The 144,179-nt window shown below is 39.9% G+C and overlaps 2 protein-coding genes across 2 annotated transcripts; both read right to left on the bottom strand.

Annotated features, from left to right (window-relative positions):
- Positions 1–14,037: 14,037 nt before the first annotated feature.
- On the bottom strand, positions 14,038–33,356 carry LOC104664669 (cytochrome P450 2C3-like). The gene is made up of 9 exons (XM_010366242.2): positions 33,160–33,356; positions 28,847–29,009; positions 27,264–27,413; positions 24,876–25,036; positions 23,442–23,615; positions 22,364–22,505; positions 21,130–21,317; positions 16,645–16,786; positions 14,038–14,457 (listed from the first exon to the last, which is right to left on the bottom strand). The coding sequence occupies exons 1-9, from the start codon at positions 33,325–33,327 to the stop codon at positions 14,276–14,278; spliced, it is 1,470 nt and encodes a 489-aa protein (XP_010364544.2). The 5' UTR covers positions 33,328–33,356; the 3' UTR covers positions 14,038–14,275.
- A 59,157-nt stretch (positions 33,357–92,513) lies between these two features.
- LOC104664684 (cytochrome P450 2C31-like) lies at positions 92,514–137,165 on the bottom strand. The gene is given in 11 exon segments (XM_030941483.1): positions 92,514–92,924; positions 103,678–103,819; positions 115,491–115,678; positions 117,776–117,917; positions 122,044–122,214; positions 123,022–123,047; positions 123,050–123,181; positions 124,074–124,220; positions 132,957–133,106; positions 133,919–133,922; positions 136,965–137,165. Coding segments are annotated over 11 exon segments (1,485 nt in total). The 3' UTR covers positions 92,514–92,742.
- Between the last annotated feature and the right edge of the window lie 7,014 nt (positions 137,166–144,179).

Raw genomic sequence — 144,179 nt, 5'->3', positions numbered from 1 at the left:
CTAAAGGCAAGCATGTTTTGATTTTCATCTTTCCGTGACAGGAGAATAAAATAGATATTTGTTTTCCAACTACAAGCATGGGTTACAAATGAAGAAAGGTCTTGTTTCCTAGTTTTCATGAACCAAAGAGAAACTCTTGGAAGTCTTGGACATTTAGGTCAAAGTTCTACTTTAAAGAGAATGCCTGCCATCTTGTGGCCTTTTAGGATATTGCCATGTAGAGCCTTTAACGAAAATAAAAGTGACCGTAGTTTACTCAATTCGCTTATCTTACAGACGAACTTTCAAGGAATATGAAAGTTTCTTTTGAAGAAGTGTACATGTAAAGTAAGACTCTTATGATTTTCAGCCTGAATACTGATTTGCTATGGATCTCCATTCATTTAGATTAAAAGACCATCCTAAAAAAGTGGAGACATTTTCAAACGCAAGATGACAATCAGCCATTGTGTGAGTTTAAGCCCTTGCAGAGTCAAGCACCATGTGGGTCATCAGAGCTGGTAGTGCGAGTTAAATAATTACCACCAATGTTTTAACCAATTATCAACATTGCTATTGGAAGTTTGTCCTCTTCAAATCTCATGTTGACATTTAATCCCCATTGCGGCAGTGTTTGGATGTGGGGCCTTGTGGAAGGTGTTTGGGGAGTGGGGGTTAATCTCTCATGGATAGATCAATGCCCATCCTGTGGAGGGAGGGGAGTGAGCTCCCCCTCTATTTCTTCCTAGGAGAGCTGGTTGTTAAAAAGAGCCTGGCACCAAAGAACATGAACAGACACTCCTCAAAAGAAGACATTTATGCAGCCAACAAACATGAAAAAAAGCTCAACATCACTGATCATTAGATAAATGCATGTCAAAACCACAATGAGATAGCATCTCATGCCAGTCAGAATGGCGATTATTAAAAAGTCAAGAAACAACAGATGCTATGGAAAAGTAGGAAAGCTTTTACACTGTTGATGGGAATGCAAATTAGTTCAACCATTGTGGAAGACAGTATGGTGATTCCTCAAGGCTCTAGAACTAGAATATAGATTATTCTATTATAAAGCTACATGCACACATATGTTCACAATAGCAAAGACATGGAATCAACCCAAATGCCAATCAATGATAGACTGGATGAAGGAAGTGTGGTACATATACACCATGGAACACTATGCAGCCATAAAAAGAAACGAGATCATGTCCTTTGCAGGGACATGGTTGGAGTTGGAAGCCATTATCCTCAGCAAACTAACACAGGCACAGAAAACCAAACACCACATGTTCTCATTCATAAATGGGAGCTGAATGATGAGAACACATGGACACAGGGAGGGGAACAATACAATCTGGGGTCTGTTAGGGGGGTGGGGGAGGGATAGCATCAGGATAAATAGCTGATGCATACAGGGCTTAATACCTAGGTGAGGGACTGATAGGTGCAGCAAACCACTATGGCACATGTGTACCTATTTAACAAACATGCACGTCCTCCACATGTATCCTGGAAGTTAAAATTAATTCAGAAAATTAAAATCTACATTTTAAACCCAAAAATAGCCTGGACCTCCTCCACTCTCATTTCCTTTCTTGCCCTGTATTCTCTGCACAAGCTGTCTCCTTCCTGCCTCCAGCATGAGTGAAAGCAACCTGAGGCACTCACACTATGCAGATGCTTGTGTCATGCTTCTTGTACAATCTGCAGAACTGTAAGCCAAATAAACCTTTTTTCTTTATCAATGATGCAGCCTCTGGAATTTCCTTATGGCAACATTATTGTTCTTTCCAATGAAAGCAGGTAGAATACAAAATGAATATATATATATATATATATATATATATATCACCATTAAACAAACTAAGAAAATATAACTTACTTAAGACAAACAATGTTGAAAATAGAACAAAAGTACTGACAGTGAACAAAGAGGAAGCAGTGATTTTAAATATACCCATTTAGTAGGTGATATTTGTGTGTATTCCATAATTGTTCTGTGGTCTACTGTTTCTTAAAGTGTTTATGATGAAACACTAATTAATAAGTAATGGAGGAAATTTGTAGGAAATTTATATTGTTAATTTTAATAAAGTATATATTTAAAGAGAAACCACACTTAAAGAGAAACACTAAAAGATACTTAGACAACCAAATTCATTAAAAGGTCCTTTAATTGATCCAATTGCATCAAAGCACCATGTGGACCCAGGAAGAAAGAGTCAAATCTACATCTGGCAATAAAAATACAGTCATATTAAGTGACAAATACATCTGTGCCTACAGTTGTTTTATATTCCATAGACATGAATTATTTCATTCCAATAACACATGATATATTCACAGACAGATAACACACAATTATTCTGTGAGAAAATATTGCCCTGTTACTGCTTGTGTAAATTCATTCAAATCGTTTCATCTTCGTGACATGCTAATTAAATTTTTAGAAAGCTTATTTGGGGAGAAAAATACTTGGGTCAGAATAGGACTAAAGAGTGAAATTTCACTTCTGGTTACATTGTAGATGGTCACGAAAGACCATTGTTCCCATAGTAATATATCAAGAACACACTGGAGAGACACCAAGATCTTAATGATCTAAAGGAGAGTTGAGGGTGCAACTCAACCCCAGAGGACGTTAGGTTCTTCCCTAGATAGGCCATTTTTACACCTAAAGAGTAAGAAGAATCAGCTGAATTTTGAATGACTGAGTGGCCTAGAGTAACAAAGAGTAATCTGTTGGGGTCCTAGACATAACAGCATTCCTTACTGTGAGTTCCACCCCAACAGACATTTACCATACACACAGCAGAGTATAGCACACTGAGGATGGGCTGGAAGAAGAGGTCTCCTTAGTATGAAAAGCTGGAGCTCAACTGGAAAGCAAACAAAAAGCCTCAGGTGCTTATATCTCAAGCCCTGCTGAGGAAAGGGGCATGATCCTGCTCTCATAACAATGAAGTGAATTAACTGAAACTAATTAAAATTGAATTCTAACACCAAAGGCACTCAATTTATGATTAGTGCAAAGAGTTTAGCTTTTCATTCGGCCTGATACAGAAAAAGGTATGGCAAACCTTTAGTTTTTACTGTTGTTTTATCCAGTGTCTCTAGCATGCAATCAAAACTTATGAGGTATGAAACAAAGCAGAAAAATGTAACATATGATTCAAGTAAAAACTTGTCAGAAGAAACAGACCCACAGATGATCAAGATGTTGAAATTAGCAGGAAAGGACATGAAATTATCTATTAAAAATATGTTAAAGAATTGAGAGATGGAATTGGAGACAATGAACAAATTTAGCAGAGAAAAAAACCCTAAAATAAACCAAAGAGGCATTTTAGTATTCAAAATTGCAATATCTAAAGTGAAGAATGCATTGGATGGGCATAACAGCAAATGGAACCAAGTAGAAAATGTCAACAAAAATTATGCAAATTGTGGAACAGAGAGAAAAAAGAATAAAATTGAAAAGAATAAAAGAGGACATTAGTTGACATCTGGTGTCATATTAAGCCTATATCTACTATACATCTAATTGGAGTCTCTAAAGGAGAAGAGAAGCAGAATGGAGAAAAGATGATGTTGGAATAAATAATGTAGAAACTTTCACAAATGATTTTTAACTACATAAAATTATATACCCAAGGAAAACATTCTACAAAAGAAGGTGGATAAATAAAGAGATTTTCTGGATCCTAGTGCCCTTTCTACCCTGAAGTGCTGCTTTCTGAACCAGAGGCCTTTCTGAAAGACAGGACCCTTCATCAAAGGTCTTTACTGTCTTTACCGTTCTAAGCTTTCAACATTTTATCCCAAATAAAAACAGGCATTTGGGTTTCCTCCCTGGACAGCCTTCTGCATGTGATGAATGTTTGGATTGAAATTTATCCTATTGTATTCAGTAAAAACTTAATTACAAGTGCATATTAAGAGATACAGGAGAAACTACAAGATCTGTTATCTCCCTCTCTTTTCTACAAAATATCAATTCTGTTCGTGGAAAGAAGACATTAACCCTAAGGGATAAAATATGTAAATATATCCCAGACTTTCATGCAACTACATATGGTCCTGTGACTAAATTGTGGTCAATAAAATGTAAATGGAAGAGTAGTGTGGCACTTCTTGGAAGGAGAAAGCTGGCTCAGCCGAAATAGGGATTCCCCCAATAGCCATGTCTCCATTCCTCTTCACTGCTTCCCTGATGCCTGGAAGTGTGTATGATTGCTGGAGCACCAGCTGTTAACTAAGACCACAACGTAACTTTGGGAACAGAAGCCATGGGTATGGTTGCTGGAGCACAGGATGGAAGGAGTCCAGATCATGATGCGCATGGAGCTGCCAACTCCATGCTCAGGTTTTTCTCTGTGAGCCCAGATGAGTTCTGCAGCATCTGTCTATGTCCTAGTTAGGTCTGCGATGAACTGACTGCCTCTCAGTGAAGGGTTTCACACCCCTCACACAGTGAAATAAGCTGTGGTTTCCCACATGTTTTAACAAAGCTGTCATCTCAAGGGTTGATCCCCAAGTTGTTCAACAGGCAAAGCTAATATTAGAACTTGATACAAAGTGTGGCTCATTACTTCCCAGCTGCTCAGGTACTCCAAGCAAAGGAGGAAAGTGCTGGTAGAACAATATCATCTCAGCATGAAAGAAGCACTTTTTTCCCCTAATTTCCTATGATTGTAAATTGCCACTCTCTCTGAAGAATCCACCCAAATAGGGAGGAAGCTCAGGTCTCAGGTGTTCGGAAGGGAACTCTCTACTCAGAAAGGGCTCCCAAGGAAGCTGAATCTTCAGCTGCGGACCTTGAGGAGGGAGTTTCTTCTTCCAGAAGGAAATAAACTATCAGCCGACATGTCAATTCCTTTACAAAGGCAGGTCTCACACACACATAATCACAAGGTGTACCCCCCACCCCAGGGAGCACGAACTATCTCTTTGCAGGTGGGCCCATGAGAGAGGTAAAGAGAGCATAGAAAGCAAGACCCCTGTGAGATGCCAAGCCTCAAGAAAGGGAGAGAGTGTGGAGAGCTGGGCATCACAGAAACTAGGAAAGGATGCAAATCCAGCTGTCTGGAAAAGTCTGCCAATGAGTATCATGGGAGGTGTTAATGAGGAACCACCAGGGAGGAGCAGAGCATGAGAATTGCTGATCCACAGGTCAGGTTTATGAGAGGGGAAAAAAGCATCCCTTCTTCAATACATCCACCTGTCAGACTTTCTCACAATATGCCATTGTTATTAAGTGAAGATACTTTTACTGCTATCTGCTTGAATATTATCATAATAAATATATGGTATATAGTGTATATACCATATACAGGAGAGCCTCTTGAGATTTGAAACATCACAATAATAATGAAGCACCCAGTTGGTCTTGGTGATGGATGTTTCACACAATTTGTGACATTTGACATCCATAAAAATTGTAGGAGGAAGGATTTTTATCCTGATGGACAGACAAGAAAACAGGCCTCAGAAGATTCAGAGATTTGCCTAAAGTCACATGGTAAGAACATGGCCACACTAGGGCTCTCAAGCTCTGAAGAGGACATTCCCGAGAAAAACCAAAGACATGGCCCCAGAGGAAAGTTGGCACCTGTCTTCACTGGGCACTGATTCAATCTCATTCTGCTTCTCATCACCCATGGTCTTCACCCACTCCCACTCCTCAGCCACCACTAGAGTGTGGTTTGTGAGCTCAATCTCTCTCTCTCTCTTTCTCTCCCTCTCTCTCACTTTCTTCATTTTAAAAGCCCGTGCCCTCCAAATCACACCGTGCTTTTTCCACCTAATCCAGGCTGTGTTCACCTGTTCTTCCACAATGACTGACTCTTACACCTGACCTTGAATGACAGCCTGACTGCAGGTTTTCCAGACTCCAGAATTTCCTGCAAAGCCAGGAAACACAGACTGTTTTAGGAGCTCATTCAACTCCTGTTTCTCTTGAAGCATCTTGTAAAGTTCACATTCTTTGCCAATGATGAGGATACTTGGAGGCTGAGCACGGTCTAAGTTGTAAAGAATGTTTGGAAATTCATTAGGAAATATCTGAAGTTAGAAGAAACTTCACCAGGCACATCTTCCAGGCAAAGACATCCCTGATTCACAGGATTGACAGATATTATCCCAATGAACAAAGCCCTATCCAAACTCAGCCACAGACCCGCCAGCGCAGTGAAAATGAAGTGTCTTTGTAGTTAGCTGCCTGCTGCTTCAATGCAATTGGGGGCTCTTGTTTCAAATAGCTTCAGTAATTTAATTACTTTGTGGCCTAACCCAATAGAATGGGAATGCATTCTTTCATTATAAATTACATAAACAACATTATGTTCACCGAAAATTGAGAAGAAAAATGCCAACCATAACCTGTCCGCCAAAATCTCAGCTGGATCCTTTCCATTCCAGCCACATGCATTCCTTTCATGAGCAAGAATCACAGTGTTATTCACTCCTGATTATCTCGAAGTGGTTTCTCTGTCTCTATAAATGCCTTCTAATTCTCATGACTAGGTGCTTGGGTCTCCTCACCTATAACACACAGGCAATAGTACCTTACTTGCCTGGTTCACAGGGTTGGTTGTGAGGATGGAACCTGCAAGTACTTTTTGATTTGTCGATGTTCAGGCTCAGGGACTGGGCAAGCCAGGCCTTGCCTCTCACACTTTCCTTCTGTCATTCTGGGTGCTTCAGCATAGGATGAGATGTGCAGAGTGATGAGGCCTCTTTTATCCTGGGCTCCACTCTCTAAGCCATCCCATCCCTTACCAACACAGCTGACTAGCTGCCTATCTGGTTTCCTTGCTGTCGTTCTTAGGCCCAGGACAGTCATATTTTTAACCTGAAGGCAGAGTGATACTTTGCTTTACTTTTTTAAATTTATTGTTTTAGAGATGGAGTCTCAGTCTGGTGCCCAGGCTGGAATGCAGTGGCATGATCATGGCTCACTGCAGCTCAAACTCCTGGGCTCAAGCAATGCTCCTGCCTCAGCATCCCCAGTGGATAGAACTACAGGCACATACTACCATGTATCATTAATTTTGCCATCATTTTTTGTAGAGACAGGATCTTGCTATGCTGCATAGGCTAATCTTAAACCCCGGGCCTCAAGCAATTCTCCCTCCTTGGCTTCCCAAAGCACTGGGATTACAGGCATGAGTAACCATGCCCAGTCCAAAGTAATATTTTAAACACACCAATCAGACCCTGTCATGCTGTAACTCTATGTATTCTCAACTGATTTAGAATCAAATACACTTTTAATAGCAAAACACAAGTTTAATCAAATTCAACTATTTTGAAATAAATGTTTATCACAAAATGGACAAAGGCCCTAAAAGATGTGGCCTAGCTTCCCTCTCCAGAGATATCTCCTGCTATCCCTGACTCACCCTGCTCTACTTAGACTAGCCTTCCTGCTGGGCCTGTGACAAAACAACCACATAGACTTTGTGCTTACTGTTTCCTCAGCCTGCAATGCCCTTCCCAGGTGCTACTATGGCTGCCATGCTTCATCTAGGACTTGAAACAGTCTACCCTATCCCCATCTCTCTTTACCCCCTAGAGAAAGTGTGAGAAAGCTCACACTTCAATCAGGGCTTACTGTAGCCTCAACAGTTCCTCTCCATTAGCCTCTTGAGTAGCTTAGACTACAGGACCAAACCACCATACCTGGCTAATTTTGTCTTTTTTGTAGAGATGGAATCTCACTATGTTTCACAGGCTGGTATTGAACTCTTGGACTCAAGATATCCTCCCACCTCAGCCTCCAAAAGTGTGGGGATTAAAGGAATGAGCCACCATGACTGGCCTCCAGCCTTTCTTTGAGTTATATGCGTGACTCTTTGAGTCTTGTGTTTAGAACTTGCTTTATAGTAAGTGTAGTGCACTATTTTGATAAATCTTTTTTCTATTACACTTACAACTATTTTCAAATCAAGGTCAGATCATGGAATGTACTGGAGAAGTTTTCCTCTTCTTTGGTATAGGTTATATCTGGAACCCTTCAAGGGAACACCAAAAATCATGAAATCCAAACCACAAGGCCATCACACAGTCACCCAGCAAATGGCTTTGTAAAGTATTTCCATACTAAAAAGAAGAAAACAATTTCTCTTTTATGTCATAAAGATATGACAATACTTTTATGCCACTGGACAATTTACAAGGCACTTTCAATATCTATTACCTTACCAGATACAGCTGATTCAAAAATAACATCCTAAGAACCAAAGTCCAAGTCTTAAACATTAGACTATAAATATTGACATGACACCAGAATATATTTTAAAAGTAATTAGGACAAAAATATGAATGAAAAATGGAGCAAAATGTCTCATTTTATATTATTAAACAACAGTAACAGAAATGAAAGAGCACTACAGTGCCATGGCTTCAGAAAACATAATGAACATGCTGGAGTCTCCACAGGAAAAAGTGTTGAGGGTGTAACACTGGAAGTAACACTTTCTTCTCAACCCACTTTGCAAAAGTTTTAATAAGAAAATACAAGAGTTTAACCATATACAACTCCTTTGGAGTAAGGATACATTACACAAAGTATCCTAGTTCTTGTTTCTCCCTGAGTCACACTTAGAGCTTTTGTTCTCCCTGAGCCCACTATTTTTGGCCCTGAGAGCCTGCCTCCCCAGGGATATTCTAGCCAAACCCTTCTGAGGCTGAAATAGCCAGGCAATAAGGATCCCAGTAGTCCTTAGAACATAAGAAGAAATCCTTCTTGAGCCCATCTCCCAGAGAGGGGTTTTGGAGGCTGAACCTGCAGACTTTATGTGACTCTCAGGCTTGCTCCAGCCAAAAGAGCACCTGGGGTGAGGGTTAGAAGGTCAAGGACCAGGAAGTCAAGGGTGCAGTGAGCTATGATCATGCCACTGCACTCCAGCCTGGGTGACGAAGTGAGAATCTGTCTCAAAAAGCAAAAAAAAAAAAAAAAAAAGGTCAAGAAGGACAGAAAAAAGCAAGCAAATCTATAACTCTGGGATGAGCTACTACAACCAAACAGGATGAAAGTCTACCTCCTCATAATCATATAGTGACCAGAGTGAGGATAAAGGTTTTTTTAACTTGAGCCATCATCTCTTGTGGAGGCAAATTTTCTGCATATAACTCCTAAACAAGAAAACCATAAAGAAACTATTTCCCACAGCTGATTTAATAGGGGCATTTTCTCTCATAGTAAATGAATTTTTACATTTTAGTAAAACTACCTATTTACTAAATGAAGATCAGTATGTTATGAAGCAAAGATTGGAACAGAAAGGGGGATGACTTGAATTATAGAAAGCATCCAGACAGGAGAAGATGGTCTCTTCATAAAAATATTTTTCCCTGTTTTACTCACTCAATACAACTAAAAACCCTCAACTTTATATATAAAACAACATGAGAAGACTCTGACAGGGCAACAGAAGGCAGACGCAGACTGGCTAGGGACCCCGCATCCTGAGGACCATGGTGGTGAGCTCCCAGGGTGTTCCTGTTGGCTTGGACATCCCAGACATGGAGCTGAGGGCAGCAACCTGGAAAGGGCAATGGGCACATACAGAAAGTCTCAAGACGAGCCTACTGTCTCTGACCAAATGGCCAGAAAGGAGCAGCCCAGCAAGGCACAATACTTTGAAACAGTAACCCTTTCCCCAGCCAAATGCCTGAAAAGGCCAAGTGGGGAGTCCAGGCTTCCACACTCAACATGCTATAATGAGGTGCCCCAAATACCCTACTGAGTTGGGAACAGAAAAGGCCCAATAAGGAGCCCATATTTCATCCCTACCCAGATGTAATGAAGAAAACCTAGTGGAGAGTCAAAGCTCTCACCACTACTCAGCAGTATGGAGGACATCCCCAGTTATGTCCGTGGAGGCCATATGTGGAGCTAGATATCCCACCCCTGTCCAGCAGTAATGAGGAGCCCCAAATAACCTCAGATGTGAATGTAGGCTGAGTGAGCAAACTAGACTTTTACCCCCACCTGCCAGTACCGAGACAGCACTCCCACCTCTTCCTTGGCCATAGGGTTCTGAGAGGAAGCCAGTGAAAGGAGGTTTTAGTAAGATCCAAAGTTTTATAACATCATAAAAAAATATATCCAGGATTCAATTGAAAATTACATGTCTTAGAAGAACCAGGAAGATTCAAACTGCAAATAAGACAATCAAAAGCTACCAATACCAAGATGACAAGAGATGTCAGAATTATCTGACAAAGCTATTAAAGCAGTCATCATAAAAATGTTTCAATGAGTAATTATGAACACATTTGAAACAAATGAAAAAAGTATAAAGTCTCAGCAAAGAAACAGAAAATAACAACAAATAAAGAGAAGATATAAAGAATGAAATAGAAATTCTAGAATAGAGAAATAAATAACCAAAATAAAACTACAGTTGATGGGCTCAGTGGCAGCATCGATGAAACAAAGGAAAAGTGACATTAATGAGACAAAGACAAAGTGAACTGGAAGACAGAACAATAGAAATAACCTAATATGAAAAAGAGAGAAATGGACCAGAGAGAAAAAAGAAATGAGAAGAACCTCACAGACCTATGGGACTATATAAATGGTCTAAAAATTATGTAAATGGAGTGCTGCCAAAAGAGAAGAAAATGTGGGGCTGAAAAAGTACCAAGAGAAATTTTGTCTGAAGATATCCCAAATTTGGAAAAAGACATAAACCTACAGATTCAAGAATCATAGTGAACATCAATCTGGATAAATTTTTTAAAAATCCACACCAAACACTTCTGGAAATTTTCCAAAAAGGAAAACAAATAATTTTCAAAGCAGCCAGAGAAAAATTACACCTTACCTAGCGGGGCAGACTTGTCATCAGCATCCACGGAGAAATAGGAATTAGCAGAACGTTTTTAAGTGCTGGGGAAAAAAAAATCTGTCAGCCTAGCATTCTATATCTATTGAAAGTATTCTTCACAAATGAAGAGGAATTCAAGACATTCTTATATGAAGGGAGACAAAGATAATTTATCTCTAGCAAATCTACCATAAAATAGTGTTTAAAGAAAGTTCTCTAAAGTTCCTTTATAGGAAATTTTAAAAATTAAAAAAAAAAAAAAAACACAAAAAACAAGCATGGGTAAGGACATGGAGAAACCAGAATTCTCCTACCCTGACAATGGGAATGTAAAGTAGTGAACCTATGGTGGAAAACAGTGTGGCAGGGTTTCTCAAAAAATTAAAAGTAGAATGTCCATATGATCCAGCAATTACATTTCTACGTATATACATCAAAAAACTGAAAGCATCAAATTGATATTTGCATACCCATGTTCATTGCAGTATTATTCACAATAGCCAAAAAATGGAAGCAACCCATTTGTCCAGCAGCAGATGAATGCATGAACAAAATGTGGTTTCTACAGACAATGGAATATATTCAGCCTTAAAAACGAAAAAAAAAAAAAGTCGGATACATGCTACAACATGGAAGATGGATGAACCTTGAAGACATGATGCTAAGTACAATAAACCAGTCACAAAAGGACGAATATTTTATGATTCCTCTTCCATGTGGCACCTAGAATAGTGAAAAAAAAAAAAAAAATCACCAAACAGAAAGTATAATGGTGGTTTCCAGGGGCTGGGAGGAGGAGAGAATGGGGAGGTAGTGTTTAATGGGTACAGACTTTCAGTTTTGCAAGGCGAAAATGTTCCTGTGTGTGCTTGCTCCTGCCTGTAATCTCAGCACTTTGGGAGGCCATGTGGGAGGATTGTGTCAGGCCAGGAGTTGGAGAATAGCCTGGGCAACAAAGAGAGACCCTATCTCTGAAAAAAATTAAAAATTACTTAAGTGTGGTAGAGGCTGAGGTAGGAGAGTCATTTGTGCCCAGAAGTTTGAGGCTGCAATGAACTATGAAGATAATCATCTCCTCCGTCCATTCTGTTTCACCACCAGCAATGCAATTCTATTCAATTACACATTTGTACTCTCAAGACCTAAATAAGGCATTTTTACTCCAGTTTGCTTTGTGTTTTAGTGGTTTCTCTGAAATAATTCTATAAAGTCTTTCTTCTTTCTTATGTCAGCTTAATAAAGTCATTGTTCAATTAGCTTAATGCCCCACTATTAATGGGACAGAGATTTCCTTAGACATCAAAAACCAATAAATTTCCCAGTCTTTGCAAGAGGCTCTGTGTGCGTGTTGGGGAATGCCTTTAACACCTACCTGGGCACTTCATAAATCTGCTAGCTAACTAAAAATCTTAAAAGAAGGAATTGAAAAATAAGATGTTCATAGAAGGCTTTGAAGAGTAGTGACACATTTCTGGAACATAGAAGGCCACACAGGCTTAGGAAATATCTGAGAATGCCCTGAGCCCTCGCCTCTGACTAACTTTGAGGCTCTATGAGAGCAGAACATTACGTTTCTCTAGCGAAAAATGTCTGCAGAAATAAGAAAATGTATAGGAGTAGATTATTTAAAGCAAGACTATGGCCTTATAATGAGGCCTTTTCAACTGCAGGTTTATTCTAATCCTTGGTTGCAAACCTTCATATGGCCTTTAGGCTTCAACTAAAATAAAAGTGCTTACTTGGTCTTTCTCACTTGAAAAGCTCTATACTCCATTTAATTTCCTCTAACTCTGGGAACTCTCACTTGAAAAGCTCTATACTCCATTTAATTTCCTCTAACTCTATACTCCATTTAATTTCCTCTAACTCTGGAATTGCCAGAAATTATTTCCCAATTCTAAAGTTTCTAAATGAAATTTTATAGCCAGAATTTTAGCCTTTCAGCTACTGATTTCAAACCAGCAATCATTTCAACAGATAAATTGCATAAAATATCGGATTTGCCAATATAAATTTCCTAAACTGTTATCCTGTCTCCACAAATCTTTACAACTTTTATCAGTTTCCATAAAAATACATATTTGCATGTCTATGTGAGAGAGAGATGGGTAACTGAGAGGAAACAGCAGAGACAGAAACAGATATTGACAAAGATATTCAGTAGGTGCTATTTCTTAAAACTTCTGGTCGTTACAGTGAAACATTATTTGCAGATGATAGGATTTACTATTTGAAAACTCCATGAAAAGTAACCCAAAATTGCTAAAATTATCAAAGAATTCAATCTTCAGTATTTATACAGATTTGGGGAAATAGTCTTTCTATTATACTCATGTTAGAAAAGTAAACACATATATAAGTTTTAGTGAACTATATTCCAGTATTTATGAAAAGTAAAAGATTATACACATTATGGTGCAGCCATTTTTATCTATAAAACCACCTTAAAGAAATAATATAAGAATATAAGATGTATGCAGATAGTAGCATTTATAGTAAACAACAGTTCAAAAATAATCTAAACATCATTGAAGCTGGAAATAATTCTGAAAATATAGAACAGTCATCAAATAGGACATTATGAGCTACATTTCTTTATGTTGCTTTTTAAAATATCTATGATATGTTATTATGTAACTATCACCTTCAAATTACAGCTATATTCTACATACACACATAAACACACACACACACATATTTCTGTTTGTGTATATTCAAATACATATTCCCCTCTTCCTTGCCTTAATATGTCTGTACATCAGTGTGTGTCCCTGTATGTGTGTATTTAACCACTGAGGGAGAAAAGAATGGATTACCTTGGACAGACTGGCTAATTCAAGTTTATATGTCATTCCCTTTGGCTAAAGTAACCTTCTTTTCTTTTCTCCCTGCATTTATACACATACACATACATGCTAAAATAAACACATACACAACATATATATCCAACACATGCATATATATACATGTAATTATATTTTAACAGCCACTGGGGGAAAAAAGAAAGTATACAAGCTCATCTGTCAAGAGATCATTTGCCTAGACAGGTAGATAGGAGTGAGAGATTAATAAAGCTCATATTTTAATACTTTTTACATTTTTAAAAAATCTCATGGGATAATTTCTGATTTCTCATTTGTGGTAGCAGAGCAAAATATGGCATTTATAGGGTGCTTTCCATTTCATATGCACTACAGATAAAATGTAGCATATGATCTTAAGATTGTGTTACAAACATAATTTTATTGGAAATGAAACAATAAATTTTCTTTCATACAGGGAAAACTGGAATGGATTTTGAAGGATGGATACAATTAAAAGAGATAGGGCTCAGAGATGGCCTTCCTGCTATTAAGATAGGAGAGATAATGGTTGACACACAGGCAAGGAAACATCTGCATTTTTCACATGAGACTGAAGGGCCTTGCTCTGCAATCTAGCAGCCAGACACTTCATCAGACTGGGATGAAACAAAGCTCATAGAAGGGTGGTATACTGCCAAAGCCTTTGTGAACCGGTGTGGTGTCAATATCCTTTGGATCAACCAGAGGTTTCAAGGTAAAATTCTGCAAAATGGTGGTCAGGATTAAAAACAGCTCCATGCGGGCCAGGCCTTCTCCAGCACAAATTCTTTTTCCTAAAAATTACACACAAGATCATTATTTATTTAATTCTTTAGCTGAGTTAGCACACAGGGAGGCTGAAATTAATGTGGAATGAAGAAATATATTAATGAATGATTAATGAACCTACAACTTTTTCTATTTACACCCAAACCTGGTTTCTTTTTTATTCTTTAGCACATATTTCTGTGAATGCACTATATGAAAAAATCTTTTCTGTCCATGCACATTGGAACTGCCGTGTTGCAGCTTGCCAGTGACATATTTACACACACACACACATCTATCCCAACTGGCATGATACACAACACTGTATCTACTTCTCCATATACTTCTGACCCTGGACTTGACAAATAGATTTATTTGTCCTTATCTGGATTCTAAAGGATAATCTATCTTGCCACATACCTGCTTTAAAAAAAAAATAGTCAAGAGTTTATTATTGCCAGGTATAAAAAAGAAATGTCACCAAGTGGCCACAGGCAATTCTTAGGCCATCATTTCGTTCCACATCTTCCACCCAGTTCCCCTCACCCCAGCCATTACTAATGATTCACCACTCCCCAAACAGATTGGTAATTTCAAGATTCCACTCAGATTCCAGGTATTCTTCTATCTGGAATGGTCTCCTACTCTGCTTTGCCTGCCAATAGTCCCCATATTCTTCCAGACTCAGCTCAGATGTTATTTGTTCTATGCAATCTTCTTTGATGCATCAGGACATACAATTCACGCTCTTATCTGTTTTCCACAATATTCATTAATGCTTCTAATACACTACATTTCACATGAACTGTAAATTATTCATCTGTTTTACAAACTGGAATATAAACTCTTAAGGTAAACCCTTAGATCTTATAATACACACAGTAATACCCACTGTCAGGACAAGAGCTGGCCTGCAAGCCATGTGAAATGAATAGAAATCTTGAGCAGGCTCATGGTGCAATAGTGGACTCCTAAATACAAAAGTCACATAGCAATGGCTTTTTTTGAGATTAACTCTGGGCAATGCACATAATCTTGAGAACACAACATCAAGGGTTGCTCTACACTTATTTTCTTATATAATTAAACAGGAACAAATCTCTTATTTTTGTTTCTGTTTCAGTTATTTCTGTTGGAAACATCTTCTACCCTCCTACCCTCTTCCTACTTCTTTGAAGTGTGCTGAATATTTTCCATTTCTTCCTCTTTCCAGATCCATTTTGTATTTATCTCTTGTGCGTTTCTATTCCCAGGAAACTGACCTCTAAGAACTGCATTAACCCAGGAGGTAGTTCCCTTCTGGGTTCTGGATACATTCAGAGGCTCAGATGTTGAAAAGTTCAGAGTATTTGTTCCCTCCATCCTACCCTGTCAGGCTAGTTTTGACAGTGGCAACATCCCTCTACCTATAGATGCTTCTCTTGATGAGGAATCTGCTCATTATTCAGGTTCCAGCAACCTTCCTTTGAATCTTTTGATCTAGGATTGTAACATCTTCTTGCTGATGTTAGTCCTGAGTTCTTCCCCACATTTTGTTACTCCCCTTATTTGGCCACACCTCTCAAAACCATCTCTTTATTAAACTCTCTTTTATTAAACTTTTTGACATTGCTGCATGTTTCTTTCCAGGACCATCAAAACTTGGGGAAGATACTCAAATGTGATTTATTGCAAGAAAATTTCACTTACTTTACAACTATTCTGCCCCTATCCCTCTCAAATAAATCATCTGAAACTCACTCTCTCTCTTGCTCTCGCTCTCTCTCTCTCCCTCTTTTTCTCTGGACTCCCAAAGAAACCTCAAGCATAGCATCTGTGATCTTGGAATTTCATTACCTGTTCACTTGTTTTCCCTTCTCTTAGAGAAAAGATCTAATATTTATTCACACCTGTATGCCTGGGCCTGAGGATAGCATTGCTATATATAAGGTACTCAGTGAAGTTTATTGAGTGAACTGGCTTCTCAGGGTAAATGAGAAAAGTTTTACTAGAACTGGACTTCTAGGAGGAACTTTTAATGACCTACGTAGTGGACCAGGAAGCAGAATCTATGAACATAGTCACCAATCCCATGAGAAATAACCTGGTCTTTGGGAGTGGTGCCTCTGGCCTTATGCAAATGACAAATTGTTCAGCCCAGAGTAGCCTCCATGCAGAGCCCTTCCTTACCTCACTTGACCCCTGAGGTACACATAAAAAGAAAGCTTGCTTGCCTGCTGAAAAAGCCATGAAATAATCACTCTTTTTAAAGTTGCCACTTTCATCCAGGAAGTGGCCAGGGTCAAACTTCTCTGGATTGGGAAATTCCTTGTCATCGTACAGGACAGAAGTCAGAGCTGTTAAGATTGTTGTGCCCTGAAAGAAAGAGAAAAAGATAAACCAGATCAAAATACAGTGTTCATGGGATGCAAAAGCCATGGATAGGAAAGGCCAACATTTTGTATGCATGGATTCTGCAGGGCTGACTATGGGACTTGAGTATATGTGCATTTTAATATCTACAAGGAGTCCTGCAACCAATTCCCCATGAATACCAAGGGATGACTTTAAATTAAAACCTGTAAAAAGAGACAAAGAAGGTGATCATATAACAATAAAGGGGAATTTCATCAAGTGGGTATAAAAATTGTAAATGTACATGAACTCAACATCAAAGTACTTAAATAAATGAAGCAATTATTAATAGACCTAAAGGAAGAAATAGACTTCAAAACAATAATAGTAGAGAACTTAACACCCTATTTTCAGTAATAGATCATTCAGAGATAAATATCAAACAACAAACAATGGTGTTAAATTGTTCCTTTGACCTGACTTAGCAGGTATGCACAGTACAGTCCACCCAACAGCTACAGAATACACATTCTTCTATACAGCATATGAAACATTCTCCAGGATAGATCATATGGTAAGTTACTGAACAAGTTTTAACAATTTTTTTAAAGTTAAAATCAAATCAACTTTTTTTCTGAAAACAGTACAATAAAACTAGCAATCAAGAAGAACAGAAAATATACAAATACCTAAAAATTAATTAACATGCTTATAAAGATCCAATGAGTTAATGAATAAATTAAGAGGAAATATTTAACAATTTCTTGAGACTAATGATAATGTAAGTACAACATACCAAAAACCTATGAAATACAGTAGAAGCAGTATTGATAATGGAGTTTAAAACAATTAACCTTTACATCAAAAAAGAGAATAATCTCAATTAACAATCTAACATTGAAACTTAAGAAACTAGAAAAACAAAAACAAACCAAATCCAAAATAAGTAGAAGGACAAAAATTATAAATATTATAGAATAAATCAAAATACAAAATAGATATAGAAACTAAAATACAAGGAAGTCAATGAAAGAAAGTTTTGGTTTTCTTGAAATGATATACAAAACTGACAAACCCTTAGCTAGACTATGAAGAAAGAGGGAAGACCAAAATAAGTAAAACGAGAGATGAAAAAGAGACCATTACAACTGGACCACAGAAATGCAAAGGATCATTAGAGACTATTATGAACAAATATATGCTTACAAATTGGAAAATCTAGAAGGAATGGATACATTTCTGGACTCATATAATGTACCAAGATTGAATCATGAAGAAATAAAAAATCTGAAAGTGATAATAATTGAGTAACAAATTAAATCAGTAATAAAAATCTCCCATCAAAGAAAAGCCAAAGACTATTATTTTTGGCTTCACTGCTGAATTCTACCAAACATTTAAAAATACACCAAGAAAAATTCTTTTGAACTTCTTCTGAAAAACTGTAAAGGGGGAAATCCTTCCATAATCATTTTATGAGGTCATTATTCCCCTAATATCAAAGACAAAACAAGAAAAGAAAACTGCAGGCCATTGTTTCTGAAGAACATGGATGCAAAAAATCTTAACAAAATACAAGTAGGCCCAGTGTGGTGGCTCACGCCTGTAATCCTACCACTTTGAGAGGCTGAGGCAGATCTCCTGAGGTTGGAAGTTCAAGATCAGCCTGACCAACATGGAGAAACCCCATCTCTTCTAAAATTAGCTAGGCATGGTGGTGCATGCCTGTAATCCCATCTACTCAGGAGGCTGAGCCAGAAGAGTAGTTTGAACCCAGGAGGTGGAGCTTGCAGCGAGCTGAGATCATACCAGTGTACTCCAGCCTAGGTGACAGCGAGAGTCCATCTCAAAAAAAAAAAAAAAAGTGACTTGGGTGCTGTTAAAGGCATTCAGTTTCAAATGCAAATGGAAAAAGTTTCAAAAATTTGCAGGCTGACAATGCAATAGAAAAGAAATCCCATTTCTGAGGAGAAATTCAAGCTGGCTGCAGAAATTTGCATAAGTAACAAGGAGAAGAATGTTAATCACCAAGAAAATGGGGAAAATGTCTTCAGGGAATGTCAGAGACCTTTGTGGCAGCCCCTCTCATCACAGGCCTGAAGGGCTAGAAGGAAAAAGTGGTTTCATGGGTTGGGCCCAGGGTCTCGGTGCTATGTGCAGCCTAGGGTCTTGATGTCCTGCATCCCACATGTGGCTGAAAGGAGTCATAGAACTTTGGCTATGGCTTCAGAGGGTGCAAGCCTCAAGCTTTGGAGGCTTCCACAGGGTGTTTAGCCAGAACTTCTACTAGGGCAGTGCAGAAGGGAAATGTGGGGTGGGAGTCCCTATACAGAGTCCCTACTGGGGCACCAGCTAGTGGAGCTGTGAGAAGAGGGCCACCATCCTTCAGACTCCAGAATGGTAGACACACTGACAGCGTGCACCATGTGCCTGGAAAAACTGCAGACACTCAACACCAGCCCATGAAGGCAGCTGGGAGGGAGACTGCACCCTGAGAAACTACAGGAGCAGAGCTGCTCAAGACTATGGGAACCTATGTTTTGCATCAGCATGACTGGGATGTGACACATGGATTCAAAGGAGATCATTTTGGAGCCTTAAGATTTGACTGCCCTACTGGATTTCAGACTAGTGTCAGGCCTGAAGCCCTTTTGGCCAATTTCTCCCATTTGGAATGGCTGTATTTACCCAATGCCTGTACCCCCATTGTATCTAGGCAGTAACTAACTTGCTTTTGATTTTACAAGTTCATAGGCGAAGGGACTTGCCTTATCTCTTACGAGACTTTGGATTGTGGACTCTTGAGTTAATACTGAAGTGAGTTAAGACTTTGCAGCACAGTTGGGAAGACATGATTGCTTTTGAAATGTGAAGACATGAGATTTGGGAGGGGCCAGGGGCAGAATGATATGGTTTGGTTCTGTATCCTCACCAAAATCTCATCTTGTAGCTCCCACAATTCCCACATTTCATGGGAGGGACCTGGTAGAAGATGATTGAATCCTGGGGGTGGGTCTTTCCCATGTTGTTCTTGTGATAGTGAGTGGGTCTCATGAGATCTCATGGTTTTAAAAATGAGAGATTCTCTGCACAAGCTTCCTCTTTGCCTGCTGCCATCCATGTAAGATGTAACTTGCTCCTCCTTGCCTTCCACCATGTTTGTGAGGCCTCTCCAGCAATGTGGAATTGTAAGTCCAATAAACCTCTTTCTTTTATAAATTGCCCAGTCTCAGGTATGTCTTTATCAGCAGCATGAAAACAGACTAATACAAATGGATTTCAAAATGCTAATAGAGAGGTTCCTGAACACTGTCATCACAAATAAATAATAAATGTTCAAGGTGATCGAGATACTAATTACCCGATTTAATCATTACACAACTCATACATGTTTCTAAACATCATTTTGTTCTCCAAAAATATGTACAATTATTAGGTGTCACTAATAAATAAAAGAGAAGTGATTATACTCACAGGCTGATAAAAAGGAGCCAGGAAAAAGGGAGAAGATGAAGAGGAAGGAAGAAGAAATAATTATTTAAGGAAGATAATTGAAAAAGTAAGAGAAGGGATCCATGCCACAGTTAAAACAGCTTACAGTAGAACAAAAGAAAGCCCATCTGTCACAGTAACTGACATGAAAAAGAATCAAAGGTTGTAAATGTAGCCAAGTAGGTAAATCTAATGGAAAGCATTAGAGGAGTCCACTTCCAGTGACTAATTTTTCTGTGAGATGGAAGAGCAGGTCACCTATTAAAAGTAAGATAATGAAAGGCTGAGAAGAGTTCAAGGTTGAAAGTCATTGTGGAGTATGGTGAAGCAAGTTGAGTTAGATTATAAAGCAGGATTGTTGGGTAAGATTGAGAATACTTTTGGCATTGATGAAAATTAAACCACCACATTTGGCATTGATGATAACAATATCAACCTGCTGGGCTGCATGGTCTTTTCCAGCACAGGTCAGTAGCCAATAATCAGGCAGGGTGGAAGGAGATTTTTGTATTGGACTTTTCACAAGTAAGTCATAGGGACAATAGAGAAGGGGTGGGATATAGGATACAGGTTAATTGGTAAGAGTAATAAAACCTAAAATTGAAAGGAAGGGACAGGATAGCACACTGGGCTAATGGACAGGCAGAGTGTAGAGCTATCAAAGCATGGAAAATCCTGTGGGAGTCTAGGCACTATCATATTTAGAAACTTGTATCAAAAACTAGAAGGAAAGAAGTACGTGGTCACAGGGTAGGATGCCTGAGTTATGATTGTGCCATACCTGTAGAAGATTAGGCAATCTACAGTTCTACTGCTATGATATTTGATTGCCTAAGACACCTAAGGAAGGGTATAGACATAATATCTCTCACCTTTGGAATAAGGTATTCTCTAAACCGAATGTCTTGAGTCACTGCATGGGGCAGGCTGGTGGGGACGAGGTCAATATATCTCTGGATCTCATGCACCACGGCATCCGTGTAGGGCATCCGGCTTCTGTCCTGCATGCAGACACTTCGGTTTTTGCCGACCACATGATCAATTTCTTCCCGCACTTTAGCTGGCAAGGCAGGAGTCAGAATTTATGAGAAGTGAAAAAAACTTGAAGTACCATTTGTAGGATCCCTTCATCATTGTCCCATTGTAGTTGGAGATGGGACAATGATGGAAAATTACGTGTCACTACCTCCATAAGAGAAAAAAAAGACACACAATTTACATTTCTTGGGCAAATTGAAAGCTCAGTAGACACAGGTATGCAGGTATGAAATACAATTGCACCATGACATTCAATCCTCAACTTTGATTCCCTACTCTGTGTACTTTTTCTTGACAGACTCAGAGATCTGGGATCCTGAAGAATCACTGAAGACCTTGTAGTTTAGCCATTTTGTGTATGTCAATTTTATCTTAAATATTTAAGTTTCAATAATCTAAGAACTACACAGTGCAGTTCAGGAAATGAGATATTAACTTGATTGAGCACAAAACTTCAGAAGTTAAAATTTACTCAGAAGGTATTAATAATATAGGACAGACACACTGCACTCTTCATTATATTACTTTATAATTCCTCAAAAAACTTCTATGTGGAAGGTATAATTTCATGTACTTTACAAAGAAACAAGTCCAGAGAAGTAAATAGTTTCCTAAGGATGCTCAGGGAATATGTGGTCTTTCCCATATTATCCCCCTTGAACAGATAAGGGACCATAGTTATGGAGAGTAATCATGTGTCTGCAGGTCAAGCAAGCCACCTATTAGTAGAATCAGAATTCAAAGCCACCGCTATTGAAGTCTACAGCTCATTGTTCAAAATAACAATGCCACACTGCTGCATCTGTTCCAAACCAAATCAAGAATCCTATACCATCGCAGGGAGAATAATGGCCTCTGCTCTTCAAATCTCTATCATTATTTAAACATTTTATTCTCCTTTTATACTAGGAACTAATTTGAATTGAATCCACCCAATGGTAGGTAGATGTACTAATGAATAGAAATTTTGTTGTACCTTGTGTTGGCAGGTAAATGGTGGGGTGGTTATCCATATTTTCTGTCCACTTCTACCTGAAATTTGATCCTGCCCATCATCTGTGATCATACCTGAGATCTCAGGGTGCTTCAGCAGGAGTAAGAGTCCATATCTCATTGTGGTGCTTGTTGTCTCTGTTCCTGCACTAAACATATCCCATATAGTAGCAACCAAGTTGTCCATGGTAAATTCAGACTCTTTATTGTGTTTTTCCTAGCAATGACATGTTACAATTACTTAATAAAAAGCTTTTCAAGTAACACAATACTATTCAGTACAACATCAGTACCTGGCTAATTAAGCCAGACTTTAGAGTGTGCTATGGGTGAAGATAATATTAGGTGAACTGTTAGAATTGCTTCAAATTTAAAATAACATCGGACTCACAAACATTCAAGTACTTTCTGATTCTTCAGTTTCTAACCCCCTAGAGCCAGTCAGTTCCTTTGTAATTTTTTAAACATACTTTTCATTAAGTCATCACTGCTAATCACTGTCAACTCTAGCATCTATTGTCTATTTCATCATATCTAATTTTTCATTCAAATTTCTTAAACTTATCACACTCAAACTACAGCAGTATTTACAACTCCATCAGTCATTACACCCAACACTGCTCTTCAATTACAATCATTATAGCCTCTTTGAAAATTTCACAAACTTGATTACTACACTCATCATCTCCTGGATCTATTTTCTCCCTCCTGTTTATCTAAGTCAGAGTTTCTCAAACCTACCTCATCTGTAAATGAATATATCTTAGAGATTGCCCAAAAGTAAGCCCGTCTGGGTTTCTATCCATTCCTGTGTTCCCTCATTTGTTACATCTTCTCTTCATGGAACCATGACATGTTATCATCAGTCTTGAATGGATGTGTGCGTGTGTGTGTTTGCATGTTTTGATCTGCCCCCCAATAAAGAATCAGCTTTAACATGGTAAACATAAAACCTAAGTCTCTTTGGGTGAGAACTTAGAAATATCCAGAGACACGCAATATGGCTTACACAGGTAATATGTTGCATAAACAATTAATACACTTTAGGATACAGCATTTGTTTTCATATCTCAGTTTCACCAGTAAAATCAAAGCATATCAATGAGTCACAACACCCACAAAGATAAAGTAGCAAATCAGAATTACATTGTACCTTTTCCATTTGAATCAGAAAATAGTCAATAAAATCTCGAGGGTTATTGATGTCCAGAGATTCCTGATGTTCTTTTACTTTCTCCAAAATAAAACTTCTTTGGAGAGCATAATTTTTAAATATCACATTATGACTTCCTGGGAGAACCCGTAAAAAGGGGAAAGCATTGTAGAGCTGAAAGAAGAAAGAATCCATCATTAATTCATTCACCAAACGCTGGTCCTTATTATTTATCAGAAACTGGTTATATGCTAAGTAGATAAAGATGAATAGACATGCTTCCTGCACAGGAATGCATTCTGAATTTGAAGGAGAGAGCACTGAAAAAGTAGGCAGAGACAGTATGCACAGGTTACAAAGCAACTTCAAGGCCAATCACGTTGATTTCCTAACCATAACTCTGAAGGAAGTCAGGAAATTACCCCTGTTGTCACCTCTCTTCAGATGAGGAAATTGAAGTTCATAAGGTTAATCAACAATTCGAAGACACCAAACTAGTGATCTCAGAGCTAATACCCTGTGTTTGCACCAGTATACACAATATATGTTTTACCAGGGGACAGTCTAAAAATTTTGAAAACTCATACTCATTTGTTGTAATGAAGAAATAGTACATCTGAAAGATTAACAAAGTGCCCAAATCACTTAGCGTATATATATATATATAAAAACACAAACACACACATATACATATATATATATATAAATTTTAAATATTCCACCCCAAAGAATGTGCATATTTTCCTGACTCATGTTTTTGCTCGTCCTAGAGCTTACAGAACATGCTTTAATTTAGACAACACCCTAATGACCTAATACCCTTGGAAGGCATCAACATAATATATTCAGGCTTGTAGCTTAAATCAAACGATACAGAATCAGGAATCAGGGATTCTAGATTCTAGATTTTGATGTTCATTGTCTTAGCTAGGCTATTTTGAAAAATATGCCTAATAGCTCTGGGTCAGTTTCCCATTCCAGTAAATAAGAGACATTAGACTATTTTTTCTCTAGGGTCCTTTGAAGGTAGGTCACATCAGGAACTTATGATCAGTATAGAATTTTAGTTGTTAGTGATTATAAAACATAGGTTACTAACATTTTCTGACTATGTACTTTAATAAGAAATCCATCTTAAATCACTACCCTCTATATCCGACGATCTAAAAACAAACAAAAAAGTTTCATCCAAACAAATCTTGCTATACATGTAGCACTCTGAGATTATGTATTTTTTTCTATTCTATCTTACTTCATGTTTTCAATTTTATTGCATCACATTAGATTGATTTGATAACTCACTAATGTGTTGCAAATGATAGTTTGATAAGCATTGCTTTGGACATTTTTAAATAGGGCAGAGAGATGGGGTAGGCATGAGCTATAGATGAGCTAGAAAACTATTACACATTCTAAAAAGAACCTTGGCCTTACCGGTATCCAGGGGCTGCTCACAGTTTCAAAGTTTTCATTAAAATACTTCATCAAGGTTAGAAATTTCTGATCCCTATAATCAAAACGATTCTGGAAAATGATGGAGCTGATGACATTGCAGGGAACACATCCCAGAAGAAAAGTGGGATCACAGGGAGATGCTACAAACAATACCAGTCAGAAGTTAGTACACAATTTTCATATGAATCTAAAATTGACTGCTTAAAATAATTGGAAATGACTGACTTCTAAGATCTTCTAGAAATAAAAACTACCTAGACATGCCACCATTACAATAAACTTCAAATGCTTAAAATAAAATTTGCTGTATTTCTCCAAATAAAACTGTCTAATCCAGTCCACTTTATTTGATAATTTTGCCCCAAGGAGTCTCCTATTTACATCATTTTCCAAAATGTTCTAATTCACAAGAAGGAATACAAAACAAAAAGAGGCCATTTAAAATATATTTTAATGTATGGGATTTAATTATCAGTGTTGATACATCCTCATGATGCCAACAGAAAACTAAACAACTTAAAAAGAAAATCAAAATACTGAAGAAACTTGAAACAGAACATGGAAAACAGAGTTGAAAAATTTGGTTGTCTTTTTTTGTAAAAGATAAAAATAATGAGAGAAATTGGAATTATAGTTACATATTTGAAAAACTACATTGTGGGTAGAAATGACTTCGTATATGCAATAAAGAGCATGGCTCCATTTTTGGATGTTTGATTGTTAGAAGTTTTGTAAGACTCACCCTGAACTCTTCCCCTTCTACCCACATCTGGAAACGCTTTAAAAAAAAATGTGTAACAGTTCCCTCCGTTAGCACAAATAGACAGTTTAAGCCACACAAGCCCTGACCTGCACACAGGAAACTTCAACCCAGCCCTAAACCGTAATTGCCATGAAAACCTCATGCCACTATCCTCCTGCTGCTCTTTCAGTGTCATTTTGGACCTGGTTGGGTGTCGGCCTGCTCTTCATTGAAAGCAACATTATGTGAGTAATAAACCTTTCATATCCTATTGGTGTTTGTGTGGAATCTTTATTGTAATCATCTAAACCAGATTTTGAATGTTAGGTAGGTCCCTCCTGCCTCTGTGTGGTGACAACCACAACACCACAACTCTAGAAGGACAATGCAAGCTCAGATCAAAAATTAGAAGTTACTATGTAAATTAGCTCTGCTCAACCTGTGGAAATAACTTCCAACTGTTAGTGTTATTAGTGATTAAATGGGCTTCCCCAAGAGTGTGAGGTCCCTACAACGAAGTGGAATCAAGCAGATTTTGGACGACTAAAGATCAGGGAGTTGAGAGAAGGCCATAGTCACCATGGGAAAAGTTGAACGAGTTAATAACAAGTTCTGCTTCAATACAAATTAAGGATACAAATAATTTCACAGATAATATGTGCCAAAATTCAATATTCATTGCTTGACTAATTCTATTTCCAAATTTTATTCAAATAAAGTAGTCAGAGATTTACAATAATGAACATGGGTTGCACTTTTGTATACTAAGAGCAGGAAAAACTAGAATCAACCTACCTGGCCAAAACAGAGGATTAGTTAAATAAACTCTGGTGTGTCCAAAATAATGGACTACTGTACTATCCAGCTAATAATGTTCTTGAAAAACATTTAAAAGTTAAACCCATAAAAATATTCATTCAATACATGACATTATAAAACCACATATATCTTATGATCTTACCCCTTGCTTGCCCTGCCTAGCCCTTTCTCTTCCACCTGCTCTCCCAGCCCTGCAGGTGCACACACACGCATCTATGTGCTGCAGAGATCTGTGCTGCTGCAGTACCATCTCTTCATATCCACACTCCATTATGAGAGGTGAATGGCAGCCCCACACTTTTGTGGTAATTGGCAACCCCTGTATTGTTCTTAAACACTTCACTAGAAAAGTTACCTAATTTTTTAAGCGTATGTGGCCAAGACTGATAGCTGATTGCCAAAATTCATGTTCTTTTCTTCCTGTGCACAGAGTAAACCACATTTTCCAGCTTCTCTGGCAGTTAGGTGTGGCCTTGTTACTAAGTGGCACACATGAGAGAAGTTATGTGTGCCACTTCTATGCCTGGTCTAAAGTATTTGCTTTTTAACTTGCTCTTTTCTCCTTCCTCTATCACACAGAGATATGAACCGTTGATGATATTGAAAGACATTTGCTGAAGATATCAAAGACCAATTAACCTGGTACCTAAAAAGACTGTTATTCCAAACACTTCACCTCCTAATTACTGTTATGTGAGCAAAAAGTAAACTATGATACTTCAGCCATCATAATGTTTTGTAGTCTATTTACAATCCCATTTGTTCTACCCAAACTATTAGTGTTAATTATATGAAGAAATAAACACCATTGGTTTTTTTTAATGCCTCCACCAGACACAAGGCCTCCTCTTGAATTCGGTCTTCAACTGTTTTCTTCCCCATCCCCATATTCCTCAAAACCATGAGAGAGAAACGCCGAATTTGCTTCCATCTGTCTCCATTGCTAAAAATAACTCCTATCAACACAAAAGAAAAAACAGAGAGAGAAAATATTCTTCATTGTCATGAATACAAGCTGACAGTTCTCATCTCAGGAGATGATATTGACATTTCAGCAGGGATGTAAATATAATGGTGTCAGCTTCAGGGATTCCCATTGAACCCTTCGTCACACCTGCCTCCTCTTTGAACCCAAACTACTATTTAACAGTCAGGATTCTTAATTTTGCATATTGCTAAACTATTCTTAATCCACCAGCTGCACTAAACCTCAGAATAATTCTGTAAACTGAAGGCTTTGTCCCATTTTACAGGATGCTAAAAATCATAAAGGCAAAATGCTTGCTCATGATCCTGCAGCAATAAACATGGTGAGTCCTGGTCATAGCTTAAATTTTCAGGGCTGGCTTTTCAAATTGTAAGTTAATTTTAGGAGAAATAACAAGAGGAGGGAATTATCAGGAGAATGTGAGACAGCACTTTTTCATTGGAAGATATCTCCTGATAATCATTTCTCAGATAAGGGGTACAGTCATTAAACAGACAGCTAGTCTCATTTTAACATTTCCCCTCTACTTATTAAATCTCTCCCATGAAATATGGAAGGAAACATCAAAGAAGTTCAATATTAGGCTGCCAGAGTCAAAACCAGATCAAGGGGAAAAAAATAAGCTCATAGGAAACGTTTCCAGGGAGCCTCTTAAGAGAACCGTGCAGAAGAGGTCAGAACCGCATTCAGGTCATATCTCTGTTTGCCAGAACCCTGTGATCCACCAGAAGACTTGACAGTTTAAGGCTAGCTCCAAAAACAAATAAAAGAAATTTCCAGCACTTAATCAAAAAAGCTTTTTCAAATATCAATTCTGATACATACTCATACTCTGATCATGTTTCTCCATGATCTTTTCAGAACATATGTTTGCTTTATGCTTTGTCTTCTGTTGTATTCTAATATTGCTCATCCTTTTTTAGAATCATATTTCAAGGTGAGGATGGAAATATTCCAAACGGATGTGATTCCATGCACACTATTCAAGCTTCCTAAAATAATCTCTGGGTATCCATGACTAAGACCCGGCAGCAAAATATTTGGTGAATAAGAAAATTCAGTAATATTCCTTCTCTCTCTCATCTCTCTATTGCTTTTCTATTTTTTTAACTGACCATAATTTATGATGAACTTGTCTTTGTAACAAATTCATAAAAAATTAGTGGTTAGATGGCTTGTTATCATTGAATTTAATGTTTAACAGGGACATTGTGTCACTTTCACAGATTTTAAATATAGATTAATGATCCTTTATAGAAAAATTATTCTTAGCCTCGGGTAGAAAATATGAAAAATGTGTTTCATAAATTTTTCTAAATACTTATGATTTCTCAATTTCTTCAAATTTTTCAAGTTTTTACAACTTACAACCCCACACACATACCCCAAAGGGAAGCATACCAAATCCTTGGGCAATTTTTTCTATCACTGGAAAACTCCCTCGGCCAGAAAATACTTCTCCCTGATCAATCAGTGCTTCCTTAATTGCTTTGTATCCATGCAACACCACGGTGGGCTTCATGCCAAAATATATAGTGAACACAGGGCCATAATCTTTTGCTAGCTGCAAAAAGAATAGCAGATGCAAATAAAGTGTACATTTCAAAAATAAAATGTAGATAGCTTAGGGAAATATTTTTAATATTGCCAGAAGGATGTTTTAATACTTGTCCACCTATTATATAAAATGTTACATTTTAGAACCAATTATTTGATAAGAAAAAAGTATTTGAATAGTAATTATCATCACTTTATTAGTAATAATTCTATTAGTGTTAGTATCAGCTTCAATATTTATTTCTTGTTCAGCCCCTACTATATGACAGGGGTTATATTATGCATTTTGTTCCTATTATTTTATTAAATTTTTATGCCAAACTAATAATTGTACCAACTTTCTCCTATCTTCTTACAATTACAGTAAATTCTGTGTTTCTTCTTTGGGTTAAGGGAAGTCCATCTAATCTGCCTCATGTGTAGTCTAATAATTGTCCCTCATTGTTCATGCTTGATAAATTTTTTTTTTAGCACCAGACACTGCCATATTTTTATAATGCATGATAACATAGGAGTGTGGTCATACGTATTTCCCAGCTTCACTCAAAGCTAGATGCAGCCATGTGACTCAGTTTCCATGAACTCATGTAAGCACAGTGTTGTGATAAAATTTGACATTGGTGCATAACAGACAATTGCTTCCCCTTCATTTCTGCCCCTGCCCATGGGTTGAAATAATAGCATGGAGATGCCCCTACTATGACCACACAAATGAGAAAAACAGTCTAGAGGCAGAAGATACTAAAACTACGAAGATTAAAAAAAAAAAAACACAAAAAACTCGTTCTCTGAATGACATCATGAAGGAGAAGCAAGTTGACAGTAAGCACCTAGAGTTTCTTATGTGAGATAGAAATAATCTCCTATCTTCTTTCAGCATCATCTTTCTGTAGTATCAGCTTATGTGGTATCCTAAATGATATAGGACTTACAGTCTTTCAACTTCTCTATTGTAGAAGTTTTTTTGCTGACCTAAAAATTCAGTCTACAAACTATAGTGACCTTTTCACAAGGAAGATGTTAACCTGACTATCCTTTAAGCATGTTAATAGTATCACATTGCTCTTTTTTTCTTTCCTTTTTTTTTTGAGACAGAGTTTCACTCTTGTTGCCCAGGCTGGACTGCAATGGTGGGATCTTGGCTCACCACAACCTCCACCCCCCGAGTTCAAGCGATTCTCCTGTCTCAGTCTCCCAAGTAGCTGGGATTACAGGTATGTGCCACCATACCCTGCTAATTTTGTACTTTTAGTGGAGGCGGGGTTTCTCCATGTTGGTCAGGCTGGTCTCGAACTCCCGACCTCAGATGATCCTCCTGCCTCCACTTCCCAAAGTGCTGGGATTACAGGTGTGAGCCACTAGGCTCGGCCCATATTGATCTTATGACAGAAACAAGTGTTCTTTACACCCATGCCTGCATGTCCTGTCCCCTGCTTCCGTCTCTACTCTCAGTTTGTACTATATTCTTACTTACTCTCTGAACTACAAACACTTTTGTCCTCTTTTCAGGGTCTTAGGGAGAGACGTATAAACAAAAACAAAATTCAAAGCATCCCTCTCCCCACCAGCTGGCCCCACTCCCTTACCACCAGCAATTTAAACAGACTTCCTCCGCTAGGCCAGGTCCCTCCAAATTTAACCTGAAAAACTGATTCATGCCATCATGGGAAGGGGGCATTGAATATGCCTCAATATGTCCTCTTCCCTTTTGGAATTCAGGAAAAGCTGACCAGCATTTAACATTAACACAGATCTTAACTCTAATAAGAAACAATTACAATCTATTCTCTCTGAAGACTGCTGCCTGGAAGCTTCATCCGCATGATAAAACTTTGGTCCCCACAACTCTTATCATAACCCAGACATTCCTCTCTATTAACAATAACTCTTTCAATCAATTGTCAATCAGAAAATTTTAAACTCTGGATATCCTGGAAGCACCCCCTCTCCCACTTCTTCGAGTTGTCCCACCTTTCTGGGCCAAACCAATGTATATCTTAAATGTATTGACAGGAGTCTCATGTGTACATACTCAAACATATAAATGTATAAAACCAAACTGCCCTGACCACCATGGGCACATATTCTTGGGGTCTCCTGACGGCTGTGTCGTGGGTCATAGTCATTCACATTTGCTCAGAATAAATCTCTTCAAGTATTTTGCAGTTTGACTCTTTTCATCGACAGAAGCAATTCTCCCCCAGATTGAAAACACGTGAAATTGGGTTTTGTCGATATTTGATATGTTTCATTCCTAATCACTCTTATGATTATCAGCTCCAACTTCACTTCCTCAGAGAACCCTTTGCTGAATGCTCCTCTAACTGGTTAGTCCCTTGAAATTACATGGTCTCTTTCTATCATGTCCCTGTTACACAGTTTGTAATCATACCTTTACTTGCATTATTGTTTCATAAATATATTCCTATCCTCTAAACTGTAAGTCCTTAATGATAGGGTCACTTTAAATTTTCTTTCGCCATTGAAAGAAAATACCACCTTGCACCATGAAAGGAGGTATTTAATTACTTCTAGAAAATGTGGTATACTTAAGTAACCTGTGCAAAATCTTTTTTATTTACATCTTCCAGAAATGGAAATTAAAGCGAAGAGAGGTTTTAATCCTGCTTAAATCTGTGAATTTAAATCAACAATAGATGAGCTGGGGTGCAGACACAATCTCTTTAAATTCAAAGCCAAGGCATAGGAAGAATGAGCTTCCAGAAGCAGTATTCCAGTAACTGGCTTCCTTAAGAGAAAGACAGATTCCAGATCATTCCTTCAGGCTTTAGAGAGCAACTGATATGGAAACAACTTGGAGTAGAGAAGTTACTGACTCATTTATTGAGAACTACAGTATGAAATATGAAAGATCTGAACCCTTAGTAATTCCCTTGATTTCAATTCATATATGCTTTATGAAAATGTGGTGTTGTGACACTGTAAATCAGTGCTTATTTAAAAAACTAAAAGCTGTTCCATTTTCACTAGCATTTACCAAAGAAGAGTTAAAGCAACCTGGATTACAATATCGACAAAGAATTTCTGCTCCTGGCAATGTCAACAATCATAACATGGATCAATGATCTTGGCAATGTTCCACTGGTGGCAGGAATGACTCACACCTTGAGCAACTGCTGCCGTGTTGAACTGCTGATAAACTTTGACATCAATAAGGAATTGTGAAAAACATTTTCTTCACAAACAACTGGGCTCTCAACAATATACAATACAAGAAAACTTCGTATATAAGTTATATCTGATTCAAATATGCAAATGCACTCTTGTACTAATGAATGATGATGCATTATTTGTTTAATCTACCAATAAAGAAATCTGACAATTTATATAATTGAAACGAGTTCCTATATAAATGGAAGCCCCCATATTCCTTGCATAAAATGAATTTCTCTTCAAAGGTTTAGCCTGTTAACTTCCTTGTTCTTTGTTCTCAAACTCAACTTTATTGTTCTCCATGGCTCCTTGCCCATAGTTACTTTCCCGTCAGCTCTAATCAATAACTCACCTCTGTTTACTTAGTTACCCACTCTGCACCCATTCAACCGTTTGAAACTTCATGGCCCACCACTGTAATTCACATCTCCCTTGCCTTCCTTATTTAAGAGAATATTCACAAATAGCTAATCAGGTCAGCTTAGATTGTGTGGTCTGACCGTAGTCCATGGGGTGAGTGACACAGAGGTAGAGACTATGTGGTAGAGATAAAACCTCCTTCTCTCCTTTGTTCAGTATATTCTTGTGATCATGATTGATGCAGGCAGCACCCTTCTGAAGAAGTAAATTGCCTTGCTGAGAAAACTTTTGCCTGAGTGCTAGTTTCACTTCGTGGCACCAAGCATTTATCTCCAACATTTCTCTTAGGTGATACAGTCTATAATTGCTTTCCAGTTGAAACATCCATTCTGGAGTAAACACTTATTTGCCTCAAACGTGCTGATTTCTTCTTTTCTTTTGGATGTACCGATTGCATGTTCTTCTATATGTCTACATTATAAAGGCATATCTGGGTGTCTAATGGATACATCTCTATAAAGGCATCTCTTTAAAACTTGGTATCTGGGGACATATATTGCTTAGTTATGGGGATATGTGACTTACTCACTGCAGAAAACTGAAGGAAAATTAGTCATACTTACCACGCTTATGGATTTGCTGAGGTTCTTAGTCTTTAACTGTAGAATATTTCCAATAATGGGGAGAGGAGTTGGGCCAGGTGGAAGCTTCCCTTTGGCATAGCTTCGGTTCCACAGAGAAAGAAGAATCAGACAAGAAAGACAAATCACCAGGATGATGAAGAGATCCATTGATGGGCTCTTTGAAAACGCAGTTGAAAGCTAAGAATCTCAAGATTTTGTAAACCAAAGTGCAAGCTCCTCACCAATTATGTACTAAGACTTTGAACTTTGGATGATTGATTTTTTTATCTTTAGTACACTTTGAACTGCTGGTAGAAGTAAAAACAAAAATTAATTTAATATTGATTCGTTCTTAAGTTTAACCTAAAATTGTAACTAAATGATAACCCTCACTTCTGTAAAAGCAAGAAATAATAAAATCAAAATTAATAGAAAGAAGAAAATAATAAACCTCAGCACAGAAATAAATGCAATAGAGACTGAGAAGTAATTCAAAACATAAAAAAAAAGAGTTGGTATTTGAAAAGAAAAAAGAAAATTGATGAACTTTTAGCAAGAATACTGAAGTAAAAAGTGAGAAGACTCAAATAAAATCACAGGTAAAAAAAGAGACATTTCAGATGATATTAAAGAAATACAAAGGATCACAAGAAACTGTTATGAACAACTATATGTAACTAAATTTAATAAAAGAATAATTGGATAAATTTCCAGAGACATACAACCTTCTAATATTAAATTATGAGGAAATAGAAAATATAACAGAAAAATATAGAGTGAGAAAATTAAATCAGTACAGAAAGCTATTGTATTAAAAGAAAGCCCAGAATATGACAGCTTAACTACAGAATTCTGCCAAACATTTAAAGAAGAATTAATATTAACTCTTCTCAAACTATTCCAGAAATTAAAAGAAAAAATATTTCCAAACTAATTTTGCAAGGTTAGCATAACCTGATTCCAAAACCAAACAAGAACACACACATACATACAAACTACAGACCAATATATCTAATAAATATCAACATAAAAATCCTCAAAAGACACTAGCAAAGCAAATTCAACAACACACTGAAAAGAATATTCACTATGATCAAGTTGGATTCATACTAGATATGCCACAATGGCTTATCATAGGGAAAAAAATGATACATCATATTGAAAGAAAGAAACACATATTAAAATTAAAATTAGAAAAAGACACCTTAAAAGAAAGAAAGATTGCCCTAGCCAGAACTTCCAATACTATGATGAATAGGAGCGGTGAGAGAGGGCATCCTTTTCTTGTCTCAGTTTTCAAAGGGAATGCTACAAGATTTTGCCCATTCAGTATGCTATTGGCTGTGTGTTTGTAATAATCAGCTCTTATTATTTTGAGATATGCTCCATCAATACCTACTTTATTGAGAATTTTTAGCATGAAGGGCTGTTGATTTTGTCAAAGGCCTTTTCTGCATCTATTGAGATAACCATGTGGTTTTTGTCATTGGTTCTGTTTATGTGATGAATTATGTTTATTCATTTGCATATGTTGAACCAGCCTTGCATCCCAGGGATGAAGCCAACTTGATCATGGTGGATAAGCTTTTTGATGTGCTGCTGAATTCAGTTTGCCAGTATTTTGTTGAGGATTTTTACTTCAATGTTTATCAGGGATATTGGCCTATAATTCTTATTTTTTTGTTGTGTCTCTGCCAGGCTTAGGTATCAGGATGACACTGGCCTCATAAAATGAGTTAGGGAAGATTCTCTCTTTTTCTATTGATTGGAATAGTTTCAGAAGGAATGGTACCAGCTCCTCTTTGTACCTCTGGTAGAATTCGGCTGTGAATCCATCTGATCCTGGACTTTTTCTGGTTGGTAGGCTACGTAATTATTGCCTCAATTTTGGAACCAGCTATTGGTCTATTCAAAGATTCAACTCCAGGGGCGCGCCCAAGATGGCCGAATAGGAACAGCTCCAGCCTCCAGCTCTCAGCGTGAGCGACACAGAAGACGGGCGATTTCTGCATTTTCAACTGAGGTACCGGGTTCATCTCACTGGGGCATGTTGGACAGTTGGTGCTGGTCCGCAGGTGTAGCCCAACCAGTGAGAGCTGAAGCAGGGCGAGGCATCGCCTCACCTGGGAAGCACAAGGGGGAAGGGAATTCCTTTTCCTAGCCAAAGGAAATTGAGACACACAACACCTGGAAAATCAGGTAACTCCCACCCTAATATTGCACATAACCAAGGCTCTTAGCAAATGGCACACCAGGAGATTATATCCCACACCTGGTGCGGAGGGTCCCACGCCCACGGAGCCTCCCTCATTGCTAGCACAGCAGTCTGAGATCTAACTGCAAGGTGCCGGTGAGGCTGGGTGAGGGGCTCCCGCCATTGCTGAGGCTTAAGTAGGTAAAAAAAAAGCGGCCTGGAAGCTTGAATTGGGTGGAGCCCACCACAGCTCAAAGAGGCCTGCCTGCCTCTGTAGACTGCACCTCTGGGGACAGGGCATGGCTAAACAAAAAGCAGCAGAAACCTCAGCAGAGGTAAATGTCCCTGTCTGACACCTTTGAAGAGAGCAGTGGATTTCCCAGCATGGAGGTTGAGATCTGAGAACGGACAGGCTGCCTGCTAAGGTGGGTCCCTGACTCCTGAGTGGCCTAGCTGGGAGACATCCACCACTAGGTGCAGACTGAACCTCACACCTCACACGGCTGGGTACACCCTTGAAACGAAGCTTCCAGAGCAAGAATCAGACAGCAACACTTGCTGTTCAGCAATATTCTATCTTCTGCAGCCTCCGCTGCTGATACCCAGGCAAACAGGGTCTGGAGTGGACCTCAAGCAAGCTCCAACAGACCTGCAGCTGAGGGTCCTGACTGTTAGAAGGAAAACTAACAAACAGAAAGGACACCCACACCAAAACTCCATCATACATCACCATCATCAAAGACCAAAGGCAGATAAAACCACAAAGATGGGGAAGAAACAGTGCAAAAAAGCTGGAAATTCAAACAATCAGAGAGTATCTCCTCCTCCAAAGGAATGCAGCTCATTGCCACCAATGGAACAAAGCTGGATGGAGAATGATTTTGATGAGTTGAGAGAAGAAGGCTTCAGTCGATCAAACTTCTCAGAGCTAAAGGAGGACTACAAAACCAGCGCAAAGAAACTAAAAACCTTGAAAAAGGATTTGACAAATGGCTAAACAGAATAGCCAATGTAGAGAAGTCCTTAAAGAAATGATAGAGATGAAAATCATAATACAAGAACTACATGACAAATGCACAAGCTTCAGTAACCAACTCAATCAACCGGAAGAAAGAGAATCAGCGATACAAGATCAAATGAATGAAATGAAGTGAGAAGAGAAGTGTAGAGAAAACAGTAAAAAGAAATGAACAAAGTCTCTAAGAAATATGGGATTATATGAAAAGACCAAATCTACATCTGATTGGTGTGCCTGAAAGTGACAGAGAAAATGGACCCAAGTTGGAAAACACTCTTCAGGATGTCATCCAGGAGAACTTTCCCAACCTAGCAAGGCAGGCCAACATTCAAATTCAGGAAATACAGAGAACACCACAAAGATGCTCCTTGAGAAGAGCAACTCCAACACACATAATTGTCAGATTCACCAAAGTTGAAATGAAGGAAAAAATGTTAAGGGCAGCCAGAGAGAAAGGTCAGGTTACCCACAAAGGGAAGGCCATCAGACTAACAGCAGATCTCTCAGCAGAAACTCTCCAAGCCAGAAGAGAGTGGGGGCCAATATTCAACATTCTTAAAGAAAAGAATTTTGAATGCAGAATTTCATATCCACCCAAAGTTTCATAAGTGAAGGCAAAATAAAATCCTTTAGAGACAAGCAAATGCTTAGAGATTTTGTCACCACCAGGCCTGCCCTACAAGAGATCCTGAAGGAAGCACTAAACATGGAAAGGAAAAACAGGTACCAGCCATTGCAAAAACATTTCAAAATGTAAAGTTCATTGATGCTAGGAAGAAACTGCATCAACTAACGAGCAAAATAACCAGCTAATATCATAATGAGAGGATCAAGTTCACACAGAACAACATTAACCTTAAATGTAAATGGAATAATCCAATTAAAAGACACAGACTGGCAAACTGGATAAAGAGTCAAGACCCATCAGTTTGCTGTATTCAGGAGACCCATCTCACATGCAGAGACACACATAGGATCAAAATAAAGGGATGGAGGAAGATCTACCAAGCAAATGGAAAACAAAAAAAAAGCAGGGGTTGCAATCCTAGTCTCTGATAAAACAGACTTTAAACCATCAAAGATCAAAAGAGACAAGGCCATTACATAATGATAAAGGGATCAATTCATCAGGAAGAGCTAACTATCCTAAATATATATGCACCCAATACAGGAGCACCCAGATTCATAAAGCATGTCCTTAGAGACTAAGAAAGATACTTAGACTCCATATAATAATAACGGGAAATTTTAACACCCCACTGTCAACATTAGACAGATCAACGAGACAGAAAGATAACAAGGATATCCAGGAACTGAAGTCAACTATGCACCAAGCGGACCTAATAAACATCTACAGAACTCTCCACCCTGTAGCAACAGAATATACATTCTTCTCAGCACCACATCACACTTATTCCAAAATTGACCACATAGTTGGAAGTAAAGCACTCATCAGCAAATGTCAAAGAACAGAAATTATAACGGACTGTCTCTCAGACCACAGTGCAATCAAACTAGAACTCAGGACTAAGAAACTCAAACAAAACCACTCAACTACATGGAAACTGAACAACCTGCTCCTGAATGACTACTGGGTACATAATGAAATGAAGGCAGAAATAAAGATGTTCTTTGAAACCAATGAGAACAAAGATACAACATACCAGAATCTCTGGGACACATTTAAAGCAGTGTGTAGAGGGAAATTTATAGAGTAAATGCCCACAAGAGAAAGCAGTGAAGATCTAAAATTGACACCATAACATCACAATTAAAAGAACTAGAAAAGCAAGAGCAAACACATTCAAAAGCTAGCAGAAGGCAAGAAATAACTAAGATCAGAGCAGAACTGAAGGAGATAGAGACACAAAAAACCCTCCAAAAAATCAACGAATCCAGGAGTTGGTTTTTGAAAAAGATCAACAAAATTGATAGATCACTAGCAAGGCTAATAGAGAAGAAAAGAGAAAAGAATCAAATAGATGCAATAAAAAATGATAAAGGGGATATCACCACCGACCCCACAGAAATACAAATTATCATCAGAGAATACTATAAACACCTCTATGCAAATCAACTAGAAAACCTAGAAGAAATGGATAATTTCCTGGACACTTACACTCTCCCAAGACTAAACCAGGAAGAAGTTGAATCCCTGAATAGACCAATAGCAGGCTATGAAATTGAGGCAATAATTAATAGCCTACCAACCAAAAAAAAGTCAAGGACCAGACAGATTCATAGCCGAATTCTACCAGAGGTACAAGGAGGAGCTGGTACCATTCCTTCTGAAACTATTCCAATCAATAGTAAAAAAGGGAATCCTCGCTAACTCATTTTACGAGGCCAACATCATCCTGATACCAAAGCCTGGCAGAGATACAAAAAAAAAAAAAAAAAGAATTTTAGACCAATATCCCTGATGAACATCAGTGCAAAAATCCTCAATAAAATACTGGCAAACCAAATCCAGCAGCACATCAAAAAGCTTATCCACCATGATCAAGTGGGCTTCATCCTTGGGATGCAAGGCTGGTTCAACATATGCAAATCAATAAATGTAATCCAGCATATAAACAGAACTGAAGACAAAAACCAGATGATTATCTCAATAGATGCAGAAAAGTCCTTTGACAAAATTCAACAGCGCTTCATGCTAAAAATTCTCAACAAACTAGGTATTAATGGGACATATTTCAAAATAATAAGAACTATTTATGACAAACCCACAGCCAATATCATACTGAATGGGCAAAAACTGGAAGCATTCCCTTTGAAAACTGGCACAAGACAGGGATGCCCTCTCTCACCTATTCAACATAGTGGTGGAAGTTCTGGCTAGGGCAATCAGACAAGAGAAAGAAATAAAGGGTATTCAATTAGGAAAAGAAGTGAAATTGTCCCTGTTTGCAGATGACATGATTATATATTTAGAAAACCCCATTGTCTCAGCCCTGAGTCTCCTTAAGCTGATAAACAACTTCAGCATAGTCTAAGGATACAAAATCAATGTGCAAAAATCACAAGCATTCTTATATACCAATAACAGACAAACAGAGAGCCAAATCATGAATGAATATCATCACTTAAGGCAAGGACTGGCCATTTTCACTTCTTTTGTGGTGGAATGTCATCAGTTAAGGTGGGGCAGGACATTTGCACTTCTTTCGTGATTTTTCAGTTACTTCAGGCCATCTGGGCATATACATGCAAGTCACAGAGGATGCGATGGCTTGGCTTGGGCTCAGAGGCTTGACACTACCAATCTGACAAGATCTAATACCCAGAATATACAAGAAACGTAAATATATGTACAAGAAAAAAATCAAACAACCTCATCAAAAAGTGGGCAAAGGATATAAAGAAAATCAAAATGCCACTCTTTATATCACTTCTGTAAGAGAACTTAATTTTATCATTATTTTCTTTAAAAGTAGTATTAGGTTTTTAAATAAGTGCCTAGAATTTTAAAGTTCTTTTTAAAAAGAAAATGTTTTTCTTAGTTCAAAAATAATATTTATTTTTATTTGTAGAGTTCTGTGAAGCTTATGATGTACCTTTGTGAATACGTTATTATTTGAATCTCATAATCAACCTATGACACAGGCAGTTAATTTTTATCCATTTTACAGAGAAGGAAAATGAACTGATGAGATTCACCCAAATTTCTACTGCTAAGGCAGGAAAAGATGCCAACTCTGGTTTAACAACTTGTGAACTCTGCATTGGGAAGAATTTCAATTCAATTACCCTCCATAAATTTTTTTGAATACCCATTATGTAACACATAGACTCACTTTGGACTTAAACAATTTATTTAAAATTGAACATTCACTAAGTCTATAACTTTTTCATAGACAAATATAAATGAGAGTTCAGAAAATTTGTCCCTTTATAATCTTTAGAATTTAGGAAAACCAAGATTAAAGGAATCTGTTTATTACAAAGAAATGCAGTGATTAGTTATCCATACAACTGCCTCAGTACATTTATGTTGTTGAAAGGGCAGATTTAAAAGTAAATGAAAAAACATATATGTGTATGTGTGTATATACATATATCTATAAAAATATATAAAATACTTGCTCCCTGTCTCATGTTTGGAGCAATCGCTTTGAAGTAAGAAATTAAGAAAATAACAGAATAATAGCATAATAATAGTAAACATAGTAATAGTAAGAAAAATAACAATAGCTCATACAATGAATTGCTGTATTAACAAAGCCTAAAAAGAATTTAAGTAGCCCCTCTAAAGTTGAAGTTAAAGAGAATACTGTCTATTTCAAGAAACATTGACCATATCTACCCTCCACATATTTTGTAAGCTCCGTAAACTCCAGTTTCTTTCTTCCCTACACAGCTGCAAGGTCACAAAACAGATAAGCATAAGCTGCAAACCAAGTTTCCCAAAGATGTAAAATAAGTTGCAAAAGAGACACAAAAGCCTTTGTTCTCACTTCTGCAAGCCTGCTTATTGCTTCACATAGCTCCTGCCTCAGGATGCTTAAAAGGCACTGGTTTTCTTTGTTCAAGGCTTAGACTTTCAGGACACATGTCCGCTGGGCCAGTGTACACCTAAAATAAAAGCTCTCCTGCCTCCCGATTGGTCTCTACAGTTTCTTAATTTTCTGCAACATTTTGGTGCCCAAACCTGGGACTGGGGATGGCAGGTTTCTACCTCTGCCTGGGGGACTGAGGCTCCTGGACAGGGAAAAACTGGGACTCTTGACGCCAATGGGAGAGCTTCAACCCAAAAGGTGATCATTGGCCCTCCATGTCCAGATGTCCTTTCCGACAGCGCAAATGGAACCAGTAAAGGGGATTGCTGGATAGTATCCGGAAACGAGAGCAGACATCTGAACCATGGTAAGGTTTGGGCCCTGAGGCAGAACCCGTCCCTAAGGATGGAAGGGGAGCCTAATCACCTGCCAGGGTGTGAGGACTAATCTGACCCAGAAGGACTAGGAACAACGGGAGTTGCTCATTGATTTGGATGAAACTTCCACCCTAACTAACAGGGCGCAAGAGAGGCTTGTGGGTCGGTCAGGAAAGGAAACTGAAAGTAGTGAGAGTGGCTTGCCCCTTTTGACTAAAAGTAACCGACACAGGACAGGAGTGGCTCGCTAAGTTGGTTAGGATAAGAAACTGGAGGCAGTGAGAGTGGCTCACTGCCCCAACCAGGAAAGGGAATTAGGAGTGAGGACATGTGTGAGTGTGAGAGAGACAGCTCTGGGAAGAACCACCGCGAGGAGTCACGTGTGGGAGGCTGCAGGTTTCTTAGTAGAGGCTGTAAGCTCCCAGTAGTGTAGGACCAACCAGGTCCAATCATCCAATGGGTCCAGAGTGAAAGGAAAGGTGAATGTGCTGCACCGTGATAGGAGAAAGAGCATCAAAACCCACCACATTAGACTTAGAATGTATGTTAACTGAACTTTAAGAAAGGCTTTGCAGGAGATTAAGGAGTTAAGCCCTCAGATGCTAAGAACTCTCTGTGAATTAGAATAGCCCTCTTTTAGTATTGGCTGGCCTGCCAGAGATACTATAGATAAGGAAACAATTGGGGGTGTATTTGAGGTAGTGACTGGAGTCAGGGGACAGTCAAGGCATTCAGACCAAATTTTCTTATATTGACTCATGGCTGGATGCAGGCTTGACTAGCAGCTTGTTGCAAAAATGCTCACAGCTTGAGCCAAAAGAAAGCAGCTTTGCGGGAAAACACAAAGTTAAAAAAGAAGTCCTAGATAAATCAGCTGGCCGTTCTGTCAGCTATGGAGAAAAAGGAAAGCTACGGGAAAAACCGTTTTGCAAGAACCACCAGAAGGAATGAAGACTCCTCCTCCATACTTTCCAATCTAGCCCCTTGTATCAAGGCTAACTGCCCCTGAGCAGCCAGGCTCAGATGGATATATACCCCAGGCTATAACCCAGAGGGAGAAATCTGAGGCTTCACTCCAGGAAGTTAGAGTGGAAGCTGAGAAAGTCAGGCAGGCTATCCCAAGTCTAGTCATGCCTGAGTTATGCAAATGCCTGCCTCTCAAGCAACAAGAGGTCCCCCACTAGGACCCAGATGAGGCAACCCAGCTTCAGTGCCTGTAGACTTGCTGAGAAGGACTTCTGCAAAGGCTGAGAGACAGCAAGAAAAAGGCAATCAATATAGGAAAAATCTCAGAGGTGCTCCAAATTGTAGATGAAAGTCCAAGCCAGTTTTATGAAAGACTTTGTAAGGCATTTCAGTTTTACACTCCATTTAACCCTGAGGCTGCTGAGAATTAGCACGTGGTGAATATGGCATTTATAAGGCAGGCCCAACGAAATATCAGGTGGAAATTTGGCTACTCAGCTTATTGAAGTGGCTACCAAGGTGTAAGTTAACCAAGATCACGAGGCAAAGAAGGAAGCTGATCACAGGCTTAAGAAAGGCTAATTTCCCAACAGCAGCCCTTACAGAAAAAGATGCTAGTTTGCAAAGAGGTGTGGATGCAGGCATAAATGCAGTCATGGAAGAAGCCAATCTAGACAAGGATTTGAGAGCCAGCCAAGGCTAAAGATGAATGTCCAGAGAATAATAATAAAGAAAATAGTCAAGGTTGTAGAATGAAAAAGCCACTGACCAAAGGCTACTGCACCCAAAAGGAATCCAAGACCTCCTGCACCTGCTGTAGAAGGAAGGATATAAAGTGTCAAAGAAAAAGGCTCAATTTTGCTTTGAAACTGTTCAGTATTTAGACTTCTATGTAAGCCAAGGAAAACAATAGCTCAGTACTGAATGAAAGCAAACTGTTCGTGCGCTTTCCACTCCAACCACCCAGTGATAGATTAAAAAGTTCCTAAAGGAAGCAAGGTTCTGCCACTCTAGATCCCAAATTTCTTGCTCATGGTGTAGCAGGATGAGCCGCAGACAAAACTCCTCAGACACTGAGTTAAAGAAGGAAGGGGTTTATCTGGCTGGGAGCATAGGCAAGACTCCTGTCTCAAGATCCGAGCTCCCTGAATGAGCAATTCCTGTCCCTTTTAAGGGCTCACAACTCTAAGGGGGTCCATGTTAGAGGGTCGTGATCAATTGAGCAAGCAGGGGGTATGTAACTGGGGGCTGCAGGCACTGGTAATCAGAATGGAACAGAAAAGGACAGGGATTTTTACAATGCTTTTCCATACAATGTCTGGAATCTAGAGATAACATAACTGGTTAGGCCAGGGGTCGATCTTTAACTACCAGGCCCAGGGTGCTGTGCCAGGCTGTCTGCCTGTGGATTTCCTTTTCACCTTTTAGTTTTTACTTCTTTTTTTGGAGGCAGAAATTAGGCATAAGACAATATGAGGGGTGGTCTCTTCCCTTATTCCCCCCCTTTGAGACTCTCACTCATTTTATTAGTGGGAGTTCTCACCTTCATCCTCACTACCTATGTCTTTCTGCATGACAGATCGATAGTGATTCATGTAGTAGACTTGTGCTGGAGCATTCTGGTGAACCAGAGTAGTGATGAAACCTTTTACCATTTGAATGAGTACAGGTAGTAAACAAGGGAAGAGTTTTAAATCCTTCTAGTGCTGGGAACCATTTTCAAACAAGACCTCAGGGTCAAATCTGTGCCACACTTGTACAGGCACATGTGCCAGTTTTGTCATGTCTTTATATCTTTGACTACTTGCCCCTGGTCATCTATGTGCAGGCAGCAATGTAAGGTTAAATTTTCTACGGGCTTCTCCTTCAGCTGCTATCAAGTAGTCTATTTTGATAGATAGCATTTCTCATCTGAGTTTCTTGCCAGGCCAGAACAGTCAAGGCTTTACCGGTTTTATTAGTGATGATCTCCAAGACAGTTTACAACCATATGATTCAGCTGAGCATGTAAGTAGGGGTCCAGTATTCCCATGAGCCATCTTGTGCCTAAGTGGCAGGCCCATAGTATTGTATAACTTTTTCAGGAGGCTATTCATCATCTTTTTAATTTCCTATGGCTATGTTTCGCTTTTCGCGGGAAGCATAGACAGGGAAGCCCAGGAGTTCACCTGTTTTTATGGGCAGTAGAAAGAAAGATGGTTTAATAGTGCCAATAACAAAACTACCTGTCCACTGGTCAGGCAGCTTAGCATAGGCTCTATGTCCACATATCCAGTATAGCCCAGTGGGGGCTGTCCAGTCCCGGTGGGATTCTGGGTGGGCCTAAATGGTCTGCAACTTTGGAAATTTACTGAATGGATTTTTCTTAGTGTGGTTTGAACTCCACTAGGTGGCTGTTTTTGTGGTACTATTATATAGTTTCTGTCCCAGGCAACTAAGTCATCCTACAGGATGAGTGAATTTTTTTCTTTCTTTAGCTATGCAATATTATCCAATAATTGAGACTTTTGGAACTCAGAAATTATCAGGGTGATTCTTTGGACTGGGAATCCATCAGGAACTGGGTCTGTAGGCACTAATTCTCGGGCTTCCTATGGCCATTGATCTCCCATTACAGCTCCTCCACAACATAACATGAAGTGACTTTAGAGACTGGGCTACATACCTTGGATAGAATAGCATTATATAAACAAGTTTCTTTTAGAGTCCCAGTACACTTATAATAACTATAAAATAATAGAACTGTAGCAATCTTTTGTCCTACCTCAGTGACTTGATGTATATACTGGGAACAGTCCTCAGTCTGAGGAAAGTCAGTTGAAGTCCTTCCTGTACAAGTCCAAATTTTAAGGAAAATGAGTCCCACGATGAGTTTCCTCATGTTTTGGCTGTGCGTGGACCAGTCAGCTTCCAGTTGTGACTGGAGCAGGGCTTGTCGTCTTCTTCAGAGTCCCTTTGCAGGGGTTGGCGAAGCTGCTCTCATCCACGTACAGCTCCCAGTCTACTGATGTTTAAGGATGGTCTCGGAGGTTGGGCCCACTAGAATAAACTGAGTCCAATACCTCTACACAGTTATGTTCAACGGGGCTCTCTGATACTGGGAGCAAGGTGGCAGGGTTTAGGGTATTGTAAACTTCGATGGTTATGCCGGTATTTTCACAGAGCAAGCTGTGGTATCTAGTTAGTATAGCATTTATTAGCTAATGATGTCCTTCGGTATTTATTAAAGTCACCAGAGCATGGGAGGACTTTATGTTTAGTTTTTGCCCAAGAGTTAGCTTATCTGTTTCTTATGCTAACAGGGATGTTGCTGCCAGGGCCCTTAGACATGGGAGCCAGCCTTTGGAAACTCCATCTCTTTGTTTTGAGAGATAGGCCACTGGCCTTGGCCAGGCCCCACAGTCTGGGTTAAAACTCCAACTGCCATTTTTTTTTCTTTCTGACACATAGGGTGTAAAGGGTTTTGTCAGGTCAGGTAGCCCCAGGGCTGGGGCTGATATGAGTTGTTGTTGTTGTTGTTGTTGTTGTTGTTGTTGTTGTTGTTTAACTCATGAAAAGCTTGTTGCTGTTGGTTATAATAGATATAGTTTATCTAATCTACATTTTTATTAACTGTCATCCACTAAAACATTGACTTAAATCCTGTAGCTATTTGATTTCAAGCTTTAAATTGATTTGGTATTCCTTGCAGGGCTCCAATTACATCTAAATAGATGTGAGAGTTGAATTCTCTTGCTTTACAATGTCTTATTTTTTTCTCCCTCTGGTTGATGAAATGCCAGGGTGAAAGGTATAGCCAAATGGACTAAAGCACAAGTGCCACTCTAGTTATTCATCAGAGTGTCCAGTAAAGGTCCACCACAGTACCACCACACATCTGCTCGGGGATGAACAAGGACTGACTAATTGATAAGCTCTTGAAAATTATTAAGCTCATCACATCCCTTCAGGTCTCAAAGGAATGCTAAGTTTCCTCCCTGTCATGAGAGACATGAAGTGAACTTAGTGTTGGCAGATGGAAACTGGACAGCCCTTGGGGACTGACCCACAGGGTGCTGGATTTCAGGATATAGCAGAGAGTTTGGCATGTCTTATTACTCCAGGCTGTAGAATCCCGGAAAAGAGCTACCATGCAGCCTATGCCTGGTCGACTGGAGGACCACCTTAGTGGAAGGCGGACAATCTGGGCCTCTGGCCTGCCATGTAAACAACCATAACAATTACTTTTGTTTAACATGCAGAGGGAATATTTGATCCATTTTAACCAGGCATTTGCATCTTGGTATCGTGTCTTAATTGCTAAAGTTTGTTTTAAATCTTTAACTTCTATGATCCTCTAGGAAAGTGAATGTATGGTTTTAGGAAATTACAAAAACCAGTTGGGGCAGTCCATCCTTGCTCATTAGTGGTCCACAGAACGTTGGACCAAATATGGCATGAAAGCTCTACATTGGGGCGCAAGACTTCTGGTTGGCACCAGGGTCTTTATTGAAATCTCCCCGGATTAAATGGTCCTAGTTTACTAATGCCCAGGCTGAGGAGAGTCAGGAGGGACAGAAGTACTTTTCTGAAGTAGAAAGCTGTCTTTGACTTGACAAGTTTCTACAGGTTATAAAAAGGCAAGCATTAAATGCAATAGTTTGAGGTGAAATTGTCTTGGTTATGTTAATAACTAGATGGTCAGCAATAGAATGAGGAAAGAAGAAAGAGTAATAGAATAGATGAAAAGAGTTAATTTTTTTTTTTAGCTTTAGTTTGGTAGGGTTTTCCCCTGGGACTATGGCTCATGAGTCTGGAGGGGGTGGCACTTTCTTGACTTGGGTGTGGTAAGTCCATTCTTTTTTGCTGTATGAACAGTAGTCTTGGTGGTTAGCAGCACAAGGTAAGGTCCTTCCCAGACTGGCTTGAGTTTTTCTTCTTTCCACCCTTTGATGAGAATGTGATCTTTAGGCTGGTGCTGGTTGACCAGAAATTTCAGGGGTGGTGCATGTGCTAAAAGACTTTTAGTTTTGAGGAAAGTGGAAGATAAACCAAGTATATAATTTCTAAGAAACTGACCTTTTGTTTTAAATGTGGGGACATCAACAGTGGAGTTTATAGTCTTTGGTACCTTCTTACTGAGATTTCCTTTAGCACCTATTTTTATTAGTTTTTAGACCAAAGAAAGACAAACACCATTTTATATTTAATAATGCTTTTTGTATGATTTTTATACCAGAGAAGCTAAATTTTACCTTTATATTAGTGTGTTATTAATGTTAAACCTAATTTTAATAAAACCTTGTAGACATATTTATCTAATTTTTAATGTTTGACCATAAGGTAAGATTTTATAGACTCTTTTTAACCTTTTATAATTTTCACTAAAGAGCAGATTGGTGCTTTAAGAAAAACCTGCTATGCTTTTATTTTAATGTCCATTTTACAGAAAAACTGGAAGATACCTATTTAACTTTAGCTAATATGTTTACACACAGAATTTACATACAATTAATGTTTGAAAACTTGCTTAAACCTTAAAAAAAATTTTTTTAACTTTTTGATGTAGGTAAAAATCCACATTCTTATGCCTCCTTATAATCCCTTTACCAAAGGTATACTTTACTTTCCTTATACACCTTGCACATAAACTCTCTCTTCAATAGTTTTATATTCATGAGGCCTAATTGCTTTTAAATTATACAACATTTTCTGCATAATTTCTTTTTCTAACACACCTTTTTTAATAACTTTTTTTTTCACGACTTTTACAGGCAATTTTTCGACATGCCTTAACTTTCTGACTTATTACAAACATTTCTTTCTTTAAACAACCAGTTAATTTATTTCAGGACAAGAATTTACCATATAATATTATTTGTACATAAATGTTGCCCCACCTTCCCCCCCGCTTTTTTCTTTTTCCTTAGGATTCTTCTGAACTGGTGAGGTACGCTCACAGTGAGGTTTCCTCTAAAAGTTATTTTTCTACTTTCTTCTGTTAGCAAAGCAGTTGCTGCAACAGATTGAATGCATTTTGGCCATCCGTAGATAGGTTAAGGATTTTTTGATAGGAAGGCTACAAGTTGTCAGTGAACTCAGTGCTTTCAGGCTACACCTTTGTTTACACTGACAACGAAGTGGTATTGGAGTGTTATAGGGTTACAGAGAATACCTTCAATTATCAATTATAGGTTTAAATTTACCCTGGCTATTAAAGGAATAGGGTATACATTTGTTTCTTAACTACTTTTAGATATCTCTCTTTCTCTTTCTTTCTCTTTGACTTTGTCTCTCTCTCTTTCACTTTCCTTTTGCCTCTCTCTCTTCCTCTCTCTTTCTCCTCTCTGCCTCTCTCTCTCTATCTCTCTGCCTTGCTTATGCTGCAGTTCTCTCAACCACTGTGGAGAGATCTAAAACCAGCTGTAACCAAGTATCTATGTACGGGAACTGGTCTGGGTGTCCTGGCTTTACAGGTTACCTTGTGCCATACCTTTGAAACAAGGGACCTGTCCCAGCCTCCTTCTGATGGCCAACCCACTTCTAATGCTGGCCAGTCTATTTTACACTAAGTTTTAAGTTTTCCTGGTGTCATAGTATTTGATAGTCTCCCTTAAATCCTTTTTTGAAAATTTTCAATATAGTTCCTAGTAGGGTGGGCTTATTTTGTGCCTGACCCATGCTTCCTCAAGAAAAAACACCATGCTCACACCACACACACACAACAAAACAAAGAACGGGTAAAAAGAGCACATACGCACTTTTACGGTTTACACCAAACCAGAATCAAAACCAAAATCAGAGTATCAAGAAATCCAAGCCAGGTCAAAACCCAAAACCAAAGTATCAAGCAATCCAAGTCAAGTCAAAAACAAAAACCAAAGTGCCGGTACAGGCACGTCATGGGTGATCAGGCCACACTTCCACTCAAATGGAGTAGGCAAGTTCCCAAGACCAGTCCTGTCAAGCAATTCAAACCAAGTCAAAACCAAAACCAAAGTGCCAATAAAAGCACACCGTGGGTGATCAGGCCATGCTTTCACCCAAATGGAGTAGACAATGCCAAAGACCAGTCTTACCAAGTTTTAGATACCTGGATTCCAAGTGCCAGTTCCTTCCCCGTGTTTAGCCACTGCATTGATCCTCCACAGGCGCCTGCCACACACTGGCTCCAGCAAGGTGTCCCACCGGAGCAAATGCCTACCCGGGAGCACTCTCAGGTAGCTAAGGCTGGTCGGAATCCCCCACAGGGATGTTCCACAGGGCAGGCTTAAGCTGCCTAAGGAGCTGCCTTAACCATTCACCAATCACCTCACTTCCCAGTCACGGAACCAAGAAATGTAGCAGGACAAGCCACAGACAAAACTCCTCAGACACCAAGTTAAAGAAGAAAGGTGTTTATTTGGCCGGGAGCATCAGCAAGACTCCTGTCTTAAGAGCTGAGCTCCCTGAGTGAGCAATTCCTGTCCCTTTTAAGGGCTCACAACTCTAAGGGGGTCTGCATGAGAGGGTCATGATTGATTGAGCAGGCAGGGGGTATGTGACTGGGGGCTGCATACACCAGTAATCACAATGGAGCAGTAAAGGACAGGGATTTTTACAATACTTTTCCATACAATGTCTGGAATCTATAAATAACATAACCAGTTAGGTCAGGGGTTGATCTTTAACCACCAGGCCCAGGGTGCGGTGCCGGGCTGTCTGCCTATGGATTTCATTTCTGCCTTTTAGTTTTTACTTTTTCTTTTTTTGGAGGCAGAAATCAGGCATAAGACAATATGAGGTCTCCTTCCTTAATGGCTCCTTCCTTAATGGCTAAGCCATTACATCAAGCCACAAAAAGAGGAAAGAAATAGCCATTATATAAAGCCACAAAAAGAGGAAAGAAATAGCCCCTCCTATAGGAAGCTGATCAGAAGGTTTTAAAATAAATCAAAGAAGTCTTAACTCAGGTGCAAGCTTTAAGACTGCCAGATCTAACTAAGCCTTTCTTTTGTGTGTCCTTGAGTGAAAGAGAATAGCCATAGGAGTTCTAACTCAAGTCATAAAGTCATAGCATCGCCTGGTGGCATACTTATCCAGGTAATTAGATTCTGTGGCACTTAGATGGCCTCCTTGTTTTAAAGCACTAGCTGCCACTGCTCTGTTGGCACAGGAAGCTAGTAAACTGACTTTAAGACAACAACTAACAATCCAAGTACCACATTCAGTTATGAGAGTTATAACTTTAATAAACCTAAAGAGGCACCATTAGTTATCAAATCCAAAAATAACCCAATACCAACCAAAGGCTCTTATGTAAAAGTCCCTGCATAACTTTAGAAACTGTAAATGCCCTAATCCAGCTACCTTGCTTCACATCAAGTCAGTGCCAGGAGGCCCTCCTTCATTGCTGCGTGAATGAAGTAAATGAAGTGTTCTCAAGCTAGAGAGATTTGACAGATCAGCTCCTCAAGGACCCAGACATTGAATATTTTACTGATGGAAGCAGCTTCACACTGGAGAAAGTCTGCCAAGGAAAGTGTGCATGGTGATGTTAGACTCAGTAGTGGAGGTGCAGTCTTTGTCTACAAGAACTTCTGCTCATGAAGCTATTTACAGAGAAAGAGAATTCTTAACTGCTGGAAGTAAAAAAAAGTATAAATAAAAATTCTACAGCTCTTAGACACTGTATGAACCCCAAAACAAGGAGGAGTAATGCACTGCCAAAGGCAGCAGAAAGCAGGAACATTAGAGGCTAAAAGAAACAGAAATGCAGACAAAAAGGCAAAGCAGACTGCAATGACCACTCCGCCTTCTAAATAAGCCTTAGCTATGCCTCGCCTCCCAGAGATTCCCCTCCCAGAGGCCCCAAGCAATGCTCCTAATAAAAAGGCTTCATTTGCCCAGGAAAAAAAGAATTACAGTGAAGGAAGACAGTAGACGTTCTCCAATAAGAAGCTAGCCATACCTGAGACAGTAGCCCTTAGATTTGTGAAACAGTTCTGTCAAGGAACTCACGTAAGAAAGACAGCACTGGATGGGCGCCGTGGCTCACGCCTGTATCCCAGCAGTTTGGGAGGCCAAGGTGGGCGGATCATGAGGTCAGGAAATCAAGACCATCCTGGCTAACATGGTGAAACCCTGTCTCTACTAAAAATATATATATATATATAAAATTAGCTGGGCGTGGTGGTGGGCACCTGTAGTCCCAGCTACTTGGGATGCTGAGGCAGGAGAATCATGTGAACCCGGGAGGTGGAGCTTGCAGTGAGCCAAGATTGTGCCACTGCACTCTAGCCTGAGCGACAGAGCGAGACTCCGTCTCAAAAAAAAAAAAAAAAAAAGAAAGACAGCACTAGAGGCACTATTAGGGCATCATTTCTATGTGCCATGGCTCACTGCCATCACTCAAACTGTTTGTGAGCAGTGTTTGACTTGTCCTCAGAACAACTCTCGACAAAGGCCCCCAGGAATTCAAGAAACAGGAGCCATGCCCAGTGAAATGAAAACCTGCTTATAGACTTCACCAAACTGCCCCAAGCAGAAAGTTACCAGTACATGTTAGTGTTCATTTGCACATTTTCAGGATGAGACAACCTTCCCCACCCAGATAGAGAAGGCACAAGACCAAAGTGTTGTTAAGAGACATTATTCCCAGATTTGAACTGCCTCTAACTCTTAGATCAGACAATAGACCAGCATTTGTAGCTAAAATGGTTCAAAACTTGACTCGTCTATTAAAAATAAAGTAGAAGTTACACACAGCCCACTGGCTGCAAAGCTCAGGAAAAGTGGAGTGCATGAACTGGACACTCAAGCAGCTGCTGAAGAAATTTTGTCAAGAAACTCATCTGAAGTAAGATCAAGTGTTTCCCATAGTTCTCCGAGTCAGGTGTAACCCCACAAACAAAACAAAGTATTCACCCAATGAGATTTTGTTTGGCCACCCACCCCCAATTATAAATCAAGTTAAAAGTGACCTACAGGAACTAAAAGAACTAACTTTAAGAAGGCAGATGTAAACCTTAAACCTGGCTATGCAAAAGATTCATAGTTAAGTGCAAGAAAAAATACCGATAAGTCTGGCAGACCCAGTACACCTTTTCAAACCTGAGGACTTTGTTTAAGTTAAGAAGTAGAATCCAACTACTCTAAAACCCATATAAGACAAGCTTCATACTATAATTTTGTCCACTCCCACTGCTGTTAAAGTTCCAAGTATCGTGCCTTAAATCCACCAAGGTCGGCTAAAACTGGCAGCCCAGGACAAGTGGACCAGAAAACAAGACCCAGACCATCCGACCTGACTGATCCTGTGATGAGACCATGTTGCTAGTGAAGATGACAACAGCCCTGCTCTGGTCACCCTGGAAGTTGACCAGTCTACACACAGCAGAAGCTTAAGGGAAGAGGAAGCCCTGCTCTAATCACACTGAAAGCTGACTAGTCTATCCATGGCTGAAGCTTAAAGAGTCGAAATCAGATAAGTAAATGTAGATAACAATTTTAAGTTTGATTGATATCTTAGTGTTGTTGATTGCCTTGTTACTATGCTATCATTATTGTCAATTTTTCTTTCCAAGGAAAAATCTTACCTGCCCATGTCTAGTATAAAAATGTTGATTTTTTGGGTTTTTTTTCTTTTCTTTACTAATAGTAATGCCTGAGGCTAAGCAAAAAGAAATACAATTTAAAGAAAGATGTCCATGTTGCATACATACCACACAGATAAGAAACACAGTAGTTAAAACTTTATTATACCATACATACTATGAATGCACCAAGACTCTCTTAAGAATTTGTACTTAAAACCAAACCACCTACTCAGTCTGTGACCCAGGAGATAACCAGCCTTATGTATGCTATGACCCTGAACTTGTGCCTGGAGATTAGTTTAAGATGCACGATAAGTCAATAAAAGGAGCCTTTCTAAATAAAACCTAAGTCCCAACTACCTACAAAAGAACCTTATCCTTGTACTTTAATATTTGTCAAGCAAAATTCAAAGGTGCATCTTTCCATGAGGCTACCTGCCTAAGGCAACACTATTATGATGAGACTAAAAATAAGACTCTATAGAGAAATGCCCATAACAACTCCTACTTACCAGATGCAAACCCTTTCTCTCAATTCTCTAAGTCACTCTTAGCATCAGCTAGAGGCTCCAAATGCTTAGAAAGCACCCTCTAGCCTACATTACATTCATAAAGTGCAAGCATATCAGCAACTGCCAGCTAAATAGACAGAGGCATGTGTATTAAGAACAACCAAACCATCCAACTTTCCAATTCCTCTAAAGCAAGAGGAACTCTTAGAATGTCCAATTTATGATGAAAATAAAGAAAAACTTTTTAAAAGCATAATCACAAGAATAGACATAAACATCAAAAAGATGTAGACATAGGACACTAGAAAGATAAGTAGCCTCCTGAATGAATCATCAAATAGTATTGACCAGCCACCTAGGTACAAAATAAGCCCTAAAGATATCGTACTCCAATCTATATGCTCAACCACATGATAAGACTACAAGCTGTACTAAAAACCATCACTAATGATATGGCCAAGGCTTTAGACCTATAGGCTATACAAGCCACGTAGATGAAGAATGCTATATATCAAAACAGACTGGCACTAGATTACCTCCTAGCCTCAAAAGGAAGTGTCTATAGAAAGTTCGATCTGACTGTTGTCTAGAAATTGATGATAATAGAAAGGCAGTCATAGAAATCACTGCCAAGATGCAAAAGCTAGCCCACGTTCCAGTTCAAACTTAGTCAAGATAGTCACCAAACTCCTTGTCTCCTGCCTTTTCTCATCAGAAGTGTTCAGTCAACTATAAAGGCAATCGTAGCCAGACACAAATAATGGCATTAGCTAAGTAACAGGCTTTGCCCCAAGAGGAATATGTAGAAACTCAAGAAGAAATAAACAATTGTGGTGCTCTCTATTAACCAACATTTATATAGAGCACCAAAAGGAAGGATGAAGTAAGAAATTAAGAAAATAACAGAATAATAGTATAAGTAATAATAGTAAAAATTATAGTAATAGTAAGAAAAATAACAATCGCTCATACAATGAATTGCTGTATTAACCAAGGCTAAAAACAATTTAAGTAGCCCACCCCTGAAGTTACAGTTAAAAAGAATACTAACTGTCTGTCCCAGGAAACATTAACCATATCTACTCTGCACATATTTTGCAAGCTCTGTAAACTCCTGTTTCTTTCTTCCCTGCACAGCAACAAGGTCATAAAACAGATAAGCATAAGCTGCAAACCAAGGTTCTCAAAGATGTAAAACATGTTGCAAAAGTGAAACAATAGCCTTTGTTCTCACTTCTGTAAGCCTGCTTATTGCTTCACATAGCTCCTGCCTCAGGATGTTTGAAAGTCACTCATTTTCTTTGTTCAAGGCTCAGACTTTCAGGACGCATGTCTGCTGAGCTGGTGTACACCTAAAATAAAAGCTCTCCTGCATCTTCTTTAGTCTCTATAGTTCCTTAATTTCTTGCAACACCTTTGCCTAAGAAACTTGTGTCTTGGCTCTGCTTTTTTGATCTTCATGAAAGTATATCTGCCTGGCCCTTTTATATTTCACAGAAGAAGAAAAAAAACTAACAAAAATAATTGAACTAGAAAGATCCAAGAAATCTTCTGATAAAATAGTTTACTTCCTTGTTTTAGGAGCAATAACATCATCACTCAGAGAGGCAAAAAATCTTGGCATATAGTCACACAGAGTGCTAGTTGAAGGGTATTTGTTTTGTCCAATGTAAGATTTGTTTATCACTTAAATCTGAAAAAAATTAAGCATAGCATAAAGTAGAAAATACTTTATTTTAAATTTTAACTCTCCTATGCAAAAACATTGAATGTCTAAAAGTTTATGAAACTTTTAGAATGGTATAGGTAGCAGTGTTATTTTACTTGAAACCCTCAGTCAAAGCTCACAAAGGAACTGGACTATAAATTGAAGACATCATCTCTTCCTCTTTATTCTTGTTGATAATTTAAAAAATCTTTAAACAAGAATACTTGGGAATATTAGATTGCAGGATCTACATTGAAAGTAACCTAGCCAGGAGTCTAATTTCTCTGTGGGTGTGTTAGTTAGGGTTCTCCAGAGAAATAAAACCAGCAGGAGATGACAGATGATAAATAGAGATAGAAGAAAGAGGATAGATAGATAGATTAGATAGATGATAGATTAGATAGATATGTAGATATGTAGATTAAAAAAAGATTTCTTATGAAAATCTGCTCATACAATTAAAGAGCCTGAGAAAAGGCACAATATTCAATATGCCTTCTGTAATCTGGAGAACCAGAAAATCCAGTGGTATAATTCAGTCTAAGTCCAAAAGCCTAAGAACCAGGAGCTCCAGGGCCCCAGAGCAGGATAATATGGATGCTCCAACTCAGGCACTCAATGGATTGGGTATCATCCAATCTACATTGCTGAGGGAAGATATTTTACTCAGTCGAAGGATCCAAATGCTAATCTTTTTCAGAAATACTCTCACAGAGATACTCAGTAATAACCTTTCACCAGCTATCTGGGCATGCCTTAGCCAAGTCAAGCTGATGTAAAATTAACCATCACAGAAGGCCTAATATAGGCATAAGTACATGTTAAAAGAATATTGTAAGAAAATCACATAGGTGTCATCAAGACAGAGACACTTCTCAGGACCACAGACTGTGTCTATCAATCTTCTCACTTACCTGGGGGTTTACCTGAGAACATGGCTGCTAGTGTCTGCACCATACTCTTCCCATCTACACTGAAAATTTCAACTACTGGCCATGAGATCAAAATTAGTGTTCCGCCTTCTTTTATAAATTGTCATGGGGTCTCCTATTCAGGGTGAAAGTTATTTCATAATTTCAAAGTAAATTGATGTAGAATTACAAAAGTGGGAATGAAAATGACAAGTTAGAAGCCAATACTGTGTTTGGCATGCATATATTATTCTGAGGGTATTTATATTAGTTAAGTAATGCAGTAAAGAGACTTAGTATTTTGTGTAATCTTAAAATTTCTATTAAATTACTTGCATGCCTACTTCAATTATTTTAAAAATCCATATTTTCTTACTTTTTAACCAAATTTTTAGAGCTAATTGCATATTTATATGCAGTTATCAGAATACACAGAAATCTCATGTACCCCTTGCCCAGTTCCTCTCAATAGCAACATCTTGCAAAATTATACTATAATATCACAATCAGGACATATAAATTGATACGGTAAAGACACAGAACAATTCCATTACCACAAGGATTTCTTATGCGGCCCCTTTATAGCTACATCCATGCTCCCCACTTCAGCCTCCACCCTATTCTTAGACCCTAGAAAACCCATAATCTGTTTCCACTTCTATAATTTTGTCACTTCAAGAATGTCATATAAATGGAAACATAAATATCTAATCTCATGGATAATACTTTTTTACTCATCATAATTCTTTGTGATTCCTCAAAGGTGTTGCCTGTATCAATAGTCCATTACTTTTCATTGGTCAGTATGGAATAGATGTACCACAATTAGTTTAATCATTCACTCACTGAAGGACATCCAGGTTGTTTCTGAGTTTGAGTTCTTACAAATAAACCTGCTATAAACATTCCTGCACAGGTTTCTGTGGAAACACAACTTTTATTTTGTGGGATAAATGTCCAGGGGTACAATTGCTAGGTTGTATGGAAGTTACATATTTAGTTTTATCAGAGACTGTCAAACAGTTTCTGCAGAATCATTGCTATGGTCTGAATATATTTTCCAAAAAATTATATGTAAAAATTTAAGTACCAATGTGATAGTATTAAGAGGTGGTCTCTTTATGATGCAAGTAAGCTAAGGAGGCAGAGTACTCATGAATGAGATTAGTGACCTGAGAAAAGAGATACAAGGGAGTTGTTCACTCCTTCCACCATGGAGGGACACAGCAACGAGATGCCATGTTGGAAGCAGAGACCAAGTTCTCACCAGACATCAAATTTTCTGGCCTTTGATCTGGGACTTTCTACACTCCAGAACTGTGAACAACAAATTTCTGTTGTTTATAAACTACCTACTAAGGCATTTTTGTTAGTACATGAGGAACAGTCATTAGGAACAGAGGGACCAAGTCATCACTGAACCTTTTTACATTTCCCACAGCAGTATGTGAGTAATGCAATTTCTCCGCATCCTCTCCAGCATTTGGCATTGTAACTCTATTTCAGCAATTCTGATAGGTGCATATTGGTTTCTCATCATGGTTTTAATTTGCATTTCCCTATTGGCTAATGCTGTGGAATATCTTTTCATGTATTTTCTTGCCAAATATGTATCGACTTTTTTTTTTTTTTTTTTGAGATTCCACCACACCACTCAGTGCATTTTATTAAAGTACCTGTGCACAATTTATAACTTACAACTCATAAATTATCTTTCATCAGAAAGCAAAACAGCAGATAAAGGGCAACTACTATTGACAATTATAAGCCCCAAATACTTTGAGTCAGTCTTGGTTAAAATTAGATGAAATCAAAGGCGACTAGTTTCAATGTTAAGTAATTAGAAATTTCAAGAAGTTTTGCAGATATAAGTGCTTTATACCCAGGTGGTGTAAACTTTTCTTTTTTTAATTATACTTTATGTTCTAGGGTACATGTGCACAACGTGCAGGTTTCTTACATATGTATCATGTGCCACGTTGGTGTGCTGCACCCATTAACTCATCATTTACATTAGGTATATCTCCTAATGCTATCCCTCCCTTCTCCCCCCACCCCACAACAGGCCCCGATGTGTGATGTTCCCCTTCCTGTGTCCAAGTGTTCTCATTGTTCAATTCCCACCTATGAGTGAGAACATGCAATGTTTGGTTTTTTGTTCTTGCGATAGTTTGCTGAGAATGATGGTTTCCAGCTGCATCCATGTCCCTACAAAGGACAAGAACTCATCCATTTCTACGGCTGCATAGTATTCCATGGTGTATATGTGCCACATTTTCTTAATCCAGTCTGTCGTTGATGGACATTTGGGTTGGTTCCAAGTCTTTCCTATTGTGAATAGTGCCACAGTAAACATAAGTGTGCATGTGTCTTTATAGCAGCATGATTTATAATCCTTTGGGTATATACCCAGTAATGAGATGGCTGAGTAAAATGGTATTTCTAGTTCTAGATCCTTGGGGAATTGCCACACTGTCTTCCACAATGGTCGAACTAGTTTACAATCCCACCAACAGTGTAAAAGTGCTCCTATATCTCCACATCCTCTCCAGCACCTGTTGTTTCCTGACTTTTTAATGATCGCCATTCTAACTGGTGTGAGATGGTATCTCATTGTGGTTTGATTTGCACTTCTCTGATGGTTAGTGATGATGAGCATTTTTTCAAGTGTCTGTTGGCTGCATAAATGTCTTCTTTTGAGAAGTATCTGTTCATATCCTTTGCCCACTTTTTGATGGAATTGTTTTTTTCCTGTAAATTTGTTTGAGTTCTTTGTAGGTTCTGGATATTAGCCCTTTGTCAGATGAGTAGATTGAAAAATTTTCTCCCATTCTGTAGGTTGCCTGTTCACTCTGATGGTAGTTTCTTTTGCTGTGCAGAAGCTCTTTAGTTTAATTAGATCCTATTTGTCAATTTTGCCTTTTGTCGCCATTGCTTTTGGTGTTTTAGACACGACGACCTTGCCCATGCCTATGTCCTGAGTGCTATTACCTAGGTTTTCTTCTAGGGTTTTTATGGTTTTAGGTCTAACATTTAAGTCTCTAATCCATTTGAATTAATTTTTATATAAGGTGTAAGGAAGGGATCCAGTTTCAGCTTTCTACTAATGGCTACCGAGTTTTCCCAGTACCATTTATTAAATAGGGAATCCTTTCCCCATTTCTTGTTTTTGTCAGGTTTGTCAAAGATCAGATGGTTGTAGATGTGTGGTATTATTTCTGAGGACTCTGTTTTGTTCCATTGGTCTATGTCTCTGTATTGGTACCAGTAGCATGGTGTTTTGGTTACTGTAGCCTTGTAGTACAGTTTAAAGTCAGGTTGTGTGATGCCTCCAGCTTTGTTCTTTTGACTTAGAATTGCCTTGGCAATGTGGGCTCTTTTTTGGTTCCATATGAACTTTAAAGTAGTTTTTTCCAATTCTGTGAAGAAAGTCATTAGTGGCTTCATGGGGATGACATTGAATCTATAAATTACCTTGGGCAGTATGGCCATTTTCATGATGATTCTTCCTATCCAGGAGCATGGAATGTTCTTCCATTTGTTGGTGTCCTCTTTTATTTCACTGAGCAGTGGTTTCTAGTTCTCCTTGAAGAGTTCCTTCACATCCCTTGGAAGTTGGATTCCTAGGTATTTTATTCTCTTTGAAGCAATTGTAAATGGGAGTTCATTCATGATTTGGCTCTCTGTTTGTCTGTTATTAGTGTATAAGAATGCTTGTGATTTTTGCACATTGATTTTGTATCCTGAGACTTTGCTGAAGTTGCTAATAGCTTAAAAAGATTTTGGGCTGAGACGATGGGGTTTTCTAAATATACAATCATGTCATCTGCAAACAGGGACAATTTGACTTCTTCTTTCCCTAACTGAATACCCTTTATTTCTTTCTCTTCCCTGATTGCCCTGGCCAGAAATTCCAACACTATGTTGAATAGGAGTGGTGAGAAAGGGCATCTCTGTCTTGTGCCAGTTTTTAAGGGGAAACTGTTTTTGCCTATTTTCCAGTTTTTGCCTATTCAGTATGAAATTGGCTGTGGGTCTGTCACAAATAGCTCTTATTATTTTTAGCTATGTTCCATCAGTACCGAATTTATTGAGAGTTTTTACCATGAAGGGCTGTTGAGTTTTGTCAAAGGCCTTTTCTGCATCTATTGAGATAATCATGTGGTTTTTGTCTTTGGTTCTGTTTATATGATGGATTTCGCTTATTGATTTGCATACGTTGAACAAGCCTTTCATCCCAGGCATGAAGCCCATTTGATCATGGTGGATAAGCTTTTTGATGTGCTGCTGGATTTGGTTTGCCAGTATTTTATTGAGAATTTTTGCATCGAAGTTCATCAGGGATATCGGTCTAAAATTCTCTTTTTGGTGTGTGCCTCTGCCAGGCTTTGGTATCATGATGATGTTGGCCTCATAAAATGAGTTAGGGAGGAGTCCTTCTTTTTCTATTGATTGGAATAGTTTCAGAAGGAATTGTGCCAGCTCCTCCTTGTACCTCTGGTAGAAATCGGGTGTGAATCCATCTGGTCCTGGACTTTTTTTGGTTGGTAGGCTATTAATTATTGCCTCAATTTCAGAGCCTGCTATTGGTCTATTCAGGGATACAACTTCTTCCTGGTTTAGTCTTGGGAGAGTGTATGTGTCCAGGAATTTATCAGTTTCTTCTAGGTTTTCTAGTTTATTTGCGTAGAGGTGTTTATAGTATTCTCTGATGGTACTTTGTATTTCTGTGGGGTCAGTGGTGATATCCCCTTTATCATTTTTTATTGCATCTATTTGATTCTTCTCTCTTTTCTTCTTTATTAGTCTTGCTAGCAGTCTATCAATTTTGTTGATCTTTTCAAAAAACCAGCTCCTGGATTCACTGATTTTTTGGAGGGTTTTTTGTGTCTCTATCTCCTTCAGTTCTGCTCTGATCTTAGTTATTTCTTGCCTTCTGCTAGCTTTTGAATGTGTTTACTCTTGCTTCTCTAGTTCTTTTAACTGTGATGTTACGGTGTCAATTTTGGAACTTTTCTGCTTTCTCTTGTGGGCATTTAGTGCTATAAATTTGCCTCTACACATTAAATGTGTCTCAGAGATTCTGGTATGTTGTATCATTGTTCTCATTGTTTTCAAAGAATATCTTTATTTCTGGCTTCATTTTGTTATGTACCCAGTAGTCATTCAGGAGCAGGTTGTTCAGTTTCCATGTAGTTGAGTGGTTTTGAGTGAGTCTGTTAATCCTGAGTTCTAGTTTGATTGCACTGTGGTCTGAGAAACAATTTGCTATAATTTCTGTTCTTTTACATTTGCTGAGGAGTGCTTTATTTCCAACTATGTGGTCAATTTTGGAATAAGTGCGATGTGGTGCTGAAAAGAATGTATATTCTGTTGATTTGTGGTGGAGAGTTCTGTAGATGTCTACTAGGTCCGCTTGGTACATAGTTGAGTTCAATTCCTGGATATCCTTGTTAACTTTCTGTCTGGTTGATCTGTCTAATGTTGACAGTGGGGTGTTAAAGTCTCCCATTATTATTGTGTGGGAGTCTAAGTCTCTTTGTAGGTCTCTATGGGCTTGCTTTATGAATGTGGGTGCTCCTGTATTGGGTGCATATATGTTTAGGATAGTTAGCTCTTCTTGTTGAATTGATCCCTTTACCATTATGTAATGGCCTTCTTTGACTCTCGATTTTTGTTGGTTTAAAGTCTGTTTTATCAGAGAGTAGGGTTGCAACTCCCGCTTTTTTTTTCCCATTTGCTTGGTAGATCTTCCTCCATCCCTTTATTTTGAGCCTATGTGTGTCTCTGCACGTGAGATGGGTCTCCCGAATACAGCACACTGATGGGTCTTGACTCTTTATCCAATTTGCCAGTCTGTGTCTTTTAATTGGAGTATTTAGCCCATTTACATTTAAGGTTAATATTGTTATGTTATGTGTGAATTTGATTCCGTCACTATGATGTTAGCTATTTTGCTCATTAGTTGATCCAGTTTCTTCCTAGTATTGACGGTCTTTACAATTTGTTTTGTTTTTGCGATGGCTGGTACTGGTTCTTCCTTTCCATGTTTAGTGCTTCCTTCAGGATCTCTTGTAGGGCAGGCCTGGTGGTGACAAAATCTCTCAGCATTTGCTTGTCTGTAAAGGATTTTATTTCTCCTTCACTTATCAAACTTAGTTTGGCTGGATATGAAATTCTGGGTTGGAAATTCTTCTCTTTAAGAATGTTGAATATTGGCCCCCATTCTCTTCTGGCTTGTAGACTGTCTGCCAAGAGATCTGCTGTTAATCTGATGGGCTTCCCTTTGTGGGTAACCTGACCTTTCTCTCTGGCTGCTGTTAATATTTTTTCCTTCATTTCAACTTTGGTGAATCTGACAATTATGTGTGTCGGAGTTGCTATTCTCAAGGAGTATCTTTGTGGCGTTATCTTATTTCCTGAATTTGAATGTTGGCCTGCCTTGCTAGGTTGGGGAAGTTCTCTTGGATAATATCCTGCAGTGTTTTCCAACTTGGTTCCATTCTCCCTGTCATTTTCAGGTACACCAATCAGATGTAGATTTGGTCTTTTCACATAATCCCATATTTCTTGGAGGCTTTGTTCATTTCTTTTTGCTCTTTTTTCTCTAAATTTCTTTTTTTTTTTTTTTTAATTTCTCTTCTCACTTCATTTCATTCATTTGATCTGCAATCACTGATACCATTTCAGTAACTGATCAAGTTGGTTACTGAAACTTGTGCATTTGTCACATAGTTCTCGTGTCATGCTTTTCATCTCTATCAGGTCGTTTATGGACTTCTCTGCATTGGTTATTCTAGTTATCCATTAATCAAATCTTTTTTCAACGTTTCTAGTTTCTTTATGCTGGGTTCGTAGTTCCTCCTTTAGCTCTGAGAAGTTTGATTGTCTGAAGCCTTCTTCTTTCAACTCGTCAAAGTCAGTCTCCGTCCAGCTTTGATCCATTGCTGGCAAGGGGCTGTGTTCCTTTGGAGGGGGAGAGGTGCTCTGATTTTTAGAATTTTTAGCTTTTCTGCACTGTTTTTTCCCCATCTTTGTTGTTTTATCTACCTTTGGTCTTTGATGATGGTGACAAACAGATGGGGTTTTGGTGAGGATGTCCTTTCTGTTTGTTAGTTTTCCTTCTAACAGTCAGGACCCTCAGCTGCAGGTCTGTTGGAGTTTGCTCATGGTCCACTCCACACCCTCTTTGTCTGGGTATCAGCAGCAGAGGCTGCAGAAGGAGAATATTGCTGAACAGCAAGTGTTGCTGACTGATTTTTCCTCTGGAAGCTTCAACTCAGAGGTGTGCCCAGCCACATGAGGTGTGAGGTGTCAGTCTGCCCCTAATTGGGGATGTCTCCCAGTTAGGCTACTCAGGGTCAGGGACCCACTTGAGCAGGCAGTCTGTCCGTTCTCAGATCTCAAACTCCATGCTGGGAGAATCACTACATTCTTCAAAGCTGTCAGACAGGGACATTTACATCTGCAGAGGTTTCTACTGCTTTTTGTTTAGCTATGCCCTGTCCCCAGAGGTGGAGTCTACAGAGGCAGGCAGACCTCCTTGAGCTGCGGTGGGCTCCACCCAATTCGAGCTTCCAGGCCATTCTGTTTACCTACTTAAGCCTCAGCAATGGCAGGCACCCCTCCCCCAGCCTCACTGCCACCTTCCAGTTAGATCTCAGACTGCTGTGCTAGCAATGAGGGAGGCTGCGTGGGCATGGGACCCTCCAAGCCAGATGCAGGATATAATCTCCTGGTGTGCCCTTTGCTAAGACCCTTGGTAAAGCACAGTATTAGGGTGGGAGTTACCTGATTTTCCAGGTGTTGTGTGTCACGTTTTCCCTTGGCTAGGAAAAGGAATTCCCTTCCCCCTTGCACTTCCCAGGTGAGGTGATACCTCACCCTGCTTCGGCTCTCGCTCATTGGGCTGCACCCACTGTCCTGCACCAAATGTCCAACACACCCCAGTGAGATGAACCCAGTACCTCAGTTGGAAATGCAGAAATCACCCATCTTCTGTGTCGCTCACACTGGGAGCTGGAGGCTGGAGCTCTTCCTAGTAGGACATCTTGGCGCCGTCGCCTGTATCTACTCTTTAGTGAAATTCCTGTTAAAGTCTGTTGCCCATTTCCTAATTGGATTTTTTTGCAGTTGAATTTTCAGTATTTTTCTTTTATCTATTCCAGAGAGTAGGCCTTTGTCAGATAGGGGGCTTTCAGATGTTTTCTGCTATTCTGTAGCTTGTGAGGGGAAGTTGTAGAAGAATATTTCATTGCAACAAAGGATATTCACGACATAATTTTAACAAAACACCAAATTACAAAACAACATGTAAAATGTGTTCACATTCTATATATACATATATACATACAAACATATATATTATAATATATATACACATAGATTATATATTATACATATATTACACATATATTATTACATATTATACATATACACACCTAACATATTGAAAGATTGCACATTAAATATGAACTGGTTACATTTGAGTGGGGTGATAACCAGTATTACATTTTCATTTTTGTTTATTCAAATTCCCTGTAGTGATTATTAGTTTCTTTTGAAACAAGGAAAAAGGAAATTGAAATTATGACTCCCCTTAGTCTCTCCAGAAAGGCAGTAGGAACAGCTCCAGTCTCCAACTCCCAGCGCGAGCGACACAGAAGACCGGTGATTTCTGCATTTTCAACTGAGGTACTGGGGTCATCTCACTAGGGAGTGCCGGACAATCGGTGCTGGTCAGCTGCTGCAGCCTGACCAGCGAGAGCTGAAGCAGGGCGAGGCATCGCCTCACCTGGAAGCGCAAGGGGGAAGGGGATCCGTTTTCCTAGCCAGGGGAACTGAGACACACAACACCTGGAAAATCGGGTAACTCCCACCCCAATACTGCGCTGTAAGCATACAGGCATTCCAGGAGAATATATCCCACACCTGGCCGGGAGGGTCCCACGCCCACGAAGCCTCCCTCACTGCTAACACAGCAGTCTGCCGTGATCTATCCGCAAGGCAGCAGCGAGGCTGGGGGAGGGGCGCCCGCCATTGCTGAGGCTTAAGTAGGTAAACAAAGCCGCTGGGAAGCTCGAACTGGGTGGAGCTCACAGCAGCTCAAGGAAGCCTGCCTGTCTCTGTAGTCTCCACCTCTGGGGACAGCGCACAGCTGAAGACCAACAGGGGAAGTAGCGGGAGCCGGTGCAGACGCGAACGACTCTGTCTGACAGCTTTGGGGAGAGCCGCGGATCTCCCAACGCGGAGGTTGAGATCTGAGAACGGACAGACTGCCTGCTCAGGTGTGTCCCTGACCCCTGAGTAGCCTAGCTGGGAGAAATCCCCCACTAGGGGCAGTCTGACACCCCACACCTCACAGGGTGGAGTACACCCCTGAGAGGACACTTCCAAAGGAAGAATCAGACAGGTACACTCGCTGTTCAGCAATATTCTATCTTCGGCAACCTCTGCTGCTGATACCCAGGCAAACAGGGTCTGGAGTGGACCTCAAGCAATCTCCAACAGACCAACAGAGAGTCCTTCTGACTGTCAGAAGGAAAACTATCAAACAGGAAGGACACCTATACCAAAACCCCATCAGTTCGTCACCACCATCAAAGACCAGAGACAGATAAAACCACAAAGATGGGGAAGAAGCAGGGCAGAAAAGCTGGAAATTCAAAAAATAAGAGCGCATCTCCCCCTGCAAAGGAGCGCAGCCCATCACCAGCAACGGATCAAAGCTGGTCAGAGAATGACTTGGACGAGAGGAGAGAAGAAGGCTTCAGTCCATCAAACTTATCAGAGCTAAAGGAGGAATTACGTACCCAGCGCAAAGAAACTAAAAATCTTGAAAAAAGAGTGGAAGAATTGACAGCTAGACTCATTAATGCAGAGAAGATCATAAACGAAATGACAGAGATGAAAACCATGACACGAGAAATACGTGACAAATGCACAAGCTTCAGTAACCGACTCGATCAACTGGAAGAAAGAGTATCAGCGATTGAAGATCAAATGAATGAAATGAAGCGAGAAGAGAAACCAAAAGAAAAAAGAAGAAAAAGAAATGAGCAAAGCCTGCAAGAAGTATGGGATTACGTAAAAAGACCAAATCTACGTCTGATTGGGGTGCCTGAAAGTGAGGGGGAAAATGGAACCAAGTTGGAAAACACTCTTCAGGATATCATCCAGGAGAACTTCCCCAACCTAGTAGGGCAGGCCAACATTCAAATTCAGGAAATACAGAGAACGCCACAAAGATACTCCTCCAGAAGAGCAACTCCAAGACACATTATTGCCAGATTCACCAAAGTTGAAATGAAGGAAAAAATCTTAAGGGCAGCCAGAGAGAAAGGTCGGGTCACCCACAAAGGGAAGCCCATCAGACTAACAGCAGATCTCTCGGCAGAAACTCTACAAGCCAGAAGAGAGTGGGGGCCAATATTCAACGTTCTTAAAGAAAAGAATTTTAAACCCAGAATTTCATATCCAGCCAAACTAAGTTTCATCAGTGAAGGAGAAATAAAATCCTTTACAGATAAGCAAATGCTTAGAGATTTTGTCACCACCAGGCCTGCCTTACAAGAGACCCTGAAGGAAGCCCTAAACATGGAAAGGAACAACCGGTACCAGCCATCGCAAAAACATGGCAAAATGTAAAGACCATCGAGGCTAGGAAGAAACTGCATCAACTAACGAGCAAAATAACCAGTTAATATCATAATGGCAGGATCAAGTTCACACATAACAATATTAACCTTAAATGTTAATGGACTAAATGCTCCAATTAAAAGACACAGACTGGCAAACTGGATAAAGAGTCAAGACCCATCAGTCTGCTGTATTCAGGAGACCCATCTCACATGCAGAGACATACATAGGCTCAAAATAAAGGGATGGAGGAAGATCTACCAAGCAAATGGAGAACAAAAAAAAGCAGGGGTTGCAATCCTAGTCTCTGATAAAACAGACTTTAAACCATCAAAGATCAAAAGAGACAAAGAAGGCCATTACACAATGGTAAAGGGATCAATTCAACAGGAAGAGCTAACTCTCCTAAATATATATGCACCCAATACAGGAGCACCCAGATTCATAAAGCAAGTCCTTAGAGACTTACAAAGAGACTTAGACTCCCATACAATAATAATGGGAGACTTCAACACTCCGCTGTCAACATTAGACAGATCAACGAGACAGAAAGTTAACAAGGATATCCAGGAATTGAACTCATCTCTGCACCAAGCGGACCTAATAGACATCTATAGAACTCTCCACCCCAAATCAACAGAATATACATTCTTCTCAGCACCACATCGCACTTATTCCAAAATTGACCACATAATTGGAAGTAAAGTACTCCTCAGCAAATGTAAAAGAACAGAAATTATAACAAACTGTCTCTCAGACCACAGTGCAATCAAACTAGAACTCAGGACTAAGAAACTCAATCAAAACCGCTCAACTACATGGAAACTGAACAACCTGCTCCTGAATGACTACTGGGTACATAACGAAATGAAAGCGGAAATAAAGATGTTCTTTGAAACCAATGAGAACAAAGATACAACATACCAGAATCTCTGGGACACATTTAAAGCAGTGTGTAGAGGGAAATTTATAGCACTAAATGCCCACAAGAGAAAACAGGAAAGATCTAAAATTGACACTCTAACATCACAATTAAAAGAACTAGAGAGGCAAGAGCAATCACATTCAAAAGCTAGCAGAAGGCAAGAAATAACTAAGATCAGAGCAGAACTGAAGGAGATAGAGACACAAAAAACCCTCCAAAAAATCAATGAATCCAGGAGTTGGTTTTTTGAAAAGATCAACAAAATTGACAGACCGCTAGCAAGGCTAATAAAGAAAAAAAGAGAGAGGAATCAAATAGATGCAATAAAAAATGATAAAGGGGATATCACCACTGACCCCACAGAAATACAAACTACCATCAGAGAATACTATAAACGCCTCTACGCAAATCAACTAGAAAATCTAGAAGAAATGGATAATTTCCTGGACACTTACACTCTCCCAAGGCTAAACCAGGAAGAAGTTGAATCCCTGAATAGACCAATAGCAGGCTCTGAAATTGAGGCAACAATTAATAGCCTACCCACCAAAAAAAGTCCAGGACCAGATGGATTCACAGCTGAATTCTACCAGAGGTACAAGGAGGAGCTGGTACCATTCCTTCTGAAACTATTCCAATCAATAGAAAAAGAGGGAATCCTCCCTAACTCATTTTATGAGGCCAACATCATCCTGATACCAAAGCCTGGCAGAGACACAACAAAAAAAGAGAATTTTAGACCAATATCCCTGATGAACATTGATGCAAAAATCCTCAATAAAATACTGGCAAACCGGATTCAGCAGCACATCAAAAAGCTTATCCACCATGATCAAGTGGGCTTCATCCCTGGGATGCAAGGCTGGTTCAACATTCGCAAATCAATAAACGTAATCCACCATATAAACAGAACCAAAGACAAGAACCACATGATTGTCTCAATAGATGCAGAAAAGGCTTTTGACAAAATTCAACAGCCCTTCATGCTAAAAACGCTCAATAAATTCGGTATTGATGGAACGTACCTCAAAATAATAAGAGCTATTTATGACAAACCCACAGCTAATATCATACTGAATGGGCAAAAACTGGAAAAATTCCCTTTGAAAACTGGCACAAGACAGGGATGCCCTCTCTCACCACTCCTATTCAACATAGTGTTGGAAGTTCTGGCTAGGGCAATCAGGCAAGAGAAAGAAATCAAGGGTATCCAGTTAGGAAAAGAAGAAGTCAAATTGTCCCTGTTTGCAGATGACATGATTGTATATTTAGAAAACCCCATCGTCTCAGCCCAAAATCTCCTTAAGCTGATAAGCAACTTCAGCAAAGTCTCAGGATACAAAATTAATGTGCAAAAATCACAAGCATTCTTATACACCAGCAACAGACAAGCAGAGAGCCAAATCAGGAATGAACTTCCATTCACAATTGCTTCAAAGAGAATAAAATACCTAGGAATCCAGCTTACAAGGGATGTAAAGGACCTCTTCAAGGAGAACTACAAACCACTGCTCAGTGAAATCAAAGAGGACACAAACAAATGGAAGAACATACCATGCTCATGGATAGGAAGAATCAATATCGTGAAAATGGCCATACTCCCCAAGGTTATTTATAGATTCAATGCCATCCCCATCAAGCTACCAATGACTTTCTTCACAGAATTGGAAAAAACTGCTTTAAAGTTCATATGGAACCAAAAAAGAGCCCGCATTGCCAAGACAATCCTAAGTCAAAAGGACAAAGCTGGAGGCGTCACGCTACCTGACTTCAAACTATACTACAAGGCTACAGTAACCAAAACAGCATGGTACTGGTACCAAAACAGAGATATAGACCAATGGAACAGAACAGAGTCCTCAGAAATAATACCGCACATCTACAGCCATCTGATCTTTGACAAACCTGAGAGAAACAAGAAATGGGGAAAGGATTCCCTATTTAATAAATGGTGCTGGGAAAATTGGCTAGCCATAAGTAGAAAGCTGAAACTGGATCCTTTCCTTACCCCTTATACGAAGATTAATTCAAGATGGATTAGAGACTTAAATGTTAGACCTAATACCATAAAAACCCTAGAAGAAAATCTAGGTAGTACCATTCAGGACATAGGCATGGGCAAGGACTTCATGTCTAAAACACCAAAAGCAACGGCAGCAAAAGCCAAAATTGACAAATGGGATCTAATTAAACTAAAGAGCTTTTGCACAGCAAAAGAAACTACCATCAGAGTGAACAGGCAACCTACAGAATGGGAGAAAATTTTTGCAACCTACTCATCTGACAAAGGGCTAATATCCAGAATCTACAAAGAACTCAAACAAATATACGAGAAAAAAACAAACAACCCCATCAAAAAGTGGGGAAAGGATATGAACAGACATTTCTCAAAAGAAGATAGTCATACAGCCAACAGACACATGAAAAAATGCTCATCATCACTGGCCATCAGAGAAATGCAAATCAAAACCACAATGAGATACCATCTCACACCAGTTAGAATGGCAATCATTAAGAAGTCAGGAAACAACAGGTGTTGGAGAGGATGTGGAGAAATAGGAACACTTTTACACTGTTGGTGGGATTGTAAACTAGTTCAACCATTATGGAAAACAGTATGGCAATTCTTCAAGGATCTAGAACTAGATGTACCATATGACCCAGCCATCCCACTACTGGGTATATACCCAAAGGATTATAAATTAGTCTACTACAAAGACACATGTACACGTATGTTTATTGCGGCACTATTCACAATAGCAAAGACTTGGAATCAACCCAAATGTCCATCTGTGACAGACTGGATTAAGAAAATGTGGCACATATACACCATGGAATACTATGCAGCCATAAAAAAGGATGAGTTTGTGTCCTTTGTAGGGACATGGATGCAGCTGGAAACCATCATTCTTAGCAAACTATCACAAGAAGAGAAAACCAAACACCGCATGTTCTCACTCATAGGTGGGAACTGAACAATGAGATCACTTGGACTCGGGAAGGGGAACATCACACACTGGGGTCTATCATGGGGAGGGGGGAGGGGGGAGGAGGGAGGGATTGCATTGGGGAGTTATACATGATATAAATGATGAATTGATGGGTGCTGACGAGTTGATGGGTGCAGCACACCAACATGGCATAAGTATACATATGTAACAAACCTGCACGTTATGCACATGTACCCTAGAACTTAAAGTATAATAAAAAAAAAAAAAAAAAAAAAAAAAGAAATTATGACTAAGAATATATACAAGTCCATAAGGAGCTATGAGGTCAATAGTGATTCCCATAGAAGTGTAGGACAGTGGTCAAGGAAGGCTTCCAGAGGGAAGGGAAGGCATAAACTGAGGTGGTTCATGAAGGATGGGAGGACATTTGTTGTCACAATCTTTCCTCAGAGACCCTGTGACCTCAGAACACCCTAACTGGTGTTCTGCTTCTTCAGGACTCAGAGACAGAAATGCAATGTATAGGCTGGGTCCTTGAGAGGTCCTCTTGACTATTCTTAACCTAGTGGCCTCCTGGCCTACCCTTTCTGCACAACAAAGTGACTTTAAAAGCTTCCTTCTGCAGAAGACCCTAGAGAAGTTCACAGTTCTGCATCACCAAGGGATGCATATAAAGGTGCTATGGACTGAATGCTTATTTTCCCCCAAAAGTCATATGTTGAAGTCCTAATCCCCAATATGATGGTATTTGGAGAGGAGGCGTCTGGAAAGTTTTTAGGTTTAGGTGAGGCCATGAGGGTGCAGCCCTTACAAGATTAGTGTCTTTATAAGAAGAGGATAGATTAACATCTCTCTTGTTCTATGCATCACAACTGAGGGGAAGCCACTTGCGCACACAGGGAGAAGCCAGAAAGGGAGACCTTGCCAACAACAGATCTGCTGGCACCTTGATCTTGGACTTCTCAGTCTCCAGAACTGTGAAAAATACATTCCTATTGTTGAAGTCACCCAGTCTGTGGCATTTTGTTAGAGCAGCCTAAATAGACTCAGATACTAGGTGACCCCAGTGTCAGCATAAGCAATGATGTGGAGAACAGAATTCAGAGTGAAAGGAACAGGATGGATAACAAGTTCACCACTGATTAGCTGGGTGACCCTGCCTGATTCAGTGCAGCTCTGAGCTGAGATGCCTGCCTGTAAAATGGGGCAATGACTCTCTCCTAAGGCTCTTGTAAGGGACAACTGACATAATTTTTGTGAAATTAATAAGAAAATAGGTGGGAAACATGCCTTCTAGACAGTAATGATTTATAAAAGTTAGCAAGTAATTGTCCCACAGAAATTCACCAGGAGGTGCAGCAGTCCAGTCCTGTCAGATGACAGAGAAGAAAGCTACAATGTAGACTCTGCCTTCAAGGGCATATCTCTGCAAATCAGAAGGCCTGGACAGCAGATAATCAAATGATATTTGTAAGGATATACTAGGTAGGAAGTTACATGCTCCCAGCTCGCTCATCACAAAAGAAAATCTCTCAGAGAAAGCATACTTCAACCAGAAGGGATGGACTGAAAGGAGCATCCCCATGAAGAGGAAAGGAGCAGAAGGCACTTTAATACTGTGTACCCACTATGTGGTAGGAACCATATTATTTGTAATATAAGATCTTGCCGGCCGGGCGCGGTGGCTCAAGCCTGTAATCCCAGCACTTTGGGAGGCCGAGACGGGCGGATCATGAGGTCAGGAGATCGAGACCATCCTGGCTAACATGGTGAAACCCTGTCTCTACTAAAAAATACAAAAAAACTAGCCAGGCGAGGTGGCGGGCACCTGTAGTCCCAGCTACTCGGGAGGCTGAGGCAGGAGAATGGTGTAAACCCAGGAGGCGGAGCTTGCAGTGAGCTGAGATCTGGCCACTGTACTCCAGCCCGGGCGACAGAGCAAGACTCCGTCTCCAAAAAAAAAAAAAAAGATCTTGCCAGGTAGCTATTATCACCCCCTTAGAAAGGCTCAGAGTGTTAAGTAACATGTCCAAGGTCACATAGCCAGAAAAGGGCCTATCTTCACACTATGCACAGTGATTTCCAGCTTAGAGCAAAGTGGCTACCACCTGAAAAAGAGTTTTGTCACAACCCCAATGGGGAGGTGGGGAGGGAACAAGGGGGAATTTCAGAAACTTTCTCAGCAACTGTACAGTAAGCCATTCTTGCACTGCTATAAAGAAATATTGGAGACTAGGTATAAGAAAGGGGGTTTCGGCCGGGCATGGTGGCTCAAGCCTGTAATCCCAGCACTTTGGGAGGCCGAGATGGGCGGATCATGAGGTCAGGAGATCAAGACCATCCTGGCTAACACGGTGAAACCCCGTCTCTACTAAAAAAAAAAATACAAAATAACTAGCCGGGTGCGGTGGCGGGCATCTATAGTCCCAGCTACCCGGAGGCTGAGGCAGGAGAATGGCCTCAACCCAGGAGGCGGAGCTTGCAGTGAGCTGAGATCTGGCCACTGCACTCCAGCCTGGGCGACACAGCAAGACTCCGTCTCAAAAAAAAAAAAAAGAAAAATAAAAAAAAAGAAAGGGGGTTTCATTGGCTCATGGTTCTCCAAACTGTACAAGAAATATAGTGACTTCTGCTTCTGGGGAGGCCTTAGGAAGCTTACAATCTTGCTATAAGGCAAAGGGGGAGTAGGCATATTACGTAGTAAAGGTAGGAGCATGAGAGAGATAGGGAGGGCCCACACACTTCTAAGCAGCCAGATCTCATAAGAACTCACTGTCATGAGGACGGCACCAAGGGGATGCTACTGGGTGAAGTGGTAAAAATAAGTACACCCTGCTGTAAAAGGGAGTCTATTATAGGTTCGATTCCACACCCCACATCTCATTAGAGTGAGTACTTAGCTACCGATGGGAATGGCTTATTCCTTTTTCATGTAATGTCTACAGGTTCTGTACTCAGTACTAGTCCAACCTCATTTGCATGTGAAGCCCAGAGACTAGCTGGGATATCTTTTAAGATTGTATCCTCTTTGGAGGAATAAATCAAGATGGGATTCTGAGAGAGAGTAGGAAGTTTGACATTTGGTCTAAAGGTAGAAAAATCAAAATACCTTCCTTATTACATTTTATGATGGAATTAAAAGTACATAACAAGTCTCTACCTAAAAAGATTGTTGGTGAGAACTTAGGAAGTAGAAAGGCATGGTGCTTGTTAAAAGGGCATAACGGTTGAGGGGACGAGGAGGGTGGATCATGAGGTAAGGAGATCGAGACCATCCTGGCTAACATGGTGAAACCGCATCTCTACTAAAAATACACAAAAATTAGTGAGGTATGGTGGCACACGCCTGTAGTCCCAGCTACTCAGGGGGATGAGGCAGGAGAATCACTTGAACTCAAGAGGCAGAGGTTGCAGTGAGTTAAGATCATGCCACTGCACTCCAGCCTGGGTGACACAGTGAGACTCTGTCTCAAAAAAAAAAAAAAGGCACAAGGATACGGGGGTGGTTTGAGATATGTGCAGTGAAATAGGTTTCCCAGAGACTCCAACAGCTTCAGTAGAATCAGAAGTGACAAGTGGAGATAACTCCTCTGAGAAAATCATACTGTTAAATCAAGTTTAGCCTAAAGCTGCCTCCTTACATATTTTAAGCTCAGCCTAAAGGTTTATCTGTACATGGTGAACTATAACATAAATGGACATGCAAACAGACTGTAACCTACTTCTCTGTCAATCAGTGAGTTTGGCTAATCAAAGGGGGCCAACTTTTCAACCATGTTCAAATAAGCTAAATGCCAAGCTGTAACCAATTCGGCTGTTTCTGTACCTCACTTCCATTTTCTGAATGCACTTCTCTTTCTCTGTCTATAAATCTTCTTCATTACATGGCTGCACTGGAGTCTCTGAGCCTTCTCTGGCTTGGCAGACTTCTCGATTTGTGAACTGTTTTTTGTTCAATTAAACTGTTTAATTTATTTCGGCTATGAATTTTCTTGTACCAGATTATGGCAGAAGAGGGATTTGAAGTAGAGCTTCCAGTGACCCCCAGGAGTGCCAAGTGACCAAGCGAGGTACCTGCCAGGTCCATTGTGTTCACTGCTCTCTTGCAGCAACTGGGGATCATAGTAAGTTATCTTTTGGATTCTGAAGCTCCACAGACTTGTGTTTTGAGCTCTCCAAGTTTCTTCAAGCAAAGTTCTGATTGAAACTGGGTTTATAAGTCATGAGAGAAACTGGACTGGGTGCAGGATTGGGCTGGATTCAATAGTTAATGGGCTTGGATCCAGTTACAGGCCTCTTATGTCTGACTGGATCAGAAAGAAACTGGTAGTAAGTGGCAATATTACAGGGGGTATAACTTTTGCGAGCCTTTTTTCATAGGTCCAGGATCTCAGCTACAGTAGTTCTGGAGGAAGCACTGTTCCAGCAAGTGAAGCAGAACCCCATATTTGGTGCCAGATTCAAAGGACTGCCAGAGATCTCCTCCAACTTCCCCTTAGTGCTTATAGGGGATCTTCAGCTGAATCTAGAAACCAAATTAACACCAAGCAGACTAACAAGAGAAAATGCATAAAAACTTTATTCGTTTTACATGTGCATGGGAATCTTCATAACAGAGCTAAGTCCAAAGAAGTGGCCACAGCAAGATGCTTTAATGGTATTTAGATAAAGAATGATAAATGTGTGAAGAAATAATTGGACAAAGGGAATCTACCTAGGGACAATCCATTTATAGGGACTCACTAGCAGATACACAATTTGCAGATAAGGAGAGATGTAGGGAATCTGGAACCCTCTACGCAGCACACATTTGTCAGTGCTCTATTTCTGTAAGATGACACTGGAAATAGAATCAATATCATAGAAATGAGAAAGTTCCTAAGATAGCATGAAATCCAACTCCAGATGAAGAAACCATGGAGCACAGTAGTTAAATGATTTCTCATAAATTACTCAGTTAATTAATAATTATGCAAAGTCCAAGGCATGTCAGGTCAGCACAGGGTAAAACTGTGATACATGGCTCTGACCCAAACACTTCCAATCATTTCAGTATTCCTAACTCAGCTAAATGGAAGCTGCCAAAGTCCTTACTTGGAGTATCCAAACTCAGACCTAATTCAATTAAATAAGAACAGTATCACTCACTGCAAAATTTGTACATCTCCAAAACTTAAAAGTACTTTGTAGGCCGGGCGCGGTGGCTCAAGCCTGTAATCCCAGCACTTTGGGAGGCCGAGACGGGCGGATCACAAGGTCAGGAGATCGAGACCACCCTGGCTAATACGGTGAAACCCCGTCTCTACTAAAGAATACAAAAAACTAGCCGGGCGACGAGGCGGGCGCCTGTAGTCCCAGCTACTCGGGAGGCTGAGACAGGAGAATGGCGTGAACCCGGGAGGCGGAGCTTGCAGTGAGCTGAGATCCGGCCACTGCACTCCAGCCTGGGCGACAGAGCGAGACTCCGTCTCAAAAAAAAAAAAAAAAAGTACTTTGTTCCAGGGTGGTGCTTTCTGCTCTCCAGATTAAAGTCAGCCACTTAGTCTGAGGACTGAGTCTCTGAAGTGTTGACTAGAGAGCAACCTCAAGGAATTGAAAGCATTTCAACAAGACCCTTAGGTCAGTGCTGACTGGTATGGGCAGTCATTTGAAAATACCACAATGCGTTATAGAAAACCAGCTAGAATACAGTGAAAAAAACCCTGCACAGGGAGCCAGTGGGCTTGCTTTATAGCCCTATTTTCTCTGCTTAGGTTCTAAGATTCTGAACAATCTTTAAAACTTTGCTTTCTATTTCTGAGAATTCCTTTCATCATCTACAAAATAAAGAATAGGACTATGTAATCACCAGGGTCTTTCCTGGATGGATGACTCTGAGCTCTAGGAAGGACTTCAGTGTTAAAACACTTGATGTCACAGATGGTCAGGTAAATTTTAGACAAGAGCATAAATGACTGCTGAGGAAGACAGTATATTGGCCTCAAATGAATTCCTGGTGAACTCAAAATCCTAATGTCTTCAGTTAATTTCTTCATCAGTTAATAAAACTCTGATGTTTTTATTATTCTTGTGAAGGAAGTCTCACTTTGTCACACAGGCTGGAGTGCAGTGGTGCTCTTACGGCTCACTGCAGCCTCAACCTTACAGACTCAAGCAATCCTCCCACCTTAGCCTCCCAGTAAGTTAGACTATCAGCATGCATCACGATATCCAGCTAATTTTTTTTAAATATTTTGTAAAGACAGCATCTTACTATGGTGTCCAGGCTTGTCCGGAGCACCTAGGCTCAAGTGATTCTCCCACCTCGGCCTCCCAAAGTGCTGGGAATACAGATGCAAGCCCATGCCCCTGGCCTAAACTCTAATCTTTAAAATGAAAATGATTCTAGAAGCTATACAAGCATATCACATCACAGGAAGCACAGCTCAGGCAGAAAGGCAGAATCAAAGAGTGAGGCTAAATGGTAGAAAATATGTTGTATTGCTTGCAATATAGCATGTATTGCTTGCAATATAGCATGTATTGCTTGCAATATAGCATGTATTGCTTGCAATATAGCATGTATTGCTTGCAATATAGCATATATTGCAAGTCTATCTTTGAGATCAAGGTCAAATTATCTTTGAAAAGCTCTGAAGTAATATCCACCAAAAGAGTTTTACGTCACCAAAAAGTTACCATGTATAAAACCAGACATACCACCTTTCCTTCAAATTTGAATTAACTGCACCACCCTGAGTACTTAACAATGGCCTTACAAATACCCATTCACACATCCTGCCTATTTCCCCCAAAGCTTTCGGTAAAGCAAAAGAAAAAATATAAGAGGCCACTCTTCTAAAGCTTTATACATAGTAATTACAGCTATCAGCACAGACTGATAGCTGCTTGCAAAGCCTGAAGACAGTTAAACGTTGGTATAAAAAAGCAGGGTGCTAAGAATCATGAAACCCTTTTACATACTGAAAAGTAAAAGTAACTGAGCGTAGGTTCAGAGAAACAGAGAAAGAGAGAGAGACAAAGAGGAGAGAGAATAAAGTCAGATACTTGAAAGATTACAGGTGAAAAATAAAAAGTTGTCCATATTGCTCTAGGAGAAAAACTAAGACAAATGAGTAGACATTCCTAAAGACAAGCATGTTTTGATTTTCATCTTTGCATGAAAAGAGAATAAAAATAAGATATCTGTTTTCCAACTACAAGCATGGGTTTAAACTGAAGAAAGAAAGGTCTTGTTTCCTAGTTTTCATGAACCTAAGAGAAAATCTTGAAAGTCCTGGACATGTAGGTCAAAGTTCTACTTTAAAGGGAATGCATGCCATCTTGTGGCCTTTTAGGATATTGCCACGTAGAACCTTTAACGAAAACAAAATGCATGTATTTCAAAATGTGACCACAGTTTACTCAATTCCTTTATCTTACAGATGAACTTTCAAGGAATATGAAAATTTCTTTTGAAGAAGTGCACATGTAAAGTAAGACTAGTATGATTTTCAGCCTGAATACTGATTTGCTATCGATCTCCATTCATTTAGATTAAACGACCATCCTAAAAAAAGTGGGGACATTTTTAAATGCAAGATGACAATCAGCCATTGTGTGAGTTTAAGCCCTTGCAGAGTCAAGCACCATGTGGGTCATCAGAGCTGGTAGTGCGAGTTAAATAATTACCACCAATGTTTTAACCAATTATCAACATTGCTATTGGAAGTTTGTCCTCTTCAAATCTCATGTTGACATTTGATCCCCATTGTGGCAGTGTTTGGATGTGGGGCCTTGTGGAAGGTGTTTGGGGAGTGGGGGTTAATCTCTCTGAACAGATCAATGCCCACCCTGTGGAGGGAGGGGAGTGAGCTCCCCCTCTATTTCTTCCTAGGAGAGCTGGTTGTTAAAAAGAGCCTGGCACCAAGGAATATGAACAGACACTCCTCAAAAGAAGACATTTATGCAGCCAACAAACATGAAAAAAGCTCAACATCACTGATCATTAGATAAATGCATGTCAAAACCACAATGAGATAGCATCTCACGCCAGTCAGAATGGCGATTATTAAAAAGTCAAGAAACAACAGATGCTGTGGAGAAATAGGAAAGCTTTTACACTATTGGTGGGAATGCAAATTAGTTCAACTACTGTGGAAGAGAGTGCAGTGATTCCTCAAGGCTCTAGAACCAGAAATACTATTTGACCGAGCAATCCCATTAATGGGTATATACCCAAGGGAATATAAATCATTGTATTATAAAGCTACATGCACACATATGTTCACTGCAGCACTATTCACAATACCAAAGACATGGAATCAACCCAAATGCCCATCAATGATAGAATGGATAAAGAAAATGTGGTACATATACACCATGGAATACTATGCAGCCATAAAAGGAAACGAGATCATGTCCTTTGCAGGGACAACGTTGGAGCTGGAAGTCATCATCCTCAGCAAACGCAGGAACAGAAAACCAAACACTACATGTTCTAATTTATAAGTGGGAGCTGAACAATAAGAACACATGGACACAGGGAGGGGAACAACACACACTGGGGTCTGTCAGGGGGATGGGGACAAGGACAGCATCAGGATAAAGAGCTGATGCATGCAGGGCTTAATAACTAGGTTAGGGATTGACAGGTGCAGCAAACCACCGTGGTACATGTGTACCTATTCAACAAACCTGCACATCCTGCACATGCATCCTAGAAGTTAAAATTTTTTTAAAAAAACAAATAGAAAAATTACTATGTTACAGAAAATCAGAAAATTAAAATCTACATTTTAAACGCAAAAAAAGAGCTTGGCACTTCCTCCACTCTCTCTTGTTTCCTTTCTTGCCATGTGATCTCTGCATAAGCTGTCTCCTTCCTGCCTCCAGCATGAGTGAAAGCAACCTGAGGCATCAGGCCATGCAGATGCTAGTGTCATGCTTCTTGTGCAATCTGCAAAACTGTAAGCCAAATAAACCTTTTTTTTTTTTTTATCAATAGTGCAGCCTCTGGAATTTCTTTGTGGCAACATTATTGTTCTTTCCAATGAAAGTAGATAGAATACAAAATAAAAAATATGTATGTAACAACATTGAACAAACTAAAAAAATATAACTTATTTAAGATAAACAATGCTGAAAATAGAAAAAAAGTATTGACAGTGAACAAAGAGGAAGCAGTGATTGTTAAATATGTCCATTTATTTACTGGTATTTGTGTGTATTCCATAATTGTTCTGTGGTCTACTGTTTCTTAAAGTGTTTATGATGAAACACTAATTAGTAAGTAATGGAGGAAATTTGTAGGAAATTTATATTGTTAATTTTAATAAACTGTATAAAGAAGTAACCACACCTAATGAAAAACGCTAAAACGTAATTGGAAAGCTAAATCCATTAAAAGGCCCTTTAATTGATCTGATGGCACCAAAGCACTACAAATATGGACCCAGGAAGAAAGAGTCAAATCTATGTCTGGCAATAAAAATACAGTCGTATTAAGCGACAAATACATCTGTGCCTATAGTTGTTTTATGTTCCATAGACACGAGATTATGTCATTCCAATAACACATGATATATTCACAGACAGATAACACACAATTATTCTGTGAGAAAATATTGCCCTGTTACTGCTTGTGTAAATTCATTCAAATCATTTTACCTTCATGAAATGCTGTTTAAATTTTTTGAAAGCTTATTTGGGGAGAAAAATACTTGGGTCAGAATAGGACTAAAGAGTGAAATGCACTTCTGGTTACATTGTAGATGGTCACGAAAGACCATTGTTCCCATAGTAACATCAAGAACACACTGGAGAGGCACCATAATCTTACTGATCTAAAGGAGAGTTGAGGGGACAACTCAGCTCCAGAGGAGGTTAGATTCCTCCTAGATGGCCATTTTTACACCTAAAGAGTAAGAAGAATCAGCTGAATTTTGAATGATTGAGGAGCCGAGAGTAACAAACAGTAAACTGAAGGAGCCCTAAACATAACACCATTCCTTACTGCCAGTGAGTTTCCCCCCAACAGACATTTACCACACACACAGCAGAGTATAGCACACTGAGGATGGGCTGGAAGAAGAGGTCCCCTTAGTACAAAAAGCTGGAGGTCAGCGGCAAAGCAAACAAAAAGCCTCAGGTGCTTATATCTCAAGCCCTGCTGAGGAAACGGGCATGATCCTGCTCTCCTAACAATGAAGTAAATCAACTGAAACTAATTAAAATTGAATTCTAACACCAAAGGCACCCAACTTATGATTAATTCAAAGAGTTTAGCTTTCTATTCGGCCTGATAGAGAAAAAGGTATGGCAAACCTGCAGTTTTTACTGTTGTTTTATCCAGTGTCTTTAGCACGCAATAAAAACTTATGAGGTATGAAACAAAGCAGAAAAATGTAACACGATTCAAAATTCCGTCAGAAGAAACAGACCCACAGATGACCAAGATGTTGAAATTAGCAGGAAAGGACATGAAATCATCTATCAAAAATATGTTAAAGAATTGAGAGATGGAATTTGAGATCATGAATAAAACTATGAATAAATTTAGCACAGAAAAAAACCCTAAAATGAACCAAATAGACATTTTAGAATTTAAAATTGCAATATCAAAAGTGAAGAATGCATTGGATGTACATAACAGCAAATGGAACCAAGTAGAAGATGTCAATAAAAATTATACAAATTGCAGCACAGAGAGAAAAAGGAATGAACAAAATTAAAAATGAGAAAAGAGGACATTAGTTGACATCTGGTATCATATTAAGCCATCTGCTATATATCTAATTGGAGTCTCTAAAGAAGAGAAGAGAAGCAGAATGGAGCAAAGAAAATGTTGGAAAAAATAATGTAGAAAACTTTGACAAATGATTTTTAACTACATAAAATTATATACCCAATTAAAACATTCTCCAAAAGAAGGTGGCTATATAAAGAGATATTCTGGATCCTACTGCCCTTTCTACCCTGAAGTGCTGCTTTCTGAACCAGAGGCCTTTCTGAAAGACAGGACCCTTCATCCAGGGTCTTTACTGTCTTTACCGTTCTAAGCTTTCAACATATTATCTCAGATAAAAACAGGCATTTGGGTTTCCTCCCTGGATAGCCTTCTGCATGTGATGGATGTTTCGACTGAAATTTATCCTATTGTATTCAGTAAATATTTAATTGCAAGTGCTTATTAAGAAATACAGGAGAAACTACAAGATCTGTTATCTCCCTCCTTGTTTTCAACAAAGTATCAATTCTCTTTGGGGGAAAGAAGGCATTCAGCCTAAGGGATAAAATATGTAAATACTTCCCAGACTTTCATGCAACTACATATGGTCCTGTGACTAAATTGTGGTCAATAAAATGTAAATGGAAGAGTAGTGTGGCACTTCTTGGAAGGAGAAAGCTGGCTTATCTGAAATAGGGATTCCCCCAATAGCCAAGTCTCCATTCCTCTTCCCTGCTTCCCTGATGCCTGGAAGTGTGTATGATTGCTGGAGCACCAGCTGTTAACTAAGACCACAACGTAACCTTGGGAACAGAAGCCATGGGTATGGTTGCTGGAGCACAGGATGGAAGGAGTCCAGATCATGATGCGCATGGAGCTCCCAACTCCATGCTCAGGTTTTTCTGTGAGTCCAGATGAGTTCTGCAGCATCTATGTCCTAGTTAGGTCTGCGATGAACTGACAGCCTCTCAGTGAAGGGTTTCACACCCCTCACACAGAATGAAATAAGCTGTGGTTTCCCCCGTTTTAACAAAGCTGTCGTCCTCAAGGATTGATCCCTAAGTTGTTCGACAGGCAAAACTAATACTGGAACGTGACACAAAGTGTGGCTCATTACTTCCCAGCTGCTCAGGTACTCCAAGCAAAGGAGGAAAGTGCTGGTAGAACAATATCATCTTAGCATGAAAGAAGCACTTTTTCCCCCTAATTTCCTGTGGTTGTAAATTGCCACTCTCTCTAAAGAATCACCAAAATAGGGAGGAAGCTCAGGTCTCGGGTGGGTTCAGAAGGGAACTTTCCACTCAGAAAGGGCCCCCCAGGAAGCTGAATCTTCAGCTGCGGACCTTGAGGAGGGAGTTTCTTCTTCCAGAGGGAAATAAACTCTCAGCCGACATGTCAATCCATTTACAAAGGCAGGTCTCACACACACAATCACAAGATGCACCCTCACCCAAGGGAGCGATAACTCTGCAGGTGGGCCCAAGAGAGAGAGGTAAAGAGGAAGACCCCTGTGAGATGCCAAGCCTCAAGAAAAGGAGAGTGTAGAGAGCTGGGCATCACAGAAACTAGGAAAGGATGCAAATCCAGCTCTCTGGAAAAGTCTGCCCATGAGTATCACAGGAGGTGCTGATGAGGAACCACCCGGGAGGAGCACAGCATGAGAGTTGCTGATCCACAGGTCACATTTATGAGGGGAAAAAAAGCATCCCTTCTACAATACATCCACCTGTCAGACTTTCTCACAATATGCCATTGTTGTTAAGTGAAGATACTTTTACTGCTATCTGCTTGAATATTATCATGATAAATACATGGTATACATCATGTACAGAGATAAGAATTGTCTCCTGAGACCTGCAGAATCCAGCAGGGTGGCCCTGGGTGCCTCCAGGATCAGAGCTCACCCCACAGATGGGAGAGCCTCTTTTTCAAACATCACACTAATAATGAAGCAGCCAATAGGTCTTGGTGATGAATGTTTCACACAATTTATGACATTTCATGTCCATGAAAATTGTAGAAGACAGGATTTTTATCCTGATGGACAGACAAGAAAACAGGCCTCAGAAGGTTCAGAGATTTGCCTAAAGTCACATGGTAAAAACGTGGCCACACTAGGGCTCTCAGGGTCTGAAGAGGACATTCCCCTCAAAGCAAAATCAAAGGTATGGTCCCAGGGGAAAGTTGGCACCTGTCTTCACTGGGCACTGATTCAATCTCATTCTGCTTCTCATTACCCATGGCCTTCACACACTCCCACGCCTCAGTCACCACTAGAGTGTGGTTTGTGAGCTCAATTTCTCTCTCTCTCTCTCTCTCTCTCTCTCTCTCACTTTCTTCATTTTAAAAACCCATGCCCTCCAAATCACACTGTGCTCTTTCCATCTAATCCAGGCTGTGTTCACTTGTGCTTCCACAATGACAGCCTGACTGCAGGTTTTCCAGACTCCAGAATTTCCTGCAAAGCCAGGAAAGACAGACTGTTTTAGGAGCTCATTCAACTCCTCTTTCTCTTGAAGCATCTTGTAAAGTTCACATTCTTTGCCAGTGATGACGCTACCTGGGAGCTGTGCACAGTCTAAGTTGTAAAGAATGTTTGGAAATTCATTAGGAAATGTCTGAAGTTAGAAGAAACTTCACCAGACACCTCTTCCAGGCAAAGACAACCCTGATTCACAGGATTGACAGAAATTACCCCAATGAACAAAGCCCTATCCAAACTCAGCCACAGACCCGCCAGCATGGTGAAAATGAAGTGTCTTTGTAGTTAGCTGCGTGCTGCTTCAATGCAATTGGAGGCTCTTGTTTCAAATAGCTTCAGTAATTCAATTACTTTTTGGCCTAACCCAATAGAATGGGAATGCATTATTTCATTATAAATTACATAAACATTATGTTTACAGAAAATTGAGAACAAAAATGCCAACCATAACCTGTCTGCTAAAATCTCAGCTGGATCCTTTCCATTCCAGCCACATGCATTCCTTTCATGAGCAAGAATCACTGTGTTCTTCACACCTGATTATCTCAAAGTGCTTTCTATGTCTCTATAAATGCCTCGTAATCCTCAAGACAAAGCGCTTCAGTCTCCTCAACTATAGCACACAACTATAGTACCTTCCTTGCCTGGTTCACAGAGTTGACGGTAAGGATGGAATATGCAGGTACTTTATGAACTGTCGATGTTCAGGCTCAGAGACTGGGCAAGCCAGGCCTTACCTCTCACACTTCCCTTCTGTCATTCTGGGTGCTTCAGCATAGGATGAGATGGGCAGTGATGAGGGCTCCTGTACCCTGGGCTACATGTTCTAAGGGGAGAAGGGTGAAAGAGAAGTAGATTCTCATCAGCTATATCTCTAAATCTATCCTACATCTGACCCCTTCTCACCTCCTCCATGTCTAAGCCATGCCATCCCTTACCAATGTGGCTGACTAGCTGCCTAATTGGTTTCTCTGCTGTCATTCTTAGGCCCAGGACAGTCATATTTTTAACCTGAAGACAGAGTGATATTTCGCTTTATATTTTTTTTATTTATTTTTTAGAGATGGAGTCTCAGGCTGTTGCCCAGGCTGGAATGCAGTGGCATGATCATAGCTCACTGCAGCCTCAAACCCCTGGGCTCAAGCAATGCTCCTGCCTCAACCTCCCCAGTGGATAGAACTACAGGCACACACTACCATGTATCATTAATTTTGTCATCATTTTTTGTAGAGACAGGATCTTGCTATGTTGCACAGGCTAATCTGAAACTCCAGGCCTCAAGAAATTCTCCCTCCTTGGCTTCCCGAAGCACTGGGATTACAGGCATGAGTAACCATGCCGAGTCCAGAGTAATATCTTAAACAGACCAATCAGACTTTCTCATGCTGTATCTCTATGTATTCTCAACTGATTTGAAATCAAATAGTTTTAATAGCAAAACACAAGTTTAATCAAATTCAACTATTTTGAAATAAATGTTTATCACAAAAAGGACAAAGGCCCTAAAACATGTGGCCTAGCTTCCCTCTCCAGACATTTCCCCTGCCATCCCTGACTCACTCTGCTCTACTTAGACCAGCCTTCCTCCTGGGCCTGTGACACACCAACCAAACAGCCTTTGTGCTTACTGCTCCCTCTGCCTGTAATGCCCTTCCCAGGTGCCACCAATGCTCCCATGCTTCATCCAGGACTTAAAACAGACTACCCCATCCCCATCTCTCTCTATCCCCTAAAGAAAGTGTGACAAAACTCACATTTCAATCAGGGCTCACTACGGCCTCAGCTGATCCTCTCCATCAGCCTCTTGAGTAGCTGGGACTACAGGCACAAACCACCATATCTGGCTAATTTTTTCTGTTTTGTAGAGATGGCCTATCACTGTGTTTCACACGCTGGTATTGAACAATTGGACTCAAGAAATCCTCCCACCTCGGCCTCCAAAAGAGTGGGATTAAAGGAATAAGCCACCATGACTAGTCTCCAGCCCTTTCTTTGAGTTATATGCCTGACCTGACTCTTTCCTTGAGTCTTGTGTTTGGAACTTGCTTTATAATAAGTGTAGTATATTAATTTGACAAATCTTTTTTCTATTATTTAGAAATATTTTCAAATCAAGATCAGACCATGGAATGTACTTGAGAAGAATTTTTCCTCTTCTTGGTATAGGTTATGTCTGCAACCCACCAAACCACAAGACCGTCACACATTCATCCAGCAAATGGCTTTGTAAAGTATTTCCATTCTAAAAAGAAAAAAAAAGAAATCTTCTTTTATGTCATAAAGATATGACAATATCTTTATGCCACTGGACAATCTACAAGGCGCTTTCAAAATCTATTACCTTACCTAAAACATTGATACACCTGATTCAAAAATAACATTCCAAGAACCAAAGTCTAAGTCTTAGACATTACACTATAAATATTGACGTGACATGAGAATATCTTTAAAAAGTAATTAGGACAAAAATATAAATGAGAAATGGAGCAAAAATTTCTCATTTTTATACTATTAAATAATAATAACAATGAAAGAGTACTATAGTGCCATGGCTTCAGAAAACATAATGAACATGCTGGAGTCTCCACAGGAAAAAGTGTTGAGGGTGAAACGCTGAAAGTAACACTTTCTTCTCAACTCACATTGCAAAAGTTTTAATAAGAAAATACAAGAGTTGGCCGGGCGCGGTGGCTCAAGCCTGTAATCCCAGCACTTTGGGAGGCCGAGACGAGTGGATCACGAGGTCAGGAGATCGAGACCATCCTGGCTAACACAGTGAAACCCCGTCTCTACTAAAAAAATACAAACAACTAGCCAGGCGAGATGGCCGGCGCCTGTAGTCCCAGCTACTCGGGAGGCTGAGGCAGGAGAATGGCGTGAACCCGGAAGGCGGAGCTTGCAGTGAGCTGAGATCCGGCCACTGCACTCCAGCCCAGGCAACAAAATGAGACTCCACCTCAAAAAAAAAAAAAAAAAAAAAAAAAGAAATACAAGTTTAACAAATATAACTCCTTTGGAGTAAGGATACATTACACAAAGTGTCCTAGTTCTTGTTTGTCCCTGAGTCACACTTGGAGCTGATGTGTACCAGTTTCCTAAAGGTTTAATATTTTCTCCCACTATTTTTGGCCCTGAGAGCCTGCCTCCCCAGGGATATTCTAGCCAAACCCCTCCCAGGCTGAAATAGCCAGGCAATAAGGATCCCAGTAGTTCTTAGAACATAAGAAGAAATCCTCCTTAAGCCCATCTCCCAGAGAGGGGTTTTAGAGGCTGAACCTGCAGACTTTATGTGACTCTCAGGTTTGCTCCAGTCAAAAGAGCACCTGGGGTGAAGGTTAGAAGGTCAAGGACCAGGAAGTCAAGATTGCAGTTAGTATGATCATGCCACTGCACTCCAGCCTGGGTGACGAAGTGAGAACCTGTCTCAAAAAGAAAAAAAAAAAAAAGAAAGAAAAGGTCAAAAAGGACAGAAAAGAGAGAAATGAGCACACCCATAATTCTGGGATGAGCTAGTACAACAAACACAGGATGAAAGTCTACTCCCTCAGAATCATAAAGTGACCAGGGTGAGGATAGAGGGTCTATTTTTTTTAACTCGAGCCATCATCACTTGTGGCAGCAAATGAATTTTCTGCACGTAACTCCTAGCTAAACAAGAAAACCATAAGGAAAATATTTTCCACTGCTGATACAACCTTAATGGGGGCATTTTCTCTCATAGTAAATGAACTTTGATACTTTAGTAAAACTACCTATTTACTAAACAAAGATTAGTATGTTATGAAACAAAGATTGGAACAGAAAGGGGGATGACTTGAATTATGGAAAGCATCCAGACAGGAGAAGATGGTCTCTTCATAAAAATATTTTTCCCTCTTTTACTCAGTACAACTAAAAGCCCTGGACTTTATTACAAAACAGCATGAGAAGACTCTGACAGGGCAACAGAAGGCAGACTGGCTAGGGACCCCACATCCTGGAGACCACAGTGGTGAGTTCCCAGGGTGTTCCTGTTGCCTTGGACATCCCAGACATGGAGCTGAGGGCAGCAACCTGGAAAGGGCAATGGGCACAAACAGAAAAAGTTTCAAGAGGTGCCTGCTGTCTCTGACCAAATGACCAGAAAGGAGCAGCCCAGCAAGGAAAAACACTTTGAAACAGTAACACTTTTCCCCAGCCAAATGCCTATAAAGTTCAAGTGGCGAGTCCAGATTTCCACGCTCAAAATGCTATATAATGAGGTTCCCCAAATATCTTACTGGGTTGGGGAGGAGAAGCCCCAATAGGAAGCCCGTATTTCATCCCTACCCAGATGCAATGAAGAAAGCCTTGTGGAGAGTCAAGGGTCTCAGCACCACTGAGCAGTATGGAGGACATCCCCAGTTGTGTCCGTGGAGGCCATGTGTGGAGCTAGACATCCCACCCCTGTCCAGCAGCAACAAGAAGCCCCCAATAACCTCACATGTGAATGTAGGCTGAGGAAACTAGACTTTTACTCCCATCTGCCAGTACTGAGGCAGCACTCCCACCTCTTCCTTGGCCATAGAGTTCTGAGAGGAAGCCAGTGAAAGGAAGTTTTAGTAAGATTCAGAGTTTTTTTGTTTTTGTTTTTGTTTGTTTGTTTTATACTTTAAGTTCTAGGGTACATGTGCACAACGCGAAGGTTTGTTACATATGTATACATGCACCATGTTGGTGTGCTGCACCCATTAACTCGTAGATCCAGAGTTTTATAACATCATAAAAAATGTATCCAGGATTCAACTGAAAATTACATGTCTTGGAAGAACCAGGAAGATTCAAACTGCAAATAAGACAATCAAAAGCTACCAATACCAAGACGACAAGAGATGTCAAAATTATCTGACAAAGCTATTAAAGCAGTCATCATAAAAATGTTTCGATGAGCAATTATGCACACATTTGAAACAAATGAAAAAAGTATAAAGTCTCAGCAAAGAAACAAAAATCACAACAAATAGAAGATATAAAGAATGAAATAGAAATTCTAGAATAGAGAAATAAATAACCAAAATAAAATACAGTTGATGGGCTCAAAAGCAGCATTGAGAAAAAGGAAAGAGTCAGTGAAATGGAAGACGGAACAACAGAACTAACCCAATACGAAAAACAGAGAAAATGAACTGGAGAGAAAAAAAGAAATGAGAAGAACCTCACAGACCTATGGGACCATATAAATGATCTAAAAATTATGTAAATGGAGTGCTGCCAGAAGAGAAGAAAATGTGGGGCTGAAAAAGTACCAGAAGAAATTTTACCTGAAGATATCCAATTTGGAAAAAGACATAAACCTACAGATTGAAGAATCACAGTGAACATCAATCTGGATAAGTTTTTAAAAAATCCACACCAAAACACATCTTAGAAAATTTCCAAGAACTAAAACATATAAACAATTTTCAAAGCAGCCAGAGGAAATTTACACCTTACCTAGCGGGGCAGACTTCTCATCAGCATCCATGAAGAAATAGGAATTAGCAGAATGTTTTTACGTGATGGAAAAAAAAATCTGTCAGCGTAGCATTCCATGTCCATTGAAAGTATTCTTCACAAATGAAGAGGAAATCAAGTCATTCATAAATAAAGGGAAAGAGAATTTATCTCTAGCAAACCTACCATAAAATAGTGTTTAAAGAAAGTTCTCTAAAGTTCCTTTATAGGAAATTTTAAAAATTTAAAAAAAAAAAAAAAAAACACACACAAAACAAGCATGGGTAAGGACGTGGAGAAATCAGAATTCTCCTACCCTGACAGTGGGAATGTAAAGTAGTGAACCTATGGTGGAAAACAGTGTGGCAGCGTTTCTCAAAAAATTAAAAGTAGAATGACCATACGATCTGGCAATTACATGTCTGCATATATACCCCCAAAAACTGAAAGCATCAAACTGATATTTGCACACCCATGTTCATTGCAGTATTATTCACAATAGCCAAAAAATGAAGCAACCCATTTGTCCATCAGCAGATGAATGCATAAACAAAATGTGGTTTCTACAGATAATGGAATATATTCAGCCTTTTAAAAGGAAAAAAGAGTCGGATACATGCTACAATATGGAAGATGGATGAACCTTGAAACATTATGCAAAGTAAAATAAGCCACTCACAAAAAGACAAATATTTTCTGATTCTTCTTCCATGTGGTACCTAGTACAGTGAAAAAAAAAAATCACCAAACAGAAAGTATAATGGTGGTTTCCAGGGGCTGGGAGGAGGAGAGAATGGGGAGGTAGTATTTAATGGGTACAGACTTTCAGTTTTGCAAGCCAAAAATATTGCTATACGTGCTTGCTCCTGCCTGTAATCTCAGCACTTTGGGAGGCCAGGTGGGAGGATTGTGTCAGGCCAGGAGTTGGAGAATAGCCTGGGCAACAAAGCGAGACCCCTATCTCTGAAAAACAATTAAAAATTAGCAAAGTGTGGTAGAGGCTGAGGTGGGAGAGTCATTTGTGCCCAGAAGTTTGAGGTTGCAATGAACTATGAAGATAATCATCTCCTCCGTCCATTCTGTTTCACCACCAGCAATGCAATTCCATTCAAATACACATTTGTACTCTCAAGACCTAAGGCATTTTTACTCCGGTTTGCTTTGTGTTTTAGTGGCTTCTCTGAAACAACGCTGTAAAGTCTCTCTTCTTTGTTATGACAGCTTAATAAAGTCATTGTTCAATTAGCTTAATGCTCCACTACTAATGGGACAGAGATTTCCTTAGACATCTGAAACCAATAAATTTCCCAGTCTTTGCAAGAGGCTCTGTGTGCATATTGAGCATGCCTTTAACACCTACCTGGGCACTTTAAAACATCTGCTAGCTAACTAAAAATCCTAAAGGAAGGAATTGAAAAATAAGATGTTCATAGAAGGCTTTGAAGAGTGGTGACCCACTTCTGGAACATAGAATGACACACATGCTTAGGAAAGGTCTGAGAAGACCCTAAGCCCTCACCTCTGACTAACTTTGAGGCTCTATGAGAGCAGAACATTACGTTTCTCTAGCGAAAAACGTCTGCAGAAATAAGAAAATGTTTAGGGGTAGATTATTTAAAGCAATACTATGACTTTATAATAACTTTTCAACTGCAGGTTTATTCTAATCCTTGGTTGCAAACCTTCATAATGGCCTTTAGGCTTCAACTAAAATAAAAGTGCTTACTTTGTCTTTGTTACTTGAAAAGTTCTGAACTCCATTTAATTTCCTCTAACTCTAGGAATTTGCCAGAAATTCTTTCCCAATTCTGAAGTTTTTTTTTTTTTTTTTTTTTTTTTTTTGAGACGGAGTTTCGCTCTGTGCCCAGGCTGGAGTGCAGTGGCCGGATCTCAGCTCACTGCAAGCTCCGCCTCCCGGGTTTACGCCATTCTCCTGCCTCAGCCTCCCGAGTAGCTGGGACTACAGGTGCCCGCCACCTCACCCGGCTAGTTTTCTGTATTTTTTTTTTTTAGTAGAGACGGGGTTTCACCGGGTTAGCCAGGATGGGCTCAATCTCCTGACCTCGTGATCCGCCCATCTCGGCCTCCCAAAGTGCTGGGATTACAGGCTTGAGCCACCGCGCCCGGACCCAATTCTGAAGTTTCTAAATGAAATTTTATAGTCAGAATTTCAGCCTTTCAGCTGCTGACTTCAAATCAGCAATCATTTCAGGAGATAAATCACATAAAACATCAGGCTTGCCAATATGAATTTCCTAAACTCTCTGTTATCCTGGCCCCACAAATCTTTACAACTTTTATCATTTTCCATAAAAGTACACATTTACATGTCTATGTGAGAGAGAGATGGGTAACCAAGAGGGAACGACAGAGACAGAAACACATATAGACAAAGATATTCAGTAGATGTTACTTCTTAAAACTTCTGGTCATTACAGTGAAATATTACTTGCAGATGATAGAATTTACTACTTGAAAAAACCATGAAAGGTAACCCAAAATTACTACAATTACCAAAGATTCAATCTTCAGTATTTACACGAATTTGGGGATATAGTCTTTCTATTAGACTCCTGTTAGAAAAGTAAACACATATATGAGTTTTAGTGAACTATATTCCAGTATTTATGAAAAGTAAAAGATTATATACATTATGGTACAGCCATTCTTACCTATAAAATCACCTTGAAGAAATAGTGTAAAAACAATGTAAGATGTATGCAAACAGTAGCATTTGTAGTAAAAACAGTTCAAAAATAACCTAAACATCATTGAAGCTGGAATTCTGAATGGAATAGACATCCAGTAGGACATTATGAACTACATTTCTGTATACTGCTTTTTAAAATATCTATGTTATTACATAACTGTTACTTCCAAATCACAGCTATATTCTACATACACACATAAACACACACACACATATTTCTATTTGTGTATGTTCAAATACATATTCCCCTCTTCTTTGCCTTAATATATCCGTACATCTGTGTGTGTCCCTGTAAAAATGTGTATTTAACCACTGGAGGAGAAAAGAAAGGATATCCTTGGACAGACTGACTAATTCAAGTTCATCTCACATTATTTCCTTTGGCTGGAATGACCTTCCTTTCTTTTCTCCCTGCATGTATACGCATACACATAAATACAAAAATAAACACATACACAACATATATATCCAACATATACACATATACACATGTAATTATAGTTTAATAACCATTGGGGACAGAAAGAATGTATACAAGCTAATCTGTCAAGAGATCATTTCCCTAGACTGTTAGACAGGAGTGAGAGATTAATAAACTTCATGTTTTAATACTTTTAACATTTTTTTTAAATCTCGTAGGATAATTTCTGATTTTCATTTATGGTAGCAAAGCAAAATATGGCATTTATAGGGTGCTTTCCATTTCATATGACTACAGATAAAATGTAGCGCATGAACTTAAGATTGAGTTACAAACAGAATTTTATTGGAAATTAAACAATAAATTTTCTTTCATACAGGAAAAACTGGAATGGATTTTGAAGGATGGGTAAAATTAAAAGAGATATGGCTCAGAGATGGCCTTCCTGCTATTAAGGAAGGAGTAGATAATAGTTGACACACAGGCCAGGAAACATCTGCCTTTTTCACATGAGGCTCAAGGGCCTTGCTCTGCAATCTAGCAGCCTGACCTTTCATCAGACCAGGATGAAACAAAGCTCATAGAAGGGTGGTATAGTGCCAATCCCTTTGTGAACTGAGGTGATGTCAATATCCTTTGGATCAACCAGAGGTTTCAAGGTAAAATTCTGCAAAATGGTGGTCAGGATTAAAAACAGCTCCATGCGGGCCAGGCCTTCTCCAGCACAAGCTCTTTTTCCTAAAAATAACACATAAGTTCATTACTCATTTAATTCTTTAGCTGAGTTAGCACACAGGGAGGCTGAAATTAATGTGGAATGAAGAAATATATTAATCAATGACTAATGAACCTATAGCTTTTTCTGTTTACACCGAAACCTGGTTTATTTTTTATTTATTTATTATTTATTTATTTATTCGTTTATTTATTTATTTATTTATTTATTATTTTTTCATTTTTTTTGAGACAGAGTTTCATTGTTATTGCCCAGGCTGGAGTGCAATGGCACGCTCTCGGATCATCGCAACCTCCGCCTCCCAGGTTCAAGGAATTCTGCCTCAGCCTCCCGAGTAGCTGGGATTACAGGCATGTGCCACCACGCCCAGCTAATTTTGTATTTTTAGTAGAGACGGGGTTTCTTCATGTTGATCAGGCTGGTCTCAAACTCCCGAATTCAGGTGATCCGCCCTCCTCGGCCTCCCAAAGTGCTGGGATTACAGGCATGAGTCACCGCACCCAGCCTCTTTTTCATTTATTTAGCACATATTTCTGTGAATGTACTATATAAAAAAACACTTTTCTGTCCATGCACCTTGGAACTGCTGTGCTGCAGCTTGCCAGTGACATCTTTACACACACACACACACACCTCCCAACTGGCATGATACACCACACTATCTACTTCTCCATATACTTCTGACCCTGAACTGGACAAACAGATTTATTTGTCTTCATCTGGATTCTAAAAGATAATCAATCTTGCCACATACCTGCTTTAAAACAAATTGTCAAGAGCTTATTATTGCCAGGTATAAAAAGAAATATCACCAACTAGCCATAGGCAATTCTTAGGGCATCATTTTTTTCCACATCTTCCACCCAGTTCCCCTCACCCCAGTTGTCTGGAGCCGTGAGGCCCGGAAATTGCCGCGGCCTCTGTTACTTAAGCTCCGCATTGTGGAGACAAGATGGCGCACTTCCTGGTTCTTCATCATCAACTTTTCCCGCGTGCATGAACTTTTCCCGCCCGCGCGTAGATAACCTCCCGCGCCCGGGAAAGACTAAGTCTACCGAGCATGCGCCTGGTGACGTCTCTCATTATTCTCCTCCCCGCCTGCTCTGAGCCCTTCCTCTTCCCTGCCAGCCTATATAAGGCATTGCACCGCCGCCATTAAACGAGACTTGATCAGGATACTGTCTTGTCTCCATTTCTTGTGTCTCTTGTCTCTCTAAATTCCCACCCCCTCCTCCAAGGTCTGTGTTAACGATCCCGCTGGACGGGACACGTGGCGCCCAAACGCGGGGCTTGGATACGAGGGAACTGCGTGAGGAAGAGGGCGCATAGAAAGGCCGGCGACTAAAGTGAAAGAAAAATCCCTCCGACCGTTGCGGGAGCCTGCTGCGTCGGAGTTGAGGGTAAGTTACGTGCCCGAAATGGGACAAGAATTAAGCCAGCATCAAATCTACGTAGGGCAATTAAAAGAGGCTTTAAAGACACGGGGAGTAAAGGTTAAAAGTGGTGACTTATTTAGATTTTTTGATTTTGTGAAAGATACCTGCCCTTGGTTCCCACAGGAAGGAACCATTGATATAAAAAGATGGCGGAGGGTGGGAGACGCCTTTCAAGATTATTATAATACCTTTGGGCCAGAAAAAATTCCTGTAACCGCCTTTTCTTATTGGAATTTAATCAAGGATCTAATAGATAAAAAGGAGGCCGATCCACAAGTAATGGCTGCGGTCGCCCAGACTGAGGAGATTTTAAAGGTCAGTTCTCAGACTGACCTTGGGAGCCCCCCGCCAGACAAAGAAGTAGATCTTATTTCTCTTGAAAGTGATGACGAGGGGGCCAAGGCTCCTTCTGTAAAAGACAAAGTGATGCTAGGCGAGAAAAGGCCCAAAAAATACCCAATTCTGCAAACATCACAAAAAGATAAAAGTAATGACAATCCTGACCTTTCAGATGTAAATTGGGATGACTTAGAGGAAGAGGCAGCTAGATATCATAATCCTAACTGGCCTCCCTTTTTCTCGCATCCGCCTCCCTATAACAGGACACGTTGTGCTTCTGCACCCAACGTAATGGCGGTAGTCAATCCAAAAGAGGAACTCAAAGAAAAAATCGCTCAGCTTGAAGAGCAAATTAAGCTAGAAGAGTTACATCAGTCACTAATCATTAGGCTGCAAAAATTAAAAACAGGAAATGAGAGTGTAACTAATTCAGAGAATATGGGAGGCTTCCCTCGCCCACCTCAGCGGCCCGGACAACATGTCCCAAAAGGAAGATTTTCTACTAGCCGAGATAGGGAAGAATCCTCCCCTAAAGATATCTTCCCGGTAACTGAAACTGTAGATGGACAGGGTCAGGCCTGGAGGCATCATAATGGATTTGATTTCACTGTCATAAAAGAATTAAAAACTGCTGTTTCTCAATATGGAGCTACTGCTCCATACACTCTTGCTATAGTAGAGTCTGTGGCCGATAACTGGCTTACTCCAACAGATTGGAACACACTAGTCAGAGCAGTCCTCTCAGGGGGAGATCATTTGATTTGGAAATCGGAGTTTTTTGAAAATTGCAGAGATACAGCCAAAAGAAACCAACAGGCAGGAAACGGTTGGGACTTTGATATGTTAACTGGCTCGGGTAATTATACCAACACTGATGCTCAGATGCAATACGACCCTGGACTATTTTCACAAATCCAGGCGGCCGCTACAAAAGCCTGGAGGAAACTCCCTGTTAAAGGAGACCCAGGAGCTTCGCTCACTGGAGTCAAGCAGGGAACCTGATGAGCCGTTCGCAGATTTTGTACATAGGCTCATAACAACCGCAGGAAGGATTTTTGGTAATGCCGAGGCGGGTGTAGATTATGTTAAACAATTGGCTTATGAAAATGCAAATCCAGCTTGTCAAGCGGCAATCCGACCTTATAGAAAGAGAACAGACTTAACTGGATATATCCGTCTCTGTTCAGATATTGGGCCCTCCTATCAACAGGGTTTAGCAATGGCCGCAGCTTTCAGTGGACAAACCGTAAAATACTTCCTTAATAATAAGAACAAAGAAAAAGGAGGGTGTTTTAAATGTGGCAAAACGGGACATTTTGCAAAAGATTGCCGCGGGGATTCAAATAAAAACTCCGAAGCAAAGGTTCCAGGCCTTTGCTCAAGGTGTAAAAGAGGAAAACATTGGGCTAATGAATGTAAATCTAAAACTGTCAGGGAAATCCTTTACCATCCCAACAGGGAAACGGGATGAGGGGCCAGCCCCAGGCCCCGAAACAAGCTTATGGGGTGGTCAGTTTTGTTCCAGCCAGCAGCAACAATCCATTTCAAGACTTAGTAGAGCAACCCCAGGAAGTGTAGGACTGGACCTCTGTTCCACCTCCCACACAGTATTAACACCTGAGATGGGAGCACAAGCTTTAGGCACTGGAATATATGGGCCTTTGCCTCCTGATACCTTTGGATTAATCCTGGGAAGAAGCAGTGTCACCACAAAAGGTCTACAAGTCTTTCCAGGAGTAATCGATAATGATTATATTGGAAAAATTAAAATTATGGCCAGGGCTGTTAACAGTATCATTACTGTTCCTCAAGGGAATAGAATAGCACAATTCATCCTATTGCCTTTGGTTAAAACTACTAATAAAATCCAACATCCTAACAGAGGAACGGGAGGTTTTGGATCTTCAGACATATATTGGGTGCAGCCAATTACTAATCAAAAGCCCTCCCTGACCTTGTGGCTAGATGGCAAGTTGTTTACAGGGTTAACAGATACAGGGGCTGATGTAACCATCATCAAACAAGAGGACTGGCCCTCTCACTGGCCTACCACAGAGACTTTAACTAACTTAAGAGGAATTGGGCAAAGCAGTAATCCCAGACAAAGCTCTAAATACCTCACCTGGAAAGACAAAGAAAATAACTCAGGTCTCATTAAACCACTTGTTATCCCTCAATTGCCTGTTAATCTTTGGGGCCGAGACCTACTCTCCCAGATGAAAATTATGATGTGCAGCCCTAACGATATAGTTACTGCACAAATGCTAACCCAAGGTTATAGCCCCGGAAAAGGACTCGGAAAAAGGGAAAATGGTATTCAACGGCCTATTCCAGCCTTAGGACAATCTAACACAAAGGGGTTTGGAAATTTTTAGCTTCGGCCATTGACATGCCTGCACCCCAAAAGTGCGCTGACCCCATAACATGGAAGTCGGATGAGCCTGTTTGGGTTGATCAATGGCCTTTAGTTAATGAAAAGCTAATTGCGGCCCAACAGTTAGTGCAGGAACAGCTAATGGCAGGGCATATTGCGGAGAGTAACTCTCCCTGGAATACACCCATATTTGTTATCAGAAAAAGGTCCGGTAAGTGGAGACTCTTACAAGATTTAAGGGCAGTAAACGCTACTATGATCCTCATGGGTGCCTTGCAGCCCGGACTACCCTCTCCGGTAGCAATCCCTCAAGGATATTTTAAAATTATCATAGACCTTAAAGATTGCTTTTTTACAATTCCCCTTCATCCTACTGACCAAAAACGATTCGCCTTTAGCTTACCATCTATAAATTTTAAAAAACCAATGAAGCGATACCAATGGAAAGTGTTACCTCAAGGTATGGCCAACAGTCCCACCTTGTGTCAAAAATATGTGGCTACAGCCATACACTCAGTTAGAGAGACATGGAAACAAATATACATTATACATTACATGGATGATATCCTCATAGCAGGAAAAATGGGAGAACAAGTTTTACAGTGTTTTGCGCAACTCAGACAAGAACTAACCACAGCGGGGTTACAAACAGCTCCAGAAAAAATACAACTACAAGACCCTTATACATATTTAGGTTTTCAAATAAATGGACCTAAAATTACTAATCAAAAGGCAGTTTTCCGTAAAGATAAGTTACAAACCCTCAATGATTTCCAAAAGCTCCTTGGAGACATAAATTGGCTCCGGCCATACTTAAAACTCACCACAGGAGACTTAAAACCTTTATTCAACACCCTGAGAGGTGACCCCAACCCTAAGTCCCTTAGGTCGTTATCAAAAGAAGCTCTTTTATCACTTAATAAAGTAGAGGCGGCCATTGCTGAGCAATTTGTTACTAACATAGACTATTCACAGCCATTAACCCTTTTAATATTTAACACAACACTAACACCTACTGGTTTATTCTGGCAAAATAACCCTATTATGTGGGTCCACTTGCCTTCATCACCCAAAAAGGTATTACTCCCCTATTATGATGCCATAGCAGATTTAATTATTCTAGGGAGAGACAATAGCAAAAAATATTTTGGAATTGAACCCTCTACGATCATACAACCTTATTCTAAGCCACAAATCCATTGGCTAATGCAAAACACTGAAACGTGGCCGATTGCTTGCGCCTCTTATGCTGGTAACTTAGATAACCATTACCCGCCAAATAAGCTTATCCAATTTTGTAAACTACATGCTTTTGTCTTTCCTCATGTCATCAGTAAAACACCTTTAGACAATGCCTTATTAGTATTCACTGACGGGTCATCCACAGGAACTGCTGCATATACCTTTGCTGACACCACTGTTAAATTCAAAACCAGCCATACCTCGGCTCAGTTAGTAGAATTACAGGCCCTAATCGCGGTGCTGTCAGCCTTCCCTAATCAGGCCCTTAATATTTATACCGACAGTGCATACTTAGTTCACTCAATACCTCTACTTGAGACAGTAGCACAAATTAAGCATGTGTCATATATAGCCAAGTTATTTTTACAATGCCAACAATTAATACATAATAGAACAACACCCTTCTTTCTTGGACACATTAGAGCTCATTCAGGATTACCAGGACCTCTATCCCAGGGCAACCAACTGGCTGATATGGCAACCAAGACGGTAGCCATAGCTACAAATACAAACCTAGCCCAAGCACAGGCTACTCATGCCTCACACCATCTTAATGCTCAAACTTTAAGACTGATGTTTAAAATAACTAGAGAACAAGCAAGACAAATAGTTAAACAATGTCAGACCTGTATAACATACCTGCCAGTCCCTCACTTAGGAATTAACCCAAGAGGACTAGTTCCTAACATGATCTGGCAAATGGATGTCACTCATTATTCAGAATTCAGTAACTTAAAATACGTCCATGTATGTATAGATACATTTAGTGGATTTATACTAGCCACCTTACAAACAGGAGAAGCTACCAAACATGTCATAGCTCATTTACTACACTGTTTTTCCATAGTTGGAAAGCCTAAACAACTAAAAACAGACAATGGTCCTGGCTATACATCCAAAGCCTTCCAAGACTTCTGTCTTAAATTACAAATAAAACACATTACTGGAATTCCCTATAACCCTCAAGGACAAGGAATAGTTGAAAGAGCTCACCTATCCTTAAAAACCACCATTGAAAAAATAAAAAAGGGAGAATGGTACCCTACTAAGGGCACCGCGAGAAACATTCTTAATCACACACTCTTTATTTTGAATTTTTTAAATTTAGATGATCTGAACAAATCAGCAGCTGATCGATTTTGGCATTCTGATTCCAAAAAACAATTTGCCATGGTTAAGTGGAAAGACCCATTAGACAACACATGGTATGGTCCAGACCCAGTGTTAATCTGGGGAAGAGGCTCAGTTTGTGTTTTTTCCCAAACTCATGATGCAGCCAGATGGCTACCAGAGCAACTGGTAAGACAGGTACCTAACAATAACCAATCCAGGGAGTAACTCTCTCCCTGAGAGTACCTTTTCCTTCTATTACAGAGATGAACTCCAACTACAGGCCCCTCTGGACCTTAGTGATGACTTGCCAAGTATTCCAGGTTCATGCTGGCTTCGGTGATCCACGTGAGGCCCTTACGCATATACAACAATGGCACGGTAAGCCCTGTGATTGCTATGGGGGATATGTGACCTCCCCTCCAAATAAGTACCTCTCAACTGTGTCCTGCTCCGCTCACACAGCATACCTGCCTAGTGACTCCCTCAAATGGAGGTGTGTGTCAACCCCTAGGATATCTGACGGAGGGGGTGTTACAACTTGCCCTTGTGACACATTTAAGGCTACTATGCACAGCTCCTGCTACACCACTTATCAAGAATGCATCTCTGACAGTAAGACATACTATACTGCTATCTTAACAAGAACTAGAAACCCCACTATACGGGCCAGTAATGTCCCTACAGTTTTAGGAAATACCAATAACCTTGTATCAGCTGGCTATACTGGAATTGTAGGAAAGCCTGTCTGCTGGAATATTCACCCCCGTCTTCATATCTCTGACGGAGGAGGACCACAAGACAAGGTCCGAGAAATTAGGGTATACAAAAAACTTGAAGAGTTGCAAAAAGCTCTATATCCAGAAATTCGCTACCACCCTTTGGCTCTGCCCAAAATCCGAGGGAAAGAAAAAATTGATGCCCAGACTTTTGACCTCCTCACTGCTACTCATAATCTGCTCAATAATTCCAACTCTAGTCTAGCCAATGACTGCTGGCTATGTTTACCGTTAGGAGATCCCGTTCCTCTTGCCATACCCAGCAATGACTTAAACTATACATCCAATACTTCCTGCACCATAATTCCTCCCCTTCAAGTGCAGCCCCTAGAATTTTCTAACTCCCCTTGCTTCTACTCCCCTTTCCTCAATAACACCTACGACATCGATGTAGGAATCGTTGAATTCAATAATTGTTCCATCACAACAAATATTTCCCAATCGCTGTGTGCCCCAAACAGTTCAGTTTTTATATGTGGCAATAATAGAGCCTATACCTATTTGCCTGTAAACTGGACAGGACGTTGTGTCTTAGCCACTCTTCTGCCAGATATAGACATTATCCCTGGAGATGAACCTGTACCTATTCCAGCTATCGATCACTTTTTGGGAAGAGCCAAAAGGGCAATACAATTTATCCCCTTACTTGCAGGATTAGGCATAACTACTGCCGTAGCAACTGGGGCTACAGGCCTAGGGATCTCTGTTACTCAATACACCAAATTGTCTCGCCAATTGATCTCAGATATGCAGGCCATCTCAAGTACTATACAGGATCTACAAGATCAAGTAGATTCCCTGGCAGAAGTAGTGCTCCAAAATAGGAGAGGCCTAGATTTATTAACTGCCGAACAGGGAGGTATCTGCTTAGCTCTACAGGAAAAGTGCTGTTTCTACGCCAACAAGTCCGGGATCGTCAGAGATAAAATCAAGCGTCTACAAGAAGACCTAGAAAAACGACGAAAAGAAATGACTGATAACCCGTTTCGGACTGGGTTCCATGGACTCCTCCCCTATATTATACCGTTATTGGGCCCCCTGCTTTGCCTATTGCTCTTACTCTCTTTGGGACCTATAATCTTCAATAAGCTCATGACATTCATTAAGCAACAAATCGAGGCCATCCAAGCCAAACCCATACAGGTCCATTATCATCGCCTGGAACAAGAAGATCACGATGGTCCATACTTACGCTTGCCGTAAACCACCTTCCCTGTGCGCTGAACTGGACAGCCAATGACAGGTAAGAGAGTGTCATCTCTCACTAACCTAAGACAGGAGGTCCGTTATAGCTACTGCCTAATCCCATGACGGGTACCAGTGAAGAGATGTGTCACTCCAACCTAAGACAGGCGCAGTTCCCGAGGGACTATCTTCTAGTCACTAATAATATAAAAAAGGAGGACCTGTCCGGAGCCGTGAGGCCCGGAAATTGCCACGGCCTCTGTTACTTAAGCTCCGCATTGTGGAGACAAGATGGCACACTTCCTGGTTCTTCATCATCAACTTTTCCCGCGTGCGTGAACTTTTCCCGCCCGCGCGTAGATAACCTCCCGCGCACGGGAAAGACTAAGTCTACCGAGCATGCGCCTGGTGACGTCTCTCATTCTCCTCCCCGCCTGCTCTGAGCCCTTCCTCTTCCCTGCCAGCCTATATAAGGCATTGCACCGCCACCATTAAACGAGACTTGATCAGGATACTGTCTTGTCTCCATTTCTTGTGTCTCTTGTCTCTCTAAATTCCCACCCCCTCCTCCAAGGTCTGTGTTAACGATCCCGCTGGATGGGACACCCAGTCATTACTAATGATTCACCACTCCCCAAACAGACTGGCAATTTCAAGTTTCATCTCAGATTCCAGGTATTCTTCTACCTGGAATGGTCTCCTACTCTGCTTTGCCTGCCAATAGTCCCCATATCCTTCCAGATTTAGTTCAGATGTTATTTATTCTATGCAATTTTCTTTGATACATCAGGACATGCAATTCACACTCTTATCTGTTTTCCACAACATTCATTAATGCTTCTAATACACTACATTTCACATGAACTATAAATTATTCATCTGTTTCACAGATTGGAGTATAACCTCTTAAGGTAAGTCCTCAGATCTTTTAATACACACAGTAATACTCACTGTCAGGACAAAAGCAAACCTGTGCCACGTGAAATGAATAGAAATGTTGAGCAGGCTCATGGTGCAATAGTGGGCTCCAAAAATAGAAAAGGAGATAAGAAGTCACATAGCAATGGCTTTTTTTGAGATTATCTCTGGGCAATGCACATAACCTTGGGACCACAACATCAAGGGTTGCTCTACACTTATTTTCTTATATAATTAAACAGGAGCAAATCTCTTATTTTTGTCTCTGTTTCAGTTATTTCTGTTGGAAATGTCCTTTGCCCTCCTATCCTCCTCTTATTTCTTCAGAGTGCTGAATATTCTCCACTTCTTCCTTTTTCCAGATCCATTTTGTATTTGTTTATCTCGTGTGCCTTTCTGTTCCCAGGAAACTGACCTCTAAGAACTGCATTAACCCAGGAGGTAGTTCTCTTCTGGGTTCTGGATACATTCAGAGGCTCAAATGTTGAAAAGTTCAGAGTATTTGTTCCCTCCATCCTACCCTGTCAGGCTATAGTTTTGACAGTGGCAACATTCCTCTACCTATAGATGTTTCTCTTGATGAGGAATCTGCTCATTATTCAGGTTCCAGCAACACTCTCCTTCCTTTGAATCTTTTGATCTAGGATTGTAACATCTTAATGCTGTTAGTCCTGAGTTCTTCCCCACATTTTGTTACTCCCCTTGTTTGGCCCAGACCTCTCAAAACCATTTTTTTATTAAACTCTCTTTTATTAACCTTTTTGACATTGCTTCATGTTTCTTCCCAGGACCATTAAAAACTGAGGGAAGATACTCAAATGTGACTTATTGCAAGAAAATTTCACTTACTTTCCAACTATACTGCCCTTATCCCTCTCAATTAAATAGTCTGGAGTGCTCTCTCTCTCTCTCTCTCTCTCTCTCTCTCTCTCTCCCTTCCTTGCTCTGGGCTCCCAAAGAAGGCTTGAGCATAGCATATGTGATACTGAAAATTTATTACCTGTTCATTTGTTCTCCCTTGTTTTAGAGGGAAGATCTAATACTTATTCACATTTGTATGCCTGGACCTGAGCATAAGATTGCTATATATAAGGTGCTCAGTGAAGTTTATCAAGTGAACTGGCTTCTTGGGGTAAATGAGAAAAGTTTTACTAGAATTGGACTTTTAGGAGGAGCTTTGGATGAACTCCGTAGTGAATCAGGAAGAGAATCTATGAGCATAGTTGCCAATCCCATGAGAAATTATCTGGTCTTTGGGAGTAGTGCCTCTGGCCTCATACAAATGACAAATTATTCAGCCCAGAGTAGCCTCCATGCAGAGCCCTTCCTTATCTTACTTGACCCCTGATGTACACATAAAAAGCTTGCCTGCCTGCTGAAAAAGCCATGAAATAATCACTCTTTTTAAAGTTGCCACTTTCATCCAGGAAGTGGCCAGGGTCAGACTTCTCTGGATTGGGAAATTCTTTGTCATCGTACAGGACAGAAGTCAGATCTGTTAAGATTGCTGTGCCCTGAAAGAAAGAGAAAAAGATAAACCAGATCAAAATACAGTGTTCATGGGATGCAAAAGCCATGGATAGGAAAGACCAACATTTTGTATGCATGGATTCTGCAGGGCTTACTACAGGACTTGAGTATACATGGATTTTAGTATCTACAAGGAGTCCTGCAACCAATTCCCCATGAATACCAAGGGCTGGCTTTAAATTAAAACCTGTAAAAACAAAGTGATCATATAGTAATAAAGGGGAATTTCATCAAGTAGATATAAACATTGTAAATGTACATGAACTCAACATCAAAGCACTTAAATATATGAAGCAAATATTAATAGACCTAAAAGGAGAGACATCTCCAAAACAATAACAGTAGAAAACTTAACACCGTATTTTCAGCAATAGACAGATCATTCGGACACAAAAATCAACCAGCAAACAATGGTGTTAAACTGTTCCTTTGACCTGACTTAGCAGGTACGCACAGTACAGTCCACCAAACAGCTACGGAATACACACTTTTCTATATAGCCCATGAAACATGCTCCAGGATCGATCATACGGTAGGCCACAAAACAAGTTTCAGCAAATTTTTTAAAGTTAAAATCAAATCAAGTATTTTTTTTCTGAAAACAGTGCAATAAAACTAGCAATCAAGAAAAACAGAAAATATCCAAATACCTAAAAATTAATAACATGCTTATAAAGAACCAATGAGTTAATGAAAAAATTAAGAGGAAATATTTAACAATTTCTTGAGACTAGTGATAATGGAAGTACAGCATACCAAAACCTATGAGATACAGTAAAAGCAGTAGTAAGAATGGAGTTTAAAACAATTAACCCTTACATTAAAAAAAAAGAACAAGCTCAAATTAACAATCTAAAATTGAAACTTAAGAAACTAGAAAAACAAAAACAAGCCAAATCCAAAATAAGTAGGAGGACAAAAATAGTAAACATTATAGCATAAATCAATAAAATACAAAATGGATATAGGAGCTAAGTAAAATACAAAGAAGTCAATGAAAGAGAGAGTTTTGTTTTTGTTTTTGTTTCAAATGATAAACAAAACTGACAAACCTTTAGTTAGACTATGAAGAAAGAGGGAAGACAAAAATAAGTAAAATGAGAGACAAAAAAGAGGCCATTACAACTGGACCACAGAAATGCAAAGGATCAGTAGAGACTATCATGAACAAAAATATGCTTACAAATTGGAAAATCAAGAAGAAATGGATAAATTTCTGGATTCATATAATGTACCAAGATAGAATCATGAAGAAATAAAATATCTGAACAAGATTGTAATTGAGTAACAAAATTAAATTAGTAATAAAAATCTCCCATCAGAGACAAACCGAAGAGTTTTTTTTTTTTTTTTTTGGCTTCACTGCTGAATTCTACCAAACATTTAAAAACACACCAACAAAAGTTCTTTTCAAATTCTTCCAAAAAATTGAAATGGAGGAAATCCTTCCAAACTCATGCTATGAGGCCATCATTCACCTAATATCAAAGACACAACAAAAAAAGAGCTACAGGCCAATGTCTCTGAAGAACACAGATGCAAAAAATCTTAATAAAATACAAGTAGGCCAGGCGTGCTGGCTCACGCCTATAATCCCAGAACTTTGGGCGGTCGAGGCGGGTGGATCACCTGAGGTTGGGAGTCCAAGACCAGCCCGACCAACATGGAGAAACCCTATCTCTACTAAACATACAAAATTAGCCAGGTGTGGTGGCACATGCCTGTAATCCCAGCTACTCAAGAGGCTGAGGCAGGAGAATCGCCTGAACTCAGAAGGCGGAGGTTGCTGTAAGCTGAGATCACACCATTGCACTCCAGCCTGAGCAATAAGAGTGAAATACCATCAAACAAACAAACAAAAAAAAGATACAAGCAAACTGAATCCAACAACAAATCAAACAGATTCTTCCACATCATCAGGTGGCATTCATCCCAGAGATGCAAAGATGGTGCAACATACACAAATCAATAAATGAGACAGATAACGTAAACAAAAAGAGGGACAAAAACCATGTGAACACCTCAGTAGACACAGACATCCCTTCATTTAAAAAAACTACTTGATTAAATGTATATAAAAGGAATGTGCTCCACCATAATAAAGCCATGTAGAAGAAATCCACTGCCAACATCTTACTGAGCAGGAAAAAAACTGAAAACATTTTCTCTAAGATTTGGAACAAGACGAATATACTCACTTTCACCACTTGTAACTCCACATAGTACTAGAAGTTCCAGTGTTCAGGCAAGAAAACAAAAGTTAAATACCTAAGAATAAACTTAATTGTGTAGGTGAAAGGTCTTTACAATAAAAATTATAAAACATTGAAAAAAATTTAGGATTCAAATGGAAAGATATCTATGTTCATCGATTGAATAAATTTTCTTAAAATATTCATACTACCCAAAAGAATCTACAGATTCAATGCAATGTCTATCAAAATACCTATGATATTTTTCACAGAAATAGAAAAAACAATCTTTAAATTTCTGTGGAACCACAAAAGACCCTGAGTAGACAAAGCAATCTTGAGCAAAGCAAACAAAGCTAGTGGCATCAGACTATCACACTTCAAGATATATAACAAAGGCCAGGTGTGGTGGCTCATGCCTGTAATCCCAACACTTTGGGAGGCTGAGGCAGGTGGATCACTTGAGGTCAGGAGTTTGAGACTAGCCTGGCCAACATGGTGAAACACCGTCTCTGCTAAAAATACAAAAATTTGCCAGGGATGGTGGCAGATGCCTGTAGTCCCAGCTACTCAGGGGGCTGAGGCAGGAGAATCACTTGAAACTGGGAGGCAGAGGTTGCAGTGAGCCGAGATTGCACCACTGCACTCCAGCCTGGGCAACAGAGTGAGACTCTATCTCAAAAATAAATAAATAAATAAAATAAAAATTATATATATAAAACAAAGCACCAAAACAACATGGCATGGACATAAAAAGAGATGCACAGGCCAATGGAACAGATTAGAAAGTCCAGAAATAAGCCCACACATCTACAGTCGATTTTTGACAAACATGAAAAGTACAAAGGAGAAAAGACAGACTCTTCAGCAAATAGTGCTGAGAAAACTGTATATCTACACACAGAAGAATGACATTAGACCCTTATCTTTCATCATATAAACAAATTAACTCAAAATACATAAAAAAAAACTTAGATGTAATACCCAAAGTTACAGAACTACTAAAAACAAAAGGGAAAAACTCCATGAAATTGGTGTAGGCAAAAATTGGGGGAATAAAACGTCAAAAGTACAAGCAACATAAGCAGATATAGACAAACGGTATTGCAAGAAAATAAAAACTTCTGCACGACAATGGAAACAATCAGCAGAGCAAAAAGACAACCTACATAATGGGAGAATATATTTGCAAACTATATATCTGGTAAGGAGATAATATCCATAATATATTAGGAACTCAAACATCTCAACATCAACAAATTAAAAATGGACAAGAGACATGAAAAGACATTTATCAAAAGGATAAAAATGGCCAACAGATAGATGAAAAATTGTTCAACATCACTAACCATCAGAGACATGCAAATTAAAGCTACAATGAGATATTACCTCACTCCAGTCAGAATGTCCACTACCAAAAAATAACAAGATAACACGTGTTGGACAGGATGTAAATAAATAGAAAGCTTACACACTGTTGGAGGGAATATAAATTAGTACAGTCATTATGAAAAACAGTATAATAGTTATTCAAAAAATTCAAAATATAACTATTGTATGATCCAGTAATCCCACTAATGGGTATATAGTCAAAGGAAATAAAATCAGTATGTCAAAGAGATATTTACTTGCCTACGTTTTTAGCAGCACTATTCACAATAGCCAAGATTTGAAATCAGTCTAAATGTACTCAGATAAATGGAAGAAAACGTGGTACATATACACAATGTAATACTATTCAGCATTAAAAGGAATGAAATCCTGACATTTGCAGCAACATGAATAAATGTGGAGGACAATATATTAATTGAAATAAACCAAACACGGAAAGACAAACACTCTGTCATTAAATTCATATGTGAAATCTAAACTGTTCTCATCGAAGTGGAGACTAGAACAGTGGTTACCAGAGGATAGATAGGATAGGGGAGGCAGGAAAAAAGGGCGATGTTGGTTAACACATACAAAACTACAGATAAGGAGAAGGAATAAGTTTCGCAGTTCCATTGTATTCTAGAATGACTAGCGTTAACAATAATGTTGATACAGTTTGGCTTTGTGTCCCCACCCAAATCTCATCTTCTGGTCACATAATAACCACATGTTGTGGTAGGGACCTGGTGGAAGAGGACTGAATCATGGGGGCCAGTCTTTCTCATGCTGTTCTGGTGATGGTGAATAAGTCTCACAAGAGCTGATGGTTTTAAAAATGGGAGTTTCTCTGCACAAGCTCTCTCTTTGCCTGCTGCCATCCACGTAAGTGTGAGGCTTCACAACCATGTGGAACTGTAAGTCCAATAAACCTTTTCCTTTCTTTGACAAGCCATTCAACACATGCTGATAACGATATGAAAAGTAAGGTCCAGACTGAGGTGGTCTGAGATGGTGATGAGGAACTTGGGAACTGGAGCAAAGGTGACTCTTGTGTTTTAGCATAGCGACTGACAGCATTTTGCCCCTGCCCTAAAATTTCTGGAATTTTGAACATGAAAGAGATGATTTAAGGTGTCTGGTGGAAGAAATTTCTAAGAAGCAAAGCATTCAGGGGGTGATTGCTTGGTGGTGGGTGCCTTAATCCTAGCTACTCGGGAGGCTGGGGCAGGAGAATCACTTGAACCCAGGAGGCGGAGGTCGCAGTGAGCCAAGATCATGCCATTGCACTCCAGCCTCAGTGACAGAGCAGGACTCCATTGCAAATTTAATTAAAAAAAAAAAAAAAGTGACTCAAGTGCTGTTAAAGGCATTCAGTTTAAAACGGGACACAGCAAAAAGTTTCAAAAATATGCAGCCTGACAATGCAATAAAAAAGAAAATTCGATTTCTGAGGAGAAAGTCAAGCTGGCTGCAGAAATCTGCATAAGTAAAAAGGAAAAGAATGTTAATCACCAAGACAATGGGGAAAATGTCTCCAGGGCATATCAGAGACCTTTGCAGCAGCCCCTTCCATCACAGGCCTGGAAAGCTAGAAGGAGAAAGTGGTTTCATGGGCTGGGCCCAGGGTCCCCATGCTATGTACAGCCTAGGGACATGGTGTCCTGTGTCCCAGCCACTCCAGATGTGACTGAAAGGGGTCAACATACAGCTTTGGCCATGGCTTCAAAGGGTGCAAACCTCAAGCTTTGGAGGCTTCCACAGGATGTTTAACCTGCAAGTACACAGAAGTCAAGAACTGAGATTTGAGGGTGGGCCCAAGATGGCCGAATAGGAACAGCTCCAGCCTCCAGCTCCCAGCGTGAGCGACACAGAAGACGGGCGATTTCTGCATTTTCAACTGAGGTACTGGGTTCATCTCACTGGGGCGTGTCGGACAGTTGGCGCTGCTCTGTGGGTGCAGCCCGACCAGCGAGAGCTGAAGCAGGGCGAAGCATCGCCTCACCTGAGAAGCGCAAGGGGGAAAGGAATTCGTTTTCCAAGCCAAAGGAAATCGAGACACACAACACCTGGAAAATCGGGTAACTCCCACCTTAATACTGCGCTTTACCAAGGGTCTTAGTAACGGCACACCAGGAGATTATAACCCACACCTGGCCCAGAGGGTCCCATGCCCATGAGGCTACCCTCATTGCTAGCACAGCAGTCTGAGATCTAACTGCAAGAGGGCAGCAAGGCTGGGGGAGGGGCGCCCGCCATTGCTGAGGCTTAAATAGGTAAACAAAGCTGCCAGGAAGCTCAACGATGCCGGCCTGCCTCTGTAGACTCCTCTGGGGACAGGGCATAGCTAAACAAAAGGCAGCAGAAACCTCGGTAGAGGTAAATGCCACTGTCTGACAGCTTTGAAGAGAGCAGTGGATCTCCCAGCATGGAGGCTGAGATCTGAGAACTGACAGACTGCCTGCTGAAGTGGGTCCCTGACCCGAGTAGACTAACTAGGAGACATCCCCCACTAGATGCAGACCGACACCTCACACCTCACATGGCGGGGTACACTCCTAAGACAAAGCTTCCAGAGCAAGAATCAGACAGCAACACTCGCTGTTCAGCAATATTCTATCTTCTGTAACCTCTGCTGCTGATACCCAGGGAAACAGGATCTGGAGTGGACCTCAAGCAAACTCCAAAGACGTACAGCTGAGGGTCCTGACTGTTAGAAGGAAAACTAACAAACAGAAAGGACACCCACACCAAAACCCCATCAGTACGTCACCATCATCAAAGACCAAGGCAGATAAAACCACAAAGATGGGGAAAAAGCAGTGCAGAAAAGCTGGAAATTCAAAAAATCAGAGCGCATCTCCTCCTCCAACAGAATGCAGCTCATTGCCAGCAACAGAACAAAGCTGGATGGAGAATGACTTTGACAAGTTGAGAGAAGAAGGCTTCAGTCGATCAAACTTCTCAGAGCTGAAGGAGGAACTATGTAACCAGCGCAATGAAACTAAAAACCTTGAGAAAAGAATGGAAGAATGGATAACTAGAATAATCAATGCAGAGAAGAACTTAAAAGAACTGATAGAGATGAAAACCATAACACGAGAACTACATGACAAATGCACAAACTTCAGTAACCAACTCGATCAACTGGAAGAAAGAGTATCAGTGATTGAAGATCAAATGAATGAAATGAAGTGAGAAGAGAAGTGTAGAGAAAAAACAGTAAAAAGAAATGAACAAAGCCTTCAAGAAGTATGGGATTGCGTGAAAAGACCAAATCGACATCTGACTGGTGTGCCTGAAAGTGACGGGGAAAATGGAACCAAGTTGGAAAACACTCTTCAGGATATCATTCAGGAGAACTTCCCCAACCTAGTAAAGCAGGCCAACATTCAAATTCAGGAAATACAGAGAACGCCACAAAGATACTCCTCAAGAAGAGCAACTCCAAGACACATAATTGCCACATTCACCAAAGTTGAAATGAAGGAAAAAATCTTAAGGGCAGCCAGAGAGAAAGGTCGGGTTACACACAAAGGGAAGCCCATCAGACTAACAGAGGATCTCTCAGCAGAAACTCTCCAAGCCTGAAGAGAGTGGGGGCCAATATTCAACATCCTTAAAGAAAAGAATTTCCAACTCAGAATTTCATATCCAGCCAAACTAAGTTTCATAAGTGAAGGAGAAATAAAATCCTTTACAGATAAGCAAATGCTGAGAGATTTTGTCACCACCAGGCCTGCCGTACAAGAGATCCTGAAGGAAGCACTAAACATGGAAAGGAACAACAGGTACCAGCCATTGCAAAAACATGTCAAAATGTAAAGTCCATCGACACTAGGAAGAAACTGCATCAACTAGCGAGCAAAATAACCAGCTAATATCATAATGACAGGATCAAGTTCACACATAACAATATTAACCTTAAATATAAATGGAATAAATGGTCCAATAAAAAGACACAGACTGGCAAGTAGGATAGAGTCAAGACCCATCAGTTTGCTGTATTCAGGAGACCCATCTCACATGCAGAGACATACACAGGCTCAAAATAAAGGGATGGAGGAAGATCTACCAAGCAAATGGAAAACAAAAAAAAAGCAGGGGTTGCAATCCTAGTCTCTGATAAAACAGACTTTAAACCATCAAAGATCAAAAGAGACAAAGAAGGCCATTACATAATGGTAAAGGGATCAATTCATCAGGAAGAGCCAACTACAAGGCTACAGTAACCAAAACAGCATGCTACTGGTACCAAAACAGAGATATAGATCAATGGAACAGAACAGAGCCCTCAGAAATAATACCACACAGCTACAGCCATCTGATCTTTGACAAACCTGACAAAAACAAGAAATGGGGAAAGGATTCCCTATTTAATAAATGGTGCTGGGAAAATTGGCTAGCCATAAGTAGAAAGCTGAAACTGGATCCTTTCCTTACTCCTTATACGAAAATTAATTCAAGATGGATTAGAGACTTAAATGTTAGACCTAATACCATAAAAACCCTAGAAGAAAACCTAGGTAATACCATTCAGGACATAGGCATGGGCAAGGACTTCATGTCTAAAACACCAAAAGCAATGGCAACAAAAGCTAAAATTGACAAATGGGATCTAATTACACTAAAGAGCTTCTGCACAGCAAAAGAAACTACCATCAGAGTGAACAGCAACCTACAGAATGGGAGAACATTTTTGCAATCTACTCATCTGGCAAAGGGCTAATATCCAGACCTATAAAGAACTCAGTCAAATTTACAAGAAAACAAAAAACACCCCATCAAAAAGTGGGCAAAGGATATGAACAGACACTTCTCAAAAGAATACAGCCAACAGACACATGAAAAAATGCTCATCATCACTCGCCATGAGAGAAATGCAATTCAAAACCACAATGAGATACCATCTCACACCAGTTAGAATGGCAATCATTTAAAAAATCAGGAAACAACAGGTGCTGGAGAAGATGTGGAAAAATAGGATCACTTTTACACTGCTGGGGGACTGTAAACTAGTTCAACCATTGTGGAAAACAGCGTGGTGATTCCTCAAGGACCTAGAACTAGAAATACCATTTGACCCAGTCATCCCATTACTGGGGATATACCCAAAGGATTATTAAGTTATGCTGCTATAAAGACACATGCACACGTATGTTTATTGCAGCACTATTCACAATAGCAAAGACTTGGAATCAACCCAAATATCCATCAATGACAGACTGGATTAAGAAAATGTGGCACATATACACCATGGAATACTATGCAGCCATAAAAAAGGATGAGTTCATGGCCTTTGTAGGGACATGGATGCAGCTGGAAACCATCATTCTCAGCAAACTATCAGAAGAACAGAAAACCAAATACCGCATGTTCTCACTCACAGGTGGGAACCGAACAATGAGATCACTTGGACACAGGAAGGGGAACATCACACACCGGGTCCTGTTGTGGGGAGGTGGTAGCAGTGAGGGATACCATTAGGAGATATACCTAATGTAAATGACGAGTTAATGAGTGCAGCACACCAACATGGCACACGTATACATATGTAACAAACCTGCACGTTGAGCACATTTACCCTAGAACTTAAAGTATAATAAAAAAAATAAAATAGGCCGGGCGCGGTGGCTCAAGCCTGTAATCCCAGCACTTTGGGAGGCCGAGACGGGTGGATCACGAGGTCAGGAGATCAAAACCATCCTGGCTAACACGGTGAAACCCCGTCTCTACTAAAAAAATACAAAAAACTAGCCGGGCGAGGTGGTGGGCGCCTGTAGTCCCAGCTACTCGGGAGGCTGAGGCAAGAGAATGGCGGGAACCCAGGAGGCGGAGCTTGCAGTGAGCTGAGACCCGGCCACTGCACTCCAGCCTGGGCGGCAGAGCCAGACTACATCTCAAAAAATAAAATAAAATAAAATAAAATAAAATAAAATAAAATAAATAAAAAGTAAAAGAAAAAAAAAAAAAGAACTGAGATTTGGGAACCTCTGCCTACATTTCAGAAGATATATGGAAATGCCTGGATGTCCAAGCAGAAGTCTGCTGTAGGGACAGGGTCCTCATGGAGAACCTCTATTAGGGCAGTGGAGCTGTGAGAAGAGGGCTACCTTCCTCCAGACTCCAGAATGGTAGCTCCACTGACAGCATGCACCATGCACCTGGAAAAGGTGTAGACACTCAAAACCAGCCCACGAAGGCAGCTGGGAGGGAGACTGTACCCTGAAAAGCTACAAGGGCAGAGCTGCCCAAGACTATGGGAACCTACGTCTTATATCAGCGTGACCTGGATGTGACACACGGAGTCAAAGGAGATCATTTTGGAGGTTTAAGATGTGACTGCCCTGCTGAATTTCAGTCTAGCATGGGGCCTGTAGCCCTTTTTGGCCAATTTCTCCTATTTGGAATGGCTGTATTTACCCAATGTCTGTAACCCCATTGTATCTAGGAAGTAACTAACTTGATTCTGTTTTTACAAGTTCATAGGTGAAGGGACTTGTCTTATCTTGTATGAGGCTTTGGACTGCGGACTTCTGAGTTAATGCTGAAATGAGTTAAGACTGTGGGACTGTTGGGAAGGCATGATTGGTTTCGAAATGTGAAGACATGAGATTTTGGAGGAGCCAGGGGCAGAATGATATGGTTTGGCTCTGTATCCCCATCCAAATCTCATCTTGTAGCTCCCATAATTCCCACATTTTGTGGAAGGGACCTGGTGGAATATGACAGAATCATGGGATTGGATCTTTTCCATGCTGTTTTTGTGATAGCGAGTGGGTCTCACGAGATCTGGTTTTAAAAATGGGAGGTTCTCTGCCTAAGCTCACTTTTTGCCTGCTGCCATCTATGTAAGATGTAACTTGCTCCTCCTTGCCTCCCAGCATGATTGTGAGGCCTCTCCAGCCATGTGAAACTATAAGTCCAATAAACCTCTTTCTTTTGTAAATTGTCCAGTCTGAGGTATGTCTTTATCAGCAGGACAAACATGGACTAATAGCTTCAAAATAGCTAAGAGATTCTTGAATGCTGTCATCACAAATAAATGATAAATGTTTAAGGTGATCGAGATACTAATTATCCTGATTTAATCATTACACAGCTCACACATTTCAAAACATCATGTTGTTCTCCAAAAATATGTACAATTATAATGTGTCAATCATAAATTGTAAAAAGACAGAGAATTGATCATGCTCACAGGCTGATAAAAAGGAGCCAGCAAGAGGGGAGACGATGAAGAGGAAGGAAGAAGAAATAATTATTTAAGGAGGAAAACTGGAAAAGTAAGAGAGAAGAGATCCATGCCACAGTTAAAACAGCTTATATTAGATCAAAAGACAGCCCTCTGTCACAGCATCTGACATGAAAGAGAATCAAAGGGTGTGAATGTAGTCATGTATGTAAATCTAATGGGAGGCAGTAGAGGAGTCCACTTCCAATGACTGAATTTTTTCTGTAAGATGGAGGAAAAGCTGGTTGCCTAATAAAAAGAAGATGAAAGGCTGGAAAGAGTTCAAGGTTGAAAGTCATTGTGGAGCATGGTGAAACAAGCTGAGTTAGATTATAAAGCAGGATTGTTGGGTAAGATTGAGAATACATTTGGCATTGATGAAAATTAAACCGACATTTTTGGGGTGGATGCCAACAGTATCGATCTGCTGGGCTGCATGGTCTTTTATAGCAAGGATCAGTAGCCAAAAATAAGGCAGGGAGGAAGGAGATGTTTGTATTGGACTTTTCACAAGTAAATGATACGGATAGTAGAGAAGGAGGTGGGGATATAAGATACCGGTTAATTGGTAAGAGTAATAAAACAGAAAATTGAAAGGAGTATGATAGCACATTGGGCTAATGGACAGGCACAGTGTGGAGCTTTCAAAGCACAGAAAATCCTGTGGGAGTCAAAGCACTACCATATTTAGAAACTTGCATCAAAAACTAGAAGGAAAGAAGTTTGTGTTCACAGGGTAGAATGCCTAAGTTATGACTGTGCCATACCTGTAAAAGTTTAGGCAATATACAGTTCCACTGCTATGATATTTGATGGTCTAAGACTCCTAAGGAAGGATATAGACATAATATCTCTCACCTTCAGAATAAGGGATTCTCTAAAACGAATGTCTTGAGTCACAGCATGGGGTATGCTGGTGGGGGCAAGGTTAATATATCTCTGGATCTCATGCACCACGGCATCCGTGTAGGGCAGGCGGCTCCTGTCCTGCATGCAAGGGCTTTGATTTTTGCCAACCACATGATCAATTTCTTCCCGCACTTTAGCTGGCAAGGCAGAAATCAGAATTTACGTGAAATGAAAAAACTTGAAGTACGATTTGTTTGATCCCTTCATCATTGTCTCATTGTAGTTGAAGATGGGCAGATGGAAAATTATGTGTCACTACCTTCATATGAGAAAAAAAGGAACAGTTTGCATTTCTTCGGCAAACTGAAAGCTTATTAGATACTTAAATGTATGCAGGTATGAAATACAATTGCATCACAACATTCAGTTCTCAACTCTGATTCTCTACTCTGTGTACTTTTTCTTGACAGACTCAAAGATCTGCGATCTTGAAGAATCGCTGAAAGCCATGTAGTTAAGCCATTTTGTGTATGCCAATTTTATCATAAATATTTAAGATTCAGTAAGTTTCAATAATCTTAGAACTACACAGTGCAGTTCACAAAATGCTTAATAAATAGAAAAATAAAAGATATTTACTTGACAGCGCAGAAAATTAAGAAGTTAACATTTATTTAGAAGCTATTAATCACATAGGACAGACATACTGCACTTTTCATTATATTACTTTATAATTCTTCAAAAACTTCTACGTGTTAGGTGTTATTTCATGTTTTTTACAAAGAAACAAGTCCACAGAAGCAAATAAAGTTTCCTAAGGATGCACAGGGAATATGTGGTCTTTCCCATTTTATCCCCCTTGAAGAGATAAGGGACCAGAGATACGGAGACTAATCATGTGTCTGAAAGTCAAACAAGCCCCCTATTAGTAGAATCAGAATTCAAAGCCACTGCTATTAAAGTCTATAGCTCAGTTTTCAAAATAACAATGCCCCACTGCTGCTTTACTTAAATGTTATTCATGTACTACCTGAAAAATGTGCCTTTGTAATAGAAGGTGCAAATTCTGTAGTTTGATAGCCATCAAAAATAAAAACAAATCTGAGGCATGTTTTAAATATCCCCTTCTCAGGCCAAGAGGATAGAGTTTTATATAGAAGAGAGGGGGGATAGAAAGTGGTCAGGAACTAGTTAAAAAATTGAAATTCTCAGTAGAATGACACAGTAAGGGATGCATATAGAAAGAAAAAAATATATACATGGACATGACTTAAGAAAAAATCCAAATGGAAAACAAAAATGGAAGTGATAGGAAATATAACACAGGTTGGGTGTTTGCAATGTGCAAAAGCTTGAAAGGTTTGGGGAAGAATGTCATGTACTAATTCTGGTCATAATCGATATAGGTCATACAGAAGCTAGGGAAGTTATTTGGCTGACAAAGACTATGTCAAATGAAAGAAAAATAGAAGCACCATATCTCACAAGGTAGCAAAATAATGTTGTGGCTATGCTTCTAAATTTCAGTACTCAGAAAACATCTCCTACTTATAATGGGAGAGCAACAGGACCTTAAATAAAGTGGAAAAAATTGGTGCTGATATCATGGAGATAAGCTTCATGAGGTTTAATCATAGTAAATATGTCTCAATGCACCAAATCACAAAACATGATACAGTAGTGAAAGGAACATCCTCTTAGATTAAGACTCAATAAAAAAGAGGTAGAAAAATGAAAAAGTTGAATTTGAAAGACAAGTTATGTTTATGAGGCAAAATGTTGTTTATCCAAAAGGGTGTTCTAGAAAATCACTTTGGGAAGGGGTGCGTAACTCTTGAGAGTGAGTTGTTTGGTGGAGAAAGATTATAACTTTATTGAGTGAATCCCTACATTCCAAATGCATTTGGGTAGAAACATCTTTTGACAAAAACGTATTTATCTAAACATGGAAGGCACATCAGTGAGATATTTTGAAGGAATGAGAGAGGCTAGTTTTCTCCAGATCCTGAGACAACTCTGTTACTGCATCTGTTCCAACTCAAATCAAGAATCCTGCACCATAGCAGAGAGAATAATGACCTCTGCCCTTCAAATTCCTATCATTATTTAAACACTTTATTCTCTTTTTATACTAGGAACTAATTTGAATTGAATCCACTCAATGGTAGGGAAATGTACTAATGATAAAAAATTTTCTTGTACATTGTGTTGGCAGGTAAATGGTGGGGTGGTTACCAGTGTTTTCTGTCAGTTTCTATCTAAAATTTGATCCTGCCCATCATCTGTGATCATACCTGAGATCTCAGGGTGCTTCAGCAGGAGCAAGAGTCCATATCTCATTGTGGTGCTTGTTGTCTCTGTTCCTGCAGTAAGCAGATCCCATATGGTAGCAATCAAGTTGTCCATGGTAAATTCAGAATGTTGATTGTGTCTTTCCTAGCAGTGACATGTTAAAATTACTTAAGAAATAAAAAGGTTTTCAGCTAACACAATACTATCCCATATAACATCAGTACCCGGCAAATTAAGGCACACATTAGAGTGTGCTATGGATGAAAATAATGTCAGGTGAACTGTTAGGATTGCTTCAAACTGTTAAAATAAAATCAGAGTTACAAGCTTTCAAGTACTTTCTGATTCTTCACTTTCTCACCCACTAGAGCCAATCAGTTCCTCTGTAATTTCCTTTTTTTTTTTCTTTGAGACAGAGTCTTGCTCTGTCACCCAGGCTGGAGTGCAGTGGTGTGATATAGGCTCACTGCAACCTCCGCCTCCTGGGTTCAAGTAATTATCCTGCCTCAGCCTCCCAAGTAGCTGGGATTACAGACGCATGACACCACATCCGGCTAATTTTTGTACCACATCTGGCTAATTTTTGTATTTTTAGTAGATGTGGGGTTTCACGATGTTGGCCAGGCTGGTCTTAAACTACTGACCTCAGATGGTCCGCCCACCTTGGCCTCCCTAAGTGCTGGGATTACAGGCGTGAGCCACTGTGATCTAGTAGCAAAATGCTGGTCTCACTGTTTACAGGTAGTTGCGGTGGTGGCCATCTTAGTATGAGAGGCTATCAAAATAATACAAGGAAAGGATCTTACCATCTGGACTACTTATGATGTAAATGGCATACTAGGTGCCAAAGGAAGTTTATGGCTATCAGAGAACCGCCTGCTTAGACACCAGGTGCCACTCCTTGAGGGACCACTAATACGCACAAGTGCGGCCCTCAACCCTGCTACTTTTCTCCCAGAGGATGCAGAACCAATGGAACATGACTGCCAACAAATTGTAGCCCAGACTTAGGCCGCCCAAGAGGATCTTTTAGAAGACCCCTTAGCTAATCCTGACCTTCACCTATATACCAGTGGAAGTTCATTTGTGGAGAATGGAATATGAAGGGCAGGTTATGCCATAGTTAGTAATGTAACAGTACTTGAAAATAAGCCTCTTCCTCAGGAACCAGTGCCCAGTTAGCAGAACTAGTGGCACTTACCCGAGCATTAGAACTAGGAAAGGAAAAAAGAATAAATGTGTATACAGATAGCAAGTATGCTTATCTAATCCTACATGCCCATGCTGCATTATGGAAAGAAAGGGAGTTCCTAACCTCTGGGGGAATCCCCATTAAATACCACAAAGAAATCATGGAGTTATTGCACACAGCACAAAAACCCAAGGAGGCGTCAGTCTTACAATGCCGAAGAAATCAAAAAGGTGAAGGAGAAAAGGCTAGAAGGAAACTGCTGAGCAGACGCTGAGGCAAAAATTGCTGCCAGGTGGAACCTCACATTAGAAATACCTATAGTAGGACCCTTGGTATGAAACAACCCTCTCCAAGAGATTAAGCCCCAGTATTTCCCGAACGAAACAGAACGGGGACTTACACGGGGGCATAGTTTTCTCCCCTTGGGGTGGTTAATGACAGAAGAGGGAAAGGTACTCATACCCAAAGCCAGCCAGTGAAAAATACTTAAGACCCTCCATCAAACTTTTCATATGGGTATTGAAAATACTCATCAAATGGCCAAATCCCTATTTACAAGGCCAAATCTCCTCCAGACCATCTGACAAGTAGTCAAAGCCTGTGAGGGGTGCCAAAAGAATAAGCCCTTGGTCCATTGTAAGGCCCCTCTGGGGGAAAAAAGAATAGGTCACTATCAAGGAGAGGACAGGAGAGGACTGGCAGTTAGACTTCACCCATATGCCTAAGTCAAAGGGATTTCAATACTTGTTGGTCTGTGTTTATACCTTTACAAATTGGATAGAAGCCCTCCCCTGCAAGACAGAGAAGGCTCGGGAAGTAAAGTCCTAATTCATGAAATAATTCCTAGATTTGGACTTCCCCAAAGCTTACAAAGCAACAATCATCCGGCTTTTAAAGCCACAATAACTCAGGGAATTTCCAGGGCGCTAGGGATACAGTATCACCTTCACTGCACCTGGAGGCCACAATCCTCATGGAAGGTTGAGAAGGCAAATGAAACACTCAAGGCAACTAACACAACAAACTCACACACCTTTTTAACATACACAACCAGTTCTGTCTACCCAGCCAAGGTATATTCTTCTTATGTGGAACTTCAACATCTATTTGCCTGCCCACCAACTGGACAGGCACCTGCACCTTAGTCTTCCTAAGCCCCAACACTGACACTGTCCCAGGAAATCAGACCCTATCAGTGCCCCTCAAAGCTCAAGTCCATCAGCACAGGGCCATACAACTAATACCCCTACTTATAGGGTTAGGAATGGCCACTGCTACAGGAACTGGAATAGCCAGTTTACCTACTTCATTATCCTACTACCACACACTCTCAAAGAATTTCTCAGTTTGCAAGAAAGAATAAAATCTATCCTTACTCTATAATCCCAAATAGACTCTTTGGCAGCAGTGATTCTCCAAAACTGCTGAGGTCTAGACCTCCTCACTGCTGAGAAAGGAGGACTCTGCAACTTCTGAGGGGAAGAGTATTGTTTTTACACTAACCAGTCAGGGATAGTAAGGGATGCCACCAGGCATTTACAGGAAAAGGCTTCTGAAATCAGACAATGCATTTCAAACTCTTATGCCAACCTCTGGAGTTGAGCGACATGGCTTCTCTCCTCTCTAGGTCCCGTGACAGCCATCTTGCTATTACTCACCTTTAGACACTGTATTTTTAACCTCCTTGTCAAATTTGTTTCCTCCAGGATCGAGGCCATCAAGCTACAGATGATCTTACAAATGGAACCCCAAGTGAGCTCAAGTCACAACTTCTACAAAGGGCCCCTGGACCAACCCACTGGCCCCTTGACTGGCCTAAAGAGTTCCCCTCGGCAGGGCACTACAACTGCAGGGCTTCTTCTTCACCCCCTCCATCAGGAAGTAGTTAGAACGGTCATCGCCTAATCCCCAGCAGCAGTTGGGGTGTCCTGTTTAGAGTGGGGATTGAGAGGTAAAGCCAGCTGGACTTCCTGCCTCGAGTGGGGACTTGGAAAACTTTTCTGCCTTACAAGAGGATTGTAAAATGCACCAATCAGTGCCCTGTAAAAACATACCAATCAGCACTCTGTAAAAATGCACCAATCAGCGCTCTGTAGCTAGCAAGAGGATTGTAAAATGCACCAATCAGCACTCTGTAAAAGGCACCAATCAGCGCTCTGTAAAATGGGCCAATCAGCACTCTGTAAAATGCACCAATCAGCACTCTCTAAAACACACCAATCAGCAAGAGTCTAAAAGTAGCCAATCGTGGGGAGGACTGAAAAAGGGGCACTCTGATAGGACAGAAATGAAACATGGGAGGGAACAAATAAGGGAGTAAAAGCTGGCCACCCCAGCCAGCAATGACAACCTGCTCAGGTCCCCTTCCACACTGTGGAAGCTTTGTTCTTTCACTCTTCACACTAAATCTTGCTGCTGCTCACTCTTTGGGTCTGTGCCACTTTTAAGAGCTATAACACTCACCGTGAAGGTCCATGGCTTCATTCTTGAAGTCAGCGAGACCACAAACCCAGCAGAAGGAACCAACTCCAGACACAATTACACACACCACTGTTCCTCAATTACAATAAAGATAGCCTCTTTGAAAATTTCACAAACTTGGTAACTACTCTAATCATCTCCTAGAGCTATTTTCTCCTCCCTGTTTAAGTCAGAATTTCCTCAAACCTACCTCATCTGTAAATGAATATTTCTTAGAGATTTTCCAAAAGTAAGTCTTTCTGGGTCCTATCCATTCCTGTGTTCCCTCATTTGTTACATGTTCTATTCAAGGAATCATGATATGTTATTACCAGTCTTGAATGGATGTGTGCATGTGTGTGTTTGTGTGTTTTGATCTGCCCCCAGATGAAAAACCAGCTTCAACCTGGTAAACATAAAACCTAAGTCTCTTTGAGTAAGAACTTAGAAATATCCCAAGATACTCAATATGGCTTACACAGGTAATAGGTTGCACAATGAATAAACTTTAGGACAGAGCATTTCTTTTCATATCTCAGTTTCACCAGGAAAATCAAAGCATATCCATGAGTCACATCACCCACACAGATAAAGTGGCAAATCAATATCACATTATACCTTTTCCATTTTAATCAGAAAATAGTCAATAAAGTCTTGAGGATTATTCATGTCCAGAGATTCTTGATGTTCTTTTACTTTCTCCAAAATAAAACTTCTTTGGATAGCATAATTTTTAAATACATTATGACTTCCTGGGAGAACCCGTAAAAAGGGGAAAGCATTGTAGAGCTGAAAGAAGGAAGAATCTTTCATTGATTCATTCACTAAACACTGGCCCACATATATATACACACACACACACATATATATATGTATCCATAATTTAGGCATTCCACCCTGAAGAATGCATATTTTCCAACTCATACTTTTGCTGGTCCTAGAGCTTACCAGAACAAGCTTTAGACAATACGCTAATGACCTAATATACTTGGAAGGCATCAATATAATGTATTCAGACTGGTAGCTTGAAACGAACTAGATACAGAATCAGGAATTGGGAAATCTAGATTCTAGATATTGTTTGTTCATTGTCTTAGCTAGGATACTTTGAAAAATATGCCTAATAGCTCTGGGTCAGTTTCCCATTCCAGTAAATGAGAAACAGTAGACTATTTTTTCTCTAGGGTCCTCTGAAGGTACGACACATCTTGACCTTATGATCGGTATAGAATTTTAGTGGTTAATGATTATAAAACATAGGTTACCAACATTTTCTGACCATGTACTTTAATAAGAAATACATCTTAAATCACTACCCTCTATATCTGAGGATCTAAAAACAACACAAAAAAAATTATCAAAACAAATCTAGCTATAAATGAAGCACTCTGAGATTATATTTTTTCTATTCTACCTTATTTCATGTTTTCAATTTTATTGCATCACATAATATGATTTGGTAACTCACCAATGGGTTGCAAATGATAGTTTGATAAGCATTACTGGACATTTTTATATAGGGCAGAGAGATGGGGTAGGCAGAGTTATAGATGAGCTAGAAAACTATTACACATTCAATAAGAACCCTGACCTTACCTGTATCCAGGGGCTGCTCATAATTTCAAAGTTTCATTAAAATACTTCATCAAGGTTAGAAATTTCTGATCACTGTAATCAAAACGATTCTGGAAAATGATGGTGCTGATCACATTCCAGGGAACACATCCCAGAAGAAAAGTGGGATCACAAGGAGATGCTACAAATAATACCAGTCAGAAGTTAGTACACAATTTTCATATGAATCTAGAATTGACTACTTAAAATAATTGGAAATGATTAACTTCTAAGATCTTTTAGAAATAAAAACTACCTAGACATGCCACCATTACTATAAACTTAAAATGCCTAAAATAAAATGTGCTGCATTTCTCCAAATAAAACTGTCTAATCCAGTCCAGTTTATTTGATAATTTTGCCCCAAGAAGTCTCCTATTTACATCATTTTCCAAAATGTTCTAATTCACAAGACAGAATACAAAATAAAAAGAGGCCATTTAAAATATTTTTTAATGTATGGGATTTAATAGTCTTGATATGTCTTCACAATACCAACAGAAAACAACATAAAGAGAAAATCAAAATACTAAACAAACTTGAAATAGAACATTACAAAACAGTTCAAAATTTTCGTTGTCTTTTTTTGTAAAAGATAACAATAATGAGAGAAATTGGAATTACAGTCACATACTTGAAAAAATACATTCTGGGTAGACATAGGCTTCCTATATGCAATAAACAGCATGGCTCCATTTTTGGATGTTCATTTGCTAGAAGTTTTGAAGACTCACCCCAAACTCTTCCCCTTCTACCCACATCTGGACAAGCTAAAAAAAAAAATGCCTAAGGGTTCCTCTCCTTTGGCAAAAACAGGAGGTTTAAGCCATATAAGCCCTTCTCTGGGATGTAATCCCTGGAATTAACCTGGTATTTTAAAAGACTGTTATTCCAAACACTTCACCTCTTAATTACTGTTACGTAAGCAAAAAGTAAACTATGATACTTCAGCCATCATAATATTTTGTAGTATATTTACAATCCCATTTATTCTACCCAAACTATCAGTGTTAATTATATGAAGAAATAAACACCATCGGTTTTTTTTAATGCTTCCGCCAGACATAAGGCTTCCTCTTGAATTCAGTCTTCAATTGTTTTCTTCCCCATCCCCATATTCCTCAAAACCATGAGAGAGAAACGGATTTGCTTCCATCTTTCTCCATTGCTAAAACCAACTCCTAACAACACAAAAGAAAAAAAGAGAGAAAAAAATATTCTTCATTGTCATGTAGAAGAACTGCGAGTTCTCGTCTCAGGAGATGATATTGACATTTCAGCAGGGATGTAAATATAATGGTGTCAGCTTCAGGAATTCCCACTGAACCCTTCATCACACCTGCCTCCTCTTTGAACCCAAACTACTATTTAACTGCCAGGATTCTTAATTTTGCATATTGCTAAACTATTCTTTATCCACCAGCTGCACTAAACTTCAGAATAACTCTGTGAACTGAATGTTTTGTCCAGTTTTACAAGCAGGCTAAAAATCATAAAGGCAAAATGCTTGCTCTGTAATCCTGCAACAATTAACATGGTGAGTCCTAGTCATAGGTTAAATTTTCATGGCTGGCTTTTCAGACTGTAAGTGAATTTTAGAAGAAACAAGAGAATGGAATTCTAAGGAGAACATGAGACAGCATTTTTTCATTGGAAGGAATTTCCTAACATTCCATTCCTCAGATAAGGGGTACAGTCATTAAACAAACAGCTAGTCTCCTTTTAACATACCCCATCTATTTGTTAAATCTCTCCCATGAAATATGGGAGGAAACACCAAAAAAGTTCAGTATTAAGTTGCCAGAGCAAAGACCATATCAAGGGGAAAAAAATAAGTTCATAGGAAACTTTTCCAGGAAGCCTCTTAGAGAACAATGTAGAAGGGGTCAGGACCCCACTGTGGTCATATCTCTGTTTGCCAGAACCCTGTGATCCACCAGAAGACCTGACAGTTTAAGGCTAGCTCCAAAAAAAACAGAAGAGAGTTCCAGCACTTAATCAAAAAAGTTTTTAATATCAATTCTGATACATCCTTACTATATGCTTTCCCATGATCTTTTCAGAACATATGTTTGCTTTATGCTTTGTCTTTTATTGGATTCTAATATTTCTCATGCTTTTTTAGAATCATATTTGAAGGTGAGGATGGAAATATCCCAAACTGATGTGGTTCCATGCACACTATTCAAGCTTCCTAAAATAATCTCTGGGTATCCATGACTAAAACTGTTTGGACGAACAGAGGCAAGATGGCGCAGTTCCGGGTTCTTCACCATCAACTTTCCCACGCCCGGGAAAGACATGGGTTGACTGCGCAGGCACAACCCGACCTCCGACGGAGAAGAACCGGAACCCGCCTAGCCACGCCTACCGCCCCGCCCCCGACCCGCCTATGTCCCGCCCACTGCCCTCCCACTCCCGGGCCCAGGACATAAAAGCCACTCCCGGCGGGCACATGGTGCAAACTTCCTCGGCCCCTCCTCATACGCGGGACCCAGGAACCTCATCCAAGAATGCCGGAGCGAACTTCCTCAGCCCCTCCTCCTGCACGGGACCCAGGAACCTCGTCCGAGAACGCTGGAGCGAACTTCCTTGGCCCCTGCTCCTGTGCGGACCTAGGAACCTCGCCCGAGAACGCCGGAGCGACTTCGTCGGCCTCCATCGCCGGAGGCTGGTGAACCTCGCCCCTCCCTCACATTGGCTTGTAAATAAAGTTTTTTTTTGCCTTGCCTACTTGCTTTTTCTCTGGCATTTGCTCTGGGGGTCGCATTAAAGCAAATCAGCTGGTGCCGAAACCCGGGAGGAGACCCCTCCTCAGGGCCCCCAAGGTCCGAGGAGCCTCCTCCTTCCATGCCCCAGACGGACCAGGACCTGGACATCGCTTTCCCCACCTCCAAGTCTCCCAGGGGTGAGTACCTTCTGCCTCCCTCTCATATCCCTTGGCCAGAAGTCCTGCGCAGGCCCAAGGCTTTTTTTTCCAGTCACCAGGTGACCCAGGGAAGTTCCCAAAGGCAGAGACGTCTGCCCAAAGGAACTCCATTCCGTTCCATGGGAGACCCGTCCAGGACGGAGACGTCCGCCTGGAGGTAATCTCCATTCCGGCTCCAGGAGCCTCTCACCGGTCTCTGGTGGCTCCAAAGGACGCTTTGTAGCCAGGTAGAGTTCAGTTTCCATTTCCGCCTATTGGCGAGAGGAAGGCAATGGGAAACCCCAATCCAAAATACCTGGAGACTCCCCTTTAGGGTGTCTTCTAAAAAACCTCAAAACTTTGCAATTAGAACAAGATCTCAGGCGAAGGCGACTGGTGTTCCTCTCCACTGTGGCGTGGCCACAATATAAATTAAACAATCAGTCTCCATGGCCGCCTGAGGGCACTCTAGACCGTAACATTTTAACCGACCTCAGTAGTTTTTGTCAACGCTTAGGCAAGTGGTCCGAAATTAATTATATACAAGGATTTTGGGCCTTGCGTTCTCGTCCGGACCTGTGTGGCCAGTGTTCCTTGGCTCAGGTCATGTTGGCTGGGGACGCAGGCCTAACAGGGTCCGAAAAAGAGGAGTCATCTTTCCTGTCTGAGTTGCCCGAAGACCTTACTTCCCCTCCCTCCCTTCCACTCCTGCCGTATACCCCAACTCCTCTTTCGGCTCCACCTCCCCCTCCCACTCTCGCGGTTGTCCCGCCTCCCTCCTCAGCCTCTCCCACCATTGTTCAGGCTACACTTCCCTCCGACCCCTCGACACTTCCACCTGGTCATCTTAGTTCGCCTATCTCTGCCCATACCCGCTCTAAAGATTGCCTAGCTGCCCCCGCTCGTACTCCCACCCTATCCAACCCCCTGTGGTCTTAGCACCCTTGCGTAAGGTGGCCGGAGCAGAGAGGGTAGTTGGAGTTCACGTTCCCTTTTCATTAGCAGATCTTTCAAAGATTGAAAGACGCCTAGGAGATTTTTCTGCCAACCCTACAATTTATACCAAAGAATTTAGATACCTTTGCCAGGCCTACGATTTAACCTGGCATGATTTCCAGGTTATTCTTACCTCTACTCTAAACCCTGAGGAGCAAGAGTGCATCCTGGTGGCCGCCAGGCAGCATGCCAACCAATTACACTTAACAGACCCTGCCTTCCCACTAGGGGAACAAGCAGTCCCCTCTATAGACCCAGACTGGAACTATCAAGTAGGCCAGCCAGGCCGCTGAAGACGAGATATGATGACTCAATGTCTTCTGGCTGGTATGCAGTCGGCCTCAAATAAGGTAGTAAATTCCAATAAACTAAAAGAAATTATTCAAGGTCCAGATGAGAACCCGGCCACATTTTTAAACAGGCTAGCTGAGGCTTTAATTCAATACACTCGGTTAGACCCAGCTTCCCCAGCCGGGGCCACTATTCTAGCATCATATTTTATTTCACAATCGGCCTTGGATATTCGGAAAAAACTCCAAAAGGCAGAGGATGGACCTCAAACTCCTATTCAAGACCTAGTCAAGTCAGCCTTCAAGGTCTATAATTCAAGGGAGGAAACGGCTGAGGCCCAACGACAGGCCCGCCTAAAGCAGAAGGTACAGCTCCAGACTCAAGCCTTAGTTGCTGCTTTGCAGCCTAGCCGTAACCCAAAACTGGAGAGCAAAATCCCCGGAGGCTCAAAGACAATAAAAGGGGCTTGCTATAAATGCGGTAACCCAGGGCATTGGGCTAATAGATGTCCCCAGAGTCCCCAACCGTCTGAGCCAGTGCGGCCGTGCTACAAGTGCGGAGTAGCTGGACACTGGGCTAAAAAGTGTCCTAACCCTCGTCTGCCAACAACTCCTTGTCCAGCATGCCATGAAGAAGGGCACTGGAAGTCTGACTGCCCCACCATGATAACGGGCATGGCGCCTCAACGTGATGTCCCTTCTCAGGACCCTGGGAGCTCCTTCCAGCTCTTACATCTGGATGACTGAAGGTGCCAGGACTCGGGGACCCCCATCACCCTCGCCTAGCCGCGGGTAACTCTCCTGGTAGCGGGTAAGACAATTAATTTTTTAATCAACAGCGGGGCTACCTACTCTGTTTTGCCGTCTTTCGAAGGGCCTAGCCTTCCCTCCAATATTTCTGTTGTAGGAAGTCAATGGCTCCCCGTCCAGCCCTCGGAAAACCCCACCCCTTAATTGCTGCCTGGCCAACAACTATTTTGCACACTCGTTCCTCATTATCCCCTCATGCCCCACTCCCCTACTGGGCCGAAATGTTTTAAGTCAACTGAAAGCCTGTATCTCCATCCCTACTAGCGCCCCCCACCCTACCTGCCATCTGCTTCTAGTATTGACTAACTCAAATGACTCCAACAATCCTACTAACCCTTTCCCCGATTTCCCCATTCCTATCGACCCCCAAGTGTGGGACACCTCCACTCATGTCGTGGCGGACCATCATCCACCAATACTTATAAAACTTAAGAAACCATCTCAGTTTCCAGCCCGCCCACAGTTCTCTCTCTCTCCACAGCACTTACGAGGACTAAAACCAATCATTACTAGGTTACTCAGCCAACACATCCTCATCCCCATTCATTCTCCCTGTAACACCCCAATCCTACCTGTAAAGAAGGCAGATGGAACTTTTCGGTTAATGCAGGATCTTCGTCTTATCAACGAAACTGTTTGTCCCACCCATCCGGTAGTTCCCAACCCCTATACTTTTCTTTCTCTCATTCCACCTAATACAACACACTTTACTGTACTGGATCTAAAAGATGCATTTTTCACTATTCCCCTGCACCCAGATTGTCAGTTTCTTTTTGCTTCTACATGGGAAGACCCAGACACCCATACCTCCACCCAACTGACATGGACAGTGCTTCCCCAAGGGTTCCAAGACAGCCCCCATTTCTTTGGGCAGGCCCTAGCAAAAGACTTAGCCTCCTGTCCTCTTACCAATAGTAAAATTCTCCAATATGTAGATGACCTTTTACTCTGTAGTCCCACGGGACAGGACTCTCTTTTAGACACTGCAATCCTCCTTAATCATCTAGGATCCAAAGGTTACCGAATATCCAAACACAAAGCTCAACTCGCACAACAATGTGTCATATATTTAGGTATTGAGATCACTCCTACAACGCGCTCACTTACTACAAACCGCTTAACTCTAATACAAAATCTTTCTCCTCCTCAAGACGCTAAGGAAATTCAATCCTTCCTAGGCCTAGTAGGATTTTTCAGACACTGGATTCCTAATTTCGGAATCTTCGCTAAGCCTCTATATGCAGCTGTCAAGGAGACTCCCCAAGGACCTTTGTCTAACCCAAAATTAATCTATAAACATTTCACTCACCTGAAAAACTGCCTTCTCTCACATCCTACTCTCTCACTCCCAGACTTCCAGCGCCCCTTCCAGCTTTTCACAGATAAAGACAAAAAGTTGCAGTGGGTCTTTTAGCCCAATCTATAGGCGCCACCTACCGCCCCGTGGCATATCTATCTAAACAATTAGACCCCACCGTACAAGGGTGGCAGCCCTGTCTTCGGGCCCTGGCAGCAGCAGCCTGTCTAACCCAAGAAGCAAAGAAACTCATTAGGGGTGGTAACCTAACAGTCTTCTCTACTCACTGCCTTCAAGATATCTTCTTATTGCCCACAGAAGTATTAGCCATCTAACCCCGTCCAGACTCCAACTCTTTCACCTCTTATTCATAGAAGACTCCACCATTGCCCTAGGAGTCTGTTCCTCTCTGAATCCAGCAACCCTACTTCCTGACCCTCTCAAGCAACCTAGTACTGAACACTCCTGTCCAGAACTTTTAGAGGCCCAACCACCTAGTCACTTACATTTACATGACCAGCCATTGGAAGGCTCACAGTTAACCCTATTTGTAGATGGCAGTTCTTTTATAAATTCTCTAGGAAACAGACAGGCAGGATATGCGGTAGTTACATCTTCTGCTGTCCTAGAAACTAAGCCTTTACCACAAGGAACAACATCACAGCAGGCAGAACTTATCGCACTAACTAGGGCTCTCCTCCTATCCAGAGGAAAAACGGCAAACATATACACAGACTCCAAGTATGCCTTCTTGATTGCACACACCCACTCTGTCATCTGGAAAGAGAGAGGGTTCCTAACCACCAGTGGTACCCCTATAGTCAACAAAAAACAGATACTCAAACTGCTAGACACTTTATCAGCACCTTCCAGAGCAGCCATCATACACTGTAAAGGTCATCAGACTCCATCTAACTCGGTGGCGGCTGGCAATAACTTTGCCGACACCACTGCCAAGTCGGCAGCCGGATTCTCCACTCCCACGCTTCCCTCTATTTGTTTTCTCTCTCCTCAATATACCCCTACTTATACCCAAGAGGAAAAGACCAAACTATTACAAGATTCAACAGCCAAACTAGCCGCAGACAATTGGATTTACCTCAATAAGAAATTAGTTATTCCTGAAACTCAACTCCACACCATTCTAAAAGACATACACAATTCCGTACACATAGGACCCAAAGCTTTATATAACCTCCTAAGCCCCCTCATTCACTGCCCCACACTCATGAAACACCTAATTATAATCAACCGACAGTATTCCACATGTCTCAAGTCAAACCCTCAAGGCGCACTGCGCAACCCCCATCCGAGCCATCAACTCAGAGGGCACCAACCAGGCGAAGATTGGCAAAATGACTTTACCCACATGCCAAGGCATAAAAAATTCAAATATCTCTTAACCCTCGTTGATACTTTTTCAGGATGGATAGAAGCCTATCCTACTACAGGAGAAACCGCCAATATAGTTGCCTCCATACTCACTGAACACATTATTCCTAGGTTTGGCCTCCCGCTCACTCTTCAGTCTGACAACGGCCCAGCATTCATCTCCAAGGTAGTCCAACAGGTGGCAGCCCTCCTACACATCACCTGGAAACTCCACATCCCTTATAGACCTCAGTCTTCTGGTAAAGTAGAGAAGGCCAACGGGCTCATTAAGCAGCAACTCACCAAACTCTCCCTCGGGACTCGACAATCGTGGGTAACTCTCCTTCCCCTGGCCCTAACCCGGCTGCGAGCAGCCCCACGGAGTCCAACAGGCCTCAGTCTGTTTGAATTAGTTTACGGCCGGCCCCTCACCCTCCAGCAGTTACCCACCCTTTCTTCCCCACTGGCAACTTATCTCCCATACCTCACCCTCTTGAGACAACTCCTGAGACAACATGCAGAACTAGCACACCCCTCTCCAACAGACACCTATAGCCCACATCTCTCTCTCAGCCCAGGAGACCAAGTATACTTAAAAGATATCCAAGCCAAAGATCTTCAGCCTAGGTGGAAAGGCCCCTATACTGTCCTCCTATCCACATACACAGCAGCCTTCCCCTAGTCATCGGAGTCTCCCTGGCTGCCTCCTTAGTGGCGTCAGGGCTTGGAACTGGGGCACTTGCCCACTCGGTACAGTCTACCCAATCTCTAGCAGCTCAAATCCGAGAAGCCATAGAGGCTTCAGTTGAAAGCCTGGCCTCTCTGCAGCGTTAAATTACCTCAGTGCCCCAGGTAGCAGCACAAAATAGGTGAGCATTAGATTTACTTACTGCCGAAAAAGGAGGAACATGTCTCTTCTTAGGAGAAGAATGCTGCTATTACGTAAACGAGTCAGGCCTAGTAGACACTAACATCCAAACCCTAAACAGGATTAAAGCAGAATTAAAAACCTACAATACCCCCTTCACCCCCGGACCACCGGTATGGCTGCTGCCCGTAATACAGCAGATGCTCCCGTTCCTAATTCCCATACTAATCCTCTGTTTTGTCTTATGTCTTGCTCCTGTTTTAATCAAATTTCTCCGAGCCAAAGTTCAAGAGATCACGTGCATCACCTTCAACCAGATGCTTCTTCATCTGTACATCCAAATACCAACCATAGACCCCAACCTTAACGACGTCCCTTAACAGCAGGAAGTAGCCAGACAGACCACAGCGCCCCTTATCACTATTATCAATGAAAGGTTGGACTGTTTGGACGAACGGAGGCAAGATGGCGCAGTTCCGGGTTCTTCACTATCAACTTTCCCGCGCCCGGGAAAGACATGGGTCGACTGCGTGGGCGCAACCCGACCTCCGACGGAGAAGAACCGGAACCCGCCTAGCCACGCCTACCGCCCCGCCCCCGACCCGCCTATGTCCCGCCCACTGCCCTCCCACTCCCGGGCCCAGGACATAAAAGCCGCTCCCGGCGGGCGCGCGGTGCGAACTTCCTCGGCCCCTCCTCGTACGCGGGACCCAGGAACCTCGTCCAAGAACGCCGGAGCGAACTTCCTCGGCCCCTCCTCCTGCGCGGGACCCAGGAACCTCGTCCGAGAACACCGGAGCGAACTTCCTTGGCCCCTGCTCCTGTGCGGACCTAGGAACCTCGACCGAGAACGCCGGAGTGACTTCATCGGCCTCCATCGCCGGAGGCCGGTGAACCTCGCCCCTCCCTCACATTGGCTTGTAAATAAAGTGTTTTTTTTGCCTTGCCTACTTGCCTTTTCTCTGGCATTTGCTCTGGGGGTCGCATTAAAGCAAATCAAAAACCAGGAAGCAAAATATATGGTGAATAAGGATATTTCAGTAATTTTCCTCCTCTCTCTCATCTCTTTATTGCTTTTCCAATATTTTAACTAACCATAATTTACAATGAACTTGTCTTTGTAACGAATTTATAGAAAACTAGTGGTTAGATGGCTTATCATTGAATTTTATGTTTAACGGGGACATAGTGTCACATTCACAAGTTTTAAATACAGATTAATAATCCTTTATAAAAAATTATTCTCAGCCTCATGTAGAAAATATGAAAAGTGTGTTTCATAAATTTTTCTAAATACTTATGATTTCTCAATTTCTTAGAATTTTTCAAGTTTTTACAACTTACAAACCCACACACATACCCCAAAAGGAAGCATACCAAATCCTTGGGCAATTTTATCTAGCATTGGAAAACTCCCTCGGCCAGAAAATTCTTCTCCCTGATCAATCAGTGCTTCCTTAATTGCTTCGTATCCATGCAACACCACGGTGGGCTTCATGCCACAGTAAACAGTGAGCACAGGGCCATCTTTTGCTAACTGCAAAAATAGCAGATGCAAGTAAAGTGAATTTCAAAAATAAAATGTAGATAAGTGAGGGAAATATTTTTAATCTTGCTGAAACAATGTTTTAATATTCATCTGCCTATTATAAAATTCAGTATTTTACAATCAATTATTTCATTTAAAAAGTATTTCAATAGTAATTATCATTACTAATAATAATGCTATAAGTGCTAGTGTCAGCTTCAATATTTATTTCTTATTCAGCCACTACTATATGATAGGGGCTATATTTTTGCATTTTGTTTCTATTATTTCATTAATTTTTTATGCCAAACTACTAATTGTACCAACTTTCTCCTTTCCTCTTACAGTTACAGTAAATCTGTGTTTCTTCTTTGGGTTAAGGGAAGTCCATCTAATTCGCCTCATGTGTAGTCTAACAATTGTCCCCCATTGTTCATTCTCCATAATTTCTTTTTAGCACCAGACACTGCCACATTTTTGTAATGCAAGATAACATAGCAGTGTGGTCACACATATTTCCCAGCTTCACTTGAATGTACATGCAGCCAAGTGACTTAGTTTCTATGAACTGATGTAAGCACAAGTGTTGTGTTAAAATTCTACATTTGTGCATAAAATGTAATTGCTTCCCCTTCATTCCTGCCCCTCCCTATGGGATGAAATAATAGCATTGGAGATGCCCATACTGTGACCATGCAGATGAGAAAAATAGTCTAGGGACACAAGACACTAGAAGTACAAAGATTTAAAAAAAAAAAAAAAAAACTGGTTCTCTGAATGACATCATGGAGGAGAGGCAAGTCACCAGCACACACCTGGAGACCCTTACGTGAGATGGAAATAAACTCCTATTTACTTGTAGCATCGTCTTTCTGTAATATCAGCTTATGTGGTATACTAAATGATACAGGATTTACACTCTTTCAACTTGTCTATCGTGGAACTCCTTTTGCTGCCATAAAAATTCATGCTACAACCTATAGTGACCTTTTCACAAGGAAGATGTTAACATGACTGTCCTTTAAGTATGTTCATGGCATCACATTGCTCTTATGAAACAAACCAGTGTTCTTTACATCCATGTAAGGCCTGCATGTCCTGCCCCCTGCTTCCCTCTCTACTCTCAGCTTGTACCATATTCTCATTTATTCTCTGGACTACACACCCTTTGGTCCTCTTTTCAGGGTCTTTGGGGAGAGAAGTGTAAACCAAAACTAAAGTTCAAAGCCCACCCCTGTGAACCAGCCCACCCCACTCCCTTACCACCAGTAATTTGAATTGACTTCCTCTTCTAGGCCAGGTCCCTTCAAATTTAACCTGAAATACTGATTCAGGCCATGATGGGAAGGAGCCATTGAACATTCCTCATTATGCTCTCTTCCCTTTTGGAATTCAGGAAAAGCTGACCAGCATTTAACATTAACACAGATGTTACGTCTGGTAAGAAACAATTACCATCTATTCTCTCTGAAGACTGCTGCCTGGAGGCTTCATCTACATGATAAAATTTTGGTGCCCACAACCTCTAATCACAACCCAGAAATTTCTCTCTATTGACAGTAACTCAACCAATTGCCAATCAGAAAATTTTAAAATCTACCTATATCCTGGAAGCTCCCGCCCTCCCACTGCTTCAACTTGTCCCACCTTTGTAGGCCAAACCAATGCATATCTTAAATGTATCGACTGGTGTCTCATGTGTATATACTAAAACATATAAATGTATAAAACCAAACTGCCCTGACAACCATGGACACATGTTCTCAGGGTCTCCTGATGGCTGTGTCATGGGCCATGGTCACTCACATTTGCTCAGAATAAATATCTTCAAATATTTCACAGTTTGACTATTTTCATCAACAGAAGCAATTCTCCCCAAGATTGAAAACATGCGAAACTGGGTTTTGTCAATATTTTATCTGTTTAATTCCTAATCATTCTTATGATAATCAGCTCCAACCTCACTTCCTCAGAGAACCCTGTGCTGACTGCTCCTCTAACTGATTAGTCCGTTGACACTACATGGTCTCTTTCTACCATGTCCCTGTTACACAGTTTGTAATCATACCTTTACTTGCATTGTTGTTTCATAAATATATTCCTATCCTCTCAACTGTAAGTTCCTTAATGATAGGGTCTTTTTAAATTCTCTTTCACCACTAAAATCTCTGGCATGCACCATGCAAGGAGGCATTTAATTACTTCTTCAATATATGATATACTTAAGTAACCTGTGCAAAATATTTCTTATATACATCTTAAAGAAATGAAAATTAAAGTGAAGAGAAGTTTTAATCCTGCTTAAATCTGTGAATTAGCAAATAGATGAGCTGGGGTGTTGACATAATCTCTTTAAATCCAAAGCCAAGGCATAGGAAGAATGAGCTTCCAAAGGCAGTGTTCTGGTAACTGGCTTTCTCAAGGACAAGACAGATTCCAGATCATTCCTTCAGGCTTTAGAGAGCAACTGCTATGGAAACAACTTGGAGTAGAGAGGTTATTGACTGATTTATTGAGAACTACAATATGAAATATGAAAGATCTGAACCCTTAGTAATTTCCTTGATTTCAATTCATATATGCTTTACAAAAATTTGGTGTTGTGACTCTGTAAATCAGTGCTTATTTAAAAAACTGAAATCTGTCCCATTTTCAATAGCATTTACCAAAGAATAGTTACATAAAAAGCAACCTGGATTACAATATCAACAAAGAATTTCTGCTCCTGGCAATGTCAACAATCATAACATGGATCAATGATTTTGGCAATGTTCCAGTGGTGGCAGGAATGACTCCCATCTTGGGCAACTGCTGCCATGTTGAACTGCTGATAAACTTTGACATCAATAAGGAATTGTGAAAAACATTTTCTTCTCAAACAACTGGGCTCTCAATGATACACAATAGAAGGAAACTTGTTCTAATCTTTGAGAATACTTCGTATATAAGTTATTTCTGATTCACTGATGCAAATGCACTCTTGTACTAATGACTGATCGTGCATTATTTGCTTAATCCACCAATGAAGGAATATGACAAACAACTCATATAATCTAAATGAATTCCTATATAAATGGAGGCCCCCATATTCCTTGTATAATACAATGAATTTCTCTTCAAAGGTTTAGCCTGTTAACTTCCTTGTTATTTGTTCTCAAACTCAACTTTCTTGTTCTCCATGCCTCCTTGCCCCTAGTTACTGTAAACAAACTTTCCATCAGCTCTAATCAATAACTCCCATCTGTTCCCTTAGTTACCCACTCTGCACCCATTCCACCCTATGAAATTGCACACCCCACCACTGTAACTCACATCTCCCTTCCCTTCCTTATTTAAGAAAATATTCACAAATAGCCAATCAGGTCAGCTTAGATTGTGCAGTCCGACCCCAGCCCAGTGGGGGAGTGACACAGAGGTAGAGACTATGTGTTAGAGATAAAAACCCCTTCTCTCTGTTCAATGTGCTCTTGTGATCATGATTGATGCAGGCAGCACCCTTCTGCAGAAGTAAATTGCCTTGCTAAGAAAACTTTTGCCTGAGTGCCAGTTTCACTTTGTGACACTGAACATTTATCTCCAACATTTCTCTTAGGTGGTAGAGTCTATAACTGCTTTCTAGTTGAAACCTCCATTCTGGAGTAAACACTTCCTTGCCTCAGACTTGCTGATTTCATTTCTTTTGGATTTACTGATCTCATTTTCTTCTATCTACATTCAAAATTCTTCTGTCTACATTCAAAAGTCGTGTCTCTGTGTCCAATGGACACTTCTCTGTAAAGGCATCTCTTTAAAATTTAGTATCTGGGGCCATATGTGACTTAGTTATGGGGCTATCTGACTTACTCACTGCAGGAAACTAAAAAAAAATTAGTCACATTTACCATGCTTATGGATTTGCTGATGTTTTTAGTATTTAACTGTAGAATATTTCCAACAATGGGGAGAGGAGTTGGAGGAGTTGGGCCAGGTGGGAGCTTCTGTTTGGCATAGCTTCCATTCCACAGAGAAAGAAGAATCAGACAAGAAAGACAAATCACCAGGATGATGAAGAAATCCATTGATGTGCTCTGTGAAAATGCAGTTGAAAGCTAAAAATCTAAAGATTTTGTGAACAAAGTGCAAGCTTCTCAAAAATTATTTACTAAGACTTTGAAATTTGGATGATTGATTTTTTTTATCTTTAGTACACCTTGAGCTGCTGATAGAAGTAAAAACAAAAGTTCAGTTTAGTATTGATTCGTTCTTAAGTTTCACCTAAAATTATAACTAAATAGCTCTCACTTCTGAAAAAAAAAAGAACAAATAAAATCAAAATTAACAGAAAGAAGAAAATAATAAACCTCAGCACGGAAATAAATGCAATAGAGACTGAAAAGTAATTCAAAACATCAAAAAAAAAAAGAGTTGGTATTTGAAAAGATGAAGAAAATCAATGAACTTTTAGCTAGAATACCTAAGTAAAAAGTGAGACGACTCAATAAAATCAGAGATAAAAAAGAGACACTTCAGATGATACTAAAGAAATACAAAGGCCCATAAGAAGCTGTTATGAACAACTATATGTCACCAAATTTAGTAACAGAATAAATGGATAAATTTCTGGAGAAATACAACCTTCTAATATTAAATTATGAGGAAACAGAAAACATAAGAGATAAATATAGAGTGAAAAAATTAAATCAGTACTAAAAAGTATTCCATCAAAGGAAAGCCCAGGACATGATGGCTTAACTACAGAATTCTGCCAAACATTTAAAGAAGAAAGAATACAAACTCTTCTCAAACTATTCCAGAAATTAAAAGAAAAAAATATTTCCACACTAGTTTTGGTTAGCATAACCTGATTCCAAAACCAAACAAGAACACACACACACACACACACAATGTACTACATACCAATATGTCTAACAAACATAGATATAAAAATCCTTGAAGGATACTAGCAAACCAAATCCAACAGCACACTGAAAGATTATTTACCACGATCAAGTTGGATTCATCCCAGAGATGCCACGATGGCTTATGATAGGAAAAAAATAAATATGATAAATCAAATTAAAAGAAACAAAGACAAAAACCATACAATCATGTCAATATATGCAGACAATAAATTTGACAAAATTCAGTATCTGTTATTGTGAAAACTCTCAACAAGTTAGGTGTAGAAGATTTATACCTCAACACAATAAAGACAATATACTGCAAGCCCAGAGCTGACATCATACTATATGAAGAAAAGCTAGAAGCTTTTCCTCTAGTATCAAGAAAAAGACAAGGATCCTCATGTTCATCACTTACATGAAACACAGTACTGGAAGTCCTAGCCAGAGCAATTAGACAAAAAAAAAAAAAAAAAAAAAAAAAAAAAAAAAAAACTACAACAGACATCCAAAATGGAAAAAAGAAATTCAAATTGTCCCTCTTTGCAGATGACATAATACTATATATAGAAAATCCTAAAGATTCTACCAAAATACCGTTGAAACACATAAAATAATTCCGCAGATATACAGATACAAAATCAATATACCAAAATCAGTAAGTTTCTATATGCTAATACTGAATTATCTAAAAAAGAATCAAGAAAAAAATTTAATATATAATAAATACAAATAAGATACCTACAAATAAACATAACCAAGGGGATGAAAGATCTCTACACCAAAAACTATAAATGGTTGATGAAAGAAATTGAAGAGAAGACAAATAAATGACAAAAATATCCCATGTTTATGGACTGGAAGACTTAATATTGTTAAATCGCCATAATACTCAAACTGATCTGTAGATATAATATAATCCCTATCAAAATACAATCTTCACGGAAATAGATGAAGCAATCCTAAAGTTTATGTAGAATCAAAAATTACCCCAAATAGCCAAAACAACCTTACCAAAAAAGATCAAAGCTAGAGGCATCATGCTCTTTGACCTCAAAATATACTACAAGGTTACAGTAAACAAAACAGCATGATACTGGCATAAAAACATGTGAATAGATCAATGGAACAAAACATAGTGTCCAGAATAAATTTACATATCTACATCAACTGATTTTAGACAAAAATTACAAGAACATATATTGGGGGAACAAAAAAGTCTCTTCAGGGAGTGATAGGAAAACTGACTATATACATGCAGAAGAATGTGTCTAGATCTTTTATTTATCATATGAAAAATCAACCCAAAATGGATTAAATACTTTAATGTAAAAACTAAATGAGTAAAACATAGGAGAAGAACTTCACAACACAGGGCTGTGCAATAATTTTTTAATTCAGATATCAAAAGCACAGGCAACAAAAGCAAAAGTAAACAAATGAGATTATATCAACTTAAAAGGCTTTTGCACAGACAAAGAAATTATTAACAGAGTAAAAAAAAGAAACCTGTAGAATGGGAGAATATATGTGCAAATGATATGTCTGACCAGGCACTTATATCCAGAATATATAAGGAAGTTAAACATCTCAACAGCAAAAATTTAAATAACCTGATTTAAAATGGGCAAAAGACCTGAAGAGACATTTCCCAAAAGAAGACATATGAAAATGTTCAACATCACCAATCATAAAGGAAATGCAAATCAAAGCACAATGAAATACCATCTCATTCAAATTAGAATGGCTATTATCAAAAAGACAAAAGAAAACCAATGTTGGCAAGAATGTAGAAAAAGGTAACAATTACACACTGTTGGTGGGACTGTAAGTTAGTACAGCCATTATGAAAAAGAGTATGGAGGTTCCTCAAAAAATTAAAATTAGAACTACTATATTATCCAGCAATGTCACTGCTAGATATATATCCTATGGAAATGAAATCAGAATGTCAAAGAGATTTTAAACTTTCATGTCTATTGCAGCACTATTGAAATAACAAAGATGTAAAAACAACCTAACTGTTTAACATTAGCTTAATAGATAATAAAAAATGTGGTATATAGATAAAATGAAATACTAGTCAGCCATAAATAGAATGCAATTCTGTCATCTGCTATAACATGGATAAACCTAGAGGATATCACAGTAAGTGAAATAAGCTAGACGCAGGCAAATATCACATGATTTTACTCATATGTGGGATCAAAAACTTTTTTTAACTTGATGTCATAGAAGCACAGAATCTAAGAGTGGTTACTGGAGGTGAAGTAAAGGCAGGTAAGTAGAAGATGGAGAGAAGTGGGTCAATGGCTAAAAAGTTAAAATTTGATGGGAGGAATACATTCTGATATTCTCTTTCACAGTAAGATGACTGCAGTTAACCGTAAAATAGTATATATTACAAAATAGCTAAAAAAGAGGCTTTTGAATATTCTAATCACAAAAAAATTAATGTATGAGATAACTACAATTATTACCATGATTGAATTATTATAAAACATAGATATGTATCAAAACATCAAATCATACCCCATAAATATGTACAATTGCAATAGGACAATTAAAAAAAAATAAACATAAACAGGTAAATAAGGTAGAAATACCCATACTACCACTTTCTTGTGAAAACTGAGAACATCAAAGGTAAAAATGAAAACATAAACAAAATCTAAAAAGTTCTAGAATGGTGCTGGGTGCAGTGGTTCACGCCTGTAATCCCAGCACTTTGGGATGCCGAGGCGGGCAGATCACCTGAGGCCTGGAGTTCAACAACAGCCTGACCAACATGGAGAAACACCGTCTCTACTAGAAATACAAACTTAGCCAGGCATGGTGGTGCATGGGTGTAATCCCAGCTACTCAGGAGACTGAGGCAGGAGAACTGCTTGAACCTGGGAGGCAGAGGTTGTGGTGAGCCAAGATCATGCGACTGCACTCCAGCCTGGGCAACAAGAGCAAAACTCCATCTAAAAAATAAAAAATAAAAAGTTCTACAGTGGAAAAGGAATTTACAAAGAATAAGACTTAGTTTATAATACAGTTTTCCATATACAAAGATTTTAGATATGAACTAGGATGCAGTAAAGTCTTTATAAGTTTAATTTAAAAAAAAAAAAAGAAACATAGAGTGCCAGATACTCTAAAATTTAAACATAAAGTTAAAATATAGACACTTTTGGACATGTGAACATTCAGACATCTTATAACCTGGAAAATAATTCTGAAAAAATTACTGGAGGAAAATATTTAACAATAGACTAAACCAAGAAAAAGAAATATTTCACAGCTTGAAGAGCAGTCTTTGAAATTAACCAATTGAGAAAACATTTTAAAATATACATTTTTAAAAATAAACAAAGTTTTTGAGAAATATGGAATTATGTAAAGCGACAAAACCTATGACAAACAGGTATTCCTAAGAGAGAAGAAGAAGAATCAAGCAACCTGGAAAATATGTTTCAGGGATAAATTGAAGAAAACATTTCTAATCTCCCTAGAGGGGTAGACATCCAACCAGATACAAGAAATGCAGAAAAAATCTGTGAGATGCTATACAACATGAACATCACCAAGGCATATATTCATTAGGCTATCTAAGGCCAACTCTAAAGAAAAATATCTTAATGAAAGCTAGAGACAAGGGTCAAATCATTTTGAGAAAAGTGTCACATAAAGGAAGATCAATGAGACTAACAGTAGAATTTACAGCAGAAGGTATCCAAGCCAAAAGCCAGAAAAGAGTGGGGTCATATTTTTAACCTCCTTAAAGAAAAGGAATACTAGCCAAGAACTTTATATGCTGCCAAACTTAGTTTCATAAATGAAAGGGAAATAATGTTTTTCCCAGACAGGCAAATACTATGGGAATTCATCAACTACTAGCCTGGGCCTACAAGAAATGTTCAAAGGAATTCTAAACATAGAAGAAAAAAAAAAGGACTAATAATACCAATCTGAAAATGGCACATAAATACAAAGTTCACAGGTGCTATAAAATATTTACAACGTTGAAACATCAAACCGCTAGCTAACAACACTGTAACAGGAACAAAATTGCACATATGAATATTAATCATAAATCCAAATGGCCTAAATGTCCCATCTAAAAAGTGCAGAGTGGTAAGATTAATGAAAATAAGATACAGCTATCTACTGCCTACAAGAGACCCACCTATTAGCTAAAGACACCATTAAACTCAAAGGAAAAGAGTGGAAAAAAATATCTTATGCAAATGGTAAGCAAAAGTGAGCAGAAGTAACCATTCTTATTACAGATAACACAGACTTTAAACACACAAGAGTTTACAAAGACACAGAAGGGCATTATATAATGATAAAGTGTTCTGTAATACAACAAAAAATTTTAACTATCCTAAATATATATACACCCAACACTGGAGCACCAAGATTCATAAAACAAATTCTACTAGATCTCAGGAAAAAGGCTGATAGACTGAGGAAAGATTATAGCATTAAATGCCTACACCAAAAAGATAGAAAAATCTGAAATTGACAATTCAACTTTACACACCAAGAAAGTAGAAAAACACAAACAACCCAAACCCAAAGTTAGAAGAAAAGAGATAACAAAGATCAGAGAACTAAATGATATTGAGACCAGAAAACAGAATACAAAGAATCAAGAAAATAAAAAGTTGGCTCTTTGAAATAACAAAATAAAGAGATCCTAGATAGACTAACCAAAAGAACAGAAAATTCAATTTAGACCAATCAGAAATAAGAAAAGTGACATTACAATTGACACCACAGAAATACAAAAGATCATCAGAGACTACTATGAACACTTCTATGGACACAAACTAGAAAACCTGGAGGAAACAGATAAATTTCTGGAAATATACAGTATCCAAAGATTGAACCAGGATGAAATAGAAATCCTGAATAGAACAACAACTAGGAATGCATGTGAATTAGTAAATGCAATTCTTCCAACAAAAACGGCCCAGGACCAGAAGGATTCGTAGCCAAATTTTACCAGGTATATAAAGAAAAGTTGGTACAAATCTCATGGAAATGACTGGGAAAAAAAATTGAAGAGGAGACATTCTTCCTAATGAATTCTACAAACCCAGTATCTCCCTGATATCCAAATCAGTAAAGGACAAACAAAATACGAAAACTACAGGCTAATGTCCCGAATGCACATATGTATAAAAATTCTTAACAAAATACTAGCAAACTGAATTCAACAGCACAGGACAAAGTGAATGCATCATGATCAACTGGGCTGTCTTTCAGGGATGCAAGGATGGTTCAATATATACACATAAATAAACATGATTCACTACATAAACAGAACACAGAACAAAATCATATGATATTCTCAACAGATGCAGAAAAAGAATTCTAATGTAGATGTAGAAATAAAAATCTAACACCCCTTCATGATAAAAGCCCTCAACAAACTAAGAGCCATATATAATAAACCCACAGCAAACCTGATATTGAATGAAAAAATTTTAAAGTATTTCAATCAAGAAGTAAAACAAGACAAGGAAGTGTATGATCACCACTCCTATTCAACAAAGTACTGGAAGCTTTGGCTAGAACAATCAGGCAAGAAAAATAAATACATCTCAGTTCAGAAAGAATGCCATGTCCCAATTCTACAGAAAAGTACGATATATTTAAATCAGGATCCAAATGTAATAAGATCCATTTCTTGTTTCCGTTTTGTTTCTGTTTATTTCTTCTAAGAAGAAAAACAGAAATGGGATACATGTGCAGAACGTGCAGGTTTGTTACATAGGTATACGTGTGCCATGGCGGTTTTCTGCACCTGTTGACCCTCCCCTTGCCCCCAACCCACCAACAGGCACTGGAGTGTGCTGTTCCCCTCTCTGTGTCCATGGGTTCTCAATGTTCAACTCCCACTTATGAGTGAGAACATGCAGTGTTCCGTTTTCTGTTCCTGTGTTAGTTTGCTGAGAATGATGGCCTCCAGCTTCATCCATGTCCCTGCAAAGGACATGATCTCATTCCTTTTTCTGCCTGCATGGTATTCTGTGGTGTATATGTACCACATTTTCTTTATCCAGTCTATCATTGGTGGGCATTTGAGTTGGTTCCATGTCTTTGCTATTGTAAATAGTGCTGCAATAAACACATGTGTGCAGGTGTCTTTACAACAGAATGATTTATATTCCTTTGGGTATACACCCAGTACTG

Source organism: Rhinopithecus roxellana, chromosome 11, assembly GCF_007565055.1.
Source record: "Rhinopithecus roxellana isolate Shanxi Qingling chromosome 11, ASM756505v1, whole genome shotgun sequence".
Lineage (NCBI taxonomy): Eukaryota > Metazoa > Chordata > Mammalia > Primates > Cercopithecidae > Rhinopithecus > Rhinopithecus roxellana.
This window is presented reverse-complemented; position numbering and strand designations above follow the sequence as displayed.

What these genes read in the sequence shown, in the direction of transcription:
- LOC104664669 (XM_010366242.2), bottom strand. Translation starts at nt 33,327, where the DNA reads ATGGATCTCTTCATCATCCTGGTGATTTGTCTTTCTTGTCTGATTCTT. An exon ending in TTCTGATTCAAATGGAAAAG is followed by an intron (nt 22,506 to 23,441) that starts GTACAATGTAAT and finishes TGTCATTGCTAG; the next exon opens with GAAAAACACAATAAAGAGTC. An exon ending in GAGAATACCTTATTCCAAAG is followed by an intron (nt 16,787 to 21,129) that starts GTGAGAGATATT and finishes TCTTTCTTTCAG; the next exon opens with GGCACAACAATCTTAACAGC.